Genomic DNA, 133,627 nt, shown 5'->3' with positions numbered 1-133,627 from the left:
TATATGGGTTTACCCTGGCACCGTTTTGCTAAATTTTCATCTGGCATCTTCCATAACCATCCAGATAAAACTAATTAATACATGGTACACTTCTAAGGCCACATACAGGCTGATATATTGCATTTATCAATTTTCTACCTGCTACGATTCACATGTTGAAGCTAGCCTGCATTTTGTTGAAATCTTTCTTGGCATCAGATAGTTACATAGCAACACATAGTCATTACATTCATAGCACAGTAATCTCAGAACAGGCTATAGCTGGCCCCACATTAGAGGATAATTGGGCAGATTTGGGCTCTGTTTGACTCCTCCCGACAATTGCGGTGACGTTCCCAATTCGGGGCTCGTCTGAACAAACTATCTGCCCTAATAGTCCTGTAGTGTGAGCGGTTTACAGACATAATCTTAGTGGTCAGGACTGGATCGGAGTGTCCCCCGATTTCCAATTCCTGTACTGTGAAGGGAACAGTGATGGAATATTGAGAAGAAACACACAATATCCCGAGACCTGCATATCATGTTCTTCTACCCAGTAATTGACATTAACCTTCACAGAACAATAATATTAATATGGAACAGTGTGTCCATGGCAGTTGAAGGTCAGAGAATGTATGAAAATGATTAAATCTCTAATGTGTGTGGTCCTGTGTCTTGACTGAATTATCTGGTGTAATGTATGCGTGATGTATGTTTTGATTAAAATATTGAAAAAGGTAAATCTTTTATAATGTCTCTGGTCTCCAACGTCACAAGGCTAAGATTTGAAAATCCTCTGGTGGGCACCAAGTCTATGCCAAAAACAAGAGATAAATAAGTAATGAAGAAGTGAGCGGAGAGAAAAACAGCAAGAACGGAAGACAATATGAGAACACTGAGTGAAAAAAGATGAAAGCACTCGTGCATCTTATCTATGAAAGGTTTTATCCCCCTTTCTCTTTTCAATTAAAGATATAGTCCCGGTCTTGTCTCAGGAGGATGACACTTTCAGCATGGCCCTGCACCATCTGATTGCTATTTCACTAATGTTATTTTTATGCAAATGACGTTTTTCCCTCATCTTCTTTTTCATGTCCTAATGAAACGTCTGCTATGCTGGCAGCATTGCCCTCTCTGGCTACAAGCAGGAAAATCACCAGATACGTGTCTCAACACTTCTGAGCATTGTCTTCACTTCCCTGAAGCCGTGGAGGAGATGAGCTGAATGTGTTTATGGTGAAGCGGTTCTGATGATACAAGGAAAATAGGTGATACTGTTTCCCAATCCGATGCCTTTTATTAATGTGCAATATGTAAACATCACAACAAGGGAATTATAGAAAAATCATACAAGTAACAGTTTCTTGTCATCATAAAATGGCTCTGCTCCTATTTCACTGATTCAGTGAAGGGTTTACTGCATTCAAACTCACAACTCACAACTCAAAGACACAAAAAAGAGCCCTTGCTTAATACTGAAGCCAGATTAAGAGGGAAGCTGCTTGCCTCACAGTTGGTCCAGATTAAAATACTGTACCTCAACAACTATTGCATGGATTGCCATTTGGGACATACAGTATATCCATGCTGCTTGGATGATCTATCAAACCTCTATTGATCATGGGACCTTTCTTGTAGCACCACCAGCAGGACAGACTTTTTGTTACCTTGAGAAATATCTCAGCATTTATATAAATAAATTTTTCAAATGCATGGATTCCCATGAAATTTGATACATACCCAACCATGACTTTTCATCGGGCTAAGATTTCAGTTTGTCCGGGACTTTTTTTAAAAACCAAATACCTGCAAAACAAAAGTTAGTTGTGCTTTTCTGTTTAGTGCTATTAGGCAAATGTTGTGTAAATGCCAATGCACTAAACAAAGATGGTGAACATGTAAAAAATTATACACATAAAACATCAAGATGTTAGTGTTGTCACTGTGAGCATACGGCCATCCTGTTATTACTTCAAAACAATGCTGTGCCTGAATGCAGCCTCACAAAGACAGTAGTTAGTATTAACATTTATCTTGTACGAGTTCACTACAGTATTGTAAATTACCCATTTTGGTTACAAAAGAGACTCGGCTCTTTTGAGTGTTGGTGCTAAAAAAACATGAGGAGAGGATGAAAAAGAACAAGGAAACCACTTTACATCTCATACACCGGCCAAAGAGTCCATTTTGTGTTGGCACAGTTATTGCAAATGGCAGAAGAGATGTTGGCACTGAAAGGGACATTCAAAATCATTCATCATGATGTTGTAGAGCTACTACATAAAGACACTTGCGTTACCTAATTAAAAAAATGAACCAAATTTGATTATTTTGAGCATTGCGCTTTTACATAGCGGTAATGCCCTAAGACAAAAATCATCACATCCATCTTGGGAAAGACAGAAAACGCTCAGTGAAATGACACTTCTCAACAGATATTTCAATCAATGCACTGCTGTTCATTTTTGTAATAGTGACTGTGATACAAAACTAATGAAGAGTGTAAATTTGAACTGCAGACTTGTTAGCTGAAATGAGAGATTTTGCCAGGGGAAGCCAGACAGTGTGATGGTGTGAAGTCGCATGAGGTGTGAAACCAAGTGAAAGAATTTTGAAGTAAGACATGTAGACATGAGATCATAACAAAGGAAAAGGAGATAATGAAGATCACAGAGAGCTGACAACGAGGTTGTCACATACAAAAAAGATTATTGATTGGATGAGAAATAATTATCATGTTGTCACACTTGTTTTGTTTTAACATTTTAACAGCAAATACTTTTCTTTTGATTGACATTAACATGATATGTTAACACTGCACCCCACATTGTTATATTTTATAGGACAGAGGGGCGGTAAAGATAGGGTGAGCCACTGTAAGCACCCTAAAGGTTATTTTACTGTCCTTGTTATAAAACAAAGACAGAGAATCCAAATGGCTCCGTAATTAAAATGTCATTAATTTGCGGTCTCTTATCAGACCTCACAGACAGCTCTTAATACAGGCCTGCGAGGAAGATAGAGCTTGCGTGTTCACGGACAGCACCACATGCTCCTCCACTCCCCCATCAGCTATCGCAATAATGGGATATATGTGGCTGCAACAGACTGCGCAGCATTTTGACAATTAGCCAATTACATTTCATCTGTGTAATACAGGGACTGGTTTGCAGAAATAGTTGCCTTGTGCAAGTATCTCATTAAAAAAAAGTAAATTAGGTTTCATGATCAGTCGCTTTAATGATTCATAATCTTTTCACTACACATCACAGACACGTTCAAACATTAACATGGGCGTGCAACTGTGCTTGTGAACACAAACATGTAGCTATGCACATAGTAATATATCTGCAATCAGATGCATATTAAGTGGGTCAGGCTAGAATGCTAATTTCCAGTCAGACGTTCTCATTTCACTGTCATAAATGGAACTGCAGCCTGATACACTCTGTAATTTTCCCTGAATGATTTTGTACACATAAAATTAAATAATATAGAACCAATTGCACCACATGCAATGAAGGAATATTCCATGTAAAATTGCATGACAGGCGACATTATAGGATTGAACATGATTTAATGCATAAAGGGTGATTTTACAACATCACATTTGTTTAAACAGCTGACTCTCTAAAGGTTGTCTGTGTTTTATTCTGCTTTTATCCATTTAAACCCCAGATCATGACAGGTTCTCCTTTTCTTCTTTCTGCCTTGTGTGAAATGAAAATAACAAACAATAAAAATCACCATAAGTGACTGACACTACAATGAAGTGGTGCACAACACTGGAATTTGGGGATTTAAATATGTTTTTCATTAGGTAGTCACATTTGTTCATATTTTACTAACATTCTCTACAAAAGAAAAGAGAGAAAATTACACAGTGACACTGAGTTAGTGGGATGAGTTTCTTGCATGAAACAGTGAGAATACTGGTATGAAGAGAATATGTACTCTTGAAAGTATAGATTTACCCATGGACACCTCTAGCCATCCGTCTGCCCTTGGTGAGATTAGAATTTGCTGACATTCTGCGCCCTATAGGCAAACGTCTATGTCGCCATGAGTCGGCCCTGGATATACCACTCCACTATCCCCCAGAGTTCACTATTGCCACAGGTGACGATTTACATCCAGTGCCAGTGCAGGAAGTGTGCCGTGTGTGTAAGGATGTGGACTTCAGAGTGGTGGATTGGTGTGTAGGGCATCTGACTTTCATGCATGACTTTGTGTCTTTTAACAATCCAATCCTAAAACAACCTCATTTTACCTAACCCTAACCAGACCAGTTTATTTGCGAGTGGTTGAGGTACTGTCAGGCTCTAGGGTTAAGATATGCACACTGTATTATCTGGGTGTAAAATACATTTCCATTTTAATGGAAACTTGGACTAATTGGCCAAAGTTTAGGCTTCTTATCTTGATGAGATTACATATTCACCTCTGTGAGTGAGTTGTTTTTGCTGAAACAAATCACACAGACCACAGACATATCATGAGAGTTATACATAGTCTGTAGTCATAGTAGACTATTTTCTTAACAGTGAAAAGTTGACTGGCAAAAATGAGAGGGTTGGAAACAACCACTGGATAGAAAAAAAAACAGACTAATATATAAACAACACTACTGATACTACTGTATATATTATATCCTCACTTTGATATGCTACATTAGAAAAAGAGGAGAGGAAGCCAGAGTGAACTTTGGGAGAGCTCCAAGTCAGAAGAAAACTATTAGATAATCATTCTCATTTGACAAATCAGCCTAATCTGAGAAATCTACTCTGCCCATGATTCCCATCTGTTTGACCTCTGTAAGACTTGAGCTGCTCATGCCTGAACCAGGGCCTGCTGCTGAGCAGAGCTGGCTGAATATGCCGTGTTACACATGATGCAGATCACACAGGTTGAGCAATGATTGGACAAAGCCAATGCAGTTCACCTGTCCTGGTAGCTGAACAACTGGTGGCATCATTCCTGGTGATGTTTGAGCCCCAAGCCAGCCAGAAGAGGTCATGGTAGGTGGCCTGACCTGAGCAGATGAGGAACACAGGCGAGGACAGCTGCCGGGGACAGATGCCGCCATTTGGAGAGCAATAGCCGGTTTTAACCGTCCGTGTTATTGGGCTGTGTTGTCGCGGCAGCCATCGGACTGGATTCACTGCTCTGGCAGCTACCATATTCTGTTTTCAAGCTCAGACGATGCAGACTCACTCGTTCTGCCCCAACAGGCTGCTTTATTAAAGCACTATGTACTCTATTTTCTGTGTAGAGGAAAGAGACAAGTGTTGTGCTGTTCCTGTCAATGTTGTTCCTCTTCTTGTGCTTATTCAAGAGAGAGTCTGTTTCCCCCAAACACTCAGAAATACACATGCAAACACACACATGATGGCTATATTACACACAAGGGCATGCTATTGAAGTCGGAGGTACAGGAGTGTTCATCATTTCATGTTCTTGCATCGGATGCAAGATTTTGATGCATTAAATGAAAAATAGTACAACTCTCTTTTAACTCTCTTCATAATTATTATATGAGCCAATAATATGTCACAATATGTTACCAAAATGACAAAAAACAAATGATTTAAAAACTCTGTAATGTCTGATAAGCTACACTGCAGTATCAGGTTTTAGCAGCCAAACTGAGGATATTAAAAAATTGGGTCTCTAACGTCAGAGTGTGTGAAACACAGGTGATTTATATTATTATCATTTCTCCCAGGGTGTTTGACTGCTACTTCCCTCTGATTCTGGTATCCTACCTGTCATAATACAATATTTTCTTTTTCTCAAATAACCCTTCAAATCAGAGTGACTCTGCAGTGCACTCCATCAGAGCACCACACAGGCCCAGCGAATGTTCCTCCCGTAGCTGATTTAACTGTCATATCACATCTGCATCAGCAGCAGTGGTGCTGAATCCTATGTTGAAACCTCTCATTAGTGTTTTAGTGCGCTCTGATTGCTGATTGACCAAACTGAGATTACAGGCATTAAAGCTATTTCCTCTACCCAGTCACATCCTGGCACATATTCCCTTCTTTATCCTCTCCTGTCTCTCAAGCTTTTAGGGTTTGTTAAGGTTTGGCTCAGGTCAGACCTGACTGCTCTTTATTCTGCTCTGCTCTCTTAGTCCCTGGCCCCAAAATTTGTTCTCCCTTTGTGAACTTTAAATAACAGTTAGACATAAAATTGCGAAACAGCCAAAAAGTCAAATTCTTCTTCAAACTAATTTAAGACCCCATGAAAGGTTTACACAGAGATTCAGGAAAGTACACAATAGACTGAAAAGAAAAGAGGATTAAATTTGTATTTTATCTTCCAGTATACTCATACACATTTGGCTTGTGGCCTTCTGACAATGTTTAAAATGAAAACCTACTTTTCTGATGTTATCAGAATCATATTTGCCACCCCCTGTGAACATTATCATCTACCTGCTGTTTACAACCATTAACCTGCAATCAGCTGTACATTTCTTTCACAGGGTGAGGATAATATTCCCTGCATCCTTACTGTAGCTCCATCTAATTTCTCTGAACTCAATTTCAGCACTGAGCATATTCCATGCAATGAAACATGTATAACTGCAGAGATGAGATCAGTGGTTATTCCTTTTCATTTCCCCCTCATGTATTTTTCTCCACCCTGATGCGGATTTCAAGTCACAATTTCTCACTCTTGAAAAAACTACTGAGTCGCTTCCTGTGTTTTGGCATTAGGTTTTAATAACATGCAGCATTCATTGGCAGAGATGAGAGGGCGGTTGGTTTGAAAGGCTCTCTGAAGTATAACGCTGCACCCAAATGGCTCATTGGGCTTTCATGCCAATTTGGTATGATCTCTGCCATCTCAAAATGTAAATAAAAAAAGCTTATGCAAATAGGAAGGATTTCATATTTCTGCAAGGATTTAAATGTTTGTTTACTCATATGACTCCCTGGGAGAATATGTGTGTATTTTTTTTTTTCATAAGAAGCTGTTGGGAAAACATATTAATATGCAGATAGTGCTGACTTACTTTTGCATTTGATTTTTTTTTTTCCTTTGGACATAATATGTATGAAAGAAACAGGAGGTAAAATTCTCTGTTAGACAAAGTTCAACAGGAGAAAGATGTAGAAACATGTGATGCATATCTTTGTTTCTTTTCAAGATATGATGCAGTCATGACTGAGTGAATCATAAGAGGCATGCCAACACATTACATGCAACTGAAAATATGAATTAAACTATTTGACTTCGTGGGGAGATGTCAGGCAGCACGGTTTCCAAAAACAGTTTTCATTTAGTCATGGGTTGTGCATTTAAAGTCCGTTAAGCTTTATTTGGTTCAATTCTGGAAATCTGGTTGTAAAATCACAACATATGGCTTTTTGCTTATATTAGCTGTTACAGATTATGCTTTATTTGAGGTCAATATTAAAAAAAAAAACATGGCTATACAAAAAAGAAAATCATTGATTGAATTAGATTGTATAGATTTACTGCAAGTGGTACAGCTCTGTTATCAGTAAAGAAGTCACTGCATGATCCAGGGACCCAGGGATTCAATCTCTGTCTAGTTAAAATGTCCTTGAGCTTCTGATCATGAATGAGATAGCATGTTTACCCTCTAGATAACAATGCCACCGTTCAAACAGCATACCAAAGGGCATGCATTCAGCTCTGATGTTAGAGGACAGCCTCAACATGGCACATATACAAGAAAGAGCTTCCTCAGTTAAATCTGACTGTGCACCCACCTCCTACAGCACTAACAGGTTGTGAGGCTGCACAGCTATTGTAACACTCAATACATTGGCTCTGAGCATTGCACACAAACACAAGCGCACATACACATAAGCAGGCTTTGAATCATTCCAGCAGTCTGTTAAAAGGATAGCTATAGTCACTGCAAAATGTTTTCTGAGGGAATCATTCCATTAAAACGCTTTAATTTCATCTGGCTGAATACAGTCCATTGTCACTGTGGAATCTACATGAAATTAAATGATGATGAGAACTGTGTGAATCCCGCTGCCTGCTTAACAATATAAAAATAAATTAGCCAGATATTGAGTAGTTGACTATAAAAGTAAAATAATTGATACAGACATCACAAAAGTAAGTTTGACTGTGTAGCAAAGAATCTCAGTAAACACAACTTTCAAAACCTGCACAGTGTGCATCATCATTTTGAAAGAAATCATAAGGAAATGTACACGCATACATTATCTGATCTCATAATCTGTGAGATTGCCATTAAGAAAATATAAGCAGTAACAGGGCAAAGAAAGAAATAAGTAATCAAAATGATGGTAATTGTCCTATAAAAGCCAAATAATTAGATAAGGGTTGAAGATATCTCATGTTGGTTGTGTTGTGTTTCAGAGCCCAAAAAAAAGAGCAACAGAGGACAATCCCAAATCGAAATGATGCAAGGCCAAACTATTGTTACAGAATATATGCAGTGAAGATGCTTGAGGCCACAAAGCACTCCATATCACTGCAGATACAAATATCCAAACCACACTATTACTACCTTGAGGGATTTTATTTGTATTATTTGCTTCTAATTGGGTCCACGGAGGGTCTACAGAATATTTAAGCTGCCAGACAAAGAAGTAAGTTAAACATGTTGGCTGGGTTTCACAAGCCTAAAGGATCAACAAAAGATAAGAGTCGCCATAATTTATTGCAAAACTAGTCACATTTATTCAAAAGTCCAAAACTCGAATCAAATGTCACTGGATCAGTGTGTGTGTGGCCTTGAAAGTGCTTTTCTCCTCTGAGCGACAGAAAGATGATCAAGGTGAAAGGTGCGAGAAAATAATTAATTAGACTTTCTGAGATATCACATCAAACTGTTTCTCAATACCACACCCTCAGCCTTCCTTCTGATTTGCTTTATAATCAGAACCCGTTCTCTGAAATTAATATTTTGTATGAAGAATGACGAAAATAAAAGAAGATTGACTGAGAAAAATGAAAAGTAAGTTGACCGAGCAGTTTGAAATGCTGACCTAAAGACTTGCTTGCCCTGACTCTGAAACTCTCAGTGTGTAGGCATTACTTACAGTACTAAGCAGTTTTGAGCATATTTCTGTGGAGGCTTTGTGCGAGTGGTAGGAGAGTTGACTCTCGCAGGTCCTAGACTCTCACACTCCTCTAGACATGGACCGGAGGCTCACTGGAGCTCGGCTCATGTATCTTTCATAGGCTCTGCTGCAAAGTTCTTTGCTCCCCCATCATCGAGTCATATCATCACTGAGGGACAAGGACCTCATCTCCAGAGGTCTCAACTATCTTATTTTGTCTTGAAACTGGAACCACATTACCCTCTTCTACCCATTGTCATGTCCCTCACAACCTTTGATGACTTTGAATTGCAACCACTAAAATCTGTTTTTTTATGATGTAAAGCTAATGCATCAGTGAGAGTGCCTATTAAGGAAACTGCTCTGGTCAAGTTTAAACAGTTATAAGTGATTTCAGGCCCTTATTCTCTCCCTTCCTCACCTTTCATCTAATTTTCTCGCCATGCATTGGTATCATGTATTGCATTGTTTAAAAAAATCTCCCCATTAACCCTCCACATACCTCCCACATAGTGTTGTCATGGTAATCTTACATTGTAACTCCTGACATTAATACCACTATTACCACGGAAAGGGAAAAAATATTATATATGCCTTTTTTTTGCCAGGAGAAGCTGTTACACAACACTGCCATATTTTCACGTTGGTATGTCCTAATGTCAGCAAACATTTGCCTGTTTTACAAATCCAGATGGCACAGTGCAACAGTGACATTTATTTGGTGTCAAAAGTCCAATATTCATTCTGTGTTTAGCTCTGCTGTGGTCTCCACCAACTGCGAAGGGAAATATCTGGCTGGTTAGCTGCTAAATGTCCTGTTATGTAGTGCGCTGTGTTAAGCAGCTAGTCGCTAACTGTGTCTCTCTGCTGTTTAATTCTGAGCAGGTAGGGTACAATGCCTGCGTGTTGTATCTGGGACTCTGCTGATCAGAGCGGTAAGACTGTATCAGAACAAAGAAGGTGCAGGCTGTAAAACACAAACAATTGGCTGAAAGTGATCTTTAGAGCTTAGGCGCTGTTGGTTCATCACTACAAGCACCTATGGTCAGCTGATCCACTGTTATTGCAACTTTCACTTTTACCTAAAAATTCACTTACTTTATGCGCATTAGCATGCAAAAAAAAACGTTTTACAAAGCATGTATGTATCTGTGTTTTCAAATTTAAAGTGACTACAATTAATTTGTTAAACTTAAGAAAAACAATAATGACCAATGCCTAACAGCTTGGAAAGACGGTCTGTGCCCTTTCAGAATACATTTCCTGTGAGCAGATACACATATCACACAATGAAATAATGACTTGTCTAGGGGATCGCAGAGGAAGCATGTAGTCTAAATTGGCTGGCAGACATGCACCCCCACAAAAAGGTTATATAAAATGTGTAAACTCCCCTGACTCTCCTGAGCACAGATTCTGTCTGAAATGCCTCTAACATGACCTTGTGATACCTATTTTGACTATACTTGATTTTTGTTCATGTGTTCTGTTCTCACAGACACTGGAGCTGTTTCGTCACCTCACTGAGACTTTCTTCCATATTTCTCCTGCCGAATACATATGTGAGAAGGCATCCAAGCTGACCTCAATGATAAATGATGAGAGTTAGTTTGACGCTTTCAGGAGCTTTTTAGTGCTAATTTCTGTCCCACTTGAATGTTCTACAGGTACCAAAACTTAACTCAAAATAACATTAGCATCAATTTCATTAGAGAGGTGAAGAGTACACACAAGGCTGGCCCGATTCTGCCAAAAACTCCCAGAAGACTACACAAACAAGATAACAAGAAAAATATTACGGGGCACTTGGAACTCATTTGCCCTCATAGTGACAAACAGAATGCCATGCAGACAAATTTAGTCCATATGATAAGTGACACTATTTATAGTTCAAACTTTGGATGGTGCTGTATAATGTTCCAGATGCAAAACGCTCTGGCTGAGGCATGATATTTGTCATCACAGCTTTTTTTTTTTTTTTTTACAAATGAGGTAAGAAGTGAAAACCATATAAGGATCTTTGAATAGACATTGTGGGTAGATTTGTTTCCATGAAGTAGAAATCATTATTTTACCAGCTTCAGCGAGAGTGATGATTGTGACTAGCAGAAAAGACACATCAAATCAGATAAATGACATTGAATTTTACAACTTTACACAGGAAGCTGTCCTTACTGCAAAAATGACAGTGAGCTCGTTCACACTCCCAAGAACTGGCCAAAACTTCCAGAAATGATGCACAGTTAATGTGCTTCCCAAGTAGCAGTAAGTACACTGTACACAAGAATATCTGTGAACAAATAATAAGAAACAGCACTTATGTTACAACTGCAGCCTCCACACACCCTGCGAGCTTGAGCTGTGATGGTTTTACTCATTTACTAATAGTTGAGAGAACCGTTATAAGCCATGCAACTTTCATGTTTGCCTGGTTGTGAAAAATCCCTCTGACTGTTTACATCCCCCTCCAGCATGAAACATGCTTTGTGTTTTTCAGTTACGTTTTTCATTCAACTGGAAACCCCTCCAATGCACCACTTGACCTCTGTTCAGGCTAAGTGCTGCAGTGTATTTGGACCAAAATCCTGAGTTGATTGTATACAATAAAGTCAGAGCTGTAGATCCATGCAGGATGGTGTGGCAGTTGGGCAACTATGCTGCAAACTGTCTAGCCATCCAAAAATAGTTGTTAAGTTAATTAAATGAGCTAAAGGAGCATTTTCCATTCCTCTAACCCACTGGTCAGAATGATACACTAACATCAGAGCTGAAAATCATTCTGTGTGTGTGAGGCATCTGCGGTGTGAGGCAGGGATCTGCCAATTGTAATGTTAAGATAACTGCCTTGACCAACTGAGCTGCATCAGTGAGACAATAAAATGACCTCCATCTCACCCCACTGATTTATATTAATACCCGCCCCCCAGACAGGAAGAGAACCCATAATCACAAGCATCAGAAGCATCCAAAGCTGGATTTACAAATGAATGTACCTATTATAGGATCAACATAATGTTATCCATCATGGATCAGAATTGGCTTATTCATCTTTGACAATACATCTGTTGCTGTGGATTTACTATCTCAGTGGCAGTGAAAGTTACACTGCAACACTGACATGGATGACACAACAATTACAGGATTTTATAGGCCTGGGTACGGAGAGTGTGTATTTAGCAGGTGAATATAGGACAAGAAGAGCCACAGCTTTCGACCATATCACACAGTTTTCATCAGCCGATGGAGTTTCCTCCGTTGTTAGACTTTGTTAGATTCAGATTCCGTTGTTGTTGTTGTTTGCTCAGAATAGTGTAATATAGTCTGAACAACTACAGTTCTGTAACACTGAGCAAACTTCAAACATCCTGTGACTTGAATTGAGATTGTTTTGTCCAAATCACTTTATCTCTCGCTCAAAATAAACAACAGGATAGATAAAAGACAGAAATGTAGAAATATAATTTCAAAACTGAATCTAGACAATTTCTACATCTGAGTTTTTCTCTGTACCATAGGAGGGAGGGAAGGTGCTCCTGTTACACTTCTCTTTGGCCTCCTTTGCCAAAGCTGTCAGTCAGCTACACATGGGAACAGCAGAGGAGCATTAAATGTGATCCGTGCTCTGTCATTTCTGCTCACTTCATAATGTAACGTTTTACAGCACAGGGGTGGACATGCTCCTGATGGGAACAAGACCTCTAATCTCGAGACGTTTCCTCAAAAAGCTTTTTGTGCATTCTATAGACAGGCAGTCAGGGAGACTCCAGATCACATTGCACTCCTTGTGAACATTTTTTTTTCTCGCTCTTTCAGTCCGGCCTTTTAAAAAAATAAACTTTCTGAGTGATTATATGCTACTCTTAATATTTCTCAGGCTCATGCAGCATAATGCTTGAAAATTCAGAGAGAGGAGAACGTGTTTGAAATGTATCCTGATGAGGCCTGGTACATATTTGATATTGAGTTCTATGATGCCACTGTGAGATATTTAACAGAATTTCTTCTCTGGAGTTTGGTATTCATGAAATACATTTTTAAGTGAAGTACCACTATGTATCGCAACACTGCTTCAAGCTGATGCCACTAATCTCTATCAATCAGTCAATAGAATAAAATGAAGAATAACAATCTCTCATTCGTAATACAAGCACCTAATCAAGTTCTAAGAGTTTTAATGAATTAGAAATGGAGCGCTGTTAAACCACTGCATCTTTTTTTTATCTTGGTGAAAGAAAAAAGCTTTTTTCACAGAAGGCCTTTTGTAAATGAATGTGTCTTAGCCTCCTTCCACCTCTGGTTTACACAGTGTAGTGACGCTTTAATCTGGAGACTCATTTCATCAGTTTTCAGTTTAATCAGTGGGTCACCAGAATAAATATGACTTGCCTTTTGATTGTGGTAATAGAATTATGCTCTTTGCATGAGAAAAGATAAAAGAAGTGAAATTGGAAAGGGAATATAAAGGTCAAAGAACAGAGAGAAATGCAAACAGCTACACAAATGTTGAAATTAAGGTGGGAAATGGTGCGGCTGTTTTATTATACACAGAGCGTCGTGGATAAAAAACAACAACTTTGTGAAACCAGACGAAGATTGCATGAATTGCATTGTTGTCAACACATAGACTGGGAGTAGAAGAGTGGGAGGTGAGAAAGCAAGTGAAAAGACATTTTGATGTGTTGATTATAACAATGAAGAGCTGGAGCAGATCACAGAGAAATGTCTTAGAAAAGGTCCTAAACATGTGTGCGACAGCAGATAGCAAAATATATTCCTGATTTTACAAATAATATTTTGCAATGTATTATTAGCGTACCGTGAATTTAAAGTGCATTATTCTGTGCTGTAGCAAACATCTTCATATCATCCTGTCACTTTCCTTTGTTCTTCAGGCTCTAGCGAATGTAATGAAACCTTTGCTCTTTGATAACAGTAATAAATTCAAACGGCTTTGAATACAATATCTCTTATCAGCTCTGTCCAGCCAGTTGCACTAATTACAGTCAAATCGAACAAACTCAAACAATGATATTATGTTTTTATAATTGACATCATTGCAGTTATAGGAAATTACCCCTACCTTACTGAAATGGTGCTGCAAACTGAGATAAAAAGTTCCAAAAAATGTTTAAAAGACTCATGGAACTTATTCAATCAGACAAAATTAGCAGATCACAGTGTGTGACCGAAAATCTATGTGGAATTTCCTTGTGTGCTGCATTTGTTTTGACACAAGATGCAGGAAGCTTCTATTTAAAGAGGAAAGACTCCCTTCACCAAAAAGTGGTCACTCTCGCTTTGGATGTACAATCATTATATGGATGAAGCTTTAATGGAAAGGACAACCAAACTGAACTGATTGTTTTCTAATCAGCTTTTAATTGCCAAGTAGCTTCAATCACCTGAGTTACGAGGAAATTACATCCCGCTGCACTGACACTTTGGTAACAGAATCATTACTGGACATTTCATCTACCACTGCTGTGTGTCGGCCCCGTGACTCACTCTGATCCCCTCCCACAACTGTGAGAACTCACTTGGGAGACACAGACACTGGCAATGGCAGGACAAAGAAAATCAATGAATGCGACTTCATGTGGTAAAACCATGTTGACACTGAGCCAAGCTTGATGGAGTAGAGGGCCAAACACTGCAACAAGATCTTTATCTGATGAATTAAAACCCAAAGCGACAGTGTATTGATACTTATTTGTTTCCAGAATAGTTTTTTTTTTAATTATTTATCTTTCAAATTTAGTTAAATAATTTCCAGAAAAGTTATGTTTAGCTGAATCAGCAATGAACATGTTGCGACCTGTTATGTACTGTAACTATAGGGATGTTACATACTGTCACTAAGGGATCAACTACCATAATCATACTTGGAAACTTGAAATGTCATCACTTCCAGGTTAAAGTGTCAATTTTAAAAATACAGGTTACATTTAATGGGCTGTTGATACATACTGTTTCAAGGCATGTTTCACACCAAAGGAATTAAGTCAAGAAAAAACAAAACAACCATGTCATTTTCACAGATATGTTTTTATTTGTCAAACTGAAAGAGCTTTTATTTTGAAGCAACATCTTTTTTTGACTGTACACAGCTTCTCACTCTCCTCTGCAGGCTCAAACCTAACCAGCATTATAATAGGTGCGTTTTTCTAGATAGTGATTGACACTCAGACTGAGGAGGTAAGAAATAATAGGTGAACAGCTGACGCAGAGATACAAAGACAGGATGAGTTTCCACTTTGCGCCCCCTTTTTAACCCATGAGATGAAGTTTTACAATGCACAAGACAATCAATGGTGAGTACAAAGTAAAGGCTATTACATCTTTTATGATATGCAAGAACATAATGTGCCGGTGGACATCTTTGTTATACTGTACTGCTCAAACTCATACATCATGCAAACGTCCTCAAAGCTTTGTAGCCGGCCTGCTCTGTGATAAGAGCTCACAGGAAATGAACTACGCAGATCCGTCAGAGCAGATTCTGGCTAAGATATAGCTATTTGGAAAGAAGCAACTGAAGAATCAAAATGGAAAATGTTCAAGACAAATAATCGGTGAGACATGATCTATTTATGCTTATTCTGTGTCCATGAACCGAAAGAATGACAGTCACTGATTTACACCAATAACTATTTTCACATATTGATAATCTACAGTAAAGTCTTTGACTGAGTTTGGCAATAACAAAAGTAAACCTTTCCAAGATATCCCTGTCTTTAGAAACATCAGGACCATTATATTCTACTGTATCATATACTGTATACCATAATATAATTTGCCAAACCAGAATACAGTTGGCTATACTCAGTTCCAGTTACCAGTCAAAACTTGTGTTTTGTTTTCAGACTTCATACGGTTACTTGTCAACTACAACAACAACCATGTTGATGGCATGACGGCTGAAAATGCCCTAGAACACAACAATACAAAGTAAGCTCCAAAATATTTGGACGGTGACACATTTCTTGATGTTTTCTTGCTGTGCTTTTCATCATTTTGGACGTAGGAGTAAGTCCATCAGTGTTTGATTCCAATGCATTTTTATTCATTACATATAAAGTGATGAAAATAAGAGTGCCACGGTTGTATTTCTAATGTAGTCAGGCAAGCAAATTTGAAAAGGTGCATTAAATTAAATTCGGAATTTCCTGTAAATGTCTTACTTTCTCTTTCAGGCTGTGCTGCAGTCTCAAAACAGAAACACGGTTTTCCTACAATATGAAATGATTGGTTAGTTAAGCGACTGAAAGCTGACAGGTCGCGAGTAAAGCATAAAAGTAGACATGGCTCCTTTCAGCTCTTATTGGAGCACTTGAGAGCTTTGGGGAAACTAGTCAAGAGTGGAAACCACAGGAGTAATCCAGGCCTATTTTTAAGCCGTGTAGAATGGGCTGTAAGTTTTGACACTGCTGCAGTACCTCGGGTACTTGTTTACTTCCATTTCTTTAACCAACCAAGCATCACTGTTCATTTACTGCGGGATGCAGCCAACAGCAGAAGCCATACACTGAAAACTGCATTAGCATAAGGTTTCAACGTGATTGGCATAACAGCATCTTTATCCCCCACAACCTTAATGTGTCTAAATATTTTCAGCACCCTGAATCCATCTGAACACGCAGCGAGCTGCTGTCATGTCATGTGAAAATACCCAGAAGTTCTTTAACATTTCATTACTGTATTATTTTAATCCAGATTAAATCCCTTGAAAGAAAGTCACAGTCCATATTTACTTTCAAGCTCTGTACTGTTACCACGGTTCATCGTCATTGTAGGTTCGAGATAATGACACGTATTAATATATTATTAATCTTCGACATTTGCTCTCTTTTGAAAATAAAGAAATTAATAAATTTATAATCTATCTGGGATAAAAAAAAATAAAAGACTGCTTTCAATATTTGAATTATGCATATATGGACATGATTTAAATAATTGCTCTCACTCATTTGACATTTTCTTTAAATAATACACAGAAATCTTTAAATAGGTGGCCAAAAATTATACATTTGTGGGTTACTATAAATGACATCTATCCTGAGCTTTTTAATTGATTCAACTTAGATCTCCAAGACAACACTAAGACATTAAACATACATTTGTATGCAACTGACAGCTGAGACAAATAAATCTAAATAAATACAAAAAAAAAGAACAAGCACAAACAGTAATTCCAAATATCTTAGAAAAAGTGTAGCGATAATCAAATAGAATCAAATAAAAAATGGAAACTCCTTATGAGAGCATTAGGATATTTTACTAGAGAGCCTATAAGCCTCAGTGTCAGTGCTGCAGAACCATTCTAAACTGCAGTGTTTTGTCTGTTGTCTCACATATCAGTCATCTCCAGCAAGCTTTTGCAGTGTGTGTTAATGTTTCAGAACTATTTAAAAATGCACATAAAAATAGGTCCCTAAATCAAAGCCATTTGCTCTCAGGGCTAGAGGTTTTAAATGATTTGTCATAGTATACATTTATAATTCACGCACCATGCAATTTCTTAGTCTTTTACATATAATACAAGAGCATTAATAGTGTTTTGATTGATGTAATAATGCCAGTGTCCATTAGGGTAAAAGCATGGCTTGAGGAAGTGTAGTAATCCAAGTAAAAATATATCCGATAATGTGATAACATGTGATCTCTACATTCTATTTTAGACAGTTTAGTTATGGTATGACATTGGTTAATCATGTCCGATGAAGCACGGCAGACAGATTTCACATCTTTGTTAAAAAGTGATACTGTACAATAGCTTCCATGGCAACAAGTTAAAACCACAGTGAGACCCCCTCTTCCGACTCCACCCCCCTAACCCCACCCCTCCCATATATATATATTACAGAAGTTCATTCCAAACAGGATGGTACATCTTGAAGAATAAAAAGACAAAGATCACGCTTTAAAGAGGAAAACTAAAAGACAAAAGTGGATCAGGGGCAGGTTTGAAATCATTGTACAAAAGAACAAACAGCAACCCACCACAACCAAACACTTATTCTTGAAAAATTCCATTGGAAATCAATTTCTTTTTACAGGTTGCACAGTTTATTTTTGATATACTGGGTGAGAGACTCCAGTATGCCAAGGGACAGGGGGCGATGGCAAGAAAGATGGAGGAAAGGACTTCACTCTTCCTCTGTGCATCCGAGTATTTCTACACGCAAAGTGATCCTGCCGTACCATGACCAAGGAAGGATCCGGATCAGCCGAGCGTAGATGGGCGGGTCTATCACGTTCTTTCTGTGTGTGTCGTTGTCAAAGTTCCCCTGGAATACCTGTGGAAACAGCAGAATGGAGGAATTATGATGATTATTTATAACTGATTGTTTATTTACACAACAAGAACAGAAGCTAGAGTCAAGGTTTTTTCTCTACAAAAACAAACCACCATGAAAAACCATTAATTACAAAACTTCATTTTAATGCTGCAGCAATATTCAGGGGCTTTTAAGACTGAAAGAATAGTTACCAAATGCTTTAGGAGGCAACATGTTGTGACTTCTTTTTACTGGGAGGCAGGTGCAGAACATTCCTGGTGCATTTCTTGCCTGATTTCTCCAGACTCCAGTTACCTTGAAGGCCTTATGCCTGAACAGGTAGTGAAGTGCAGCCAATCAGAGTTTCAATTCAAACACTGCCAATAACGGTACATTCTCAGAATTCTATTCTTGGTACTTTTCTTTTATGCACCTCACAAGTGAGCAAATCAGCAGTTTCCCCCTGCGGAAAATTGTGCGTTGTTAGAGCGGCACAGCTGGAATCCCACCTTCACAATTAGTGACAGACATCTACCGTTGTTTTCTCCTCCTCACCGAGCGCTGGTGCTATTAACATGCATCCTATGCTTGTTGGTTTTCTTCTTTCTTTCAATTTTGTCATAAATTTTCATGAATTTTTCACTTTGGCAATAAAAGAAAGGCTTTGGTGGATGCCAGAAATGTTGCTATGAATGAAAAGCCCTGTTTTTTTTCCAGCTTTGGCTCCATAAAAGTCATAACATATTGTGTTACAGACTAATGTGAGTTCCGGATCAATACACCTACACTGTTATCATGTAGCCACCAGCATATCCTTCATGGAAATATTGAAAATGTCATTGTATTTACTATATTCTACACATTGAAGTTGTTAAGAAAGAGATTTCAGTATGTACATCACTATTACATCAATTCAGTGAGATTTAAAAGCCATTAGAAAAGCCTTGAAACACCAGTTCAAGGATTAACAAGCTGCCAGATACAAACAAATATAACTGTCATACTGGGACGTGTGTTCTGCTGTTGATTATTAGAAGCTTTTTGTTGGTGTTTGCTTAATAGACAGCAGAATGAAGTATATTAGGAAGAAATGTATCTACAATGAGTGCTTCATTGAAGGATATGATCATTTAATTTAAACAGACATGATTATGCCTGTGTAATTGGGATGTAATGGGATTCACTGTTGTGTGAGATGGAAAATCACTGGGCTAAATCCAAGCAGGTGCTGGAAATAGGGAGGTTGGGGGGGGGGGGTCGACCATTTTGAGAGTGAAGCTTCAACTAATTCCCTTTCATCCAAGGTGCTGGTTTTAGATTTAGCCGGTCAACACATGATCTCGAAGGTTTCATCATAACAGGTACTACAGCGATGGCCATGCAGGGTTTTGGAGGACAATAGTTTCGACCTTGTGCGGTTGGACAAAATATTCACATACTATCCTAAAATAGAAGGTCAAAGAGGAGATTTGGTGATTTAAGTTTTACGTGCCCCAGCCTCTGTGTTTGTTAGTAAGCACATTGCCTACTGGAAGACACCATTCACATAAACCTCACGGCGGTAATTACAAAGAGGGTAATAGAAAGTGAGAAAAGGAATTGGTCATACAAACTGCGTTAATGCCTCATTCGCACACACTAGAGATACAAAAGGAAACCGAGTAGGGAAGTTGTGAAAGGTTCATCTTTATCGAAATTTTGTCCGCAACCTGGTGACAATCTGTTGTGCCCCCCCCATGAAAAAGAAGGAGTTATCTTGTATTCCACTTCATTGGATAAATAACCTATAAAAGCTGAATGAAAAATGTAATAAAAATATTTTTGACAAATTTGTCCACAGACAAACCAGAATATCTTTGTTTTTTAAGACTGGCAAATCCTGCTTTTACATGGCTAATGCAAATATAACCTTAATCTTAATCTTGTTTGCTCGACTAATATTCATCCAATCTTCTGCAGTTTAAGGGACATGCATCTGCTTACACTGCAGTTGAGAAAATCATAATATATATTTTCCTACATGAAGCAAGTGTGCAATCTCATCCACCATCATAATAAACCAGAAAAGCTCTTAAAAATATAAATAAAAATATGAGTACATGATGGTGAAAATTAAACAAAGGTTAAAGGAAAATCAATATACGTGAAATGTTGTCATTTATTTATTTCTTCTATGAAAACTAAAAACTAAACTTTTCAATTAACTTAAGACAAAACTTAAAGACAATTTGAAACTCAAACAAAGAAGCTATAGCTTTTACTTTTCTTTTTTTACGTGGTTGCGACTATAGAGAACAACACTCACATTTAGGCTGTAATTATTCACAAGTATATAATAGCTTTAGGCCACTTAAGCTTGATGTTGGTGCTTGTAACAACCTGAAATATTATAATTGGAAATCCCATTTCATTTTGAGCCTTATGTCACTTTCATCATTATAAAACTCTTAGAAAATGAATTCCACTAAAGCATATAATCATAAGTCTGAATAAGGATTCAATATTGTCCAGATTCTATAGAAGCTGGAGCATGAAAGACATGGTTTGAGCATGTAGTAGATACTGTTGTGAGCCATTTGGTTATCCAGTGTCAGCTGGACATATAAGATGTAATTGTCCCAGATCAATATGCAATAATGTGACAAGATATCAAACCTCCTCCTCCTAGCATGTGCGTGTGTTTCCATTGCTGTGACTTCTTCCATGTCACATGTGGTTCTCAGTGCTTTTGTGAGTTAATCTAACTGAGGACTGAAGCTGAAATCATGTGACAGGTGTACACTTTCATTACTGTCCTTATTTCATTCTTTTTCCTCATTTTCTTCCTGCAGCCCCCCCCCCCCCCCCCCCCCCCCGTCTTTCTCATCTATACTGTAGCATGGAGCTGTAGTCAGACAAGGTTTGCATCTGCAGACAAGCAAAGGATGCTACTCTCTTTCATCTCTCCCTCTTCCTCTACTACTTAATAATCAGAGAAAAATCAATAAATATCTAAGGTTTCCTTATCTTGTACTTCTGCAGTTTTCATATATTCCACAAATTTAGAAAAAAGAAATTATTATATCAACACATTTTTAAATAAACAATTATTGACATGACTCCATCTGAAGTCCTGAGCAGTGTGGTTAGGCTCTCCCATTTGCTCCAGCCCACATCTGTTTCAGTGCTTTTTGACAGTGATTCTTTCAACTACATGATGCTTACACTGATACTTCATAATAAAGTTAAGAAAGTCACGTTGCACGGATCATAAAATTCTACTGATTTTAGAATAACACAACAATAAACATTTGACAGTGGAAAAAAAGAAATGTGTCACTTCCAGGAGTGTTGCCAGAACTGTAATATTACAACCAGGGCACATAAAAGCACAATATAAAAGGCAGGACAAGAAGGCCATAAAGGCAACAGCTGATTGAAATATGACAAGAATCTGTCCTAGACTGTCTGGGGAACTGCACAGTGTCAGAGGCAATGTCTCTAAAATAAACTGTCTGGAACAGGATATGTGAGGAATCTCAATAAAAGGACAAATAATATCAGCAAGATAGCAAGATGATGAAAATATCCTCGACAACAACATATTGGCAAATGACTTTTAGTGTATTAAATAATTTAGAGGTAGAAAGAAAACAACAAAATATGTCATTTGAAACATGTCTAAGCCAGAGGTACTCAGGTGTAAAGAAATTATTCCAGCAATTACCAGCAAACTCTATGAAAGCTGTGTGACACTGAGCCATCTCCTGTTATTCACAAAGCATTTTAAAGAAAGTTTCTTGCCACATAAGCAAGTATGCAATATGTAGACATTATCAATAGTTACTAAAACTCGATTTCTTCATTTGCATATGATCAAATGCATTGCCTTGGTGAATCATATTTCCAAATTTCAACAAAATAGTTGTGCAGTAGGTTAAAACATGTCTTTTACTATTTGCCGATGTAGACATTTTGCATGAATTCTTGTATTGTAGATCTTTCCCTCTCTGCCCTGCCTGCAACCCTGTTCTGTTGTGTTTGCCCTGTGGTTTGTTTCTACGCCTTACAACACCTCTGACTACTCACATTCCAAATATGATTTCATTTACTGGCCTTTGCATGTCCATTCTGTTTCTCAACGGCCATATAAATACAGTATATATATACGCACACATAACTATGACTAGTTGAGTTAGAGCAGTGGCTGCTGTAAATAGTGACTGTTACAGCAACATAATGAAATTACTGTAACTACGATTAGGTTTCATTAAGCTGAGGAATTAACAGATTTGATTTGTGTCCCACTTCAGCAATGAGAAAACAAAATACAGATAGAGCAGAGCATAAATGATGCAGCTCCTGCAGCTGAAGCCTGACCTGCTGTGTCTGACCAACGTTCATCCTGCCCGACATCAGGAAAAAAAAGAGGATGAGCCTCTTGCAACTGCCGAGTGAAGAAGACTGCTAGTTGTCTGTGCTAGCTGCCAGCTACTAAAATATCTTAATGTTCTAGTTTTTCACTTTAAACCGTTAGTCTCCGTTTCTGTTGCCAAAGTCAGGAAGCACCACTGATTTCAGCAGCACTGAGACAATCAACCCTTTGACTTTGGCTAACACACACATCCAAGGTGTCTTTACATCTTATAGATTGACCTTTTAGTCAAATATGCGAGAGCTAGTTCACGGTAGGTCTCGCTTCATGCCCTCCAAGTATGATTATATTATCCAATAGTCAAGACACAAGCATACAGGGCACATTTCTGTGTGTGTCTTCAGACTGACCCAGGGGCCAAAAGTCTGCTCCCAACTATTGATTTCCCAGGCTGGTAGCTTCATGGGTATGCATTACTAAGGTAGGCCTTGTTTGTGCCCGGAGATACAACACTGCCCATACAAGAAAGCAGGTTGCTCACATGTTTTTTGCTCTCTGCCCTCTTGTAGCCTGAGCCAGCTGCGGTGATACTGGGAAAACTCAGCCACGTCTTCATTGAAAGGTCAAGAGCAGCGTGCCAGCTTAGGAGGAGGCAGTTACACTCTATCAAGCAGAAATACACAACTACCCACCTCTTTTAAGAAGCCAGGAATATGTTATCTAGTTATGTGTTTTATTAACCCTCCGGCGCATTAAACCTTGAAGCTAATATTTTCCAGGGACGGTAGAAAAGGAAGGTATCACTATAATAAGTAGCTAATCTTAAAATGATTGTATTCCCAGCTACAGTATCTAACAGTCAGTCACCCCATGACCCGGAGGGAACTGAAGGCTCTAATGGCTAATTAACCCTGTGTCACCTGAGTGAAACACTATTAAACATAAATCAATTACCTTTGTGCTTGATTGTCCCCATCAACTGTGTAAATATTGACACCCAGGAAAGAGCAGTGGTGCAGCAATAGACCACGCAATGACCCAGGTGCGGATAGTGTGTGCATGTGGGAATGCAGCCGAGCCGATATGTATAATTACGCAATGTACCCCAGTTTAATTATGTTTAAACAATGGACTAAGTTGTTACTTGTCAGTTAAAAGTGCAGTACACAGGTACTCGGCACTCCATGGATTTTGTAGAGGGTTACCGTGGTGTGTGTGTGTGTGTCATGTGCCCCTGCTTTGACAACATCTGTATTCTGACAGAGCCTCCTCTCTCAATCTAGATGTAACTGCCTGCAGCCGCTGCCACACAGGAGCTGAAGGGGGGAGCTGAGAAGAATACTTACAAGCCTCTACCGGTGTGCCCAAACCAGACACCCACACACACACACAAAATATATCCCTTCCAAGTCGAGCATTGTGGTGTGGCAGGAGCACCCTCGGGAGTCCAACAGCCAAATGTGTCCTCTAGCATTAATGGCTGCTTCAGTTGACTGAAGGGGGAAAACACCTTGAAGAATCATACATCTGAACAGCCCCTTGGCTCCGCTAGGGACAAACTGATTGACATTTTCAGAAGCCTTGCTAAACATGCCTGCCCTCTAATACAGAGCACACACGGACTCAGATTGACTAGTCTACCCTTGGTTCTGGTCTGAATTATAGACAGGGAACACATAGACGATCAAATGTCTTGTGTCTTGTGCTATACATATATACGTTTTTCTCTTTCCTGAAAATGAGATTTAGAAATAAAAAATAATAAACATAATAGGTTCCTGAGATGTCACCAGTATTTTTCTCTCCTTCCCTTTGTTATTTCAGATGATGCCTGCCAGGCCTTTGGAAGCCTTCCAGTGCTCAGTATTTAGATTGAAAATCGTGCTGAGCCTGCAGTGGCCCGTATCCAAAGATCATCATGGGTGTTGAAATTATAAACTCTCGAAGCAAAGAATTTGACTGTAGAAGTGGAAAAATATTTCTGACGATCGGCTGCTGCTGCTCTGGCTCCGCAAAACAGGATAAGGGTATAAATTGATAACCGGCTATTGATGGGTATTATTCGCTTTAACAAAGTGCTGTCATATTACTGTGTTAGATCACTATCACACTGAGCCAAACAAAATAAAAATCTTATCTTGAAATGACAGTTAAAGTTAACACATAACCTCCACCAACTGCTCAGAATCAGTTTTTACAAGAAAGCCAGACATCATAGCTGATGCTTTTATGTGCACACACTGCAGGGCATAGACTGCAGTAAGACTTTGAAATAAGGTATTATGGAAGATGAGCGACTGGAGGATTTTTAAGCCATTAGAGACCTATTCACAAATGCTTTCCTATTGGATTATATTTTTTAAATGTGTGGAAGAAATTTGCATTAATAAATGAACATGGGCCAATATGCATTAAAGATTAAATCTAGTGAAATCTAAATCAATCTGCCTTCAATTACTAATACGGTGTCAAATAAGGGTCAATTGTTAGAAGGTGGTAGTTTTGTGTGCCTGTCTCACCTCGTCTAAGAGGTTGCTCAGCCACAAAAAAAAGTTGCACTCAAGCATGACGACATTGTCTCAGCATCTGAATATCTTACAAGCACTTGAATTATCTGTGCAAACAAAATATGATGCACAACCACAAACCCTGGGGTGGGACTCAGCACCTCCAAGTCTGAGGCCATAGTGGTGGCCAAGTGAAGGGAGTTAAAGTATCTTGGGATCTTGTTCACGAGTGACAGTAAAATGGAGCGTGACATGGACAGGTGGATTGGTGCCGAGTCAGAAATAATTCAGACGCTGTACCGGACCGTTTTGGTGAAGAGAGAGCTGAGCCGGAAGGTGAAGCTTTCCATTTACCAGTCAAGCCTCACCTGTGGTCATGAGCTCTGGGGAGTGCCCAAAAAAATTAGATGGCGGATACAAGTGGCCGAAATGAGTTTCCTCCGTATGGTGTCTGGGCTCAGCCTTAGAGATAGGGTGAGGGGCCCAGACATCTGGAGGGAACTCAAGAGTAAAGCCACTGCGCCTTCGTGTCGACAGGAGCCAGCTGAGGTTGTCTGGGCATCTGATTAGGATGCCTCCTGGGTGCCTTCCTTTGGAGGTTTTCCGGGCACGTCTAACTGGGAGGAGACCCTGTGGTAGACCCAGAGCTCGCTGGAGGGATAAGGTATCCCAACTGGCCTGGGAATGCCTCGGGATCCCCCAGGAGGAGCTGGGAAATGTTGCTGGGGATACGAATGTCTGGAATATCCTGTTTAGCCTGCTGCCATCACAAACTGACCCGGGATAAGCAGAACATCAAATGTCTTTTTCATGTTCAAAGAGTTAAGTTTTGTTTTACGACACCTTTTACACACGTTCACTTATGAAAATGTGGTTATTTATTCACGCAAATGTCTTCCACAAGTTTAAAAATGATAATTACACTGTAAAGCATTCTTCCTATGATCATATACTTTGAGATTATATTCAAGACATAAATGAAGACCTAAATCAAACTGCAGAATAAAAAAAGAACATATTATATTCCATGATCTCAGTGTATAACAATTTCAAGCACCTCTACAGTATTTGCTTTTAGTGCGATATGAGATATGAGTTCTACTAGATCTCAGCCTCATAATTTCCCATAGTCAACACATCACCAATAAGCGAATAAGCAGAAGAAGTATGGCATATCTTTCAATAACACAGAGAGAGAGAAAAGTAAACTACCTCTCTTGCCACCAGTGTCTGAAAGACAAGGGGCTTCAGCTTTGGCTCTAACCTGCTGCCTGCAGCTCTCCTGATATCAGCAGAAAGGCTGCTGCAGCCCTGTGTCGTCTCTGTTGTTGTGGGCGATTGGAATGGACATGTGTACTCTGTTGAAGGGCTGTAAACAAGATTTTCAGCATAGCACTGGCCAGGCCAGGTTTGACAGCACAGTCTTATCTGATCCCAAACCAGCGAGAGGCAATGGGACAGACCAGGCGCACTCAGTTTGAGCCACAGATAAGGAGATGCTAAAGAGAAGTGGAGAAGAGAAACAGACAGGTCCCAAAATGGACATGGTCATACTTAATACCTGCTTCAGGTTTCTATCCTTCCCATGCATTTTTTCTGTTGACACTGTTTCTCTCGTTTCACTCAGAATGCCCCTTGCCTTCATGGTGCGATATATAATTCAAAACCTCAGTACTCACACTACCCATAGGCATGCATTTATGATTCCACTTTATTTTTCTAAGTTTGCTTTGCGCACATGACGATAAAGATGCGTTGTATACAGTCTGTTCAGTCAATATCTTCTACCTGTTTAAACCCGTTTGTGTTTGTCATTATGTGGTGTGAAAGCGACTTACCTTGTCCTTCCCTTGTTTCTTATCTTGATATACATTCCATCGCTCTCCATCATTACTGTAAGCAACTTTGTATGAGCCAACAAACTGGACATGGCCAAAGTCTTTAGCTCCCTGGGTGATGATACCTGTGACCTTGGTCGGCACAAGCAAGTCCACCTGAGAGCGGCACAAAAAGAGAGAAACAGAGAGGAAGAGAGAAAAATGATCAATTTAAATGCTCAAGAAACTTAACTGATGAAAAAGTTTCAGAGATGATACATTTTCACAATCTAGTCAGAATCTGTTTTTTTGTTTTTTTATTCTTTTGATGTTATTAGAGGATTTACTGTATAAAGATACTGGGCGCAAGAAGTCAGTTTCAATTATTCACAGAGTATTGAACAACAAGGCTAAGTCCACAACCGAGCCTCAGCAAAACAGAAATCACACACTGCAGCAGCTTCTGAGACCCAGACTGCACCATTTGGGTTAATTTTTAATACACTCTCACATTTGTTGCAAACAATTTGCAGCGCAATGGTGCTAGGCAGTCAACACACAGACTTGCTACTTGTATCGACATTTTAGGGTTCAATTATGCTTCATTATTTAGGAAAGTGCACAACACTGCTGAGTTGAGATTAAGTTGAACCCCAAAATGCACAACAACAAGAATAAGCATTATAGCCCCACCACATTTACCTTGCTCACTCTGCTTCACAGAACATTTTCTGCAATTATGATTAAACAGGTCAAGCGTTTTCTAAGTGCGACTTTACCACCGTGTTATTTATGTCAGATGAATAATGTACAGTCGTGCGAAAGAGTAACTACATCCCATGGAAATTGTTGACTTTTTCAACATATTTGAACAAGTAAACATTTGATCCAGAGCTTACAGATAAAGGTGATGTACTTCAACGAAAACAACAAGGAAAACTAGCCTTTTGAATAAAACTTCAACAGATGTAATATTCTTCTGTTGAGAAGGTGAGGTCATCCTTGGCCTCAGAAGCGAGTATTGCCCGTTTTAGCTGATATAGCGTTTTGTAAGCCTTTTGCATAACTGTCCTCTAGACGGCTTGCTGAAAATTTTGACCATTTTGCATACGAATTTCCTTCAGTTGCTAGATGTTTTCTTGTATGTACTGCATGTTTCAAAATCCCAGCAAAACACAGATTTCAATGGAATTGATTCAAATTTCAGACAGACGGCCTCACATTATCTTCATGAACACTCTTTAATATGATGCAGAATTCAGAGTTTAATCAACGACTGCAAGCTGCCCAGTCTTTCAAGTGAGCAAAGCAGCCCCAAACTACGACTATAGTTGTTGGTATGTGGTTCTTCTCTTGAAAGGCAAAATACCCGGCCTTTGCCTATCTCTTCACTGGCAAACTTTAGTCTCGCTCTAATGTTCTTTTTGGTCAGCAAAAGCTTTTTCCTGGCACACCTCCCATGCAAGTCAAATTTGTGCAATCTCTTTCTCATGGTAAACACATGCACTTAGATACCAACAGTTGTTGAGTTACTTGCAGGTCCTGTGATGACATTCTGGGGTTGTTTGAGACCTTCTTTTTGCATGAAATGATCTGCTCTGCTCTGGAGCTGACTTTGCAGGGGCGGCCAGTGCTGAACAAATTGGCAGTCGTTTGATATCTACACCAAGATGATTTTCCTTTCAGTGGAGTGATTTATTTCAAATACTTTAGAAACGTGTTTAAATCCCTTGGCAGACTGATAAGCATCCATCACAACTTTTTTTTTTTTTTTTTTTCTGAAGGCCAGAGAGAGGTCTTTAGATCTTGGAATGATGACCCCAAACAATTCAATAGCAAAGATAACACCAGATCCTATAGATGACAGAGCTTTAAATAACACAGGTTCCACCTGCATTCACGGACGCTGTTCTAATTATTAGCACTTGATCTGGAATGCCTGTTTCTAATTTTATGGATTTAAAGGTGTGCAACATTTTTGTTTATCAAAATGACATAAAATTCATTTGTTTGTGAAAATCAGTGGGTCTTGTGTCGTGTTCATTCAACAGTTTTCTGCACTGTTCTGCACCTTTGACATCTCTGTACCAAAAAAAAAACAAATTTAAATAAAAAATATGACACATTAAGGGTGTGAAATCTCCATAACTTCCCATGCGATTCACTTTGTTTAAAAGAGCATGTTGATTTATAATGATGGAAAAACATGTAAATAATTGATAGCATTGAGTGGTGTATTTCTAAATCCTCAAAATGCAAATAGCCAAAAATGTTAGTATAAAACTGTCTCACACATACATCTATGCAGCACCAAGTCGCAGTCAACACAGGATGAAAAAAAGCGTACGACTTGGCATTTTGCTGTCACATGGGAAGACAGTGGCAAAATTTAGAAGCACAGACAGCAAGCGAGAGAAACATAAGCATGCAGATTTATTTACTGCTGAATATACACAGCATCGCGACAACAATACATCACACTAATTGGCCTGGTCATAGGCCAACATATACTGTGTCACATGGCTCTGACGTACATTAAACAAATGAGCAAACAAACTGAAGTAACGCATGAGATATGGCTCAGGTTCATTCCGGGTCTTGACACATTGCAAACCACCACAGTGCATCGCATCACAATGCACCACACTTTTATTACCTGCAATATCTTACAAACCCTGAAACAATTCTTTTTTTTTTTTTTTTCTTCCTGAGCTGTGATGTGAATGGGCTCACTCAGAGTTTTCCTCTCTCATAAGGTTCAACACAGCTCGAGAGCTACTCTTTCCTTCCATCTACTTAAAGATTTAGAACTGTTCCCTGGGTGTTAGAGGGCCCTTCTTAAATATAGACCCCCTGCTGTGTACATAAGCAGGCGTAGAGCTGGGTCCTGACACACATGTAGACAAAGCCATGCCTGGGTGACTACAAAGCAAACTGTTGGCTCTCTGAAAGGCATCCAATTGAGTAAACTCCCAGTTCTCCAATTGTGAGATGTTAAGCTAATGAAAGCGAGACAAAAAGGCATTGAAGTTTGCGTGCACACATAATTCAACTCTTAACAATGCTGTGGTTACAGGTATGCAATTATGCAGATGCTGCTCACAATGTACGCATGCTTCATTTGTTGTGAATACACTATTCATGGAGTTTCTCCTTCAGATGGAAGCTGCCAGTGCTTCCCTTTTTTGTGTAAAGTAGTGCACATTTCTGTTTCTGAAAGCAGCTGTGGCAGCAGTGTGGAATATTTTCCTGTGAAGTATATGATTACCTTTAAACAACAGTGCTGTTATAATGACAGTAACGCCGCAACCCCTGGTAAAAGGGGCCAGGAAGAAACAGTAGCACTGGCTGCTTGGGTGATTTAGAGAGGCATGACACCTCTCATTGTGAAGCTTTGATTATGCTCCAGTTGCAGAACGTTGAGGTAATCTCGCTCTACCCAAGCAGTCAAGTCTGCCACCAAAAACAAAGGCACGCTTGAAGGGGGAACCTGTAATTGCTGTCACAGGTAGCGGTCAAAAAATACGACCGCCCCCAGCGACGTCAGCTCCCAACACTTTGATGGCCCAAACTAAATTAGGGAGCGAGATAAGCTTGTTAAAGCTACGCCTCTCCTCCAGCCCCCACCTTCTGTTCTTCTTCCATCACACTCTCAACCCCATCCTCTCCTCCATGCGCTGTTAACCCAGACAAACTAGGAGTGTGTGAAGTCTCTGTAGCAATCTCTGAATGCTTGTGGCGTAGATGTTCCAAAGAAAAACAACACGAGAATCAATTTTAGGAATTTACTTGCTGTGTCTGAGATTGAAAAATAAGATTCACGCAACTCTAATCTAAGCTTCCAGTTTCCCCACCAATACAACTGCACGTCAAAAAAAGGGAGACAGGGTCAATTACTTATTTGTACTTCTGTTTGATGGCAGCGTGCAAACGGGCAACATTTGTGCATTTCTTCCAGACACACACTTATCTCCTGTGCTCATTAAGAGTAGAGTTGGTGTGTAAATCACATGTCCCTATTTGAAGTGGCTTTGCCATCGCAATAAAGAGAGTAATGCAGCGAGAGGCAGCCTTATAAGAAGCTAAATGAGGCCCAGTTTCCTTTTTTATGAATACAGAACATGCATACACAGCATCCTGCTGACATTCTCCCTCCAGCTGTGCTAATTTAACTGTATGTGTAAAACAGACATTTAATCTTCGCAGCCTGTGCATGTGTTTCTGTGATACATACTTTCTATATATGATCCTCTTAGGTCACAGTGCAGGATTCAGAATTGCGTGCTCACACCTCACAAAGCCACGAGGACAGTGCTATGGCCCATCAACGCCACAACAGGACAGCTATCATTAAAGCTTAAAGCCAGGGTGAGAGCTTGAAAATCACCCTGTTACACTGCTCTTGTCTCCTCAGGCAGTCTGGAAAAAGCAACAGCAGGTCATTTTCTCACTGAAACACCACAACATGTGAAAAATCACAGTGTTAAACTTCATGTGATATTGCTCAACATGAAATAAAATGCCCCACCCTATCACCATAACACACAGTGATTATCGTATCGAGGTTTTGAAAGAAGTAGGTATTTAGGAGGTATAGGGCTGGTCTTATGAAAGATGATATAGAGGTGCATTATGGGAACTGAAGGATCCAGTATTTCTGGAGCTTTAACTGTACTAGAAGCTAAAAATTATAATATCTCTTCCTCTCCTGCTTTGATTTTGACCTTCCTTATTCTCTCGTTGGTCTCCCTTTGTGGAAGTGAAATACTAAATTGTTCAATTGGTCACTGTGTATTTTTTTGAGATTCACTTATAGCGTACAGAGTAAATAGACCAGATACAAAAATCCTAGTGAATGTTCAAATGCCATCACTGCTGTTGGTTGGCGTGGAGAGAAAAATGGGAGCCTCACAGCCCCTCAGTGTGTTTTGGGCTTTAAGAAAAGTAGCATGGACTTTTTACATGAGATTTCAGATCTGTCTGCTATCCGAACATAGTACTTGCCACATGACAAAGCTCAATATTCTGTGCTGCTGCAACCATCTTCAGAGAAGCCCCTTAACCCGAAAAGCGCACCTAAAATGACCTAAAAGAAATGAGGGATGAGGCTGAAGGCAGACAATTTCTAGATAAATGGCTGACTGAATACAGCACTTCTCTACGGAGTGCAAAGAAAAGCCTGTTTGAGTCATGACACCTTTCTGAGTTTAAAAATATGCCGTTCCTCACACAGGCGAGCTACCTGAACCAATTCTATATGATGAACCAGGGTCTGAGTCTCACTGAGCTTGAAAGGCTGTAATGTGACATGTATGGCTTTTTCTCTATGAAAGCACATTGTCCCAGTACCATAAAAGTAAAACATGAAGAGATATAAAATATTGTGCAGCACACTTAAAGCTGCACTCAGCAACCACATCGGCCCAAAAGAAATTGACTGAAACTTGTAATAATTAATTTAGTTTGTTTTGTTCATTAGTGCAAACAAAAGCCTGTAGCCTTTCACAAACTCAGCCCGTGGACAAAGAACCCTAATGACTTATTAAAATGGAAAATCTAGGGTGCTGATTATAAATAGCTGCAGGTCAAAACGGAAATATAAATTAAAAAAAAAAGACAGAAAAAGTTTTTAAGAGCTAACAGCCTGTTCACGGACAAATTTAAATATCCTGAGAAAGTACACCTTTACGCCTTCAGGTAACCTGGAACACGAGGTGGCACTGAACACGTCTGGTGGCATCCAATTGTTTTAAGATGAAAATCCAAAAATGTAATTCTTCATACTGATACAAACAAACAAATATAGAGCACATCTCATAATTTTACAGCAAACACAGAGGTTTATGACTTAGCATCACACAAGATTTTTGTTTGTTTCAGGTTTCAAGTTAATTATATGGAATAAGGAGATACCCTGTTTGGAAATGTATAGTTTAATTTTATGATAGAATGATAGTTTGTATAAAAATCACTCACTTACTCTGGTCGTCACTACAGGTTAGATCTTCTCATTATCCCATTACACTAAACACAATCTAAACCTTCATGTACACTGTTTATGGATGTACGGTTAAGGACGGGGTCTCATTCTCCATTACTACATTATGACTAATTCTCTCTTCCTCTCACACATTCTTTCAATCAACTTTCTTTATTTGTTTCTTCTTCTACAGTATTGTGTGATTCATCATTTTTGTGTGTCTGTAACTACTCATGGTTTGTCATGTTGTGTTGGACTTAACATTAAAGTCTAACAGGCTCCATTCAGTAGCACACAGTCCTGTGTTTTTGACGTTGACATGAAGTCCTCCTTTCCAATTTCTCTGAGGCTATTATGTGGCACACACATGGTGCAAACACACAAACACACACACACACACACACACACACACACACACACACACACTGAATCCTCTTTCTGGCACTTTTGTTTCCATGGGCCGGTGGGGTGTCAGAAGGTCTAAATGCCCGCTGAGTGCGCTCACAGTGCAAGGACAGTCTGAAGTGTGACTCAGAGTTGCCTGGGAGCATTGAGGATTGTATAGGGCCTCAACTATGCTCAATGCTATAGGCAATGTCATGGAGAGAAAGCATACTGTGTTAGACTGACCACTGTGGCACTGACCACCTTCCAGCAAAAACTTAAACATTTTCCTTGTTGTTTGAAATTTGACTTGTTTGCAGTATTTTTGAAACTGCTCAGTGTGGGATGTGAGTCAAACACTCTGCTGAAAGAAACATCTCCATGTGGAATAAGCTGTCCTGACATGAGGACACGCGTCTTTGTTGCAGAGCAAGATGACTTTTGGCAGCGCATTACAAGAGTCAGCTGGTTGGCCGGACCAGGCAGATCTTACAGCCAAAATGCTGGGGACATAAATAAGAGAAAAGAACTGTGTAGTGACTGATTGAATGCAAAGTGGCGGCAGGCACACAAAATTTGTAAACAGTTTTACATGGCATGAACATTGCTATGCATTATTTCCCTCTCTTATGCACTCTAGTCTTTAGGCCAGCACACTTGCATGAACCAATGCTGCATGTAACTGAAATTAAGTCTTCCTTATTCTCTCTAAAAAATATCTACAGTTTTTCCCTCTTCACAGTACACCTGCTGTGCAAAGAATAGCAATCAGCAAAGACCAGAAGAAATACCTTTCAAGAACCGTATACTCACAGTTCAAACAATTTTAGCTGTGCTTGCGGCATGACTGTAGGGATGGTGGAATCAACCCTACAGCCATGGCCATGTAATTTAAAACAGATATTCATGGTACCCAGAGGATGACTTCTACTTGGTGATCCCCTATCTTCTCCAAAAGCAAGCCAATATTTTCATTTATCTAGTGAAACATGTCAATATCTACTGGGTGGGTTGGTTTAACATTTTTTTTTTATAAACATTCATCGTCAGAGGATGTATTCTAATTACATTGGTGATCCCCTGATTTTTCCTCTAATGCCACTGTGTGACTGACATCAGTGGCTTTGAGTGAAATATCTCGACAACTATAACATGTATTGTTGTGACCGGAATAACTGCAATAACTTTGGTGATACCGTGTCAAAATTTCAATACTTTGGTTTATGACCAAGTACCTTCAAAACTAATGATGTTACAATCAGCCTCAGATGCAGTTTGTGTTTAATGTTGATCAGGAAATGCGAGCCTGCTAAAACACCATCACGGTGACCATGGCAAACACTGTACCTGGTAAAGATCAACATGTTAGCATTGTCACTGTGAACGTTAGCATATCTGACTGTCCTTAACAAATGCTGCTTGTTTAATCCCTTTGAGAAGTGGTAGAAAGGTAAATTGGTGAGGCTGTGTTATGTATGACTATAAATGCAAACATTTTATCGTAACACAGCCTGGATTGAAAAGTGACCCATCCCCTCCCTATCAGTTTGCAACACAAACACCTGCGTGGTCAGCTTGTTTTTTTTTTTTTCCTTCCATTTATAATTTAACACCGTAACTTAAGTGCTCTAAAATAGAAAGTGCACATTAAAGTATTATTTAATTCCTGTTTTTTTCTTCCAAAACAAAGGCAGCCCTCAATCAAACCCAGTGTATCAAAGCACAAACATTAGGACCTGAAATCCTATTCTAGTAGGCCACTCGGAGCACGCAGCCATAAAACAGATGGAGCCTCAGTTCAGCATGTCAACTTATGTCTAAGTGGTTGCAGGAACCGGGGAAGGGAATTGGCCATGGCAAAAGGAACAGCGAGGAAATCAACCATGGTGGTCTGGATCATTTAAAGCTATTACAGCAAGGAGAACAGCATCTGTACAACCAGTGAGTTGCATACCGTGTCAGTTTGAGTGAAGTGAAGGATTCAGATCCATATGCGTAAAAAATGGCCTTGACACTGCACTAGTAAGGGAGTAGGGGGATTTCACACTCTGTTTAATGTTCACTGTGAGTAGACATGTGATGGACACCGATAAAATCTAAAGTAGTCTGTCTCTCCGTGTGATCTTGTCTGGAGTCAAATCTGTAATTCATGCTGGAGGAAAAAAACAACTGCTTTCTGGCAGAATATTAAGCAGGTGTAAAATGTGAAATAGTTTAATGATCTAAAGTCTGGTGTTCCTATTCTAACAATGATGATACAGGTTTTTAAAGCTCCTACAAAATAGGTGAGTTAAAAATAAAATGTTTTATGACACAGGCTGCTGCACTACACAGCTCATCATACCTTGCTCCTCTCTCCCCTCTCCTGCCTCTCACATGGTATATAAAATATTCATATCAAATTTTCACACATGTGTGCACATACACACACACTGCACAAAAAAACATGGTGTGCTTCACACGCAATAAAAAAGGCAACCGTGAAATTACAAAAATAGATAGTAATTACGGACATAAGTGGTCTCTGCAAGACAATACTCACCCTGAAATGAATTAATACCTTATCTTAATTTTGGACTATTCTGAATTAATAATAATCCTATAGAATGTAGAAGTGCTGCTTAAGTGCAGTCCATACTCTCGTGGGTGCAAAACATAAAGATGTCTGACTTAACCATATGGAATTGAGTAGGGGATACACCGTTTGTCAAGAGATGGCTTAGAGACACCCTGGAAACATGAGATATACATGCAGAACACACTGGACCCAATCTCAGCTGCACTGATTTAAGCTCTGGTGCCTTCACTTCTGACAATTCCTGCAGATCCTACGATTACAGCTGGCGGTGCTGCAGACTCATGAATCAATCATACCAAGATAAAACAGATAAATGCATCCTACGTTAGCTGAGAGCGAGAGAGAGCGAGAGAGACAGAGAGGTGGAGAGAGCAAGAGGGAGATGAGAATCAGGATGTGGTGTTGAAGGATAAGATGGCTTCCTTGGATAATGAAAACAAAAGAGTACCATTACACAGGTTCCAAGCAAATCTGTACATTTAAGGGTATAGTTGGGGAGGGGACACTAAAAAACCACCCGACTGAATCAGGGAAACAGATGGATTTACCATCCCCTCCGTAACTTCATTTGGAAGCTAATTGAATCAGCATACTAGCTGCAGGGAAATTGAATAAAATAGAGCAAAGAAAGAGCCATATTGGACAGGGTTAAAATGAGGCTCTGACGATAATGCCTTAATGAAATTTACATCAGGCATGTTTTCAAATTAGTGTGGATTCTTTCTAAGATTCTTCTTGAATTCTTGGATAATGTTTCAAGATGATTGAATTAGCAATAGCTGTGGGCAAAATTTTTGAAGCAACATACCAAATTTATGTCTGTTCAAATTAGAATAAATTTTGCAAGTTGATGGCGTCTCTAACTGGGTCGTGAGCATTCAGATATCTGGTATCAGACTGGCCCCATCTGATATGCTCCTCTATAGAAGACTGGTAATGACCCACAACAGTCTCAATTAATATGATCCTCCATCTTGTAAAAAAGTCTTATTACTGTGCACACTGTACATGGCTACATGTATTGGCACATCTGCAGAAGCAAGTACTGGCTCAGAAGACAGACAGACATTGTTACATCTGTTATCCTGGCTCCCAAGCTTTTTATAAGTGGGCAGTGCCACAGCTCAGATGTTGCCGCTATAGGCCTAGACTTCTGGGGGTACTCCCATGATGCATTGAGCCCTCTCTCCCTCTCATGCAATTATATCTACAGCATGTCATTAACTTTGTATTTTCTCTTTCCCATAGTTTTGTGCTCTGTGTCTCTCTCTCGGCCCTCATTCTGCAGATATCTCTGACCTCAGAGCTGCACAATCCAGATCTGACACTTCATCTGTTATCATTATTATTATTATTATTATTATTATTATTTATTATCATCATCATAATTGGGGAACTGTTGGGTTCGTCTGTATAATATTGTAAGGTCTTAAGTGCCTTGAGATAATGTATGTTGTGATTTGGCGCTACACAAATAAAACTGAATTGAGTAGAGTTGAACAAAGACAACATAGCTGCATATCTGATAACAGAAGGAAGCAGGAATTCAACTTGGTGTTAAAACTCTTAATTGTTTTGTTTCTATTTACACTGACAAATTGATCGCTCGGTGGGAAATCCAACTAAATCCTATCAGCGTTGTGTTGGATACCAAACAGTGTTGCTAACTCCTGTGAAGGTTGAAGGCAAATGAAGTTTACATGCACAGACGTGTAGTTGCAGCATGAGAGATTAGAAGGTATGCTCAAGCCAGTGTTTCATACATTTCATATTTTTTCCAGCATCACAGCTGTGGCTAAATGGTTGTGTGCTTCTCACTGATTGCAACAGAAACCACCTGGAGACGTTGTCCCTCTAACATTCTGTTTCTTTAATTAGTTCAGCAAGAATACTTGGCTGCAGGTGCTGTTCCTATTGATTCAGCTTTGTGTGTAGAGTAGTAGAACAAATAATGATAAAACGCAGAGCAGCCGCTAGAATAAAGCATGTATTTAGTGTGACTACTATGACTTTGAACAGTGAGATCTGCAGGGACAATTGCTTTTATCTATTTTCTACCCGATCAACATGGTAGGACAGTAATATAAATACTGGATTTAAGATGATATACTCTGTATGCTGTCGAAACAATTCATGGTTTTAAGGACTGTGTTTTCCATTGTGGGGAGGATCAAGCTTGAAGGACACAGAAGACAACTCACCCTTGAAAATTCCTTATAAAGTCTTACTGTCCATTTTCCCATGCAAGTACTTTCAACAAAGTACTAGTGTCTTGTTCTTGAAATAAAGACATGATCATTGCTATTCCAGATGATCAAAATCCCTCTTAAATCCTTTCATGCAACAATGCCTTTACACTCTCTGAGGCAGCTTTTCTGTTTTTAGAAAGGACACGCTTCATCTGTGCTGCATAAACACTCAAGAAGAGATGATAGTTTCAATGGGACAAATTAAAGCCATTCTTCTCTGTGGATGGATGAAACAAACACCCTGCTAATTCTATTGATTAAAAGAAATAGAGTTCGCCGTCAGCAGCGCTGTATTTGAGGTAGCGATTTGATTAGGAAGCTGTGCTCGGAAAAATTGGTGTAATGATAATACCCGCTTTGATTACAACAAATACACGTTCACAGGCACTGAATGGGAATCAATCTTGCATTACCTCTACTCATTGTTCCTGCTAGCCTTTGCTCCACATGGGACAATGCTCTATGTGAAATGTCAACATGCACTGAATCTGTAGTATCCAGTGGTAGTAACAGCTGGGGTGTTTAGTATATTAATTTGTTCTATTTGATTTACACTTTTAAATAATTACACTTGTTGTAATTATGAATTTCTGCAAATAATTAAATAAAACATACTTTTACATGCTTACAGGTTGATGAATACTTTTTTAACACAATTACACCAAAGTGCAGAAAGCTAAATGATAAAAAGCACTTGAAACTCACGACTGATACTGAAACAGATTCACCATTTAAGCTGTGAATAATTGTTTCTATGACAACACCATTTTATTTCAAATTGACCTGTTTTTTTTAACCTCAAATCTCACACTATAAATTTTGCTTATAATTATCCCAATAATTCTTAATGTTTGATACATCTTTATATCAAAATAAATTACCACATGTATGTATTTAATAAAGACGGACTAAATGGTTGCAAGATTTCTGGCTACAAAAAATGTAGCTTTTATTTGAACTTATTATTGCTTCAAATCTCGGGAACTTTAAGCACAGTAAAAGCTAAACAACTAAAAGTGAAATCCATTAACACTGCTCTTTGCCAAATTGATTTCATTTAAGATTTGCTCTCTGCAAAATAAATTTCACTGACTTCAGCTGTCCTGAGTTCTGCTTCTGCCTCTCCATCCGCCCTTGCCTTTCCTCAACAGAGGGAATCACTGATGTCCACACATTACAGTGGCTCACCTCTCACTGTTACTCATTAGTTCATCAGTTGTCATTTGCATTTAAAATGTTCCTGTGATTCTATTTGTTAATTTGACGGCTTCCCAAACTAAACAGTTACTTGCCTTCTCGTGTTTGTTTACAATGTTGTTTAAAACATATACATGTGTCAGATGCATGTATAAGGTCAGCCAGCAGACACAAACCTGCTTCTGTCAGTTAAGCAAAATTGACCGGTGATAATTTGCTGTGAGTAAGTTGAGACAGAAAAGGTTCTGTCAGTCACGAAAAAGAGATGAGGTGGGAAGTAGAAGGTGTCCTAATGCAGCTTGGCATTATGCCCACTTACTATGCCCAGCCTGAACATGACAAGTCTATACTATACTATACTATACTATACTGACATTCAGCCTGCTGGCAGTCTCCTCTGGTATCCAGTGGCAGCCACTAGCATGGATTAACAATCTTTTGGGACTGTCACACCGCTCTCTCTAGGATTCTTAGTTGGTTAAAGCCGGTGTCACTGAGCTAAATGTATCGAATATGAGATAGTACCCTCATTTTTCTCTATGACCTTGTGGGATCCCACAAACCCTTTCCAGGAGGCACTTTTCTCCATGAAAGACCAGGGGCTATTCCCCCCTAGACTGTAATATTTTACAAGGCCCAAAATGATAACCATGGTGACATACATCGAGAAGGCTTTAGCTGCAGAGTTCATCCATCCCTTGTCTTGGCTAGCCTGCTGGGTTCTTCTTTATAGATAAATTCAGGTCTCTCAAGACAGTACTGGTTATAGAAGTTTTAACACTAACAAAACCACAGTTCTCTGCTGGTTGACTCATGCATTTTGTATCACCTAATGTTCATTTATCAAGGGAGTAAGTGGAATGTGACATTTAAACCACACAGTACCTTGTAATGCCATCTACTGCAGGATCTCTTATCCTCCTGCTGTATTCAAAACTCTGTTGTGCTTCATGATTCTAATGCTTTGTCTCTGTGTGTTTGGATGTTATTTTCTGCTGGTCCCCTCAACACCAAACTCCACATGTGGTGGAGGATGAGTTTCTTTTGTCAAAGTCAGAAAAGTACGAATTCAGTGTCTGGACCACCTCCTTGCTTGGCTTCAGCCATATACAGGACAAATGGATTTTGCCAGTGTCAGGGAAAAAAATGGCTGCAACCCAGTTCTGTCATACAGTTTTCTGATGATTGCCAACTTCTACCAGCAAAAACTACACTTACATGGCGGCGCCATTTATTGTTCTTACACCCTTATTCTCTGGTTTCTTGAGGCCAAAGTACTGTGTATGTGGGGCTTAAGCAAAGTTTCATGACTCCATCATGGTAGTCATTCATTATGAGGGAAGCACCCTTTCCTCAACAGTCAGAGACTCCATCACTTTGCATGCCGCTCTAAACTGTCACCAGTGGAAAGAAACTATGATATTGGCAATCAAGAAATGCATGCAGGTAAACTGGTGCTAGAGTAATAACACTGACAGGAGCCTGTCGAGTGCTCCTGCCAGTGTTATTACAGCAGTGACTGTGATAGGTCGCATTACTTATATCTCTCCACTTTTCTTTGTGTCCTCTGTCTTGGTTTATAGTCTCCCACCGTGCTTTCTCCTTGGTCCTGCGTGTTCCTGCAGAGAGACACTTTGTTCCCCCATGTGCATGCAGTGCCTCACCTGCTAAGCTGCCACAATTTACCTCATCAGCATCTGCCTATGCAAGCCTCCACTCTGGCAGTAGTCATTTGCTTAATTGTTATGTGTGCTCTGCTCTGCATTTGTTAGTCTACGTACATTTACTCAAGTTCATGGGATTTTACTGCACTGCCTTCAATTAAAAAAAAAAAAAAAAATACAGCTAAATTCTACTCCTGCCTGCAGCTGCTCGTTTTCTTTTGGGTTCAAAAATCTGCTTCAAACCAAACAGTTACAACAATGTCACTGTTTTGTGATATTCCCGGGTAAGTCTGTGTAATGTAGTAGAATTTTTGTACACCTATGTACAACATGAAATGTTTTATTTAATTATAGAAACCACAGAGACTGAATTTGTGTCTTAGATCCAGATCCTGATGACACAGGTAAAGTTGCATGTATGCATCACCTTCTCAGGCAATAACATGTCAGCAAAAAAGGATGTCATGTTGCAGCTGTATTACCACATTAGCCAGATCATGCACTGATATGTATAAATGACTTTAAGTTGAATTTAAATATTAGCACCAACCATTTTCACAAGGGCTACTGTAATTTGTTTTACTCTTTTTTTTTTTTTTACACACACTTTTTTTTTTAGCTCACTCTGCATCAACAGAGGCAGAGGTGATTATCAGGGTGCCATAGCCACAAACCACATATATTTATCACTTAAAGGAGATAATTGTGTGTGAAAACCTTGGAGACAAGGGATAGCAAATGAACCACCAGAACGGAATTACCTTCATAGCTTGTAACCTTTGCAGGCTACAAATAAGTATAACAAGTTGAAAATAAAGTGATGGATGATAAATGTCTACACAGCACCATTCAGTGGTACACTACATGTTGGGATGGTATTAAAATAAAACAAACTATACTGCATCATTATTTACTGTATAGTTGTACACGATATGCCTTATGAGGATCGGACTCCATGGAATTACATAGGCTGTTTATTGGACTAAATTACATTGCACACATGTTCATGTTACAGTGTTTATGCCAACACAGTTGGTTGTGTTGGCATAAACCTAGCAAGGGTTCTTGTTCTTACAAGACTGCACTGGCAACTCCCACTTGAAACTAGGGAAATACTGGAAACAGTGTAAGGCAACAGCCAAAAGTGAAGTTATATAGCAGTGCAGTTTTACAACCGTGCCTAAATGGTACCTATAAAGCAATGATCATATCCGTAAAACTGCTTGTTTAGATGCTGTTTAACAGACAAAGGACAATTTCCCGATAGGAGAGAAAACAAATGTGAGGAAACATGCAGTTTTCCTCAGGTAAATACAATGCGAGTCATGTGGGACCCGTGATATGTGATATTTTTCATCTTATTTTCAGTAACAATACATAGTTATTCAGCCAACGTCCTGCTCATAGCTAACTATCAAACTGATACCTTTTCATGGCTAGGGATTACAAGTCTGACAGTGTTGAATGAATCACTGAAGATAGAACAACACGGACTGTGCAACTCAAATATTATATACATGTTCAGATTATTAGAGAAATGCTCTCTTTATTTCAACTACACATAAGAAAGTGAAGTGAGAGATGTGCATTTGGAGAAGGATAAACATTATAAAATACAAAATGAATTCAAGTCCACCAAGGAGGTTATGTTTTCACCCATGTCTGTCTGTTTAAGAAACAGGATTACGCAAAAAGTAATGAACCAATTTGGAGGGATGGGGCCTGGGCCAGGGAAGAGCCCGTACAATATTCGTGTTGATACAGTCAAAGGGGAAGATCCAGGAAACCTTTATCACTTTCCTTGAGATGGAGCTTTTTTTTTTTTTCAACACATTCGTCAATTTCTACGGAAATAATGTATTGACGTTAACGTAAAAAAAATCTGTCATATTTATGGTGTTGAGATCTATGACTTTGTACAATTTGGTGCGGATAATAATCTGGATCTGACAGACGTGTAAGATTGTGTGGCGTTGGCGGAGGTATGCACTCCACTGAGTGCCACTCTACTCTCACCGTGCACAGAGGCATTCATTGCTTTCACAATACTTCTCTTCAGTCTCTTAATTGTGAACAGTGTCTCGATATCCGTGGTATAGCTACATTACAGTTTAACATGCTGTTGGACATTTTTGTTGAAGTTTAACTCAGAACTTCAGGTGGTCTCAGATCAATGTCAGAATGTCATTCCAAATTGGAACCACATTAGACTTATGCAATATATAAATGTGAAGAAGTTTGATGTAATTTGAAGTTTTATTTTAAATAACATAATAAATGTAACAACCAAGCCTATCAGTGGTAGTTATCTGTACCTCAAAGCTCAGCAGAAAGATTGGATGAGTGAGTCTAGGTGTCTGACTAAGGTATTTGTTCTCTGCAATTCAGCAGAGGACACAAAACTTATTTCAGGTCCTCAGGTTCACTTTCTGTCAGTGGAGATACCACCTGGAAGCTACGTCCCCTTCCAACAGAGTTAAGAGATGTGAGATGAGGAGACATGCTCACTAAATTAAAAGCTTGTTTATGTCTTTGTCTGATGGATGTTTACCATAATCCACCAAAAAAAAAAATGTTGCATTAGCAGGGACACTGTGAAACAGAAAAGTAGCTAATGTCTCTCTGGCAATTTCTCTTTGCTATGTGGACATGTTAATGTGCACAATTAACTAATCAGCTTATGCCAGCTGGAACTCTTGGCAGCTCAGTCTGACAGCCACAGCTCCTCTCTTGAAAACATCTTGAAAGATTCTGGTTCAGTCTCCCTCTGTGTAATTTTATCTCCTGCCAGGCTAGAATAACCAGCTTTGACACCCCAGAAACAAGTCCAATTCTTGGTGTGTTTGTTTCGATTACAGTTTGCAGTGATTTGTGGGCAGAAATTTTTAATTCTGAAGTATTTAGTGTGCTGATCTCAACATATTACTCTGAGTGATTACATTCAAAAGATTCATTAAATATTTGAGCTGTTTGTTGCTATAATGGATAACATCGCTCAGTTGAGCAATGTGCTAATTTATGAGTTAAGAAACACTGTACTGCCAATGAACAGTGCCTGCCTGACAAAACACCACCCGAAATACGTATGGCAAACAACTAATAAGTCAAAAAATACAAACACAAAATATAGAAAAGGAAAGTTGTACTTTGTCGTCGTACCAAAAGTGCTTGGTGCAGGCTAAAAGACAAAATATGTGCATCAGATGATGAATCCACTGTTTGCAATTCAAGTACAATCTTGTCCAGTCCTATATATCAAGAAACCCCATTTGATATTCGGTGTCTGTAAAGAGTTCCCCCGCTGCTTCCACTCCACTCCACAGCAGAGCAGTTGTCTTGATTAATAGGAATACTTAATTTGTCATTAAGGCTGATTAATTCCATTAATCTTTAAGGTTTAAAGTCATTCAGTAATGTCACTGAGAATCAATTATTTGCCATGGCAACCAGCATAAAGAAGACGAGGATGGTGGAAGTTCAACAAATGCATATAAAGCGATCAGTAAATTTGAAAAATTGGTCAGTTCCAACAGCTGTATCAATATAAATGTGAAACCTGACTCTACAGTATATTACTCTTAATGCCTACTTTTCAGAAGCCAGATATTGTATATACCTGTGTGCACAGAAATTGGCCTTGGCAGTGGAAGCCATTGATTTTCTCACTGCTTCTGTATAGCATCACCCCTTTCCTGCCGGCACAGCATGTAATATGAGACCACAAGTTTTCCCTTACCCACAGCAATCAATTTTGCTTAGCCGAGCTCCCTGGCCTGGATGGGGCCCGGCTAAGTACCTGTCTCCTCCGACACACAGCCCCTGCTGCATACCCTCACCCTCAGCAAAAGGCTTTCAGCGTAATAAAAAACATATCTGACTCAAGAACCGACCAATCTAATAATGGCCAGACAAGTCAGTGTGACTACAGAGTGCTAACTGTGTCACTGCTAGGGAGGTGGTGTGTATGGAGCGCAAGTGCAGGAGAAAGACCAAGAAATCAAAGAAATCACTCTGATCTTCAATTCCCTGAGAAGATGATCCACATCACAATTTCTTCAATGCTATCAGTTCTACAGGTTGAAGTACGCCATGGTTTCTCACCCTAAAAGCAAAAAGCATTTATGGCATTTTATCTTAAAAGAAAAGGGGAAAAAAATCCAATACATGAGGCCATACATGAGGGCATGCTGGGCATGATTGAGTCTGATTGATATGTATCTTAAATTCCCTCAGCTTCGATCAGTCTCACATATTGTTAAGCAGAAAGACTGGGTTGTAAATGTTCACTTAGAGACATGTCTTGTCCCTTACAGGATACATTTTCAGCCATCAGTTACAGTAATGAAAACAAATGGATTGGCCGGTTTCATAGAGATGGGAAGTCTGGGCTGCAGCCAAAGATAACAGGGCTAAACTCCTCCAACAGAGGCAGCGTGGGTGTTGGATTCAAAAAGACTGGCACGGAAAAAAATAAGAGATGACTACCTATTACTGACTGTTTCGAAGAATGATACTAAGAGCTAGCTAATAGAGGAAGGATTTTAAGATATAATTCCATTCACAATTGACACTGACCCATCAATGAAGTATTTCGCTATGAAATATAATTGAATCCATTGGCATGCATTACCATGTACACACCATCAATTATTATGCCAGGGAGGTAAGAGCTAATCCTTTAGCAGAGTGAAAGTCAGCTATCTATAATAAGAGGGCTGGCTGTTGTTTTTTTTTTCCTTCAAATATATTGATCTAAACTCTACAGTACAACAGATAACAGGTTGAGCTCAGATAGCATCTTACCTGTAGCCACTGTGACTGATCACTGTGTCCAGCTGTCCAAGCATTGACCTTGCCCTGTTTGTCCAAACGGGCCTTCCCGGGCTCCCAGGTGAACATGTCCATGTTGAGCGTCCTGAAGATGCTGGAGGCCATGACCTGGTAGTCCTGGATATGGCCTGACTTCATTCCCAGTGGTTCAGAACAGCCTGGTAACAATAAACACAAACACATTTGCTCTAACCGTACTGACGGTACAACCCAAACCAAAAAAAGAAAAACGTCAAAAAACGGTATATTTTCTGTGTTGTTACCACATAAAAAAAAAAATGCAACCTTGCAGGAGGCGTACTGCAGTGGATTTTCAAATCATCTTATGCTGACTTTGTGTACACAGTTGGAAGGATTTAGTTCAACTCACTCACCTGTTAGCTCACAGCCGAGCAGCTCCATGCGTAAGGTACAGTGCCTCCTGCAGACTTGGGGGTAGATGCGCACGTACTGGGCTTCAATGGGAGGGGTGAAGGAGTTGGCCGATGGAGCGTTGTTATCGACATTTCCTCTGAAAATCTGTTGCAGGGGATGAAATAACAGCAGATGGGGGTGGGGAGGATGGTGAAGCAGATCAGTTTTACCGTAATGTGGCAGTCGATCTGGCGCTGTCTCTAGTGTCTACTCCACACTCAACAAATTGCTGTCATTCAAGGTCAATGAGCTAGAATTACAGGGGAAAACAGACAATTTCTCGCACCATTTGAGCCCGTAATTCATAAGAACAGTTGTGTGTTTTAAATTAGTGCTCCAATTATATCGCCATACCTTCTGGAGTGTTTTATCCAAATGACCTGAGATAGTCTGACAGAAACTCTTTGACTTGAGTGACTGATAGTCTGTAAGTCTGAGGTGCGGAGAGGAAGGGACAGAGAAAGAGAAAGCTATGGATAGACAGAGCGGTGTGTTCATGCGATATAGGAAATAGCAGTCACGGGGTGGCAACAGGTCAAAGTAAAAAAACAACAACTTATATTAGGTCAAGTATCAGGGCTTGTAACTGCTTCAAACACACCCACAGGTCCTATTACACAGGTATTTGTCCCACTCTGCTCATACAGTTACAACCTGCACCTCCAAAACTACTGTATACAAATTTACACTCAATCATGCACATTCTTGCTTTATGTACGGTAATTACACATTTTGACTGAAAGCAAAAGACAAGACAGACAAGGAATAAAATCAAAATCATAGAATATTCAATTCCAGCAGTATTGTTCTGCGTAATAAATTTGAGAACAAGTTTGGAAGTCAGGGTCATTCGGAGCTCAGCCAAATAGAGGACAGCCGTGGTTTGCTGTCAGGAATGATAGAAAGCTGTGTGGCCTATTTGGTGGCTGTTCATCCCCAAATAGTATAAAAATTCAATCTAGAAGTCATAAAAGTGGAGGGGGTAAGGGGCAGCAAGATGGGCCCGGTGTGTGCTAGCTAATTAAAAAGCCATCTCATCACGTCCTCCACCCTGCCCTTGACTGAGTGCATAGTCTCTAGTCACCGTGTGTGCATGTGTACGAGTGTGTGCCTGTGTGTTACAGAGCGGGAAGCTAAAGGGAAAGAGAGGGAGAGATGAAAATGGGTGTGCATGTCTGTGTTTGTGTGCCCACGTGCGTGTCTCACCATATCCTCATCTTTGCCCTTGACTTTGTATGTTCTCCAGGTTTTTCCGTCATCACTGTAGGCTACTTTGTAAGACTTGACGTACTCCGGGCTGCCGATACGCTTTGCACCCTGGGTAATTAGGCCCGTGACCCGCATTCTCCTCTGCAAGTTTATCTGTGGACAAAAAAAAAAAAAAAAAGAAACGTAAAATCAAGAAATTAGAACTTTATTTTCAGACACTATAAATGTGTGCACCTGTGTGCATGAGCAGTAAGTGTATGCAAGTCATGGGAATCAATTCACCCCCTTGTATCTTTTCTGTCAGGGCCATCCATCTTATTCAGAAAGTCTGTGATCAAATGGAACATTTAATCAATTCTCATGCTCCAGATCCATTCTGTCAACCCTGTGCAGACTGTCAATATGGTGCCAATGTAAAGTGGCTCAGAGAGCCAAGAGGAAAAGAGAGAGCTTAGAAAGAGGAAAGTGATGAATGCTTCGATAGATCCTGCTTAGTGCACATATCACAGGATCATTATTATCTGAGCACAATAGATGTGTTACACACCAGTGTGAGCTTTGCTTTGACATGCATTTCACTAACAGGTCACTTTGATAAAGCGCAATTTAGCAAAACTGCACCTTTTCCAGACATTTCCGTCTCATGAATTAGCGACAGCATGTTTAATAGGGTTGAAATTTTGCCATCGTTGGATGGATCTCGGTTTAATTTATGTGTCTGTGTTTAAATGCCAGTGGAGTCTCTTCATGAGGCTAAATTTAGAGTTAACAGGTGGACAACTGAATTACTGGGTCTTTAAAAAAGTGCAAAAAAAAAAAGAAAGACAGCTGTAATATTGCATCCTTGCTTTTATTGCTTTAAACTAAGTGGTCACCATACTGTCTGGTCAAAACTAATTGTTCCTAAAAGATGCTTCAATAAAGGGCCGGATGTCATTAAATTCCAGAAGACATGATGATCTCAGTGACTAGTTTCACATCTCCAAATGTATATCTTTGTTGTAATAAAAAAAAAAAAAAAAAAAAAAAAAGTCACAGATTAAATAAAAATAAATTTCCAAGAATTCTTCCTCGATTGACTGGAGTCCCGGCCTATCACACTCATGTTGTTTGGTGCTTCCTCAGTGCCATCCATCCTTTTTCATCTTGGACAAAATTTTAATAGACTGCCTCCAATTAAAGGATTGCAGCAAGCCTTGAGAGACCTGTGAGTTATGTTACAGATGTCACCTTCATGTTTTTCTACAGTCGGTGTATTCAACCTGTCATCGCTGCTTCAAAAGTGGTTGCCCTGTAATTTTGGTGAACTTGTTTAAAGAAATGAGAGAAGTCTCCAGAGATATTTTGTTATTTTAACAGCTAATGGCAGTTGACGGCAGCTCACCTCACTGTGACAACATGAAGAAGCCTGTGGTAAATAAGGAGTGCTGCTGTGTTGCGTTACTCACACACTGCACTCACAGTTACACACACAAGGCTTTTTTTTATAGTGAATTTTAATGATAAAAAAGTAAGGCAGGATAACACAAGGAAATTTCAGATTTATAATACTGTAGTGCACCTTTGATAGTCTGTGACAAATAAAATGAAGCAAAGAAATGGTGATGACAATTCTTCATTAATCAATTTAGAAGTACATTCACAGCAAGCTGCTTCATTTTTAGGTAAAAATGAGTTTGGTTCATCTAGCTCACCCTCTGACAAAATATAATAACATAGCCATCTATTCTTCTATAACTGCAGAACCAAAGGGCAGCGCTAATACAGTTTTAAGCAAAGTATTAAGCAAAGGACCATTAACTTGGAAAAGACCAAATAAAAAAAATAAAACCCCCCCAAAAAATACAGACTTAATAGAGTCTGGCTCAAGGTTGCATTTTTTTCTTCATTTCATTTTTAGGATGATACATTGTACACGGCAAAATCCATAACTTGATGTGATATTGCAAACAAACAAGTCTATATTTCATTTTATGGTTGTGAAGCTGAAGTCTGCTTCGACTTAAGAACATGAACCATTTTAAAGCTGATCCAGGAGAAATGGAAGTCTAACTTCACTCACAATGTGACCACATTCAGGACGGTATTCCGGGGGTTTGAGCACATTTTCCGGTGTGGAAATGGTAACATTACTATGAAATAAGGCAATTTACAAGTAAAATATTTGAGAGCAAAAGCTCAAACCGATAGGCAGAGCCCACTAAATTATACTCTCCTTTTCTGTTAATGAAAAAACTCTAAGCTGTGTCTCCTGAGGACATTAGAGATTAGAGTATTCGCTCTTACGGATCTAGCACTAAAAACGAACTGTTTTCTACAACCTTGTCTGAACTGTCATAAACTACTGGAGTAATGTACAATAATTCTATTGCTGCGTGGATTTCTTTGCTAATGTCCATTTGTAGTGACAAGACTCAATTACACATATTTTTCTACATACTTAAGCCATCGTATCAAGTTAATTATACATAAGCACCCCTCTTAGAGCCTCAGAGCTGCAATGACCCACCCTTTTCTCATTCACAGCATTTCTCTTCTCAGTTTTCTCCATAGAGATAGATACTTCTCGCACTAATTAGAGGCCCTGTCACTAAAAGGCCACTGCCTGGGTAATTGGGGTGATCCTTCACATTTTTAATGACCACTCAGAAACACACCTCTGTCACTTCAGCGCTAATAGTGATGTATTTATTTGTCTGAGTGAAGCATCTTTGGAAACATCCTCCATGCGCAGAACCTTTGGCTACAGAGTTGTATGTGTCGGTTTGAAGGAAAATACCTCTGTGTGAGAGACAATTAACCTAAATCGCTTGAAATGCTTACAGGGGTGTATAAAGATTACACCGACACACAAATAACACCACAACAAATTTAGTACATAGTAGTGATTGTTTGAACAAAAAAAAAAGTTCTGAATTTGTTTCTTGTTATACCACTTTCCTAATATTATTTCATAAAATATGGCATAAATCTTGGACGTTGTCATAATTGTGGTGTTGTCCCAGCTAAATCTGGTATTATGCTGATATGTCTTGTACAGTAGTTGCCCTATACTGTACATAGTCATTACTGGGTGGTAATGACAGTGACAGTGATTTTGCACAATCCATCTTCATACAAAGACTTTAAAAAAAACATGATTCAGACATTTTTCCAAAATCAGAATTATATTGTCTATAAGTGTATTTTGATGCATCATGGTGCAGAAAAAACTGCAACAATTATTATGCAACTAATGTTACAAATCTAAGAAGAAAAAAAATAAAATTGTGTGTCCTTAGCAGACATTGCACTCTCTAAGTTTGGTTTAAAACTTTGCTACAAAGAACACTGCAAAGCAAAAAGTTTAGGAGTGAACTCTTACCCTTTCAACCTTTCCCTTTTTTCCAAGCACACAGAGTATCTTATGTCAGAAGTGCTCTGGGTAAAATCCATGAGTGTCTGAAAAAATGAACTTCTACATCAAACTGTATCTGTTCTCGAACTTCATTTGCAACACAAAGAAAATACCACTTGTTTACATGGTGTGATTTAACCTGTTTTCACACTGAAAAACATTTGCTACAGTGAGAAAATGTTCAGTATATAACCATCAGCAACATCCTGGAACTGACTATATACTGTTGCTGTAATTCAGACACAATGCCTTCAGGAAACACAATTTTATGGTTATGGTTGTACCTTTAGCAGCAAAAATGACTGTAACAAGGCAGCTCTTGATTTGCAATGAACAAAGCTACAGGCTGGATTAAGAGGGCCAGAGGATTCTGGTCTCTTTGTATTTCTGTTTTTATCTAGATTTAGAGCTCAGTGACATAAGAAATTCATGTCAGAAGCAAAATTTGACTTATGCAACATAAGAGAACTGAAATGAGTCGTCGATTAATGACAACTATTTTCATCATTTCGGTCAGTGTTCAAGCAAAAATGGTTCCAGATTTAAGGTTTTGCAGTTTTTCTCCATCATATGTGATAGCTAAGTAACTATTTTAAGATTTTTTGATTGTTAGTCTGAGAAACCAAGCTATTTGAAAAGGTCATTTTCAGCTCTGAGGAATTGTAGATGATTTTCTGACATTTTATAGACAGAACAATCATTGCTTTATTGAGAAAATGATCAACATTATAATCAGTAATGAAAATAATGACTAGTTTCAGCCCTAGTCATGACTAATACTTAAATTCTTCATCTCCATTGATTATAATTCAGTAGTGCTGCTCTTCACTAACTTACTGTATGTCATATTACAGTAAATCAGAACATAAAAGCCCTCTGATAAACAATGACGAACAACATGAAATAACTTTTTTTTTAATACTTTCCATTAAATGCTTTCAACGGCTCATTAGGCCCTATTTAAACAGGAGAAAACATTTATTTACAGCAACAGCCTTTGTGTGAGCATGTAAGTGACTACACGGTGACTCGCTTCCAGTTATTTATATTGCAAAGACCACTATCTATTCCCAAATATAATCATAGCAACAAGCAAGAGCTCACACCTATGCTTATACAAAGGTCAAGAGCATATAAAGGGAAAAAATAACCTGTGCGATTGCGCACTGAGATCCAAACTGCTGAGGGAACTATAGCAGTATTGTAACAATTAAACTGCCCTTGAAACTACCTAAGAGACCGGTGGCACTGTTGTGTAATAAAAAATTGCATGGGAGTACATAGTGTACACAAACTCAAACCCAAAGAGTATGTCATTGTGCTCTCTCGATCTCTTACACATATGTGGGGACATAACGCCTATAAATTACATCAGGTTTCTTTTTTTTTTTTTGATGATTTATATGATGTTTATTGTGCAAGGTAATCAAACCATATGCTCTGTATATTGTACCTAACCATAGTCACATCACAAAACCTGAGATAAAAGCGAGTCCTTGTAAATTTGGCCACTCAACCAATATCCTTCCTAGAGCACAGCATAAAAATAATCCAGTGTCACAACCCTGGATATGCAAGAATGTTATCATTGTATTTGGTCCAAGGTTGAAATGATTTTAAACAGTATGAACAAAACCCCCAAATCTAAACACCACTGACATGTTGTGGCAGCACCCGAAATAGGCAGGCCCACTACTGCCTGCCATCTGAAGCAGTTCTGCCTGGGAATAGATGGCCACCGCAGCAATGTTAAAGACTCATTCAGAAAACACTTTTTGCATCATAGCTTATGTATCCAAAAGCTTAATTCAATTACTGTTGATTGCTGTCATGCTGAGTTTACAAAATAAACTGTGATGAAAAGGCATTTGTCAGGGTCACATCTCAACCATATAACAGGCTGTAGAATATTTGATTGTGTAAAGTTACAGTAGAATGAAAAGAGTAAAGCGCTGAGTCTTATATATACACATGCCAGCAAATGTGAGCACACTGATGGAGATCTGCATCTGAACATTATGTCATTTACTGTTTAGCGTTCATTAAATTATGTATACAACCTTTTAGCCTTCACAAGCGATTTGGATTGTTTCATTCTTCCAACACGACCGGCTGCAGCTATATTTTGTTGATATTGGTCAGACCAGCAGCATATTTCCCTTGAGTGTTCAAATGCAATTTTATGTGTGAGCTAGTAGTGGCGAGGCTGTGGAAAACTGATATTCTCACAGCACACAGATGTGTGAACAGTGGCGAGCTCACGCGCACGCACAATTCGCAAGCACACAAACTGACGTAAACACAAACAAACACATTTACAGTGTTTGTATGCTTTGTTTGCAGCCCTGTGATGTATTATTCAAAGTATGTTGCTCTATGTTTGATTCATTTGTTGAGGTTTAGGGGGAAAGAGCTGAAACTGGCTGACATCCAAAAGTTACATACTGCACCAGAGAAAACCTTACGAATAGCCAAAGAAATCTCATCCCTTATCCTGATAGGGTTGTCAACTGTCAGTGTAACCTGTTTCACATGACAGACATGCAAACACAGTCACGCCACATCACTCTGCACAACAGAAGCACACCACCGACTCCTTAGCATAATCCCAATGCACTGACATGACTGTACACCTCTGTACTCACGTCCCAATTATCCAGGCCCTCTGTAGAAACACACAATGCCTACAGCATCCCGCACAACATCCCACATGGCATCATTAAAGTCAAACAAACCGGCTGAATGTTTTATGTTCCGTTGTCTTCACCCTCTCCATGTGCCAGGCTCCTTTTCTCTCACTCATGTCGGCTCTTCCTTTGACGCTCTCTCTCTCTCTCTTCCCTCCTTTTTTTTTTTTACAAATCCATTTTTGCCTTGTGTTACCTGTTATTCTCTTGCTGTTAGGTACAGCTTCACTTTCTCCATCACGCTGTCACAGTTTAGTACGTTTTTTTTTTTTCTGTTATATTTTGTTTACGGTTCACTGTCTGTGCATCGTGTATCTGATAACAGCGCGCCTCAAAGGCTGCTGTCAGAATCTCTGTCGTCACAGAAGTGACTCAAGAGTAAGAGAAATGTAACAAAGTTGGAAAAAAACATTATTTGCGTAATAGTTAATTACTTAACTAGCCAAATAAATAATATGTATATTTATTATCTATTATCGTGTCTTACTATCTGGAATACTGAGGGACTGGACCAAGGACTGGCCTTGGAGGAAAACTGGAGTTGAAGGCAAATTTATACCACACGGCTATACATCATTTGACAGTTGTTTTATATGCCACAGCCGTTTCAGCACAGGCCTCTTGATGTATGACTATTCACTCAACATAAATCCAGAAAATCAGTTCTACACAGGTCTGCGTTCGTACACTAGAGCAAGGGGCTGCACGATTAATCGTTTTTGAATCGCGATCTCGATTCACACCCCTCTTCAATCTCATTTTTACATGACAACAATTCTGCCATATTTGCATTAGCAGAGAGAACCACTGCATCAAACCAAAGGCTACCCTTTCCCCCCTGAGCTCCCTGTGACAAATGACAGAACTGTGTTACACCACCTGACGATCCGTACACAGCAAAGACGGGGAGGATGTGAAAACAAATCTAATGCGTATGTCATGTTGACATAAGAAACAAAATGAGTCAGATAGATTATGATATGCCTATTGCTGGTTGCACCACAGTATGTGTAGTGTGGGGAAGGAATAAATCAAAATGCCTCTGTTCCTGTTTGAAGCCACAAAAGGTTGATTCATTGGACTACCCAAAAAGGATTATGATCGAGGTCAACAACATCCTTGGTCTGTTAAATCATACAGCGTAACATCTAATCTTTTGTTTACATTTGTCACTTACATTGTGAGAGGCCCTGTAGCAACAGCTAATAATTAATGATCACATTTTTTTACCATCGTCCTATAATGAAAACATATAATGTAATTATAATAATAAAGAGGGAATATGTTCCTCAAGAATCAAGAGAGAGCTGTGATCTCAATTCAGATTTAAAAATATCACGATTCACATTTCACTTATAATTATGCAGCCTTAACTGGAGCCAGATCATTTCAAGTGAGGGAAGCGCAGAAGCTTCTTCATTATCATTTAAATCATTGCCTAATGCAATGAGATCTAATAAACAGCTAGGGTTGAAATTCTGTAATACCACACATGGGAAATGATCATTTAGAATTAAAACAAGCCCATAAATAAGAGTGCTGGGGTCTTGGCAGGGCAGGATTGGCGGGGACAGAAGCTCAGGACTGAAGAAATAATTCAGGACCACGAGGCAATCTATCCCATCGATCTGTCCATGTAGCTCTTTGACAGTAAGCACCCACTTATGGCACAGCAAGAAGGTTACATTTAAGAAAGCCTATGTAAGAGGGGAGTTGAATGTATTATAGTTTTGGTGCTGTAATCATCAATTTCACAATTCACATGATGTTAGAGGTCAAGGCTCCTCCGTGGTCATTGAAGCACAATTATACAAAAGGAAAAGAAGAACTGAAGTGTTGAGCTGAATTCAATCATTTTCTATGAATAACAGGGAGATTACTGTCAATGTTACTCTTGAGTGTGGTGCAAATTTATAAATCTAATCTTTCTCAACAGCACAGTCAGAATTTACATAAGACATAAGAAAGAGAAAGTGTCAGTGCATTGAATAATTACAATAATGCTTACCATAGTTTTTTCCATGTATGACACAAAACACAGCATACTTGCTACTGTGGGCATGTCACAACTAAATGTGAGAACGCGCGATGACACAGTTGAGTAACTCTTAGCAATTCATCACCACAAAGTGAGACACACCGGCCACTAGCTGGAAACTGTTATACCCTTTCACATTGTTCCTCACACTTGACTACACCTGCATCTGTTCTACCCCCATCTTACACTTTTATGGCTCTTTATTACCCTGTAAGTGAGCCATCAATTTTACAGTATGTGTAATTAATTGTAAAGTTAAAACTGTTGCTTTTTCACAATCAACAGTTAATGCAAACCATCAACTACCAAGTGGAGTTATACGACAGGGTGCTTTTAAATATAAGTCAAACAAAACTACTTAAAGTCACGAAAATCAAGAGAATAAAGTGTATCTATAATTAAGATTGTGCTTCTGTCTTAATTCATTTGTATCTGGCCCTGTCCCTGCTTTGCGTGTTGCCTGTCCTCTGACTGTGCTTTACCTGGATCCATGGCCATCTGTCATTTTCGGCAGCAGTCCAGGCATTGACCAGGCCCTTCTTGTTGAGGCGTGCAAAGTACGGGTACCACTTCTGCAAGCCAAAGAGAGCGCGGTGGGTGGAGGAGGCTGTTATCTGTTGGTTGGAGATTATACCGCCCTCCATGCCCAGTGGTCCGGAGCATCCTGAGTGAAGAGAGGGAGAAAGAGAAAGATGACCCTTCAAAAATGTGTGCAACTCAGTCTATGGAATGCATACAGATTTTTTTTTTTTTTTTTTTTGGGGGGGGGGGGGGTATAGATAATGTCATTTTGTCCTCCACACCTTGTTTCATTTTTCTCTTCAGTATCTCCACATCAGAGTCAATATCCTTGTTTATCTCTCACACACAAACACCCCAGTCTCCTGTACTTGTATTACAACCAGACACAGCTATTAAAACTGTAACTGTATCTGTTATATTGTTGTAATGACATGGTTCTTTAAGGTCAGCATAGTTTTATTGTTTGAACCTGACTTCTTTTTCTCTTACTATAATTGTTGCTTTGATTCATCACAAAAAAAAAAAAAAAAGGCAAAATGCTTTTGAGTCACAGCTGCCAACGAGAGGACTCCCCTCTGCCTTCATGCCGTCTGCATCCGAGGGACTAACAGGTCACTCCTCCATCAGTCACACAGCCCTCAGGCTTCCTCCCAAGGAGTCGTAGCCACTCCTGGACAGCATCATCCCCAAAGTCAACAAGCTTTGTAACACCTTAAAATATCCTGCAGGCTGCAGCATTAAAGTGGGGAGGCAGGACAGTGACTGTGAAAACCACTGTCCTTTTTTCTTCAAGCAGCTTGTTTTCCCTCTTAATCCTAATTGGTATGTCCAGACACATCAAGAGCATTTTAATAGACATACCTGTGGTGAAAGGGATTCTGCCAATGTTTATTCAATGGAGAATTTATTGTTCTGCAAACACAAGTACTTCTTTGTGTTAAAAAAAAAAAAAAAAAAGCCAATCGGGAAATCAAGTAATAATAGAAAACACATGAGAAATGAAAGCACAATGTAAAAATAGATGGGAAGGGGGCATGCATCCATATGGTATGTTTGATAAATATAGCACACACATCAATTTTATTGCGTAAAATTGAAAAATCCCAAAAAGTTGCCACTACTCCCCAAATGAGATTTTCCTAATTCCTCATTTACACATAAAAACATCTGGTTTTCTATCAAAAGATATCACAGCTTGTGAGGTTTAGCCAGCATCGGGTCAGATTCAATTAGGATGTGAAATGCATGCAAATCGTATACTTTGCCTCTGCAATTATAAACCAACTCAGCCTTTGGAAAGGCATCATCAAAGAAAACTCAGTTGTGCCAAGAAAACAACCCAAACAGTTCAACTGTGGTTGCTCCAATTGTTGTCCAAAACAGCTGTGGGATATTGCCATCACAAATGAATCAGATGTCATGTGGGTCGTCAGAATCCTTCAGCCTGAATAAATTGTGTTATGAGTTCTGCAATGAAATTGTCTCTCCACTGGAAAATATTCAAAGTTGTAATATGCATCTTATTCACTTAAAAATAGCTTAGAAAGCGGTTTCCCATGCTGCGAGAGGTGACACAAAGCTGGTTTGAATTCTGCTCGGCAGTGAGGATGCAAAGACACCCTCGTCATTACATTTCCCCTAGCCCACAGTGTCTCTTAAAAATAAACAGCACCACAGCTGTTTGTGTGCTGAATAAGTTATGACAGATGCTTAAGTTTTAATTAGTCTTTAAGTCAAGCATATAGTTGACATAAATACAAGGAAATACAGCTGAGCATTTTTTTTTTTTTTTTCGTTTTCAAGTATCTCTCCTAATTGAACATGATTGCAATGAATGCTGTATCATTCTGCTGCTACCACCTTCTTTTCACTGTGTAAGGGAAAGTGGCTTGACAGTATTTCAGTTATTTATGGTTTGACCCAAAAAGGATGATGAACATCCAGCAGGAAATATACTGAGGACACTTGCAAGTGAAGAACAGCCGACACTGGCTAAATAGTTGAAAAAGTCTGAGGACAAATACTCAATGTTTACTGGATATTTTGATGCAGGGCAGTCTGTGTTACACAGAGAAACTACCTAAAACTGCAGTCTGGGGCAATTAATTCTATATCAGAATTTTAAAGTCATGAGTTTGAACATAAACCTCAAATGGGCGGCCAAATGGATTTAGTTTCCCACAGCTTTTCTTATTGTGTAACAGCCGTAAACAGGCAGGGATTCCGCCTTCTCTGTTGTTGGTGTTTATTTCTAATGACAACAGGGATAAAATTGATTAGAGCAATAAAACAGAGGACACACAAAATGTATAATACTTCTCTGTGTGAACAGTGGTGGATCTGATTAAAATTTAATCAGTCCATTTGATTTCTCCCATTAGCGCATGTCTGGTTACAGATGATGAAATAGCTGTGCGTAAGAGACTAAAAACCACAGCTGAGAGAACTTGGAAGTGCCCCAAAAGAATGAGGACATATCAAGCCAAGAGTTCAGCTAGAGGCGCTGCTTGCTCATGCCGGATAAACTGTAAGTGTCAGTGTAAGTGAGCCTTCGGGGGACGCCTGGAGCAATGGTCACCAGACGGCTGTGATGCGTTCGTCGCCATTTAAGCAAAACACCTAAACATTTCACACCCAGCACTGACACACTGACAGACAAGACACACACACACACCAGCAGACAATGAAACTGGCAGCACTAAGAGCTGTGAGATGACTCTCACCCCACAAGAAATCCAAGAGTGAGAGAAGAATGGAACAATGAAAGCAAACCCTAGCACGACTTATCCAGCTGGTAAAACAGTGGGGTTCTAGTCAACAGGGAGCCAGGGAGACAGTGAGTAATGTCTGAGGATGGTCCAGGGGGATCAAGTGGTGGAGAGAAGAGAGCAAAGAGTATATCCGTGTGTGTGTGTGTGTGTGTGTGTGTGTGTGTGTGTGTGTGTGTGTGTACTGACAGTACTGACAGAGATGTTTTTTTATATATTCCACTATGGTAAATCACTCTTGCTTCACTGGTTTTTCCTTGTGTGTGACTCACCGCTTCCAGACCTATGAGAGGATGGTGTAGGTGGCTGCGGTAGCCTACTGCTGAAACTAAAAGAAGCTTGGATGAACAGCTTTCATCTTGAGACGTAGTAAACCACTTTAAACCAAAGGCTTGGAAAAAGAGAGAGCCAGCTTAGGACTTTCCAAAATGACCAGTGTGTTGCACGTACAGTGATCCACGTTACATTTGCATTTTAGCGCTGTAGCCCTAATCCTTGTAATTCAGAGAGAATGGACATCTTTGTATTTTAGTGGCATTTTCTGCTTAACACAGGAAGAGGAAAAAGTGCCTTAGACAAGGAGGTACGTCCATCTGCAAGATATCTAAAAATGAATGGACGTCCATGGAATTGGACATACACATTTATCTCCTCGGCCAGAGAGCAATTCATTCAAAGTGATTTAATTCATTCTATAAATTTTAGCCATGAAAATAAATAAATAATATATATATTTTAAATCCTGTGGGTGTGTTTGCAGACTCAGCAATCAATAGGGACATTTTTTTAGGTGTTGCAGTAAATAGCACTATGCACTGATTATATTTCCTTTTTCCAACTCAAAGCAAAACCACATTAAGAGTCTATAATTGTGCTAGTGGCTCTAAGGCACAGGGGCACTTTGAGCTAAATGCTAATGTTTTAGCGAGCTAACATGCTGATGTTAAACAAGTGCAATGTTAACCATTTCAGTTTAGAGTATTAGCACGCTAACATTCGCTAATTAGCACTAAAAGTACAGCTCAAAAAAGTAATTAGGCAACAGCACCTTCTCTAAAACCATGAATGTCTGCACAAACCTCTGTGTCAATCCATCTGGAAGATGTTGAGATATTTAACAACATATGTAAAAATGTGTTGATGGACCTGTAGGAAAAATCAAGGCGCCACCAAAGTCAATAAGATTCATCCTCTGAGACTGTCATGGTAATCCATCAAATAGTTGTTGATTTTGGACCAGAGTGGTGGAACGAAAGACAGACTGTCACTGCGTTTCCTAGAACCAGGTCACTAGCATGGCTAAAAACATGTTTCAAACTAATTCACAGAGGGAAACATGTGATCATTTGCTTTGTGGAATTAGACTTACCAATACACGGCTGATCTAAAGGAGTGTTAACTGAGCTGAGGGAAATAGCTCCTGATCAAACGTAAAGAATGTAGGGAGTGAAAAGTTTTTGGGGATCGTATAAAAATAATACATGCTATCTGGGCACAAGCACCAAATGGCATATCACCCTGATTTAACTGTTTTTTTTTTTCCTTACTTTGACATAACGTTAGGGCTGAGGTGCAATGTTACAGCAAACATTATCATATTTGTCTAGATGTTGTGCTTCCAGCGCTGCTCTCTTGTAAGATATTTTATGTGGATGTTGTGGCAAGACACTGTTGCAAAGCCGCGGTCCGTCTCACCTTGTGGCAATGATGGGCCAGTCTTAACGAGCTGCCTGCCAGCCGTCCGTCAGAGCAGCAGAGGCAGCCAGCCCCCGGGCCTTGGCCTGCTGGCCCCTGAGCATACATCAGCCCTGCGACAGCACGCATCACTAACACCAGCACTACCATGATGTGACAGCTGAATCCATCTCCCACAAGCCCTACCTACAGCCTAAACAAATTAGAGCCCCACTGAAATTAATGCCAGCACACCAATACTAATGAGCATGCGGTGGAACGGGGGAATGAGGAAAAGAGTAATAAACACACAAAACAGACGTCAGCCATGCAGCAGAGGTTGTTCAGGTGACAAATGAGACTGATTTAAATGCACTTGTACGTATAAGATGTAGGTGTCTGACAGTGTCCGGACGTTCCTGTGCAGTTAGTTTAAAAATGTGCAAGACAGCAATCAGTATTCTAATAAGAAGATTTAACTATATTATAATTGAATACATGTACATGCATATATGTTTTCACACAAGTATACACACTCATACGTATTGTATGGCTGCTGTGCAGTTTTATACAGTGGAGTCTGGGTGGTTTACAGCAAAATGAATAACTAGTGCAACCATGTGCTTAAAATAACAACAACGGTCCCAAACTGGTTGCTTTAAGGTCAAGCCAAGGGTGCTGAAATATTTCTTTGTAGTTGTGTTCTCAATAACTGTTTAATATAGAGATATGCTACAGCTAGGACTGGTATCAAAAACCTCATGGTTGCCAGTTGTCAAAGCAACACATGGGTACATAGAAGTCAGAAACAGTGACTGTCAGGAGAAGCGATGGAAAGATGGAAGTAAGGAAAACTTAAATCAATTTCGCTTCTGCTGACAGCAGATGTGTCTACAATCATGTTAGCCTTAAGATGCGTTTGTGAGCAGTCACCACACCACAGTCACCACCTTCTCTCAATATCAGTCTTTAACTGACCATTTAACCCATATTAGTGTCTGAATGTGTGACTGTCTCTGGACGATTACAGCAGTAACAATATCAAATTAGTTTCAGCGGAAAGACCGAGGCAGCTCGTTCCAAGTGTTATCTGACTGTATTTCATGCTTTCATGTGTATTTTACTCGGATTCACGTTGGCAAGTGATAGATACGATTCTTCTTCTCACTTCTCGCTTTCCATTGGATCATGGGAATCAATATTGAAGGCACTGTAATTATTTCAGTAAAACAGGATAATCACTGAACAGGCAGGGAATGGCCAAAACCCCACTACTGCTTTCACATAATATTGTCACGCTGATTTCAGGTATAGTGCGGCAAAGGCAGAAAATGTACAGCTGCTTAATCTGCGTCCGCCAATGTGTGTGCGGGACCTGCCCACACACACAATGTGGGCTGAAGGAACAAGTCAGAAGAGATGATGAGTCCTTTGCATAGAAGTGCATTCCAGGCATTCTACCTTTTTTTTTTCCTGTGTGCACTGTATTCACTGGGGACCTGACTGTACTTCTTATGATAAGACTGCAACATATTCAACAAACACTCAATTTAAATATGAAAAGTCTAAATTTAGATTTAGATTTTAAAAGGGGCATACCACCGCTCAGTTTATCCATCACAAGGAGCTCGGGAGAAGCTCTGTTAAATTAACCCCGAGTGATGTCGCAGTAATGTCATCAGGGTTATCTCAGCTTGAAGACTACGGATTTTTTGCTGAAAGTTTGTGTAAGTGAGAATGTCACTCTTAAGTTTGCTAGGTGTGGGCGTTGAAGAGGCAAGGAAGGTGTCTTCATCGAGTAACACTATGGGAAATGTAGGTTTTGGAACTACAATGATACCAGGGATGAAGAATCAAAGTCAAAAGTTGCTGCAGTACCTGCTGCTTTCAGCTGTAGCATTGAAGCTACAGATGAAAGACTGAGACTGGTGGCAGTAAATTTATCGAATAAACCTAATAGAATCCTGCCTGTTATCATTCATATCATTCATCCATTTCAAAACTGTAGCTGTGGTTTGGAGATTTTGACAGACACGGATATTAGTTTGTTTTTGAAATGTTTTCAATAATAAATTCTGTAAGAGAAAATAAATCTTTTTTTTTCTATTCCTGCCGCTGGTAATCCAATCTCTCAGTTTCTGACTGCTTTTCGACATGAAGCAGCATTGCCACAAAAAATACTGTAGGCTATAGTTCAGTCTGAAAGAATTGGGACCATGTTGTGTTTGGCTCAACTCCAGCGCAGCAAGTGTTTGGGGTTGTTAACATTAGGTGAGTGGTGTAGGACTTATGGCCCATTTTACCCTTGTTGGGTATGTTTAAAAAGGGCTAAAATTTCTACACATTTCATCTGCTCTGGATGTACACACCATCAAATTAAAAGCGAGAGCCAGCACTTTCAACAGATGGTCCCTGTTTCCTTTCCAGTGTAATGTGTTGAGGTGCAGACTGCACCACAACTTCGAAAATTATAGGCTGAATTAATGGTTGTATAATATGCTGTATAAATATTGAATTTAATGAGAAAATGAATATGAGCATCATTGAACAAATAATGGAGCTCAGCATACATTCAATCAGCAAGACTAAATCTTTCTTCCGACAAGTGAGTGCTTCACTCACGACACCAACCCAATCACAGTTCACAAATTTCCCTCTGCCTTCTGTTTTTCAGGTTTTCAAAGCAACTACCAAATTCCTGACTGTTGAGGTCTAGTCTGTCGCAGAACAACTGTGCTGCACCTCAGATAGTAAATCTGATAGATTAATTTGTGAGTAGCAGTGCAGGGGTGGCTCAGGGCTGAGTCCACTGATACATTAATCCGAAAGTGTTCCTCGACTGAGCAGACAAAATCCCCCACAATAGCATAATAAACACATGAAGCCGCTTTGAGCGCTACGGCGTCTTGCAAAAAGAAAGCCACTTCTGATAAGACAGAAACTCTCTGTCTCTGTTAAATGAAAAGAGGGCCTGCTTGTACAAAGTGACTTCTCAGCATTCAAATGTTTTGATTTTTTAAATTAATTAATTCATTTTTTTTCTATCATTACGTTTTAGGGTCCATGCAGAAATTTTCTTGTTATTCATGTTTTCTACTAAACTAATAGAAGGATAAAAATTTGATTTATTTTCATGATGTTGATGAAATTTTAATAAACGGGCTGTGCATACTTTTGCATATCTTATGTTGCTCGGATCTCATATTCATGTTGTACTGTTTGAACATCAGTTAAACAGAATCAGGAGTAATTCTGTACTTTTAGCTGATAACTAATCTCAGTGGATGGATTTCAGGATGTACCTATGATGCCTTTCATTCAGAAAGCATGAACATTGTATGGGATGTAAAGACTCCAGATATTTTCATGCTCCTATTGCTATAACCAAAAATATACCGAGGTAATTTCAGTTTATGTATATACTGTAATCCTGTAATCTGTTCAGTCATATATCAGATAAGATCAACTCATACCCCATATGCATTTTCAGATATAATCGAGCAAGGATTATTTAATAAAAATGCGTGATTTCCCCTTATTCTTTAGATTAAATTCTAAAGTATACACCAAAACAAGCAAACCTTTCAAACTTTTTTTTTTTTTTTTGTCTATGTCAAATGTTGCAAATTCCTATTTTCCTCCTTTACTTTAGGTGCTCGAATCTCTCTCAAACATATTATTTACCTGCAGTGGTGCACACCGAGCACATGATGGTTCCTGCAATTATCACTTCCCTTCACTTGATAGCTCACCCTTAAACCCACATGACTCCAGCCAGGATGTAATGTACAGTTTTCTTATGACCTTATTTTGAAATTCTGGATGTTGTTGTAAACAAGATAAGATAAATTGTGGGTTACATGTGATCCCAAAAAATCTACAGTGAAAATAAAAACAATGGACTAATTATGAAACATCCATAAGAAAAGAAATGTCCTCAATATTTAATAAACCCGTAAAACACATGAACAGTTTTCATCACAGGTTGGTGCACTATCCACTGAAGCATGGTCAGATGTTCGATCAGTTTGCTTCTTGGCTAATACTACCCGCTGTGCAATTACCTGCAGCATCAGGTGTGCTGTAAACACTGGGAAGTTCTAAAAGAGTTGAAAGACAAAACATTTAAAAAAAGAAACATGAGCACTTACTGTATTGACAGTTCCTCCCCATGTACTCCCCTGGGCATTCGCAGGAATAGTTGGCAACCAGATCTGTGCAAATGCCCCCATTCTTGCATGGGTCCCTTTCGCATTCGTTAATATCTAGAAAGAGCCAAGAAACAAAAAAAAAAAAAAAAAAAGTTGCATTCATTTATTTAAAGCAGACAGTCGGCAATTAGAAAGACCTCATCCTCATTATAATGCATTGGTAGGGTGCATATATTGAATTTTCCCTGTGTGTTACTTGATTCTGTCTGCCCCTGAGAAGTTCTCACAAAGACACTGGTTTCTTGAAACTAATAAATCAAATTGCTCCTTGGGAGACCATTAATGCTAGAACATAGGCCCAAGTTCTCAAATGTTAAGAACAATTAACCCAGTGTATTTTCTTTGTAGTTTAAAGAATTATACTTTCCAATGTGATTTCCAAAGTGAAATCTCTACAGAAACTAACTGCTCAATTCTTTTTCTAAGGGTTTTTGTTGATGTTGGCCAGTTTCCAGAAATGTTGACTTAATGATAATGATAAATTAATGAGGTGTTTGTGAGAGTTAAGAATTAAAATAGCATATTAGGGTGTTTATAATTGCATTGCAGCCCTCCTAAACTGCATACATACAATTCAAATTTTGCTTAGTTGGCCTGTTAGATTTTATATCTGTTGACACCAAATCTAGCAAAGTGGAAAAACTGCCAAAAATCTTTAACATGAATTATTTGAGAACTCAGAGACGCCTTTGAATTGGGAGTTTTTCTTTTCTTTTCTTTTCTCAGCTGACCATACACTCTAAAACTATTATTTCCTCACAGGCAGTGTTTGGTTTATGAGAAAACAAAGGTTCTGTTTGATTATATTATCAATAATATTATATAGTTTAGTATAAGTTTTTTTCTTTTGTTCTACTTTACTTTCCAGACATGAGCAAGTCTTAACCAGACACCATTATATTTATTTTATTCAAACATTAATCAGTGGCAAATCAGATGGACCACAGCTGGACTCATTGACTCATCTGAAATGTTACTGAATACCTTCACTAAATTAAAAAACAAAATACTGCACCAGTAATTTAGCAGTAAAAGTAAAAACCCTCTTCATTCAAATATCACAGCCACATAGAGCCAACTATCAATATGACTAATTCTCACAGGATTATCATCTACTGTACAGCCACCTTTGCTCTGTAATTGCTCTCTAAAATAGCTCTTCTCTGTTTGATTAATCTAACCAGTTACAGAAGGTGACAGACCCCAAAAACCCACCCATCACACCAATTTGCACGCTGCTCTATTACAGATCCAGTTCGGGGGAAGGAGATTATAGGGATGGTTTAGAAGGAGAGACAGGAAACGGCATTTGAACAATTTTTTACAAATTTCCAATGATTTCCAAACTTGCCTGTGGCAGCCGTAGGACTTTTAATCCTCTAAAACATACCCTGAGTCGTCTGTGACTCATAGGTGTATTTTGGCTTCATGTATATGTAACTAGGTTTGAGATTTGGAAAGCTTAAGAAAGTGAAACATGATTAAAGTAAGTCCGTTACGGTGCTTCATCTCTGTGAGGGTTTATCTATAAAATCTATAATAGTCATTTGAGCACATTTGTAATATCTCAAAATACATCTTTTTTTTTTGGTTAATGTCTCATGCTCCGGGGAAATACAGTCATGGTCTTCACACATAATGGTCACCGAGGTACTGTGACTTGAGGCAGTAGCATTTTTAATCTGCAGCAGAGCAGAGTACTAAAAAATAAATAAATGAAAAGAGTGAAATAAAAGTGAGGGAGAGAGGCTCTGAGAGAAAAAGAGAAATGTTTTGTGATTCACCCAAAAATCCACGGGGGATCCGGGAGACAACTCTATTCGGGTGAAAAGATGTTTGATGAAACTGAGCTGTAAAACCTTTCCCAAAAGACGAAAAATAAAATGTGACGCACGTTGAACCTGAAACACACATCTACTTTGTTTTCATTTATGTGGTGTGCACAAGATGACATTTTGTTTTGTGTGTCAGCCTGGATGTGTACGATTGTATATAATCTTGAATACAATCTAACACTGTGTTTTTATATATTTATTTTCTGTATTTTGTGAGCACGTAGCCGTAGCATTTCAAAACAAGGCCTGCTGTTTTTTGTAATGCGATGGCTACATCCCCATTCTTGTTGGACAGACTGGAGGAAAAGAAAAAAAAAAAAAAAAAGAATCACCTTCTGGCTTACAGAGCAAAACAAAAGAGTTGATTTTCACAGTTGGCACTTAAAACATCCACCACAAAAATGCTTTACACAAAGTAGGTGGATGGAAGGCAAACTGCAGGGTGCACTCATGTTTGATTAGGATGGAATGTGTAAATTATAACAGAGAGAAGTGAAACATGTTTACACTGTTAACTGTCTCACGCTGTGAGGATTCATGTGCATGACATTTTGTCATGAGGGGCGCTGCATTACGTTTGCATTTTGCCATTGCACAGATGGTTTGCGGCTGTCTATCTGTCTGTGCATGGTTTTTCAGGGACTGTTCCCTAAGACATTTTCAAAGCCATTTAATACAAAGCCATTAAAGCTCCAATTCGCAGTTGGCGCACAGTCTCCCATCTCCCCCAAAAATTACATCAGCGTTAGATCAGAATTTGTCTACAGTCCGCCGGGGATCATGTAGTTGAGTCTACGTGGTTTGCATCTTGGAGATTCAACCTATATGCAACAACTGGAGAGATGCACTGTATAGTAAATACAGAGTTGGGCTTCAATCTGAAGCTTGGAGAGTGACAAAAACGATTTAATGATTTTCCTCAAACAATAACGACTCAAACTATTCAATCTCATAATCATTATAAAACTGATAGGTGATAGGAAGAAGGGGGATTTTTAAAACCACTTTAAACAGCATATAATAGATCCGACTTATCTGATGTATGTAATTTCACGAAATTTAGTTCAAAGTTAAGTATTTGTTATGATCTACACCCTGCCATGATTGGTGCATGTAAGAGAGCCAATCTCTCAAAGACTCCAGGTCTGTCAGTGATGATGTGGTGTTTTTTCGGATGCGTTGCAAACTTCTAACTGGTTGCTATAATCAGATGCTATCGTACTTCTCCATAGCTGATTCCAGTTACTATCATGGTTCAGATGAGAAGCAGAATCATGCTTAAAGCCATTTTCCGCATGTTTGCCAGAATTTTTTCTTTTCTTAAACTTGAGCCGTGGCTGTAACTGTTCTTTGAATAGCTAGCACAGGACAATAAGGGATAATTACGAATCTAAAAACAGCCGGCATGACTAATACAAGAAACTAGACTCCTACTGACAACACATTAGCTGCAAACAAATGAACAAACAAACACTTGTCAGAAGGAAACATCTTGATTATGGAAGGTTGCTGCAATCAAGGGGGATTATGTTTTAATTAATTCCAGTTCGAGGGGCCTTACAATCCCATTAACAACCATTACCCTGAAAAATACCAACTGGAGTCCGCCTTGTAAAGAAAAACAATGGCCAGTCCTCATTCAACAATTTAGCTTTTCAGTTATTTTAATGGTTATAATCCTCAATAACCAGTAAATGTTTGCAACTGTGACAACAACAATAACAATACTAATGTAATTATTAATTAAGGGCACAGCATACCCATGTGAAACATCATTCATGTATTCCACAGCAGATTAATTTGTACAGGGAATATCTGGTCTTTACTAATTGCCTGAGTGGAACACTCAAATGGAAATATGATTTTATAACCACTTGTAAACATTGAGATATAATGAATTCAATACATTAACTGAATGTAGATCCATCTGAGATCAGATGCTGTAGCATTAATATGTACGTCTATAAGTGAACAGCTTACTCTTGACGATAACAGAAGTGAACAATAAGCCCTGAACAATAAGCAAAAAAAAATAACAATCCTCAGCTCATTCTGCACACAGAACAATCTACTGTTATTTCACAACAGCAAAAACTCAACTTAGATACATAATGCTGTAGTTACCCTTTGAGTTCATATCCTGCTTTGTTGTCACCGGTGGGTTCAAATACAGAGGTGAGCCAAATGGGCAAGCCACTCAAATAGCCTGGAGCACAACATACCACAGAGAAAAGAAAACACAGCCAGCCCATCTTACGATTTGCCTCTCTTTTATGAGAGGCCATCAGTCCCTGGGAGATCAGCGCAGGGAAAGTGAGACTTAAAAGCGGCGCATTGCCAGTAAATCAGGTGGGAGAAAAGGGATTACTTCGGGGAATGCAGTTAATCCACTCGGTAAAAACTAGAGAAGAAGGGAGAGGAGAAGCATGGAGAAGATGGGAGAGACAGAAACTGTGAAAGCAAAAAGAGAGGACAGGGGGGAGGAAATACACAGAGAAAGAAAGATGTGATAGCCCAGTGGTCAGGTAAATGAACTGTGTTTACACAACTTCTTTAACACAGTCACAGTTACAGGCAGGCATCCAAGTAGTTCCCCTCATTGATAATAGTCCAATATCTACCATTCTGCATTTAAATATATTCATTAAGCCTTAAAAATGGTAAAACAAAAAATTCCGTCTTCTGTTTAATGAGGATGGTGCTATCTTGGTTATGACGATTTAACAAGCCACTTTGAGTAACGATTTCTACAGTGCATGGAGACAATAAAACTACCAGGCGTACACACTTTAATGCAATCCAGCACTCTGGCTCTCCAATAATACGACTGTAGTGTTGCTTATAATGCTCAGTTATTGTTGAAACGGAGCCAGAACAATGCTGATTCATCTGAACCTGTATTTAGTGGCATTCCACTGGACTGTAACACTTTGCAATCTGTTATTTTGTCCACATACACTGATTGGCAAAATGCTATGCTATGCAATTTCATTACCTGCAGATCAGTAAATAATAGAAATGAATCAAATCTGATACAGTCTAAAGACAAATTGAACAGAATCATCAAAAGGGAACTTCAGTACAGAGAATTGTAGAGAGCAGCTGTTGGTTGTTCACGTGACATATTAGGAATGATAATAGAATTCCATACATTTATCAGTGTGTTATTATCACCCAGCTCTAACCCATGCACAATGCCTCTCCTTAAAAAAAAAACAAAAAAACAAGGTTTGCAATCCCAAAAATATATTCCTTCAGTCTGTAGTCAGACTCTCATCATCCTCTCATCGGTCCACTGGAACGTCTCGCTCCCTGGCTTTGCTTCACTATTGCTCTCTAAAAAGTGTCTCAGTCAGACAATAATGAGAGCAATGAATAGTGCTATGTGTCAGAACTGATACTGGCTGTGAGCACTAAATTGGCTGCATTGTGTCCAGGGAGGGAGAACAAGGCCTGCAAAGGGAGGGGTCACCTGTGCCCTCTCAGCTGGGCTGCACTGACCTCTACAGCGCCCTGCACCTGCTACAGCCACACAAAACACACAGCCCGATGAATCTGCTTTCCTGTTCATTCAACAGTGGAGTTATTGTGTCAAATCTCGCACATAGGAAGGTTATTGAAGACGTAAATATGCCATAAAGTTGAGGCAAAAAAAAAAATGATGAAATTCCAAGTGTCTTGAACCTCTTTTCTGCCTGCCTGAGTGTAAATAATTGTGCAGTAGAGAACTGACACAAAATAATTTTTTTTGCTGCAAATTTTTAGCAATAAAAATGTTAAATAGGAGTTTTTTTTCCATTCAAAAATAGATTATTTTTGAAAGAAAGAAAACAATATCTTTGGAACTTATTCACGAATGTCACCTCCAAGCTAAGAGTTATGTGTTTGTCTGGCAGCTGATCCAGCAGGGGCAATGAGATACGATAGAAACCAAGGGACATGTGCAGCAATGTTAGCAGTGGTGTTAACGAACAACACAATTTATCATCTAAAGTGACCAGTGCTGACATTTGTGGGTACGTTTTTTAAAAACTGCTGGAGGTGACCAGCTAGCAGTTAAATCTAGCCTGCAAAATGATGCCCACATGTACTCGTTTCTCTTGTTTGTCAAGTCAAGGTACAAAATAAGACGTGTCTAAGCTTGTAACTGAGAGTTGTGTTGAAAGGTAAACGGCTGCCTGTACTCCGGAGCAGGTTCTCTTTAAGGACCTCTCTCTATTTGGCTGCATCCATCCTTCCCTCAATTCTGACCAGTCTCCCTGTCCCTGCCGCTGAAAAGCCCCCCCACAGCATGATGCTGCCACCATCATGGTTCACTGTAGGGATGGTATTAGCCAGGTGATGAGCTGTGCCTGGTGTTTGCCAGACATTCTGTTTGGAGTTCTGCCCAAAGAGTTCAATTTTTGTCTCATCAGACAGGAAGATCGTTTTTCTCCTGAGTCCTTTAAATATTGTTTGGCAAACTGTCATATGCCTTTTACTCAAAGTGGTGTCTCTCTAGCCACTGTATCATAAAGCAGTGTTTTCCACTTGGGCTGACTGCCCAGGTATATTTAATGGTAGAGTATATATAGTGACCCATTTTAACATTTTTTTAGTTCAATTTTTTTTTTATCTGTCTGAACAATCTCCCTTTGCTCTAACCCTCCCATCCCTGCTTGTTCACCCACCACTGTCTAATTTGGCTGTGAAAATATTTTCACACTTCTCATAAAAACATAAAAGATCTCTAAAGTAGTGCTTTGTGCTGTTACTTCATTGTAGAGCTGCAGCACATTGAGCAAATCATTGTTCAGCCATGCCGTGTTCTTGCTCTTGCTCTCTCTCTCTCCGACACAAAAACATTGACAACAGACCAATCTGTCATAATCAAACCGTCCATCGGGAGAACTGGGTGAAATCCCACCACACTGGTGGACTGGTGCACCGTCAGGACATCATTTGGGTGCGCAGGGTATGCTGCAAGCGTCTGCCGACTGGGTTCCTCGGCATATCACAAAATGTAATCAACTATCACGAGCAGATCCACGCACACGGCAAAAGTTTACCGCAATAAAAAAAAGGCCTGAATACTTTTGCAGATGACAGAATTCATAATTTGCTAAAATGTCTCGAAATGTGTTTTCACTATGTTGTTTGTTGATTGATGAGCAAAAATGGCACTTTTATCAATTCAAAATTAAATATGCAACACAATAGAGTGCGCAAAAAGTGAAGGGGTCTGTATATTTCATGAAGCCGCAACAACAAAAACAGGATTGTCTTCCTCAGATAACAGAGGGAATTTAATTTGTGGAGCTGGTTTACATCAAAATAATCACTTTAATTTCAGTTGGACTTAAATATATGTACAATAGCATCAGCCTAAACGTAAATTGGTCCCAAACAACAACATAAATCATTGAAATAAATGCCTGCTAATAGCTTGTAATCCTCTCACACTTGTAAAGCCCCCAAATGTAATTAGGAGAATGAAAGGTAATGTCCCAGTAGTATTGCCCCTACATTTCACCCACTTCCTTCATTAAATTACAGTCAGATGTTGGGTAAAACTGGTTAAAGCCTTTCTTTTCCTCTGCCAAGACACTGTAAGCCACACAATTGGAGGCTGGTCAAGACTTTGCTGTTAATAAGAAATGTGTCATGTTACATCTCTACATCTGGGGTTCATTTAGTAGTCATGCACAATTTCCCCTGAGGAAGGTTCATCTTCTGTTACCTGTTTTTATGTCACAGAGGCAGCAGCCATACAGATGTTTGGCGAGCAAGCTGATCCTCTTGACCCCTTCTATCTAGGCGAAGGGCAGTGGTCAGACCTCTACAGTCGGTGATCGACATAAATGAAGTGGACAACTGGTTGTTTATGCCTGTACCAGATAATTAACCCATGACCTTGAACACTCGCACTTCCTTGAAAGTAATCATCCTCTTTTCTTTTTTTTTAATAGCGGTTAAGGGTTCCCCTGAGACATACTGCTGCTGATCTGCTGATGATGATGGTGCCCTGTGATTCATGGTGGTCCTGCAGATCTTGGATTTGATACTGAAAAAAAAGATTTTAATCTTTTGGTACACATAATGAATTCATGAGTGGGAAAAATGAAAAACACGGTCAATGATTTACATCACTTGGATGCTGCTCTGAGTAGGGAGAATGTACATCATTGGCTTATAAGATTGGTGAGAGAGTGCTTTATTAAGGAAGAGTTATATGCGTAAAGATAAAGATCATTTGGTATATTTATACGGGGTCCACCTCAAGGATGTAATATACAGTGATAGTTCTAGGATTATATAGACTATACATACTCAACCACACATGATGTTATCATACAGTGACCACCCAGACACATCTAAGGGAGCAGAACATTACAGTATAAACAACACAGCAAAGCGTGTTCTGCTGCACATGCCACGGCGAACACATGATAATACTTTATTAACTCCATGGGACCATATAAACATATGTTCAGCTGATGATAGCATTGCAGTTTTGATAACAGCAGCTTATATCGTGCTGTCCTTTCTTCAGTTCCCTCTGTGATTAGTGTGCTCATCAATCGTGTGATGCAATCCTTGCGCTTATTTATTTCTTTTGTGAATATTATTTCCTCCCACTCATTTTTGGCAGTTTTGATGTAACAGTACTCTCTTGAAGGAGACAGAGAAAAAAAAAAAAAAAAAAAGAGCCATCTGCCCATATCTCAGTGGGAAAGACAGGACATCTCTGCAGGTTGTGTGTACAGACCGAGGCTTTTCTTACCAGTAAAAGTCAAGACACATGCTAGTCTTTTCCACTTGCATTTCACCTCATATGTAATCTGGTATCTCCTGTACACTATCTATGTGGAAAAGGTTATTTCTTGCCGGTGTGAATTCCATTCGGCATATTTCTATAATGCCACTGCCCCATCTTTGTATGTGGGCTATCAGCCTTGGATGTTGTGTTTGACAGTCCCTGGTGCAGTGAAATGTGTCTAGTCCACACCACACAAGGCCAAGACAAGCCTTGTCTCTCCAAGTTGAGTCAGATAGAAGATAGAACAAGGAAGTGCCTGTCTCAACCGTCAATCTATCATGTCAATCTATCCTCGCCTTACCCATGCCACTGAAGTGACTATCAGCACATAGGGCAGGATTCCTATCTGCAGTCTGATGAAGTCACAGAACCAGTTGACAGAGAGATTTAACATCACCTTGTGATCCTTGACATGCGTTTTCATGGTGATATATGTGAGCATTGGTCGCATGCATCTGGGCTTAAGATGAGCATTGATTTTATTGATCTCCTTTACAGAACTTCTCAAGTCTCATCTCATATGCAGGTTAGTTTTCACAGTGGTACAACATGCTGTATGTTTCAAGGGATATGATGATGCATGGTGCTGTGAATGCAGGATTAAGAATAGTGTATTCCAAGGACATTCTTTTTAAAGTGGGATTAGCCCACTGAGAAGTTATTCAGAGCCGCACTCCAGAAGCCCTTGAAAAGGTATCTTAGGATGCATTGCAGAGAGGTCTGAGTATCTGAGAGGCAAAACACTCATCATTTCGAAGACATGCAGACCAGGGGCTCTGCCGAAGCTGGGATGTGCAGAATGTGAAAAGCCCCAAGCTCGGAGGCAGAATGACACTCGGAGGAAAGCCTTAAGTGTCATTTTAAGCTTACAGATGGAGCCTCCGCAGCAGGTGTGTGAGGGGAATACTGATCTAACTCGAAAGAAAACAGAGTCTGATCCATGAGCCTTTTAACATTACTAAGGTACACTTACTAGAAGGCTTAAATGGTATGAGATGCAGATAGAAAGTGGAGGGAGGTGATGGGGAAAGTATAGGTTTTATTTGGGGGAAAAGATTTGTTCATAATGTATTAACACACAATAATTATTTTGCGCACAATATGTTGATTTTAACATTACTGAGAGTTAGTTACATTCAAGAGACAAATGTCAACAAGGTTGTTGAAACATGTAAGTGTAGCGCTGAAATCTGTTTGTCATTCTAAATTTGCATGTTAGCATGATAGCATTTGTTAATTAGCACTTAACACAAACAACACAGCTGTGTTTGATGAGAATGCCATTAGTTTTGTAGTTATTTAGTCATACTACACTGAAAAACACGTACCCGATGATGGAACAATGGGATCACCAAAGTTATTCCAATTCATCCTCTGGAGAACAGTAATGTGTTTACCAAATTTCATACTAATTTTCGCCAATTGATGTCGATATATTTCAATAACAAGTATGTGACTTCGTATGGTCAATGAGCAAATTTGAGGACGTAGTTGGAAACTGTTGTGGAACCACTGTAAACAATAACTTTCAATGGAAAATCGCTTAAAGGTTGCTATGTGACATAATATTAGCATTCTTGATGTCATCATGTCACATTTGCATTCTGCTTACTGTCAGCCCGTTTCAGCCCTTTATCTGTTTGATTCTTTCCTACTCTTGGTGCTTACATATACAGTATTTCAATACAGCCAAATTCCCAATAAAGCTGTTCTCATTTACATGTTTTTCTGTTTTTGTTGTCAAACAATGGAACAAGTATGAAATAGTAACTAAAACGTGGCCCAGTAGGACTACATGTTAACTTCCAAGCTGCTGCTGTGGTCTGGATTTCAAAACATCGTCTGATAAAATCCATATACATACATTAAAACTAACGGATGTGCTGTGATCGTACCCATACTTATTTGTAAAATGATCACTCAGAAAAAATGTAAGATGCTCATTCACTTCTATTTTATGAGATGCAATTGAATGATGTGCGCCTGTGGGGGAAAACCCACTATCATGCTCGTGGTGCAATACTCACAACTCTCTGTTGCTAAATTTGTGACTAGCTTTTTTTTTTTTTTTAAAGCCACTAAAGGGGTTTGAACAGGTGGTAAATGTAGTGACAAAGGCCTCAAGTTGGCAACACTGCCTGTAAAGTTCCCTGCCTGACCATTGGTAGCTTCATGTATATGTATATGTATATACACACACACACACATATATCCTCTAGGACAAATCTAATGTCAATTCATCCAGTAGTTTCAAGACCTTTCAGTCTGAACCAGTCTGAACCTCATGGTGGCATTAGAGGAAAAGTTAGGGAATCACCATAGTTAGTAGGACTTTTGGACATAACATGCAAAAAGCAGGCATAAAGTATTTATTATACTTTTTTCAAGTTAAATCATTAGGATGCAGGAAAAGTTGCAAATATTTAAAATCATATCCACTAAAAAAAGATGGTCTTGATAAAGGTCAGACTCTGAATGACTTTAGTTTAATATTGATAATGCTGCCAAATTAAGATGCATCAGTGGTTTCAGCAGAGGGTGATTTCACACTGATCTTATTAATTCATTTCCTTGCCGACCCTCTCTCTGAACTACCCTTTTCTGTGTCTAATGAACACAAGATTCCATGAATGCTAAAAGTGCTATCATCCCCATAGCGGACATTCACCAATCTATATCATTTCTTCCACGCTGAGTCATATTTATGATTGACTCAAATGTGGAATAACATCTCCCTGCTGGACACCAACCAAAATCCTATGTTATGCTTCACAAACTGCATATTCCCATGACCATGAACCTCTCTTTTTTTCTGTCACACTGAATGAGCTCAGTTTGTAGTAAAACAACACTGATACTAATTTGGCCACACACTGACCATCCTGAATTAATGCAGCTCTGTGTAGTCAAGCTGAACGTTTATCAATGCTCTGTTTTGGCTTGCAGTGCCAGCCCAAAGCCCTGGGCAGGACTGAGTCTAACTCTTTTCTGCCACCTGGGATTTAGAAATGCATCTCTATTTATGCTTTGGCCATTTGCCAACAGGTCCATCCTTACTGCAGAGGCCAGGAGGCGACAGCGCAGCTCAAGTGACCGAGGGAGCCTTACACAATTAGGCCCTGGTAACAACTCATTCCCTGCAACTCTTCCACAGGAAGGATAAACCATGTGACTGGGTGCTCAGGGACTGGGAACAAGGGAGGAGAAAAAAAAACACTTAGGTGAACAAATATACAGGCTCCTTTTTGGCAATTCTCATTATTTTCTTGCTTCTTTTGTACATAACATCCATAGTACACATTTCCATTGCTTTAGTTTTTTCTACTTTTGTCATCTTCTCTTTTAATCTCAACAAACATAACGGGAGAATTCTAGGCACAAACAAAAACTCTTCTGAAGCCCTTTTCCACATTCTTTCAAATGGCCTTTCCATAGAAAACTTACCTAAGCCACCCCTCTGACCATTTCATATGGCTTCAACTTTCTGAATGCATTCTGTGCCATTATTATTGGTTATAACAGCAATGCTGCATGGTGGGAGAAAAAAACTGTCCTGTCTGTAATTTTGCTAGCAAAGTACTACCTTGCCAAAGAAGAAAGGTCATCTTACTCAAAGTATTTTTCTACAGCAGTTTTTATTTGGCAGGATTTGCAGAAGTGAGTGCTTACTGAAGGCATATGGAAAAAGGTGACATATCAGTGATGGGCCAGTGCACTGACAGATGAGGGTGTGAGAATGTGCATAAGGCTAACACCGACAGGATCAGGGCCACGCACAAATGGATCTTGGTAAACAGTGAGCGTTGTCATTCTTTGTTTTCGGTAAACTTGAGAAAATAAGGTCAGTTCTCATCTATGAAGTATAAAGCTCCATCTAGACGGCTAAATAAAATATCTATTTCAGTGGCACAGAAAAAGTGGCCAGTAAAACCTTTCAGCTTGTTATCCAAAATGCCCTCCGACAAAAGGTGAGATGAGGTCAGCACCTCCTGGGATGGAGGAAGGGGCAGCAGGATACCCGAGAAAATAGACATTTGAGGTACAACATTGGTCTTTGACCGTGTCTCTCACACACACACACACACACTGAAAGTAAACAAAAAACATATATACCTGACAAGAAATACTGACAAATAAAATACACTTGTACTATTATATATACAGTTCACCATGCTGTAAACACTATCAATTGGCCTGGTTTTAACAGATATTGTCCAAAAACTGCCTTTATGCTATATTTATTCTCGAGTAAACAAATCCTTATGACAGCTTATTGAACAGTAGTGATATCCAAAACTATCACTGCCTTTTATTAAGACCAAATATAAAAGACCTAAAGAAAAAATAAGGACAAAGAATTTTACATGTTTATAAATGAAAAATCTGGGTCTGTTTCTTTGCAACTCATCTGTTGGATTTTACCTATTGGATTTGACATATCAATTGAAAGCTGATTTCTCTACTGTGTACAGGGGAAGATTGTGGCCCAGATACTGGAACCTTTTTTTCACACATCTGCATATTCTGTATGTACGGAGGCCCTTTGAGACACCCTGCAAGGAGACATGAACCGTGTTGTCCTTTAACAAAGTAGCGTTAAGAGAAGTGAGACTTTTGAATGAGACAGTGCCACCAGGCTCCAATGAAATGGGGGAAAGCAGATTGTACTCCAAAGAAGATAAAAACACAATCTGCAGTTCATTCCAAATGAACTAATTATAAATGTGCACCATATATCATGTCAGCTTTGCAAGACACTAGGATTGAATCAAAGCGAGGATGTGCACGGACGCAAAAAGTAGGTGGTCATCCTCGTCTGGCACCACTGATTCACTGAGGTCCATCTGGGAATCATTAAGGATACTGTATCTACTTATGGAAACACCAGAGTAGGTGCCTGCAGCTTCGATGAGCAGACAAAATGGCAGAGGTGCATATCTCAGTAAAAGTGGCACCACGCCACAATACCTGAGACGCCACCACAGCACAGATAAAATAAACTATAGCACCCCCTCCAGTGGCACACAGCCATCCATGTAGGCCTCCTGTATAACATCCAGAATCTAGGTCAGAAATTCAGGCCTGTGCTTGCGGCATGTTACCTATTGTTAGGGCAACACGCCAGACATACCTTTACCAGTCTCTCTGAGCCAGAAAGGAACCAAAAACTTGCAACAACAGTCAGTGTAGGCGAGAACGTCCCCCGGTCTGGATTCGACTGAAGTCTCCTTACTTGCAGAGTACAAACCCCTTGTCAGAGTAATAGCCTGTGCCAGGTACGCCTTCACTCGCCCAACAATTGAAATGATTGTGCATCTGACAAGTAACCTAATACTGGCTATATTCTGCAAACATCAGACAACTGCTTCCACAACAACATTTTTCATAGAAGCTCCAAGAGTATATAACACACTAACAATCAGCCACCTTGAGAAACAGCTGTAGGCTTACACGCACACACTCACATCCATGTAAACCCATCAATCATCATCCCCCCTTCTACTACTTTAGCATCCTCACAACCATAAAGTGCGTTAATAAACCAACTTATATGACTATAAAATGGAAATACTTAGACTAAAAAAGACAAACCAAACTAACAAAACAAGACAATTTGGCAAAATCAAATCCTTTCTGTTTTGTTTGAAAGCTTTCTGGGTGACTCACTGATTCTATCAATGAAACTACCACAATAACATCATCAGAATCAGTATGAAGGGAAACCATTCATGTATGGCATGCAAACAAAAACAACTTATTCTATTCTTTCTTTTCTTCTTTCCTGTATTCAATCTTTTCCTTCCTCAAATATACTGATGAACACTGTGATGAACAAAACAAAGACAGCCGCTGAAGCGGGTTTAGACACCAATCTCTATTTCTGCACATGGAAAAAAAAAGAAGCAAAAACATGAAAGTCATTTTAAAGCTGCACTGACTGACCAGATTATAAGCGAACCACCACATAAAGAGGAGCTCTGCAGTTTCCAGTGATAGAAATGTGTGGCGCTTAGAAGGAAGAAATACCAAATGCGCAGTGAGCTAAAACAACTTGACTGCTGGCCCACAAGCATATCCATCTTTCCATTTTGATCTGCAGAGACTCCTGTGAGACAGAAAGAGAAAGTGTCTCTCCTCGAGTTGTTGATCATTGGCGTCTGTCGGTTTGGCTGTGAAACTGTGGTGGCTTCCTTTGGATGTTTGGTGGACTATGGACCCTTCCCCCAGGATTCTCCACATTCATCTCTTCCTGTAAATGCAGCTTTGTAGCCACAGACTGAGAGCAGTGGGTGGGCTGTGGGACTGTGAATGTAGTGTTGAGAGGGTGTCTGGAAATGAGGGTGTCCGCACAGCTCTACATCACAGTAACTGTGCAGTGGGGAGAGCCTTGAGGCTGCCAGTGTTCACAATAGTTCTGAGGCCACTTCACATATTGGGGAACATTTTTAGATCTGTGATACAATGATGACCTTAGGAAACTCTAGCAGGAGTGAATCTATACTCACAAGATAAACAATGTGAGCTTTTTGAAGAATTTCACAGTACCACACTGTGAATATACATTGGAGTGATCGACATAAATAAAAAAACATGAAATGTTACTGTTTTGACATACTGCTACTGCAGACTCTCTGCAGGTATGTGTGCAAGTTTCATTATTCTGAGAAAACAAACCAGTTTTAAAAGTTATTCATGCTAATTCATGCATATGAAAATAAAACTGGTGTGCAGATTAGCATAATTTCAGTAAAACTTTCCAACTCTTGTAACCTGGAGGCTGTTAAGACGAGACAGATTTATACCTACAAGAACAGACCTCAAGCACTATGACTAAACTGATGCCTGTTGTTTGTTTTGAAAATAGGTTGACTTTCTGTGGACAAAGTATTCCTCCTGTCTGTTTACCATGGAAAAGTTTTTCTTCAACAAACTTTTTCACAAACTTTTAGCTGTGCTTAAATCTATCTTAATCCATTTAGCTAAGCCTGCCCCCGAAACTTTTTTTTCTTTTTTTTTTTTACTTAAAGTGATAATACACCCTAAAACAAATTTCAGCTTTACTGCGTAGATGATCTAAGACAGTTAGTGGATTTCTCTACATGAACAACTTTCCCCCGGAGCTATGAACAAAATAGTGACAGCACTTTTTGGAGCTTCGGTACTGAGATGAATAGGAAGCTAATTTTGTAGACACAGTGGCAATGTGCAAGATCATTTGTGGGAAATATATGGGCCCATTTTCTGGTTCAGAACTGTTATCATTCTACAAAATAGAGTTCACTGTGGACAGAGGGGGCAAACAAACACTGATTTAGTCCACATGTTTGGCATTCTGGCCGTTTTGTTTACCGTCAGGGGAGCAGCTCCAGGAGTGTGGGAGTGATAGCGCCAACATTGTTGATGAGGTGAAATCCCAGCACACAAACTGTACATACACACACACACACATTTTATATATATATATATATATATATATAAAATTATAATATTATTTAATTGCTTAAAGTTTTATTGCTTAAGGAGAAATATATTTATTTTTACAGCATGTTTCTTTAAACAGCACTGTATTAGGTAATTAATTGAAAGGTTTTTAAGGAGGGGAGAGCCATTAACATTTAACAGCTACAAAAGGAAAAGGAAGTTTTCATGCTTCGTCAAGATCTGAGGTTACTTTAACAGTGCGGCCTCACAGCCAGAAGGTGATAACAACTGCCTTAGTCACAGTGAGAGGGAGCAGAAAACCAGAAGCTCACCAATCTCTCTACACCTCACCCACTGTCCTCTCCTGGTGGCCTCCATGGGAGGAGTGGAGGATATGCCAGCTAACAAGCGCTACCTGCCTCCCTCCCCCCTGCCATCATAACATCCTGAAGATATGCTGCCACAAAGTCACCTCCTGTGATACAGTGGCAGGTTTGAGAGGGGCGAGTCATTTTTCGCTTGAAGAGGAGCAGGTAACCACTCAGGGGTGTGTTAGCACTGTGAAGTGGTGGGTGCTCATGGGAGCGGAAAGGGTGCTGGGAGAAACTGTCGGACCTCTGCCTCTGCCTTGTGCCTGACTAATAGAGTCTATTGTTGCAGTCAATTTTTTAAGGGTTAAAATGTCCTTTTGATACTCATTCATGTTACCTTAGGCTGATATGTTATTGTCTGTGCTATCATCTTGCTCTAAGGCAGTAAATTGAGAACAACAAACAGATGAGAGTGGAAAATAAGTCAGATGTCTATTTCTCTTGCTCACACTCCATAAAAATCTATGCGAAGGCGAGGAGTCAGAGGGCCTGATGAAACATGAGGGAGGAAAAAAGTAAACAAGAAAAGGAGATGAAAGTGCCACTGGATGCCTCCTTACTTACTGCAAAATACACTAAACAGGTCACTAATGCAGTCCTATATGTGGTACAAAAGAGTAAGCACAGAGCAATTCCTTCTTTATCTTGAGCTGACGAAAGACAGTCCGTGGTCTGCCCCAGGTGAGATGACTAACAGTATTGGCTCCTTTTGCCACAGCCATAAACATTGGTTGATTATCCTGTGGTATGATGCTGTGGAGGCAGCAAGGCTAATACAGCATGATAGCGGCTGTCGATACATGATCAAATACATGGGCTTTGCTTTAAAAAAAAAAGAAAAAACATCATACATCCCACATTTAGCCTCAATCAATCCTGCACTGCTGGTGTGTTTCAGTAAGAAAGGCAAAGACATTTATTGATCAAAGAGTAAGATGGAATCTGGTCAAAGGACTTGCAGGCCATAGGAGGAGGGAAAGGCACTGATTTAGAAAATGAACACCAGTTATATAAGAGACAAGTTTGCCAAATTAACTTGTTAACTCTTTTTTTTTTTTCCTTTTACAGTGACAGTATGTTTCTGCACAAATAACCAACAGCCTGAGGACACCAGTTCATACTTTATGGAAATAGCTTCTTTATTAGCTTTAATTTTCTCTTTGATTTGCAGTGAGCCCCACATATAGCATCACTGAGTGAGAGAGTAGAGGGAGGGAGAAGAAGGAGTTGCAGAAGCTTCTGATCAAGCTCCACTATTCAAAGACAATAGAGGGCAACTCATCCTCATCTGATCTGACAACTCTCCAAGACAGGATTTAGTATTAATGCATCAAATTAAATCGTGTTGTTCATATCAGCCTCAACACAAGGTGGGCCTGTTACACACGGCTGTTTATGGTGAGACATTACAGTAAAATTCAGTGCAGAAAAAATAAAAGACTCCAATGAAAATCCCAAGAGTTTATACTTCATTTGTCCTTGATAGACTAAGAACGTGTGACCTAAAAATGACGACTGAGGCAATCAGTCCCAATCTTCACACTGTGACAGTTCATTACAATGTTTGGCTGCTTTCCCAATAACGTGGCACTTGTTCACTTGTCACCACAGGGACATGACGCCACACTATTCAGAAGATGAATGACTTTGCTATAGTGAGGGCTCTAACAATAAAAGCAGTGACACTTGGCCAAAGTTAGCCCTGGTTTACTGATGTGGTCTTGAAAGATAGACGTGGCACAACAGATTTAGAACAGGTATTAAACACACTGGGTCTGAGTAATAATTCAAAAGTAAAATATAACATCAATGCTTTGAGATAAAAACGTAATTTTATAAAAGTTCATTATTAATGCAAAGTGCAAAACACACCTTCAGAATTTAACATTTAAGTGATCTTTGAAAAGCCTGAAACAAGAGACTGTGCGATCTAATTGCATGTAAACATAGAGTGGCATGTAAAGTGGCTGAGTGAAATCAGACATAGAAAACTTTCACTTTAATGAATGCCTGCTGCGGCTGCACACTTCCATCACCCTTCAGCTGTGATTGTCTGAAGTCTGACCTGAATGTGGAAACATCAACACCTCAAGTTGAGTCACTGACGGCTGCGTTCCGAAGAGAAAAAGAAGTCAGAAATATTAAGTACTTACAGTACCTGCCCATCAAAGGAGTCTGAAATAGCTTGTACTTATCCTAGCTGTCCATGTGCAACATCATTCCTGGCTGTGCTTCATAAAACTGTTCTAACAAGCAGGATATGTAGTGCATGTATTTAGGATAACATTCAAAGGTGTGAAATTGGATTTAGCTCTGACGGAGCAAGGATGGTAAGAGCTGGAGTAAAAAGCCAGGGCTGGCCTACACATATTTATGTTACATCTGTATAGTACACAGTATACAAAGCTTAACATCGATCTGGGCCAACACTGATTTAAAACACTGGATTAAATATCACATAAACTGAAGGGTAATCCTACAATCCGAGACCATCCTGAATCCAGCATCTTAAATCCAACTTAAAAAACTTACTGTAAAGATGCTGAGTGAAGGGTTTGTTTTCTTAAGTATTTGGTTTAATATTTTATAATGAATAGCTAATACTCCAAGCAGCAGACTTCCATTCTGCCGCAACAGCTGTGACCTTATTAAAACAAAGAATAGTGAGTGTATTGATGAATTTATAATATCGACAGATGCAGTACTTAAAAGTTATGTACTAGTTTGAACTGTCATCAGCAGTGGAAAGACTTACATCATTATCTACCCATAAAATTGGGTGACATTCATTAAAACAGCACACAGATTATATGACAGATTGTTCACCTGCTGCCTTTTGTTTTGTTTCTTGTACCCTACAGAATTCTCAGCTGGTGTTTTTTTATTTTTATCAATTTTATCCTGTTCATTAAGCTTGCCATCCATTAAACACCAGTATCATACCAACTACGCTGTCATTCCGAAAGAACAATTATTTATGTGCCTTTATCATTTAATTGAAGGAACTACCCAGATGCTAGATTTGATTATTAATGTCTTCAGGTACAGGATTCTCTCTCTCTCTCTCTCTCTCTCTCTCTCTCTCTCTCTGTCTCACCCACTCTCTTCCATTCAACTGTAATGACTGTGAAGGAAATTGGCAGACATTAATGTGTATTCAGACCATATCGAATCAATTTTTCACCACCCTAAGGCCTTAATAGGCAACAATAACTGAATTATGACATAAATGCTAGCCAATTGCTCATAGTTCTGGCTGGAGACACACACAATGACATACTGTTGATAGTATTATTAGTGTAGTGACTTCCTGCATTTCCTTTTATATTTTGTGCGTTTTATTAAAATAGGGGGGAAAAAGGAAAAACAGTGATGTGGAAACAAATAAATGGCGTAGACTGACTGTTCCAAAATAAAAGTCCATGTATTATTTTTATTTTCTTGTTTAACCTTCCTGTAAATGTGGCAGTTATGAGACAGAAACAAATGGTTTGTGGCTTCTCGCTCTCTCTCTCTCTCACTCCCCCTCTTTCTTTCAAACAAAGTAAGGATCCATCTCCCCACACAGTTTGCACCGTGATACATTAAACCCATTACTTACAAGCACACCTGCAATGAAGGACAACCGCGTAGTGCAGGCTAATGCGATGCTCAGCCAAGCACACACACATGCAGGGCAGCCATAGGCCCTGGCCTAAATATTATACTGCAGGATTAGCAAGATTTAGCACTTGACGACAAAGCTACATGCTATTTCCAAATCCTGGCATGTATTCAAAATGCAGGATATGAATGTAAAGGTTTAATGCTACACTTGTGTATTTCAACTGGTGGCTAGCTAATGTTGATTCCACCTGCTCTGTGTCATCCTTTCTTTTTCAAATAAATTAATCAGTTTCACTTGTCAGAAAGTAATGAGTAAGTGGTGCTGCAAGTAATATTGACGCAATGAAGCCTTGAAAGAATCTAATACTTGCTGAGAACAATAACTACTGGTTTACTACTTCACCTTGTTTTTGCTGTGAACAGTTATTAAATCAAACAACAGGAATTTCAGGACAAAAGATGGAGAAATCAATAGAAGTTTTTGTTGTTTTAAGAAACGCGATGTTTATCATTTCTCAGTACTTTCATTTCGTTCATGTAAAATGCTGTAAATTAAATCAAAACCCACTAGTGACAACTCTTATTACATCATGGTTACACACAACTACAATGATGTGTCCACATTTTTACAGTTGCTGGTGTTGCTCGCTCCCTCGTGTGCCTGGTATCTCAGGTATGCAGTTTGCAGTGATTACCCCTGTGTCCAGTTTCAGGGCGTTAGAGGCTTTAGAGTTCAGAGAGTCAGTTTAAAGATAGAGGATAAATTGTACTGGGGTTGAGAACGATGCTCCTGGACTAACAAAGTATTATTTCATAGACAGCAAAGACCTTCTGACACTAACCTTTATTAAGAGCATGCTCAACAAAAGAAAGCAAGTTCAGCACTTCTTTTCTCTACCAAACCCACTATCATTTTGCTGAACTCATCCTTTCAACAGCAATTTACTTTGTTGGCTTTTCAACATTTATTCATTGCTCAAGGTCATTATTCGTGTTGAAAAAACCTTTCAAATCAGACGGACAAATCATACTTCATGGAATTGTGTAAAAGGAGCGGCATAGGTTTTCCACCCTTACATACTTGTTGACTTAATATAGTTTTTTATGAGAATTGAAATGTTTTCAAGGTTCCTTAGAGAAACGTGGAAGAGAGCAGCATTGCTTACTGTGTTGGCAGTGAACTCCACTGAAGCCTGGTGGACACTTGCAGACGTAACCAATGAAGGTGTCGCCCCTGTAGGTCTCGCTGATCTCGCACGTTCCTCTGTTGTGGCAGGGGTTTGGATGACAGGGGCCTGTGTAGAAAGGGAGGAAAACGGCGTTAAGAAGTTAAGACTGTGAGACACTGATAATGGTCTGCATCTTTTAGTTTCTTATTTACCGTGTATACCAGAGCACTGTGTTCTAGGTAATAGATTCTGTCTGGTGTAGCACACTGCTTTTCAGTGAGTGCATGAATAAAATGAATATCGTCATGGCAACAGCAGCAAAAACATTTTCACAAAATCTTACCAACCCACTGATTTAAGAAAGTAAATAAATCAAAAGTGTGTATCGGCTGTGTATTAGAAAACATTTACATAAAAAAAAAAAAAAAAGAAAAGAAAAAAAAGAAAAAAGAATGAATAAATTAAATGGGGTTAGACAGTGTATAAGTAAAACAGTTCGACAGGGAAAACTGAGGATTACAGGAGAGCAGGGAGAGGCTGGCTTTCAGTGACTGCTGCTGGTCTCTATGGTCTGGAGGGCAGCCCAAGGCACCGTCTAAGAATCCCTGAATATGTCCCCTCCAGGAAGGCAATTCTTCATTCTCGCAGTGCTACGTGGAGAGAGCAGACTAGCTCCAAGGTAGAGCGCTATCACCTATATGCACTGAAAAGTATTCACGCCAACACACATATGCATATACCAAGAATGGCGGGGCAAAGTGAACTGCTGAATACTGAGTGGAACAACTTGAGTTTGAAGAAAAAAACTCTAATGAAAACAGTCATCCCCAAAGCAGTGGAGGCAGACTGGCTGTCAGGTCAAACACTCAAGTCATGAGCTGACCATGTGCCCATAAAGAAAGCAGTTAAAAGTCTTTATGACTATCGCCCAGTCGCCCTAACACCAGTTGTTTAGAAGTGCTATGAGAGGTACGTACTATTTCACATCAAGCCATCACCCCTCCTGATCTGGGCAGTTTGTTTATCGAGGAAACGCATCTGCGAAGGATGCAGTCTCAATCAACCTTCACACAGCCCTGTCCCAACTCAAGCATCCAGACACATATGCCAGGAAGCCATTTCTTGACTTTAACTCCGCTTTTAATACTATAATCCCCAATAAACTGGTAGACAATCTCAACGACCTGGGATTAGCCACTTCACTCTGTTTATGGATTATACACTTCCTCACTAACAGACCACAAAATGTCAGAATGGGTAAACACACATCTTCCAACCCTAATCCTGAGCACAGGTGTACCGCAGGGCTCTGTGCTTAGTCCAGCCCTCTTCACCCATGACTGCACCCCCATCCTTCTCTTCTAACACTAGTGAAGTTTGTTGACGACACCACTACATGGACTCGTATCCGACAAAGGGGAGGCACAATAAAGACAGGAGGTCCAACACTGGACAATTGTCTGGTCCTAGACGCCACGAAAACCAATTAGACTATCTTAACTATAATCTTTTTTTCTATTGCTGTTTGTCTCTGAGTTAATTACCTAACATAATTTTGTTGTTTGCCCATTATGACAAATGAAGTGTCTTATGTCTTATGATATCAACAATGCCAACCCACAAAACAGACAATTAGTACAAAATATCTCATAATGCAAACAAGCTGTTCCTTTGAAATATATATATAAAAAAATTAAAAGTGGACACTTATTATACACAATTCACCAGTTGAACAGGTCTAATTGCTTATTTTAGTCCTTTCCATCCCCCACACAGAAGGCCAATTATCAATATCACAATCAGAATCTGATCCACGCAGGCATATTGCTTTTTAACAGTTGCTCAACACGCAATTAGGAGAGAGGAACAGTAATAATAATAAATACACAGTAAGGGAATAGAAAAATGTAATGTGAGTAACAGTGAAGAAAGGTGCAAAAAGTGGACATGTGCAGAATAAATGAACAGTTATGTGACGTGTAAACTGAATGAATGTGGGTCAATGGTATATTAACACTAGTTTAACAGCAAAATGCTGATGAAGATGAGTTTATAGTAATTTAAACATGAGTTAGAATTAGTGGCAGTAAAATGTGGAAGATGTGAAAATTGTTCAAACTCAGCAGAAAGGGTAGGAACTGTATATTTGGTGCATTCACTGCATTCAGAACCTCACATCACCTTGAATGTTGGCCCCCTTGTAAAAGTTTGCACATGCTGCCATTCCACACAAAACACATTACAAAAGTTCCTCATTCCTTCTGAAAATCAAAGGGATTTTATGCTGTGCCCTGTCCGAGGGTCAGTACAGCTCAGTACAGAAAAAGCCTTTGTGTGCCAAACACTAATTTGCAAGGGAATTCATATTCATAGCCACTTCATCATCATTACCATTCTTTATTATTCAATTTTTGGGTGTAGCGAACACTGGGAAGCTTTGCAGCTGCTACTGTATTCACACTTTGGGGATTTAGCAAACAAAAGAATTTCAATAAAAAAAAGAAACGTTAAAGTTATGCAGGTAATGATTGGAGCAATTTTACATGTCAGTGTGCTCTTTTATCCTTTTGAATTTTTTCAGTTCATGCGCATGTTATTTCTTTGGGACCAACAATAATAACCAAGGCCTTGACTCAACATTATTTTAACCAAATGTATGACAGAGCAATTTATTACTTCATTGGCGGTGCCCACAACATGGTGTCATATTACTGCCATCTAAAATCTTCCTCGGACTAACCTGCAGCGCGGGGCCAAATGTAAATAACGAGGCTTTGACCCATGCTTATTGGTTTCATAACTCAAGGGCCTGCCAATAGCCGTCTCATCTTTTAAACATCGAGTTTGTTCAACTGCACCAAGGGTGTCAAAAGTTTGTGGATTGAGATTGGATGGCAAAACTTTAGAAGTCTCCCTTTGGATATTAATGCAAACTTGGCTAACCCTCAGCATGTGTTGAACATTAAAAGACCAATGTGAAAAGAAGGTCTAAGGGTCTATGTGCTAACGTACAGCAGAAAGGTTAGGGTTGGACAGAAGAAACAGAAGAAGGAAAACAAATTTGCTTGCATGAGTTTTTTTTTTTTTTTTTTTTTAAAGCTTCCTGTCTCTTGATACAATTTCTATTCTAGTGTCTTTACGGTCATATCTTACTGTTGACAGGTGAACTGTGCTTTGACAGGTCTCTTATTTCATTTTAAGTGATGCGCAACAAGAAGAAGTCTCAAGGGTGAGACTATCATGCCCTCTTAAGTCAATTTGACAAATGAACCGCCATAAACACAAAATCTGACAATGCCAAGAAAATGGGCACGGCCTTGGATTGTATTCTACATCATCCCAAGCCAGAACATGTGTGCACTTACAATGAACTCAATAGAGAAAATAAATAAATAAGCACCACTAGCAAGCTTATTATTGTTCTCTCATTGGGATTGGTAGGCCTCTGGATATGAATTACAAACGAGGTAATCCTATCGAAGTCATGCCATTTCAAAGCCAGGACCTGTATCAGTAATAATGGGAGCGGTGGCTAATCGGTTGAACAGAGGAACGAATAATAGCTTTCACAGAGGCCCTGCTCTCTCGAGGAGAGGAGGGGTGAGGTTTCAGGGCTGTTTTGACGTGACGATCTATAGTCGCAGCAAAGCATACTGACAGCCTCCCTAATGGAGAGCGCATAAAGTGGAAAAAAAAAAAAGCAGGGACGGAAGGAGGCAGAGGGAGAGAGAGAGAGAGTCAACGTGAGTGTGTGTGAGAGATGCAGAGAGAGTGTGTCCTGTGCGACATCTAGGTTTGAGTCAGATATTTGTGTTTTTCTTCAAGATATGAAAGGCTCTAAAACATTACAAAGAAACATTTCAGAAATATCGATTTACTGATATTGGGATTTATGAAGACGGATGACAATTCTGAAGAAAAGCTTCAAGGTGAGGCTGCATGTTTGAAAATGCCTGTGTGTTGAAAAAAGGTCATAAGCTGTTGACCTGCAATGATATTGAGTCAGGATCAGATGCCACAGTCACATTAGCACACACAGAATATCTGACATTCACTCAGCATTTTATATGAAAACATTATTCCACAGAGAGGACGCAAACTGGCCTTGCTAATAGGAAAATACTGCATATAATTGCTATTGCTATGATCATGTCCTCAGTGGGTTGAGGTTTAGCTTTTAAAACCTGATGGAAAAATAGAATAATAATAATACCATATACAAATCTACTGGACTAAATAGTCTTGCTTGTATTTTCCATTTTGGGAACTAAAGTGCAACTTCATGCTTTAAAGAAACAATTTCAGTTATTCACTGCACCAGCTGACCATTTTTAGTAAAGCGTGAGTGCACAAATGAATGAAAGGCATGGTGTAGGCTGCAGGGAGGAAGGGGCCCAACACATCTAAGATAAAACACACAAGCAACTTTTCAAGAAAAGGCCAGGAGATGGGCATCGTGTGTCATCGGAGAAGATCTCATCACGCTGTCGGTTGACGCTCAGTTCACCCTGCGTGCGAGTTGTGCGATGCGTGTCTGGAGGAAACATTGGCAGCTTTCTTGTGTGAATGTCAGGTGCTGCTTTGCTGTACAAGCCAACGCTCGCCCGGTGATTGATGTGAGCCTGTGTTGTGTCCGGCACGAGCGCTGTGATTTCTTTTCTGGCAGCAAAGAGAAGCCAATCAATCAGCTGTGAAAACCTGACCGATGGTTAAACACAGGAAAGCATCCTTTGTTTCCTTCCACATCAATCGCAACGGCCTGACATTTTCAGGGTTAAGTCTACATACAGTATGTGTATGTTACATCTTAGCCGACAGCTGTCACAAACAACAGCTCACTCCAAATGTGCAAGCAATACTAATTTCATTAAGGAGGAGGATAATGTAATGTGTTCTGTATCTTATACATGACATAACCCTTATAAATGACGTTGTTTACAACACTACAACGCACCACTGAAGCTGAGAAGCTTGAGGTATTAAGACTCACTTGACTTTGTAAGAAGGATATAATTAAAGACTGAGCCTCTTGTTCTTGGTTTTTCTATTACAGACACTCAGAGAAAACATTTCTCTCTAAAATAAAAATAATGTGAACAATACATTGCAGGTATTTCACTAACAACTAAACGCAGGGAAAAAAGAAAGAAGTGTTGTTACAGATACCCTTGTGTCCACTTAGTCTGAATAGTTTTAACATGATTGTGTGGGGTCACGAGGAGGTCGGACAAAGCATTATTGACTGTTCCTTGACAAAGATTTCTGCTGATCCCAGTCAAGTGGGTCATGTTGTGGGGCCAGCTGACCGTTTGCTGTGCAGCAGGAGAGGGAGTGCCTTTAATCTAATACCCGTAGTAACCACAAACAAGCGTCTGCACAAAAGATTTGATCTTCCATTGAAGACTGAGTTACAACAGTTACAACCTCTACCTTAACCTTAAAAAAGCCCTTATTTCAAGGAGATTCTGTAGAATCAAGTGAAATGTCAGTCAATGACAAAACGACCCTGAAAATTAAAACAGCTCTAAATTTCTGTCCTAATTTCTCCATCTTACATAGTACTGAGTTAACAGTGACAACCTGACCCATCAACCACCCAGTTTCCTAAAACCTTGAAAAAGAAAAAAAAAAAAAACTCACATTTTACTTTTACCTGTCTCAAGACTGTGAAATTTACATTCATGCTCCTCAGCTCTGAATGCACACCCAGCCACATCACAGAGAAATCTGACATGGCCTAATTGTGTCAAATCTATTTTAACCCAGCCTCTTTTTCCGTGATGGCTTCACTGGTTCACGAGCTCATGGTCACTGCACCCATCCTTCACCTCGACTGATGAAAGCTGGCACTGAACCACCAGTATTACATCAGTGCTCTCAGCGTGCGCTGCCGTAGGTTCCTGCTTTCAATAAGTCCTTGGACTCCTATCCTCCAGTGCCCTTCCCACTTTGCCATTTCAGCCCATCAGCATTGGACAATGTCAGACAAATGCACTTAGAGTTCAAAGTAGTAAGAATCACGCAGAAACAAAATGGTTTGGAATATGTCAAATAAATATCTGAAAGGAGAGGTCACACTAAAGATCAGCATCATTCCAGGAAGATCCAGAGAACGGCAGAAATGGAGGTTGTCTTGTCAGAGTCTAAATGCCATGAAAATGTCAAAGCAGTGTCCCTGCCTGCTAAAGGTCTTGCCTAAAAAAAGGCATTCTCCTGATTGTAATGGTTGTGAGCAATGCCAAATTGAAAGAAGAAATCAGCTGTAATACATTAAGATTTCAGATAAGCGGACAGAGGTTGTCTCTAACCAGTTCAATAGAGAACTATTCCTCTGTGCTCTGCTTGGAGACTGTCAGTTTACCACTTAACCTTATTTTCCTCCTATGGGCATCTGAAGTATTTTGAGTGCTCCACGGCAATGGAGCTTTAACATTCACAGTGTTAGTTGAGGCACCTGGTTGAAATTCATTTCAGAAAGTGTATATTTTCCGATTACCTCATCCCTAACCTTTTGTAATGAAACGTATGTATTTGTGAATATGTGCAGCCTCTGCAGTGCTTTAATTTGTGGTTGGTGAGTGGAAGCCAGAGCGCCTCCCCGAAGAACTGCACCCTGAATACTTTTGCTTTATCAATACCAGGAGCAGTGTGGATCTGACAGGCTGATGTTAGGCCAAACATTTGATAAAAAGTAAGACTCTTCAGCATGAGAAACACATTTTGCAGCGAAAAAAGAAAGCAAACAACAAAGTAACCCTCAATTTTATGCAACTGCAGGCAGGTGCAAATTAAATGGTGGAGGTGTTTATTCACTCTTTCATTCAGTGTAAACTTAGAATGCGGCTTGATGATAGAAACTCAGTCTACAAACAAGTTAGCATGTGTGATATGTGCATGAAGCATGAACTGCACTGGAATACACGATAACAAAAAATCAACATACCGAGCTTATAAAAATCTGTAAAATGGACAATGGGTGTTAGAAGAAACAGTTCTTTTTTCTCAGACGGTTATGCAAGTATATGACAGCATAACTATCGTAGCACTCTCTGTCTCTTTATCTATACTTTTTAGACTTGGATAGTCAATACATAGAAATGAATATTCCACTTCAGACACTGTCTGTGCAAATGATGAGCTCATCTACTGGCACTGAAAAGCCTCTGAAGAGTTTTAAGCAAGTGACAATCTGAGAGGAACGGTTGTTGAAGAGGAACATTTTTCTTGATGTGGAAATGTCAGTATCAGAGTCTCTTTGCACATAATGAAAGACCACTGCCCATTAAAATCACTTCTTATTTATAACAAGTGGAGGGTTTGAATATACTTTTACTATACAGATGACTTTGTGACTGATCAAACATCATTATGAAAAAAAAGTTCATTACACACATTCAAGATTAAATTTAATAATTAATGTAACAAAATCAAAGGGGGTAATGATGTAATATGCCACATTAACATACCGACTGACTCACACCACACTATGGAACACAAAAAAAAGAGTCATACTCAGCTCACACCATCTGGTTATTTGTAGCAAAAATGTACAGTAAGTCATGTCTATGGCCTTTGCAGTTTTATTATATTCAAGAATTTTCAGTGTCTTACAATATGAAAAGACTTTCTTAGATGTAAAGAACAAATCCCACCTCATGTAGATAAAATGTAGCCAATTTTAATATTCCACTGAGGAAGTGGACAAAATGAAATCCAATATTCTCTCAAGGTTAGCACACTAAGCATATATTCTCTCTAGACCTCAAAGTTTCAATTTTAATAGTAGCTTTAGATGCCGTGCAGATGGTTGGCAAATGTTCACAGACTATACTACAATACAATCAAATCAGCATGGGGCATGGACACAGAGATGCACACAGGAGCTAGAGAAATACAGGCCAATTGTGCTGAAGAATAGTCCGCCTTTATATGAGCCCAGACAAAGGGTGTGAATATGGATATTAAAGATATAGAGACTGTGAAATAGCAGCCGATATGCTAAATTCTTCAAACCTGTCATGAGTAATTTGGCTTTCCACATCACCCTGCCCTATTTTCTCTCTAAGTCCAGTTCCAGGTCAGTGGTCACAAGTCACACCTAATTCAGGTCATTTTCAGATCCGATAATTATTTCTTGCTCCCTTTTCACTCTGTTATCTGAAATACGTACAGTCTATATAACAGAAAAACACGAATTGTGACTTACAAATAACTGTCGATCATTAGCATGTTAACAGCTGGCAGTATCATTATTATAGAAAAAATGAAGACAGTAGGGATGATGTAGTGTATTAAATACATATTAATTGTAATCATTGAACTTCATATCCATAAATTGCCTTGAGAGAATCTGCTCTATAATCTGTCTGTTGTGTGACATTTATTCCATCAGTCAATCAAATCAAATCAAGTATAAATTGTGCCTTCTTAGTTTGAAATTTGGAGGGAGAGTTGACATTTGAATGGTGACATTTAATTTAGAATTTTCAATTGTTAATTATTTTGCTCAAATAAACTTTTCAGTGTTCACTTTCAGTTTAATTGGAAAAGACTTTGTTGCAAATGTCTATTCAGATAAATTCACATCAAATTCATTTTTTCCCTTATCAATTTCAACTCAAGATCCCATAATGACAGAGCAAAAACAGAGTTTTAGGCAATTTTAATAATGATATTAATTAAAAAGAAAGACTGAAAAATGACATTGACTTAAGTATTCAGACCCTTAGCTATGACACTTGAACTTCAGCTCAAGTGCCTCCCATTCCTCTTGATCATCTCTGAGATGTTTCTACACCTTGATTGGAGTTCAGCTGATTGGACATGATTTGGAGGACCATCACTGCAGCACTCGCCCAGTCTGGGATTTATGTCAAGAGTGGTCAGACAGAAGCCTCTCCTCAGTGAAAGTGTGCAAAAAAAGAACATAAAGGTCTTTCAAACTGTGAGAAACAAGATTCACTGGTGTGATGAAACCAAGATTTAACTATTTGACCTGAATTCAAAGCATCGTGTCTGGAGGAAACCAGACACGATGCTTTGAATTTGTTGTCCTGTATATTTCTCCCATCTCCACAGGATCTCTGGAGCTCAGCCAGAGTTACCATTGGGTGACCCCCCCTACCAGATCTGTGTCTCGACACAATCCTGTCTCAGATATCTGTGGATAGTTCCTTTGACCTCATGACTTGGTCTTTGCTCTGATATCCATTATAAGGTGTGAGACATTACATAGACAGGTGTGTATGCCTCTCCATATCATGTGCAGTCAAGTGGTTTTACCACAGGTGGCCTGCAATCAAGGAGTGATGATGATCAAGAGAAATGGGAGAAACCTTATCTTAAGTTCAAGTGTCATGCCAGTGGGGTATTTCAGTTTTTTCTTTTTAATTAGTTTGCTAAAAAAAATATAATGTTTTTTGCTTTGTCATTATGGGTTATTGAGTATAGAAAAATGTATAGTGTATTGTAGAGGGAAAAAGCTAATTTGGTTGATTTTAGCATAAGGCTGCAACATAACAATACTTTCTGACAGCACTATATGTGCCCATGCATATGTGTATAGCTACATGTGTTTCTATTTTTTGTCTAACGGATTAGAGACAGAGATTACACTGCGTTTAGCATCACAACAACAAACTGCTTTGATTGCTGGGGTATTACGTCTTATTGAAATTAATCATTCTTGCTTTAACCCATTTGATCTCAAATAATCCAGCAGAGATTAATATTAATGAAAGAAGCATAGACAAAAACAAATAGATGCTGAGGATGCTTTTAGAGCTAGGAAGTTTGTATTCAGTTGCAGTACTTCCCCAGGATATGAAGTGACATTTTAATTACATCACTGATGAAGATAAATCAGGTTCTTGTTTACTGTTGTCCTCTGTGGTCTTGCTTTCGTAATAAAACTCTCATTACATTAGTTCTCTCAATAATGAGAAGCAGAACTTGTGAATACCAAATATGGTCTCTAATACTATGATTATAAAAGGGAGTTTTTGTATGATAGTTCACAGTTCTTTAATTTACTACCTATCATATGCAAACACTAAGAGCAGCTCAAAACACACTCAATGCTCCCTTCAGGGACCGGATGCACTGTACGTTTAGATTGATATTAATGGCGCACATTTAAGGATACAATGCATTGTACTCTGGATAATATACAGTAAGGTTTTGAGGTATAGAAATTGCTCTAGGTTAATGCTACTCTTTAGCTAATGGATTTCTAAAGTCAACACTCACGCTAAGAGCTAATTTACAAAAACAGCCCTAAAAATGATGCTAAATACTCAGGTATGCAGGAAATTGCATGATGAAAAGCAATCAAGCAAAAGCAATTATTAGACTGAATGGGACTACGCAGCTCTGAAAACAATCTCGAAACTCTGTACCAGACAAAGACCGGATATTTCTCTTGAGTCACACTATTAGAGGAGGTTTAAATAGGGCTGCGTTATGAACTGAACTACCAAATGATATAATCATAAGTGCTGCTGACCAGGCATGATCAGTGAGTCGATGCAGGAGTTAGAGTCAGTAGTAATAAAGAAAGGAAGGGGCTTGGTGAAGATTTAGAAATTGAAGGAGCTCTCTCCCTCCCTCTCTCTCATTCACACACACACACACACACACACACACACACACACACACACATACACAAATGAAGGGAAATCATGTTACCAAGCATAAAAATTTCCCACCTGCTGAAGTTGGTTCCTCACCATCTGCTGCTGTTGAGACACAGATCAGGAGAAAGAAGGAGGAGGGGAAGAGAGAAAAAATTACATTAGCTTTATCACAACAATGTCACAGTATTCAGTGCTACAGCTGCATGTAACACTGCTGATTAGACTTTATCATTAATTGCACTGTACACTACCATATGTGCAATAACATTTGACATGTAATCCAATGGAGCATAAAGTATGTAAGGCCAGACACACCTGCTACCTGTAGGGTACAACCTCCTGCCAGCAGAAATACGCCACATTGCTGCCATGAAAAGTAACCTGGCACAGTGTCGGGGCCCATCCCCCATTCATACACCGCTACTATGCTATGTCCTGGTCGGTGGCCTTTGACTAATATGTGCTCATCATTCTGGACCAGTGTAGGATTAGCCCCTGTGGCATACATCCTCACATGCTGCATCCCTGGCTCCCGAGCCCCACTCCAGCTCCGTAGCTGAGATTTGGCCTGTCTACCTTCATTACCACAGCCCTCTATCCCCATCATCACTTGTAAAATTGGTTTCAAAAAATGTGCCTGAAAGCTGGACACAGTTGCAGAGACAGAAGACCAAGGGCATCAAATGCATGGGTTGACAAATAAACTTGGCATTATTGTTGGGGATGAAATACGTTACAGCATGAACCGATTCCGTTGGAACAGGTCGAAGGCTGGGTGGATGGATGGATGGATGGATGGATGGATGGATGGATGGATGGATGGATGGATGGATGGACGGACGGACAAGCGTGGCCTGAATGTACCGGGATTTGGTATCTCACATTAGATATGTGTTACTTCTCAATAGCTAATGATACTGCCTACCATAGAGCATGCTCGTTTAATTAAAGTATGATTCAGTGTCATGTACATGTTTTCATCCACAGCACTGAATACTAATTAGGTATTAGCATATTGAGAGGGTTAATGCCACATAGATCATGAGGCATTTCATGCAGCTGCAAATGCATCCAAATCCATCTTAGAAGACTAATCAAGTCTCATTTCCAGTAGCAACACAGAGAAACATGAGTAGATTTTTCTCCTCTTCCCAAACCAAACATCATTGCTCTGTCAGCCTGCACTCCCTGTGGTGTTTTTGGATGTGAAAATAAAAAGTCCTCTGAGAGGGTTTCAAAAACTTTTATATTGCCAATCTAATTTAATGTGGTACCTTGTTGCTGGGGGTAAAGGGGTAGATTGTATTCAGCGTATCTACTAAATGTCTAGCAAGACAAGCTGAGCTGACAAACTTAACACACCCACAGAACATATGATTTCAAGAGCAGACACAAATCTTTTTTCTCAGCAGCTGCAAACTGAAGGAGAGAATGATTCACTCAGACACCGTTGTGACAAACAGATGGAATTAAAGAGCGAAATTCAGCCTCTGACACTGCTTTAAATGTGAGAGAAAGCTTTAATTGAAGTCACAAGGAGCCAAAGCCAAAGCACTTTCCTAACCTCTCATCTGTTTGGCAGCAGAAGCTCTCCTTTGTGTTTTCCCATGCACTGGGCTAATGTAATCCCAAAACCAAGCACATTCCACGCTTCACTTAGTGCGGTTTTCTTTCTTCCATTCCCTCTCTCCTCTCGTACCATAGGGGTCGAGACACACACATGCAAGGCCACAGACACACACTGTCTTATACTGTACACAATTGCACACTCGCAAAGAGAGAGAGAGAAAAACCATCATATGCCTCTGAGTGCTGACAGCTATTCACACCCACACATAAATACACATGCTGAGAAGATGGAGATACATAAAAGGAAGTTGTTGTTTTTTTGTTTTGCTTATCCAAGTGTTGGAATGGTGAATCATAAAGAGTGAATAAAGTACAGTGTTATTTGTATAATACACTAAGCTGGGAAAAATTATGTCTTCATGTCTCACTTGTTGATGTTCCCAAGATGAGTTGAAACACCCACTGCCAGTTGCATCATGCGGTTTAATTCCCATGGAAATAAACATCACTGATTATTTATCACTGTCTGTGACAAGATAAATGTGTTTGGCTTCACTGAATCAGTGAAAAACTAAACTCGTAACTACTGATCCAGTCACTAGTACTGGATTAATGCCCAGGTAGTTGCAAAACTGGTTTAATGTGACAGGTAGCGGACAAATCAGCGGTGTTAGAGATCGTCCTCATTAAAAAACAGCAGCGGTCGTTTGTTCAAACAGTATTTACTGTCCTCTCTAAGTGGCAAAAGCAGAGATAATGTGACATTGTTACAGCAAAACCTCTTAAGGAGGAAGTTGGGATGGATGGTTGGGTTAACGAGGTGTGTGACTGTGACACGTGTACATAGTTCATGGCCCATCTGGTACCGATAGTTAACAGTGGTTTCTTCTAACCGTGATGGTTTCCCAATCATAACCAAATAGTTACATTAGCTAACCTTATCCAGACTTAATCACAGAGCAGGCATGTATAGTTTTTTGAAAAGTCATATGGTTTAGATACTGCCAAGTGACCTACTTTGTTACTGAGGTATGAAGATTTTTTTTTTTTTAAGTTGTGTTGGAGCCAATGTTTAGTTTCAAAGCAGGGCTCTAAAGTGCTCGGTTTTCATTTGACAGCTCCCAGTTTCATGTTTTTTTTTTTTTTATCTCACTATCCTGTTTAGATGTCCTGTATTTATTAACAACCATGCTCGGAGAAAGGATGCAGGATAAGGATACTCTTCAGTGAATCAATAAATGGCTTCACAGACTGGTTTTGTACAAATATTCTGTTGGAAATGCTGCTAATATTGTTTTAGGAAGCCACATGAGAAAAAAAATGAATGAAAAAAGTGCAAATTATTTTCAGCAGATCCTGGCAATGTGATTTGCATCATGTGTGCCCTTGTTCTTTCTTTGAGAATTGAAATGTTCTGTTCATAAAATCCTGCAAATCCACCAGATCTTAAAATTTCCCTCCACAATAAAATCTGTCATCAAAGCCAAACCAGTGTGTTTAGTTCAGCAGTAGGACAGATCTTTAACGAATGTTGAAACAATCATGATTTACCACTCATGTGTGCTTGTGTCACACTGTGTCTCAAAAAAATAAATAAATAATGGGATGACAGATACACCAACATCAAGCAGCCAGTTCAGTTCAATGTCCATCATTAAAAAGTGGTGAAAACCAAACCCCATTCTAACATTTGAGCTGTGACGACGCATAACATCAAACAACATAAGTTAATCTTTTCCATTATTAAGTATCACAAGTGTGAGCTAAACAACAAGCTACAAATGAATTTTTGGAATCCATTAATGGGTTATATGGGAGTGTGATAATACTTTAATTACTTCCTTCCTCAGATATGTCTTCTCCTTTCTGTTTTTCTGGTTTATGTAGGGAGGTCATATTTCATTTTTATTTTTTGTTTTTGTTTTATTTTTGCTGTATGTTGTTTGGAAAACCGTATTGCTGCTAACTTGGCCAGGGCCCCCTTAAAAAAGAGATCTTGTCTTTTAATGGAACTCAACTGGTAAAATAAGAATTAAACAAAATAAAAATAAAACCTATTATAGGCACGTGTGCATGTTTTCTTGGGTTTTTCTTATAATAACACCAGGTGGCACAAGTGTAAGACAGTGTCATTTCGTGGTTATAGTCCTGATGTTATTAAGATAGAGAGATAGATAGATAATCTATTTTAACAACATGTAATGTTCTTGACAGACAGACAAGAACATTATAAAGCATATTCGATATTTCATTATGTACAACAAACAACTGACACGTGGTTACATCTCGAGACTGCACTAATAAATTTGTAAAACACGCAAGGTTGTGGAGATGACTTATTTAAATGGTCCCTCCTCCTTCACAGGAGAACGTCCTCTCTGTTGCACGATAAGCCTCCATCCTGGGACATATTGGTTTAATCTGACTGACAGCCAGGAGGCAGTAATAACCATCCATAATCTAAATGGGAAACAGCCAACCTGCCCAGCACAGGGCTGATATGACCTCAAGGTGTTCAGCAGAGATAGAGGGGCTGGTGCGCAGGATGAACAGGTACAAAACCCATTCAAAACACAGCTACAGTACATGCACGCCACACACACACACACACACACACACACACACACACATACACTGGGATGAGGATACACATGCATACATAAAAACACATATTAAAGTGCAACATGTAACATGACAGACAAATGTGTTCATGCAATCTTAAGTTTTAACTTAATCACTTTGTTTGGAATAAAGGCTGAAACCAGTGGATCCACATCACAAATAAACTGTATGTCAATATACATGGCAACGAATGTTATTTTATTTAAACAGGGCGGATTGACTGGGCATGACGTTTAACTGATCCAACAGTTTGGTTTTATTAGTCACAAAGTGCTTAAAATGGCGTGTAAAACAATCTTATTAACCACACGAGGTAAATTAAATTAAATTAAATTAATAAATGAAAACCACTGTCTATAACTCAAAGCTCATTCACTCAGTTTTACAATGTGGAGAAGAGGCACTTGATGTTGAGGTTGAGGCCACACAGGCTACATTGTGAACTGGTCATACTGCTGGTATGATGCCTAAGAGAAAATGTGTCAAATGGCTTGTCACTGCGGTGAACACTGCCAGCCAAAAGAGCTGAAATTAAGAAGAAATGGTGGTGGGATATCAGAATTGATGACAAAAGTGCATCGCTCCATCCCTTTAATAAGATTGCATCTTCAGCGGTGTTGTTCCTGAGACACAGCGTGACACAGAGCTGCAATAGATTTTCTCTGTGCATCAAACACAAGAATCATCTAGTTCCAATTTAGATCAACAGCACCTGCCTCACTGTGAAGATCAGGAGGGATATGGAGGAAACAAACAAGTCATTAATACGTGAGCTTGGCCTCAAAATCCAGCCACCATGTTATATATAGTTATGTACTGTAGTTGCTATATATAGCTAGTTTTACAGCAGCCTATAGTGAGGCATAGTTGCTCAAGGTGTTGAACTAAAGAGTAGATCATAGCCAATGATCAGACTGATTTTCTCAGCTAAGCTTCTGACATTAATTTCAATTTGCAACAAAACTGAACTAGAACTTGAGTAAAATTGAAAAATAAAAAGCCCTACCCCTGGTGGAAACTCTAATGACACACCACATACTGTACTGAGATTTCTCTTAATGCATCACTCATGATTTGGAGATTTATAGAGCTGATGGCAGATGTGATATATTTGTATGAGGTGCCAAGACGGAAGTGACACACTTGAAGTGAATGAGAGTGTGAAATGCATTCGGATCACCTCCGAAAAACCATGTGATCACAGTTTCACAAGCTGACAGACACTTAGAAATGGAATCCGAGAAGGTTACATACAGAGAGAGAGAGAGAGAGAGAGAGAGAGAGAGAGAGAGAGAGAGAGAGACAGCAGAAGGGATAGAAAGAGAGAGACCTAATCACAAAAAAATAAAGAACCTTCAGAATACTGTAATGCCACCCTATTAGTTTATCAGTTGCAACTTACATGAGACATTCTGCTCTCTTTTTATTTTCACAATAAAGTGCTTCGTCTGGTCTGATTGTGTTCAGTTTCTCTCTTTAATGTGGCAATCTTAAATTTTAACAAGTGAAAGCTAAGCCCTACTTAAATTCTTGACAGCTGTGAGTGTCACAGCAAATAATGTAAGAGTAAATGATTTTTCCAACAGTGAATACAGACGACAAAACGTCTACTTTTCTCACCAACATCCCTTGTTGAGACAGTGAAAGGTTTGGACTAGGAAGATTTTTTTCTTTAGGATCCTTGTTACCTGCCGAAAATGCCAATATGACTGGAAGGCTGAGAGATGAGATAGATAGATAGTGTGAACGATGAGAAGAGCAAAGTTTCATGAAATGTCTGTGGATGTGTGATTAACATTGTGCTAGATTTGTCAATTTATGTTAAAGAGATACATATGTAGAATTTTAGGACATAATAGTCCATTAGGTTTAATGTGATGAGGTAAATACATTTGGATCGCTTTGAGTGGGACGAGGTTGCATCAAATATTTTATGTACTTTTTCACAGTTGTTTCCTTGGTATTAGCATTAACCCTATAACCCTGTAAGGCTTTCACAATCAAAAGTATTGTTTTGATGTATCAACATTTGTCTGGGTGCAGGGTCAACACAATGATTGCGATAATTGTAATAATGATAGCAGTCCATTAAACAGTTGTGGGTGCCAGCGTCTGTTCATAGCGTATTATGTTGCGTTTGATGACATTGACCTGGTGGTTGTTTTGTACACAGGAAAGGCTGATGAGGAACTTTGATTTAATGTTTTGTTATTATTTACAGGAACAGGCTTTTTTTTTGATCATTAGGAGGTGATACGCTGCATGAACTGTTGCCCACAACATTTTTGGGATGAAGACATTATCTAATAAAATGTTTTTGAGATGTAATCACCAAATAGTCTAAGATAGCAGCTTATATTGTAACTGCTAACAGCACCATCACAGACTATCATCTATTGAAGAAGATAATGATCCCTTTTGATACAAACTGGTCAAATAATGCACGCAAAATAGCCAAAATAAAGTAAAATATGAATTATTTACCATATATTGTGACCAGCAAATGTAGATGTTAGCTGCAGTAAACTTCTTTGTATTGATTATATTTCCAAATTAGTGATTAATTGGGATTTAACAACTGAAAACCCAACCAATATTTGCTGGACAGCAAGAAAATTGAGCTCCGTCTGACATGATGGCTCTGAAAAGCTTATCACTCTTACCTTCACGGCCAGTCGGCCCATGACAAAGTCAAGAACAATCCGGGTTATGGATTGTATTCCCATTTAGCACTGTAGCATCAAGAGTGACAGTTGGCTGTCAGTGCTAATGCTGGCAGCCCAGACACCACTCTCTGGGGCTGACAAATCCTGTTTGTGTCTGTCAAGTGTCTCTTGTTATGAATCTCAAGCAGTGAAACTTTTGTTGGAGTTTTAATGTTTCTTCCCAGCAGTTGGCAGTGAGTAGGAGATGTGAGCTGTTTTAATCAGGATACAGTAGCTTGAAAAACACAGAATCCAATAAATTATCACAAGAACCAGTTTAATTTGCCACAGGACTGCATTTAATTATTATGTGATTCAAGTCACAGTTTAAAATGTTCCATGTGTTTTCAGCCATAAATGAGCAGTATTAATTACCACTATCAGCTTAACAGGCAGCTGCAGAATAAGAATGATTTTGAATTGTAATAGTCTAGCTGAAATAGTAATTCTCAGTAAGCATTACTATTAATATAAGTGACACAATTCAGCAAAACAGCATTTACACTCACAAAGTTTTAATGCTACTCATATTATATTGTCAGACTATTTGGAAAAGCAGACTGAGATTGTTGAAACTGTGTGAACAATGTTTGTTTCTTTGTTTAAAGACAGTTACAGAACTTAGTCCAGCTGGCAATAAACACTGTCAGAATTTATACTGTTCCATGCTTTTTCTGACAAGAAAATGAAAAAAACAATGTCTGAACTGGCTTGTTGCAAATGAGGATTTAGTTATCTGCACTGTGGCACATATGGCAATCTGTGTTCATGTGCTACATTAGCACTACAGATATCACCTTTCCTTGTATCTCTCCAACCCACACACACACACACACACATATTCGTGCTCACTCTCACTCTCCAACCCCCAGCAGATGCTCAATGCACATCTATCTCCCACATAACATTACCCTTAAAAGTGTGCAGTCCATCATAGCAGTGCTTATTACCATTAAATAAATCATCTTGCTATGGAGTGGGAGGCTAACTGTGAAATGACTCACAAACACAATACCAACAATAATTAGAGAGGCATTGTTGATGTTCTTCCAACTAATGACAAGGAAGTGCACAACCACATCCCTTTTTATCAGCTGGAGTGGTAAACACTATCTCTCTGTACGTAAATAACCCATCCATCCTCATTTTACTTTTCTGTCAGTGGAGCAAAAGCGCAGGGTAAAGTCCTCCGTTAACGAGTGGCTCTTGACATTAGGAAGAAAAAAAAAATACACTCCAGACTGAGATCTGGGATTTTTTCCCCCCTTACAACTCATCAGCTTTGCGGATGCTTAACGAGTTATTTCAACCTCTTTTTAAAGTATGTAATAATACATAAAACTAGAATATTGTAAAAAACACAGCTGCACAATATGAAAAAAAAAAAAAAATCTATCTTATTGCAATTCTCCAGACAGATAACACAAACTGTGGTAGGGTTTACAACATATAGCATTTTTGCTTTAGTGCTGTATTTCCTAATAGTAGTGTTGAAAACACTGCCTAAACAGTTTATAATGGGGATACACCCGCTGCTCTATAAAGCAGTGATGGATGATGCGTGTTTCAAAATCCAAATATCAGTTTATTAAATTTTAAAATTGGCTGCAGTAGAGTCAGCCTAATAATGTGCACTTTATACCGGAGGAGACGTTACATTATACCAAATCACTGTAGTTTCCATAGTGCTGTAAACACTAAATAAAACTTTATTAATCAGTTCGGCATGTGGTAAATAAAATAAACATGAAAAAAGGAGTCCTCTCTTTTTAGTCCAAAGCATTTGCCTACAGTAAAATATCAAATTATATACTGAAATATATGACACTTTATTATTTATCTCTGTTATTAATGTGTGTTTTTGGTTCCTGACATGCTAGTTTCTAAAATACCCTTGAATTGGGAGGTTTAATCAGTATATTTACTGGAGTCTGTTATGTACATATTGTGTTGTTCTGTCACAACATCAACATGAATTTTATAATATTGATCTGGGCTGAAACAGAGCAGTCATCTTACAGTAAGTTTCTTTTCAGAAGTGTGCCTGAGTCAAATGGGAGAAACCATACAACTGTTTAAAATCTATAACATCACAGAGTATATACAGTATGTGATTGTTTGTGGAGGGGATGTTCAGTCAAGTACAGCATCAAATTGCTATTCCAAGCATAACATAAAAATAACCCATTGGCTCTGACTGTCTACAAGGAAGTGTTTTTGTAATGTGGTCAATACAGACTGCAGACATATCCGAGGCCTGATTCATACTGTGTTTTCGACAAACAATCAATATGTTTTTTTTTTTCAAGCTTTTCCTAGGTTTCAGTGTGCAAAACCAGGTGTCAGCAAATAATGTATGTTCTCAATAGTGCTATAGCCAGTATGGATTGTCAATACCCTATAGGAGGCCACCTCAAGAATACAGAAGTAAACAAAATTGACAATTTTACCAACAACTGTCAATAAAATTAAATCCCTGATGCTGGTAACTGAAATTCTGAGATTTGACAGATTCCACATCAACAGATCGAAAACTCAAAGATCCAGTCTGATAATCAAACTGTTTACAGATTAATTATTGCTATTCTTCCAGAAATAATTCCAAACAGGATGACGGTTGTTGCTCTGTTTAATGAGCAACGACCAGATGTCTTGGCAAAAAAGGCTGATATGCATGACAGTGCATGTGCAAGTGTTCTTTCTCAGCAGGGAGATATTCTTTCTAAAGCATGTTTTTCTGCATCCTGTTTTTGCTTCATGTTTGTACAGCTGGAAGCAAAAATGATCTTAGAACCCACATGTTTATAAATGATGTTATATAAACGACTTAAACCTGGCACTTTAATGAGATGGGCAGGGTGATCTGGAATGGGGGGGGGGGGGCAAGAACTTGCTGACTTCAACGTATTGTGTTTCATGGATTTTGAAAAAAAAGAACAAACCCACATAAACAGTGAAAAGACCATTATTGCTGCGATTACAAAAACAAAGTAAATTTGCAATATATACACGAGGTCAGATCAAAACCGTAGTTCCTCTGGTTTCACTTACTGTGGCTTTTAAAACAAGAAATTACACATAAAGCAAAAACAGTGGATATATACAGAGAAGGTAGGGGGATTCAGGAAGTATCTATATTTATTTGATCTTCGTATTCAAATGAATAATGCAAGTAGGGATTATAACTGCAACAGTGCCAAGGAGAAGAAAAATGGAGGAGGGAGGTACAGAAGAAGGAAGAGAAGGAAGAAGAAACAGCAGACTACAGCAGTACAAGCCCAGGACATTAAGAGACAGATGGCCACCATTTTAAAGGAACAGTTCCCACCAAAATAAAAAATCATTACCTTCACCCTCATGTATGTAGGTCAATTTCTGCCAAACTGTGTACGATCAGTAAACAAAAGCAAATAAGCTAGAGCACGCTGAACCCATTATGCAGCACAAGCTGTTTCAAGAAATTTTACGGTAATTTTCTCGCCCCTTTTGGATCACAAACCACGATTTACTTCAATTATCTGAGAGGAAACTCTAAAGGTTAACTCCTATTGTCTTGGGGAAAAAAACAATCTACATAAAAGTTCAACTGACAGAGAAGATTTTCATTTTTCATTCTTGGGTCAACTGTAAAACAGGAACACTTTATCACCTGTAAACACATATGATATAACACCAAACTGTTAGTGAAACATGCTGCAGCTTTATAACTTGTTGCACAGAAAGCTGCAGTCATGGGCTTTGGATTAACGCAAACAAACACCTACCCACAGCTGCCATCTGTTTTAGAGGATTTGGTTCTCACTTCGCTACTTGACACTTTACAGTATCATGCACAACACTTGGTAAAAGGATTGAATAAAACTGTGTTTTCATTCCATTTCTTTCATCAATACTGACTGTAATAACAGTGATGGTATGGGTCACAGCTTTCTTGATTTCTTAAGTGTACTTCACATATTTTAGTAGAGAAAAAACCATTGGATGTTAAGATCTTATGTAGGCCAGGGATTTAGCACAAGAAAGAGTTGTTTAAAGTCATCATGAATACTCTATAATATGCAGCTCTGCTTTATATTCATCTGAAGGACCTCTGAAAACACGGGAATAGCTCATGCAGAGATTTAGCTCATACGCATGTTCAGTATGAGTAAGAAAAACCAAGGGAAACCACATGACTAATTCAGCATAACTTACATGATCAGTATCAGAACAGCTGATACTGTTCATAGAAGGCCCCGAAAAGGTGCTCTAGGAATGGGGATTAATAAAATGATGATCGCAGTTTGAGACCAAACAAATATAAAAACATATCACAAAGCTCCTGTACATAAATAAATAATATATTATATATATATACACACACACATATATATTATATACGTGTGTGTACTGTTATTTTACAAAACCAATTTCTGAAGTCAAGGAGAATAGCTGAAATGAAAGACGCCATCAGTCCACATCAAGTGATCACGTCTTCCATTGTGTAGCTCATTGTTCACCAAATGACAAAGAATCCAAACTTGAAAGCATAAACTGCATCTTTGTTTCCTTGCCAAGTGTGCATCTGAAGTGTAATTTGTTCACATCAAAGAAGAGAAAACCCTGACTCATTCCAGTGTATTCCACATTGTTAGTGTGGAAAGAGAGGAGGGGTGAAACTCTCACTCCTGCTAATTGGATGTAATAGCTGGAGGGAATAAGCTCGCTTTGGCCTCAGGGAGGGGAAAGCGAGAAGAGAGAAAAGATGTTTAAAGAGGGCTGAAAAATGCTAAACATCCATGGAAGAGTAGAAAGACAGACAGTGTGGTCATAGTGAGCCAGACACTTACACAGTCTGCTGTTCAGAAACAGCTCAATAAAGATACGCAAATGAGAAAAATAAAAAATAAAATAAAAAAGACCATGCAGAGTTGTGGAATGCAGAGATTTGAAAAGCACATCAAACGGATAAAATGGGTATTGATAACAGAGAGCACGCTGGCAGCAAAACCTGTGAAACCCTTTTGGAGGACCTGGTCCAGAAAGAAGAGATCTCGGTCTTCGATGCAGGGACATTTGAAGATGAAAGAAACCTTAGGTCCTCCTGTGAAGTCAGTCAATTGCTGAGGGCAGTCTTTTAAACTCCCCCCTCCCTCATTGAGCTAAAACCGATTTCTACAGCTAGTGGAACTGAGGCAGAATGGCCCAGTATTAGTGTTTAGAGACATACGACCAGTGATTCTCTTATTTCAAACAGATCGAAATCTATTTTCAAAGGAAATTTCAGACTGAAGTCATTTCATTGCAGTGGAATTCAATGTGATCAGTCATTTTGCTTGTGGCTGCAAGAACCAATCTGTGCTGAGCTTTTGTGAAGAGATATCAATTTTGGTCCACTCTGACATGCAAATTAAACACACTGACCAGTTGCAAACTGTCTGTGATAGTGCTGACCTTTGAGGGACCACTGACCAGAGAGTCCAAAATGAAAGACACTATAATATTAATTTGGTAAAATCATCTAATTTCATCTAAACCTGCACAGTTGGGAGTATAAATTAAAACTCTAAAAAGAAATGTGGCATAGTTTTAACCAGCTATGAGACAGGAGTGGAAAGGATAAATATGTTCAATTGGCCAGTTAGCTTAGCTTAGCACAAAGACTGGAAGTGTGTGTGGGGGTATGAGGCACATTAACAACAGTTTTTTGAGAGTTTTTTTAGATTTATTTTTGAATTGATTAAACAAGACATACACACTGTTCAACAGTGAGCTTCGGATGGTGACCACTATACCGATTTGTGTTACTTTGGGACTGTTTCTGGTCTTTATGCTACACTAAACTAACCAAGTTAATGTAATTCATCTGTTCTTGGGCATGAAACAAAGTTTTGTTTCAACTCCATTACTGGTCCCGCCACCATACAATATGATGTAAGCTCTGGGCAAACTTAACCAAAACCTCCAGCTGTCATGGCCCATAATCGGCACTTATAATCAGTATGCTGTGGTTGAGCTTTGGCCACTGTGAGGCTATAGGCTTCATCCAAAGTAATCTTCACCTCAAAGACTTGCACACACTAAGTCCTCTCTTTGGTGTCCTTGTCATAAAAACAACTTCTGTTGCCACAAAAGCCCACAGCTATAGCAGTCAAAGGAGTGGAGATCTTTCTTCCCAGCCAGAGGTATCATACCCTCTTAGGTCTGGGTAAGCCCAAACCACTTTCTCCAAGAAATGCTTTTAATCGTTTAAGACCACCTCCACTGCTGCTCTGACTTCATACCGTGAGTAAACTAAATTTACTTTTCAGACAGTCTGTGCTGCGATATATTCCCACAGGAGTCCTAAAGTCCAGATAAGACCACCAAGGCAATAGTGCATGGTGTGGTTAAGACCTAAACTGTGCTCAGAGAAAAAAAAGAACTCAGTGGCTTGAAGGGAGGGGTTAAATAAAAACAAAACAAAAAAGAAGAAGAAAAGGGAAAAAAATGCCCAGCTAGCTTCTTTCTTTTCTGTAGTGTAAAGGTCTCCATCCTTGTTAGGGAATAAGCTGGTCCCCTATTCTGCCCTCTATTGCTCTCATTACTGTGCATCCTGCCTCAGCCAACTCTAAGTCCTGCAGAGGTACACAGAGGGCTTTTGTCTGAGGATAAGATCGATACCTCTCCTCATCACGGGCCAGGGGCAGCGATAATGCACTCAGCCCAAGGCCTGGAGGGTTCACAGGATTTTGCAGCAACCTGGGACCAAGGACTCTAGCTTTCCTGAGGTGAGACCGTTAACCATGTACAGTATGACCCATGAACTCGCCATGGAATAAAAATGTGCAATGGTTCCAAAACTATGGTGACATTTTAGGTGAACATATTTTTAGATATTAAAATATATATAAAGGATTATGTTAACTCACAAAAGGTAATTAAAAGGAATGTTGCCACTATAAATCACAATAAAACATGATGAGATGCAGTAGCAACACCTAATATAAATGTTACAGGGTTAATTATTCACTGCTCACATTATGCCCCTTTCATGAATGCCTAATTGTATTGGCTACCTTTGGCACCCAATCTCCTGCAGGGAAACGCAAAGGTGGTCCAATCATGCAGATCCAACACAATACAAGGTACAGGAACATTCTTCTTTCATATACAACATCCTGCCATGACACTGCAGGCTCAATAAAATTTATTATCATCTGAGTCTCTGACCACAACATCAAATTGAAGCATAAGTTAGCTCACCTTTGACCATCCTTAGTAAAGCCATTTATTTTATGTGACAGCCTCAGTAGGCAACTGATAAAAACTGCTCAGGGGCAAGTTAACTGCTGGGGCAGTATTTCTTTTACATTTACTATCCCTTCAGGCCTATAGCATAGAGGATTTAATGATCATTCTTACACTGTTTATGTTGTTGCATGTGCATGTGATGCAATACTGTGTTGACAAATATATATAAAAAGTATATATAAAAAGAGATGTTTAAAGCATAAACATGCCATTAAATTCTCATTTGTACACTAATTAAGCTACCTTTAAAGCTAATAAATAAACATATGAGATCACTCCAAACAAATAGCCAAAACAAATAAATAGTGTCTGCATCCCTGCTCTGTTGTAATTCAGACTGGGAAAAAAAACACAGCATCAAGGCCATTTGATGGATGATGTTAATTAATGTAATTCATAAACATCCTATTTCAGGTTCTTGCTCATTAAGAGCCAGCAAAGCTCATTTGGTTTAATAAACATTTTTCTGGATTGACAATATTATTTTCAATATTCCCATTATATGAGGAGAGTAATGTAATTTTTGTAAAGAAGTGACATTCAGTCTTAAATGGTCGTATTTACCACATTATGGCTGTGATGTATGCAGAACAGTTTCTTGTATTGTTATCATTATTTACATGTACGGTAGATATTTAGCAGTGTCACAAAGGACTAACATGAATTTTTCAAAAAACGTATGCATGTACATGCCAGCGCAGAACTGTGTTCAACAAATGAGAGATCTTCTTAGCCTAAATACAGGACACATGCACAAAGTGTTTCTTTAACATCCTGTTTATAATAGTGTTTGCGCTTTCTTCCACTGGCAACCACTGTTGGATCTTGCACCATCCATCTAAAATTCTTGTGAAATTTTATATGCCTTGTTAAAAAAAAAAAAAAAAAAAATCGAGCAAGCAGAGTTTCTGGAAAAACACACAATTTAGGTAAGAAGGGATTGGTAATTATCAAATTCTTTCTTTCAGTATCTCTGGTTGAGTGGGAGCTGTGATTGACACCACCTTCCTCCTAACATCCACTGGGCAGCTGATGTTACAGCTTGTGGCTCAGTTCACGTCCGCGACATGCCTCTCTCTGTTTTCTCTGGCCCCTCCCCACCACATCTCTCTGCACACTCATTACAGATGCCCTAGTTTGCTCGTGAGCCAGGAGAGCCTTGCTAGCCTCATTACAAACTTGGACACCTCCCATCTTTTGTATCTTTTTTTTTTTTTTTTTTTTCCCAGACAAGATCTCCCACATTCATGCTTGTATCCCAGAAGTAGCATAAAGAGATTCATCAAACATGTATAAAGAAGTGGAGCTCACATCTCATCCAAATCTTCACAGTAAGCACTGAAGAGGAAGGTGTCTGTGATGCAAAGTGCCACTGCAGATTAATGGGTGAGGAAAGAAAAAATGGGCAAAGGGAAAATGCATTTTAGTCAAAAACTGTGTCACTAATTCACAGGATTAATGCATATTCAGCAGCACATGAAGGCATTTCTGTGACCCTGTTTGTTAAATGTTTACCTCATTAGCTCTCTTGTTGTCAGGATGTTTTCCATGTGGCATTTTGGATGAAAGGGAAATTATGCCACACAAATACACTCCGTGACTGAGCAACCCTCTGATTCAAATTTCACAAAGGATACACTAGTACGGCAAATTCAAATGTTTAGTCTTTTTGCTGTGTTTTTGCGATTGTGGGGAAGAGACAGGGAGACACAGGAAGCTTCAAAGAACAAAATCACAAGTTTGATAAATCCAGGAAAAGCATTTAATTGAATATTTCCCAAATTTTTGTTTCTGGATCCTTACATTGAAGGAAACATTTGTGTAAAATACACTTGTACGCTTTCTTGTCAAGAGATACAAAAGAAGATCAACGGCACTCTCATACCTGTCTGTTCAATATGTTAAATAGCTAGGGCTAGCAGTCAGTTAGCGTAGCATAAAGAATGGGAGCAAGGGGAAGCAGTAATCTTTTTTTTTTTAATCCATACCAAAAAAAGAAAAAGAAAATGTAAAATTGACCATTTGTTGTTTTTGGGAGGCTAGCTGCCGGACTATTATAAGCTTTGTTTTTTTTTGTTTTTTTTTTATGACTGAAGCAAATATGACATAAGCTAACCCAACAATCTGCTGGCTCCAGCTACATAATGAAGAAATGGATGAGAATGGTATTCTTCTTGACAATAAAGTGCATGAACCCATTTCCCAAAAATGTTGACCAATTCCTTTAAAGTGTCTTCTGAATGTAACATCTCATATATTAATAGTTTAAATGTGCTCCAAAAAGATATCCTAATGTGGAGAGATGCTGTCAAAGGCCTCTGTGAGCCTTACTCATTTAACAGTCAGGCAGCATTGCAGAGGTATTTCCATTTGAATTTTTGGAGCAAGCCACATCCTTCTACCCAATCAGAGAAAACCAAAGTAAGGGGTGGGAGCTCACAGCTGTCAATCAATACACGAATGTTCTTCTGGTTACTTTCCTCGCTCAGAGGCTTCAAGCTAGTATTAGCTTTAAAGTCTGCTGCTAGCTCTAGCTTGATTTCCAGAATGTGCACAGCTTTAAATGTGCTTCATCACAGCTGTCAGCCCAGTTTAAGTTATTAGGCCTAACACACAGAGCTAACAAACACTGCACCACTTCTCACTTTCTCACTACAGATCAGCTCTGTCACATGCTACTATTGTTTATTTGATCAAGGTTGTACTCCCGGTTTCAACTGTGAGAAATGTTGAAGCGAAAGCTACACAGCAGTACTGCATTATGCATGTTAGAGGAACATAAAGAAGTAGTTACAAAATATCTTCTGATCCTTGTTCCACTCCATTTCTACTATGCTCAACGCCCGCTGGCTTAAGCTGTGCATTGTGTGTACTGAAAAGGGCAGACCTTGACAAATTGAATTTTTTCATCCTGCTTACCCCTTGGTCAGTGAATTTCATGTAGCAGGCACTACTTACTCAGACAGCCTTGTTGCTGAGCAAGACAGGCCCAGTGGACAGTGGCTTTATCAGTGATAATGTAGAGTCACGGGTGATTACTGAACATCAGCGTATTATACTGTAGCTACTTCAGAGTGATTATTTTGTGACTGTTTAAATAACCCCTCAGTTCATTTCAGTGGTAGAAGCAAAACTGACCTGGAGAACACAAATAAACTATCAAACACTTTACCTTTAAACACATATTGGAAATGAAGAACTGATGCATGACTGAATGACAGCAGCAAATACAAAAAAACAAACAAACATGGAACTGCTAAATAAGCACATGTTCCACACTTCAACACAGGAGTCCAATACACAGTGAGGGGACAACCTTTCCAATAGTTTTATTCATGACATCAAACCAAATCCTCTCCCAGCTGCAGCAGCCACCCAACAGCCATAGTCTGATGTGTTATAATTATAACTTCTAGAGCTTGTGTGTGTGTGTGTGTGTGTGTGTGTGTGTGTGTGTGTGTGTGTGAGCAAGAGTGAGAGAGAGACAGACAAAGAGAGTGTGAGATATCCCACAAAGATTCCTCTTCAATGCACTGAACCAGGTTAAAAATACACTGTGATTTAAACTTCTGAACTTCTTCAGCTGCTAATTTAACTTGTCAAACTCTTGAAAGCTTCAGAGATTTACAAGCACTGCATTCACAGTGTAATTCAGTATGATTTTGCCCGCATCTGCAGTGGAGTACACCTAGATCAGCTGAGACAGGTTAGAAAAGATCATGTGGTAAATATTTCATATACCTCAAACAGTGGTGAATAACAAAGAGACCAACCTGTCAAACTACCTGGTTTAGAAGAAAAAAGAAAAAGGAAGACAAGTTGAGCATGGTGACAGATATCAGTGGAATTAGTGGGGATGCACAACACGGAAACAAAACTAAATGTGAGCGATATTTCTTAGAATAAAACTCACAAATAAGTGGTCAACAAGGTCTGTACAGTTATGCAGTTGTGACAGTCAATGACAAGAAGGCACTAAGAGTGACAAAACCAATGGTGGTGAGAAAGTGTGTCTATCTTTAAGTGTGCTGGTCGTGTGACAGACAATGTGTCCAGGGTGTACTGGGAATTCATGCCCAGTGCATGCTGGGGCCGGCTCCAGCCCCCCTGTAATCCTAAACAAAACAGGTGGATATGTATAAGAAATAACTGGATGGGTGGATCCCCCACTTTAGGCAAATGTTAGGATCAGTGGCAATAAGTGATGACTTTAATGAGACAAACAATTATCTGTATAATCACACATGCAGCACGCAAAGGTTTGCAGAATAGCAGTGTCTTATCACCACCGTGTCTGCTTTTTCTTGTGGGCTTTACTGTCCATAAGGAGAACTCGTTCAGGAATACACAACACTGTTTAATTGCTGATAAATGTGTATCCAAAGACATTATCTTTTAACATAGTAATATAATAGGATCTTATTAGCACTTTCACTTTTCATGTTTCAACATCATAATAAACTCTCCACTCTATTGTTTGAACTGATGTCCCTGTATAGAGACAGTGACATAACCTATACAAGTGGCTACTGCAACAATCAGCTTATCCTTGATTTTATTAATGAATACTGAATACTGTCCAGTGCTGAACTACATCACTGCTTGTTGCATTAAGTTGAATTTAACTTCTTCCTGTCACTAAGTCAGGGAGACCAGCGGTTGTGCTGCTCTTTGTCACTCCCTGTCTTTCGGAGCTCATCTAGGGCTTCCCTGTCACTTGTTGTTGCAGCCTCAGACTCAGAAACTTCACCTCGCATATCCAGATTTTCTATGGTGTCAGTTGGCGTACGATTGCCCTTACGCCCCTAAAAAGAAGAATTGGGAGAAAAAAAGTCATCTGATCATCAGTATCATACCTGTACCTAACAATAACCGAAATGGTGCAACTTGCCGCAACCCTTGCTCTTTTTATTAGTGACAATGGACCCTGATTACACGGTGGAGAAGATGATCCTTTTTCAGTTTTCTAATGGGCTACACTTTGAAGTTTGAAGGTGAGTGGTTGCTGTTCAGTGAACTTCACATTAAAGGGGATTTTCGCTCTGTTTCTCAGCTCTCTCTTTCTCTTCCTCTCCCTCTGTGTCCCCCTTTCTGGTACTACCCACCCCAAGGGTAATCTAAAACATCTGGACGGGTGATATTCCACTTTAAAAAATTGCTCTTCAGTTCTCAATGGATAGCATATATTTTATGCCATTACCTCAAATAACCCTTTTGAAAAGTACTTGGCGACAGTCCAGGGGCAGTTTACTCATATTTGAATTGAAGCATGGGCTCTCACTAGAAAATGGGCATGTACAGATTGATGATATCAAATAACATATCAAGATTTTTTTTTTACAATTTCTTTTAACTGATATACTCCTTGTTCTCAATCAATCACTTACAAAACACCCCCTTGTTGGCATTCAGCACTATTTAGCATAAAAGCAGGCAGGCTGACATGATAAATAAAGGGATGTTGTTTTTGTTTTTTGGCAAATGAGTGAAGTATGACTGCACATCCACACTGTGCAAAAGAGCCAGAATTGCTGCCTAGACTTTGTGTGATGACATTTCTAGGTTACCTCTCCGAGCTTCAAGCACACAAACCCCATACACATCTGTGCACACACAAACACAGTAAAGCACACAGCACACAGTACAGGTACTGACAAAACCAAATATACATTAAAATGTCGTAAACTAAACAGCTGAAGAGTCTGGGAATGAGATGAAGTGCACAAACAAATCCTCAGATCGGGCCTGTATCTACTACTGTACATTTTACCAGAGCGAGAGAAGAGAATGACAAAGATAATCAGAATGACAGATGAATGGAGAGAGAATATGGCACCAGATGAAATAAAGTTTTGGATTTGATGATTAATTGTCAACAGTGATCATTTTATATTAATTTAGATGAACATGTATCTCTTTTTTTAAGCTTCTGATGCATCATTTACTGTACATTCATGCAAAAGATGAAAAGGGTTAATGATTCAATTTAACTTTATAACCCTGATGAGTAGACTGTTAGATAGGGCTCATGATTTAAGTATGTCTGTAGAATAGGAATGAGTACCCCACATCTGCTTAGGGCTTATTGGAAGTAAGAACCTAGGCCACCTGCACCCATCTGATCTCAAATAAGTTACTGAAAATGCAGTTGTGTTCCAGAGCCCAATGGGGACACTTTACCAGACCAAAGCAAAGCTCATTGCTGTAACTCAATGTTATTTTCGCTAAAGCAGATTTAACTTCAGGCTGCAACACCTAAAGCGTGCTTGTCCAATAAATACAAGCAGGAATGTTGCAAGCTTTGTGTTTATTTGAAAAAAATAACCCACAAAATGTCCACCCATTATAAAGTTAGTGTCTAAATGGCCTACACAGACCTGACACTGCTAAAATTGAAAGCATCACACACAAAAACTATATAAACTACTAACGCACGCTCAAAGACTGAACATAAAAGAGATTTTACATCCTCACAAAGAGAAGATATTACATCGCAAAAATGTGTCAGGAACTGGCTTTTTGTGTAAAGATAAAACATTTAAACATTAAAAAGGTCCGTGTATCATTCATCCACCAATGTTCAGGCTTTAAACTTTGAAAAATTACATTTCAGTTTTAATCCCACTGTTTTAAAGCTTTGGTCTCGCATTAAATCTTAAAAGAGCTGGAACTGTTCACACCTCCTCAGATTTACAGGCTGCTGCAGTTTCACATCTAATCCAACATAATTTATTCTGTTTATTGATCTGCTGTGGTAAGGTGGACTCTTTCACTCATGGTCAACACAGACAATGAATGGCTGATGCTGCTCTGACAAGATGGGTGGGTCCGGAGCGCTCAGTTGCCACTCCCGCCACAATACAAAGATTGCGCTTAGCTCGCATCGAAAATCCACCATGATGCTTGTCAGTGATCTTTGCATTCCTGCCTCCCAACTCCCTTCCTGAACACACACACACACACACACACACACACACACACACACACACACACACACACACACACACACACACACACACACACACACACACACACAAACATGTACAAGCCTAAGCGATATCTTAATAGGTTGACACACTTCATGTATGTAGAGCCAGGTGTTTAATAAAAACTAAAAAAACCTAAAGAATTACAGAAGCAAAGGAGATTAATTTACACAACGAAGGCCTTGTTGTTGGTGCTGACTGCAGGCTGTAAACATTACTTTTGAGCTCATACTATAGCTAAATTGTACCCTATGTAGAAAATGTATATGATAAGTATTATTCAAATAACAGATTGACAGATATCAGACTTTTCTCCATCAAATTGCAATGTTTTATATTGATTCCCAAAATGAGTAATTTTGGCTCCTTCACAATAATTATACTGTATGAGCTAACACAAAAAGAGAATGCTGAAACATGTACTTTCCCATTTCATGTACAAGCAAAAGAAAAACAGTGAGGATTGCTGGACTATTGCTGAATTCTTTGGAATGCATTTTTCAGATTAAGAGCTCTAATCTCATTCTAGTTAAAAAAAAAAAATTTGATGAAGGATGGTAGAGAAGCATGACTTAATGTTTTCCTGAAGCAATCAGCACAATGCTCTCTGACCACCTCAAATATTATCATTTTTGAGAAAGCTAGAGGCTACAGATTATAACATACACTTTAGCATAACATTAGTTATTGCATAAGCATTATGAAGGTATTGCGGTGGTGACACTGTAACTGAACGTTAGCCCATGTTTGTGTTCGTATTTGAAATCATTTGAGTCTAATGAGTATCTATTCCGCCCCCTGTATTAAGCAATATCACACACTGTGATAAATGCATATAATTATATTATATAAAATATGAAAGAAATGTTATAATAATTTGAAAGTCATTTTCAGCCACATTCCCCAGGTGCAGCCAGAAGCACGTGTGCGAGTAAATTAAAAATGTGCTGCTCACAGCTTGTACTCCTACCAGTTGAGTAACTGTGGAATCATTAGCTTTGACTTTCTGATATCAAGATGAATTTCAAAGGATGCCGTTCGATGCCAGAAGTTGAACTCATCAAAGCTTTTTTTCAAACACCAAAGGAAGGTCATTTTGTCCAGACACATACCATGGCCTCAGAAAATAATGCAGCTGTTATCTTGTTGTGATGGTCAAGTTTCTGAACCTTAGGATGCTGGGTAATACATATATTTTCTTATGTTCATCACAATGCTTAGTGACTAAGCCACAGCTCTGCCACATGCCACTATCTATTGACAGCACGGTTAGCAACTGTTCAATAATGTTGAATAGTGTTGTCCTCTATACCTATATGAGTGATGTGCAATGATGTAAAAATGTACCATCTACTTTAGTTTAAATGTGTTCTGTCTGAATGGCTTTTCTCTTTATATAATATTTCTTTTAAAAAGACCTGTGTCAAGAAAGTAATGAGCCTCAGCAAACTCCTGAGCAACCCCAAATAATATGTTACAAGACATCACACAACTTCATTATCTGCTATTCTGTTTTTGCCACACACGCACTGTGGGCTTGCACTGCTTGTGCCTCCAAAAGTTGAGTCATTAATCGTGACCCAGTGGGATTACTTAAAAACAGCATGCGGTCTTCTGAATGCTCAAAATATGAAAAGGACGGGCTGCTGCACGTTCTCAGCTGAAAAAGTGAAGTACACTCAGCATGAACTGACACTACAAACGAAACATTTATATGATGTTTTTTTCTGTTTCAGAAGGCTCACTCTTATTCTTCTTCTTCTTCTTTTTTTCTTGGCACAGTCATAGTTTGAATCTTTTGACAATGTTTTTAATAGAATGCTAAGAAGGTCACTGCTTTAAGCCAGCCTTCCTTTATAATGTTACATGCTGCTTTTAGTAAACCATAGACCTTTAACATGGCTGGGAAAATTTGGAATCAATGTTTCCAGAGTTTTGTGAATAGAAACATCGGATATTGATTGAAGGATTAGGGAAAAAAAGGCAAAGCCTTGTGTGAAAAGAGGCTATTTTTACTGCTGATTAGTCTTTGTGTTCTGTGTGATGTGTTTAAACACTGTTCCTTTTCACTCTTTGATGTACAAATGTAGGATTGATGAACCTCAAGTCACCTACAAAATCTAGAACTTGGCCTAAAGCACAGCACGCTGCCAACACCAACACCTTAGACACTTATGACTCGACGGCTACAAAGACATAACACAACAACAGTGACACATTCATTTTGTTTCTATCTGAAAGCTTATATGAGTGTGTTAGCCCAAACAACTCATTTTACCACTGTGCTGCCAATCCTCATCTCAGGGCCATATTAAAGTTCTTTGGTAAGCACTTCCCCAGTGCGTGTCCTTGCAACCTCTATAACCGTCCCTCTAGTGCCCTCCCAATAAGTCAAGCATGAAATGTAGGCAGGACAACAGAGGCTCGACTACAGCGAAGACAAATAGCACTGTATCCATTAACTTGTCAGCATAGGAGACAAATTAACTCTCCTTCAAGTATTAATGGGATTAAGGAGCGTCTGAGCTGACAATGAATAGCACAATCAAGTTCTGCAAACACGGAAAATTTAAAGACCAAGCCAATGTCATCACAGCAGCAAGAGAAGGCTTTGCCCATGTTGCGTTTCCTTATGCGTGGGTTGCTGCCCGTTGAGTTGCTTTGATTCCACTGGATATCATTGCTGCTGATCTGACAGAGGCGTGACCTTTCTTCTCCACTGATTGAAGACTATGCCATTCAAAACCGGAGTGAAGGGCACTGTTGATGTAGGTTGCAAGCCATTGTTATTAAAAGTCACCCTTACATCAACTAACCTTAAGTGCCTAGCTAATGTAATGAGCTTTAAGATAAATCGCTATCATCTGAATCTACATGCATTTAAGGAGAATATCTTCCATTCATTTCACCAGTAAGTTTAAAACCGAAGGTTGAGTTTTTTTGTCCTCTACTGTGAAGGGGCGACTAGATGCCTTTCATTTAAAGTAAACAAAGGACAATTTAACGTCGTTGTGTATATCCATGCATATCTCTAAGGTTAAGAAAGTAAATAAGGGGCTTTTTTAGACTTTTGAAGAAAATGCCAATACTAGTGCTGTAACTAAAATCTTTTCATTATCTATTCATCTGCCAATTATGTTCTCAAATAACTGTCTATAAAATATCAGCAAATAGTGAAAGGCTCCTGCAAAAATTCACAAAAAAAACCTCTTGATCAATTCTCAAAATAGTTTTTGATTAATTTTATTGTTCGACTGATCCATTCAGAGGTTATATAATCTGTAGTGATCAATATATAAAATGATTCATTACAATTATAGCCCATTTAAGTGAATTAGTCTTTGCTGTTCCATAGTTCCATGATATCCCGAGCAGTATTAAGTTATATCCAACCAACATTTGCATCCCTCTCATTTCCAGCCAGGTCTATTGTTTGTCCAAATGTACCAGATGCCATTCCTGCTTAGCAGGGAATTAGCCTTCTGTCAGTCTTTCCCTCAAGTTTTAAACCAGCAAATCTACAGACTGTGAGCATGATGAGCAGCTGATCAAGCCAATCTGAAGCCACGATCATTCGAGGAAGCACAAAGTTATTAAGCCAGTTTTGTGTTTGACAAACTTCTCCAACTGTATTAAGCCAGCAAAATCTTTGAGCAAAATGAACAGTGACCGACGATATTAACACTAAACATGATTCACCAATAGCAGACAATCACATCGCCTCTCCAGATGGCTGTCCATTTGCCTAAAAGGCTCTAATTGCGCAGCCATTATAACAAGACTGAGACTAAAATTAAGATTCATAAAATTCATTAAAACCAACTCTCTAAACAAGCACAAAAGCTTCTTACATTTCCATACAGAGAGGCCCACAAGCCTAGTCATGTGCATTGTCCAGGCGGACAGGCAGGATCCCAAACAATGCGTGAGCGTCAGCACCAGTAACCGACCAGAGGAAGTGATGTATTGCACACTGACTTGGAACAATGCAGTCTGTTTTACCTGAAGGTGAATGTTTCTACCCCATCAATTTGTTTCAGTGGACAGAGGCGCCCTGTGACACCCTCAATAGAGTGTTTGTTAGCAGCTGTCTCTAAAGACATTGAGCAATGAGAAATGGTAAATTTGACGTAGATTTTGGTGAATTCAAAAACATTTCTAATCATCACAATGCTTTCTTCTTATGTCTTTTTTTTATGGCGGAGAGTTTGAATGACTTGGAACCATTTTCAACTTGACTCTGGAATGTTTCTTGTTTCCTTTTTCTCCAGTAATCCCAGAGTCAGACAGATGAAGCTGTTAATGTTGCTAAAAACACTGCCAGGGTGACCATAACGGCTTGCTCACATACAGATCAAATACTGTTAACCCTCTCCATGTCCTCCTCAAACCAGCTCCTCGCTGTGGACAGGATTACACAGCTTTACTCATCTGTTCCCAAAGATGGACAAAAATCCCTTTACAATACCACAAATTTAACTGGGATATGATTAATTGGGGGACTGGTTGAGGGTGTATTTTTAACTCACTGAGCCTTGAAACAAGTCGACCCACGGCGCCACGGCTCCCTGCATTTCCTCTGCATTCATTATGCCAGCCTACTGGGGAGTATTATGTCTTGTATGACTCTGAGTTGACACTGCAAGGCTTAGGGAGCCTTAGAAACTCTGCTTCAGGCACACTCCTGGTGAAGAGACTGAGGTCTGTCTGGCATGTGTGACTCCTGAGGCAAGCATGTTGCTAAATGAATAGAGACAGGGAGAATGGCATGACCCACTTCCACAAGGCGTACACTGCTTTCTTCACACAAATCCCACAGGTACTGTTCACGGAAAATATACAGTGGGCAGAGGCTTAGATATCCCTATCACCAGACAAATGGAAGGGCAAAGGAGGGGAGGATGTGAAATGATTTGAATGCTGATTCATTTGATCAGGTGAAGCTACACGCTTTCAGCAGTCTCCTCTCCATATAAAGCAGTCTGACAGTTTCTGGAAAGACTACATTAGACTTGCAATGCGCAATTAACCTTCTCGTGATGTCATCCTAGTCAATAATGTTGCCGCGATGCAACTAATACAGGAGGCACTCTAGCATATCTCCTCTTAGTGATAGCATCTGGGTCTGTCTAAAGCCCACTTTTGCGTAATTCAGTTGGTTAAAAAGGGATAAGTGGCTTCCTTTCTGTCTTAATAGCGGGGCCATACCTGGACGCACAGCTTTCTTTCCCTTATATCCTGTCGAGGAGCGAAGCAAACAGCTTAAGATTTAGAATTCTGGAGCAGAGCACATTTCCACGTTAAATGTGCGCGCCTGATGCACGGATTGATTTCCCCCCTTAATCACAGATTACAAATAAATTTACGCACGAAAATAAGAACGTTTGTTTGATCTACTCAAACAAGTGTCTTTTAAACGCAAGTAATTAACTAACGATTCGTGCGAATATTACACGCGGTAGTTTTCTTCTACCAAAATGTACAGACAGACCGCTCGTAGGCTGTTCCGCAAAGGCTCTCCATAGACGCACATTAGTAATCTATTCACTTGGTCAGTTTTCATGTGTGAAGATGCCCCGGATCGGCGTTGATCAGTTTGCGGTACTACTCCCACGCTAAAGGGCTAATCGTGGAAAAAATAAAAAAATGTTTTGACAGGCTGTCACTTTTCCACTCACCTTTCACATGCTGCGGGACAGCTGCGCTCACAAACAGGGCGATGGAAAGGAGTAGCGGTCCCATCCTCTCTCACAATGAACAGGTCTGACTTCCAAGGTTACGGAGATGTGGTTAAAAAAAAAAAAAACTAAAAAAAAAAAAAAAAACAAGCGGAGCAATAGCCAAAAAGTTCTCCCTCTTTCGCTCTCGCTGGGCTGTAGGGTTTTGCCCTGAGAGCTGTTGTTATATGTCCTGTCAGGTAAAGTCCTCCTCTGTGATAAAGTCGGCAGAGAGACACACTCGCCTCCTGGATTTTGTCGCGCAGGAACAAGTGAACTGTGTGTCTGCCGGGTCTCTCTCGTTCGCTCGCTCTCTCTCTCTCTCTCCCTCTCTCTCTCTCTGCTGCTGCCTTCCCAGCTCCTACCGCAGTGGTGCGATGTAGTGATGAGAGCGACGTGTGCGCTCAAAGCTCTCGGACAACTACTGTGAAGTGTCCCGCTGTTAGAAAAGCCAACACTTCCTGCCTGGACTTCCAAAATAAAGCCGGTCAATTAATCCATTTTAATTCAAAATACCACATCTGATTCTGATTTACACTTCTATGGAGGTCTTGTTTCACTTTATTTTCCTCACAGTCTCTTTTTTTAATGCACACATTGCAATGTCATGCCCATGAAGGCTTTGGGTGAGATATTTCACTCAATATTTGAGAATTGAATAGTTGGGACCAAAGTAAAAAAAATATATATAATGATGTAGCCTACGTTGCGTCTTCGTTTTTGTTTTGAAAGTACAATCACTTATCATTCCGGTTAGGCTGTGTGAATTGACACAGATTCCAGGACAGTCTCCCCGTGGGGGATGCGCGCTTCACCGTCGGTCACAGTAAACCGACTGGGGCGCTGTCTCGCTGATGGAGTCAACTCTTCCTCCCCCTCCTCCCTCTTCATCCTCCTCCTCCTCCTCCTCCTCCTCCTGAAGAGCACTTCCAAAAAGCCTGCTGGGTCGGGACTTTAAATTGTGTATAATCAGCCACTTCAGCCTTTCCTTAACCTCTTTTTTTTCATTCCCTATGGTTCCCTATTCAAGCCTTAGGAAGTTGGATGCTCACTGATGAATTTAGCAGTTTCAAGTACCATTTCTCTGGAAAGCCTTGTTGAGTTTTAAAGTGCAGGTCCTGAACCACCATCACAATCCCAAAGATAATGTTGATAGAGTCTTACCTAAAATACATTGTGTTGCTTGAAAAAAGTTACTTACAAACATTCATCAACACATTTTGTTGAGCTTTAGGTCTTCTTTGGACATCCTGCATATATTATCTCATTATAGGCTGACATTAACTTTAAAGATTATTTTTTTGTGTGTATGATGTTGTCTGTGGTTCCTGAAAAGGTAAGTGTAAGAGAGTTGGGGTGTGTGTGATGGTGACCAAAACACAGTGTAACACTAGAGACCATCTTGCAATGTGACCGTACGTCCCGGACCCTGAGTACTAACTAGTTATTACATTATTACACGAGTAGCCAACTCAGTACAGATGTCACCATACCAGAAATTTGGTAGCAATACTAATGAAATTCCACAATTCTCAACAAGGAAAACAAAAAAAGCTGCTGGACAAACAGCTACACACAAACACACCTCCATATAGTTAGTGAGCAAGCAGCAGTTTGAATTGACAGACCCATGGTGTGAAAATATTCATTTAAAAAGTCAGCATTATATTTTGACAGATTGAATGGTGATGACGGTCACCTACTAGTGTTGTGAGCACACATCTGTTAGCCTAAACAAACTAATGGTAGCCTTTGTGAACGTTGTGTGTGGCGCTTTGCTCCAACAGATGTCAGCTTTCACAAATAACATGAATATGAGCATAATATGACGTTAACAACTGAAACTCACTCAGCCCTAATTCTGTGTACAGATCCAGACGTCTGTCTTTAAGCTCCTTTTACAATTTTAAAGTGTTTCATCCTCTCTTTTGAAATTCTCTGTGGAGCCATTTGCATACTGGCTTTTGGTTTTCTATGACTTGTCCCTACTGATCCTTGTCAAATACAACATATCTTCATACAACAATTTCGCGGACCTGTTGCTGCACCCACACTTACTGCTGCCATTCAATGTTATGTTGTTATTGTTCACTGTCCATGTCTTCTTCTCTTTTGAGTGATGTCAGACTAAAATGCTTGCCGGGTTATTATACTGCCCTTGTGAGTCCCGGAAGAAACACATCTCCAATACCTACCTATGGTGCTTTTGGTACCAATAATACAGCGATTATCAAACTCAGTCTTCATTTTCAATTCAGCTACACACCTGTAAGGTTTCATGACCACAGAGGTGGTGGCAAAGTACTCAAAACCGCCTTTGTGGTGACGCACACACACACACACACACGCACACGCACACGCACACACACACACACACACACACACACACACACACACACACACACACACACACACACACACACACACACAGTGGGAAAAAGAATTCTATTCCTGTTGTCACAGCTGGTAAACATGCAAGTTACTTTGATTTCAAGGATGTCAAAGGTAAACTGTTTGCCTACACTGCAACACGCTTATTATGACTCAACAAATGGCAATAACACCCGTGCAGACAATTTCATGGCCTAGACCTTGCATTTATAGTTGTACTTTCAGCTCAATCCATTCAGACCCCACTGACAAGGCACTGATCAAACTGGAATGTAAACTGCTGTAGGTATCTCACTGGGCTGTGGCATTTTCAAAATTATGTTATTTCGCACAAGGGTGACGCCACACTGATTGTTTATGGGCCACGTGTGATATTTCAGTTATCACTGATTGGATTTTGATGAAAACCGGGGTTAAATGAATCTGACACTTGGCGATTTCAAAATTACATCCATGGTGCGGACTATGATTAAAGGCCCAATCAAGAGCTATTTTTCACTATGTATTTTTGCATATTTATTGTTCCCCTTTAACTTTTAAATATAATATTTGATGGTCAAAATAGGAGGGTAGAAGATTTTATTTTGCTGTGCTCAGAATATTAAGATGTTTTTTTAGAACAATGTTGATTGATTTGAATGTTCTCCTCATGCAGGTGCCATTTACTGTAGGTCAATGAGGGGCATCTTTCACAGATTACTGATCTACAGTAAAAACTGCATTATTTAGAGGGGATGTTGTGCATTTGGTTTAATACCATACTTGTGAACCCTATTTCTATTTCCACACACTTTAGTCAGATTTTCCCACAACTGAATAAAAAACTGGGCAAAGCTCAGACTTTAAGCTGATATCATCATCCAACATCCCGTTCTTATCAGTCTGACCTTGAGTTGTTTCCAAGTTCCTCGTCATGAATCATAAAAGATATCAAGTGTCTTATGGTTTAATGTAGATAGAGACCTATAACTGTATGCACTTGGTCAAGACTAATAAATCATACGCAGTAGCCACAGTAACGTCTGCTATCGTCTTAATGAGACGCTGCCCTCTGTTCTTATGATCACAGCACCTCCCATTGTTTGAGGTTCCCAGGCTCCATATCCTTAGCAGATCATTCTGAGTGGCGAATGTGATCCCTTTAAAACGTGTAATCACTAAGGAGGATTATCAATGAGAAGGAAACAATAACTGTGCACTGAAATGTCTTAAACACTGGTTACAATTTATGTTAATCCTGCATATCAAGACATCAATAAACTGGTGTTAATTCAGTGGTGTTACCTTTCGTTTGGAGCTGGATTAAGAATGTACTCTTTAAATCAGATAAACATAATACCTTCATGTCCATTTATGATCACAAAACTCCACAAAAGTCCTCATTAGGGTTCAGTCATCTGTGCCAGAGAGAGACAGAGAGAAAAAAAAAAAATCAAACAACAGAGAGATGATCAAAGAGATTTGGCCACCAGCACTGAGGCTTGCTGGTAAATCTGTACAGTAAGTACAGGGCCTTTGACCTCCTCCCAGTTCCTACTGCCAGCCTACACACACTGAACACAGCTTCTACAACCGTATTCTGTAAATCCTCCACAGCAGTACATCTAAACCTCGCAACAGCCAGGCCTTCTTTGAACTCTACTCCTCTCGCCTCTTTTGCCCTTGTCTTTCCCCTGGCTTGTCGAGAGGCTGAGCTCAGACCAGTGAATCCTCTTCAGCTCACATCCATCCTCATTTAGGCTATGGGGACCCATTTAGGATGAGCAACGGACTGGAAAACACAGTGACCTTCTCATATTTGACTCATTTACTGCTGTTTTTATTTCAGCCACTAAAAGCGGACGCCATGTTTTTATTTCTAGCAAAAGTTACAGAGTCGGAGAGGAGTGGCAATACCGTTTCTCTTCCAGCAAGAATCCAGACATTCAAGGGAACAGAGATTTTATCCTTTTATTTAAATGGACAGAGAGGCCAAAGCACCTTTAGGACACAGAAATAATCTCAAATTGAAACATAATGTGTGAAGAATCTATGAATTCAGACTGAGCATGTACTACTGGCAAGAGGCTTTATTATCTATCATGCCCTCAGCATTTCCATAACCACAATTTTAATGAGGTTAACCTCTTTAAAATAGTGGATAAGGGGATAACCACTTTTTTTTTCTTCCTTGCCTGTCTGTGTTTCCATCAGTATGCTGCCTCTCCTTTCCCACTCCCTCCGTCTCTCACAGGGGGAGAAGAGGTTTTTCATATCCACTCGCTCCCTCTCTCATCTCCCTTGTCTCCAGGTTCTCGTGTTCTCCTTCCCAATCAGACTGCTTGAGTGTCATGTTCAAGGCCTCCGTCTTTCTCCCTGCACTCCCCACAAAGACAGTCTAACATAGGCCTAAGGCGGAAGAGGAGAGAACGAGACAGTAAAGAGAAAGAGGTGGCGATGGTGGTCGGGGGGGTGGGGGGTGTTCAGTGAGATAGTAAAGGAGATGGATGAAGAACGTGAGAGAGACAGAGTGAGGGGCAGCGCGAGACAGTGAGAAAGACAAGCAGCACTAAATTAGATGCTCTTGGAGAAGAGACAGTGAATTAATTCCAAAGAGTATATTGCATTGTATCTTCTTTTCCCTTCCTCTTTCAGCGTTGGGACATAGAGCGGAGTTATGTTCCCCCAGCAGTCTTCTCTATTTCTCTTTTAGTCCCAGGCTGTTAATACCACTGGCATCAGCTCGTGTTTCGCCTTTCTTTGTTATTCTGCTTATTATTATACTTTTTTTGTCTGCAGCAAATACACTGAGTGCTAACATTACAAATGCACCAAGAATGAAAATTTGAATTTGATTGAGCTCTGATTGTAATGTTCAATATAAAGCCATTTTGAGCATTGAGGCACTTTTTGGAAATCAGACAAATTGTGCAACTGCTATAATAGTACTGTGTATTTCATCTTTAAAATATAATAGAAAAAAAATAATAACAACTGCTAAGATATTGCATTCACATCAAAAGTATTTCTTTCTGTACTTTTACAATGTCATCCATTGATTTTCTTTTTTAGTTTTCCAGAGTGAATGAACCATGATACATTGCCCCACAAGGAACATTTTCCATAACTTGCCCCCACTGTGTGACCATAATAACAATGATCTGACACTGTGCACTCCATCCCATCTGTTTCCACTATGAATAAGTCCAAGGCAACAATCTGGTGGATGACTGAAACAGTGGCCTGAACCACCACATTCAGAAACCTGCATTTCTCATTTTAAATTACGGTTGGAAATCATAATATTTGGCTGGTTTTGCTGAGTCGTCAGCTCTGCTCCGCTGACGTTCCACTCTACAGCGTTTCTGTCAGTTTGTGCTGAATACATTATGGAGTGACATATCAGGTTTAACTGAATGAATGACATAAGCTTTCAAACTATTTTAAAATCTCTCTTTTATAGCATACCATTGTTTAATTACTGAATCATTTTTATACACCTGACAGAGCTGACTTAAAGTGGCATTACGTTAGTATTATAGTATAAAACATTCAAAGAATTAACTGAGATTATCGACATAATGTGAGGAAAAAAAAGTTTTGAAACTATGTCAGAGATGTCTATGTATTGTGTTTCAGACATGTAACTGCTGAAGTTAGCATGCTAACCAGCAAGGACCGGCCTGTCACTTTGGAGGTTACAGTGACTCACTATCACTTCCTGGAAGTGCAGTCTGCCCTCAGTCCAACATGACAGGATGGAGAAGCTCTCCCTCTCCCGCACGTTCCTTGTCCTCCTGTACTCCTGCCACCACTACATCTTCCCCGTCTCTCTGACTGGGCAGAGTTGGCATGAAATCACCGCTGTCAGTCTAACAGTAACCGAAGAAAACAACCTACCCAGTTACATCATTAGGTCGCAAGGAAAACCTGTGTGGAAAACATAATCCATGTCAACAACTGCCCTACGCTGAGGTTACATTTATTCAAGCTAATGTTAGCTCAACATGAGGGTGAGGGTTAAAACCAGTGCGATCCCAGTCCCAGAACATGCACAGAGAAGATTCTCATGTGCACCGGCCCACAAGGATTTGTCTCAGTATGCCCGACAGCCATTCCAATCATGGCAAAGGTGAAGGGGACTAAGAAATGCACAGAGAGTATCTTTTCCAGTTTCTTACAATATTGGTGGACATCCCAACTTTCTGGTAACATGCTGCCCCCTATTTGTATGAATTTACCAGTTGGCCAGTTCATACACATTGGCCCTTTAATAAGTAGTGTGCAAGTAACTCCAAACGCAATGCTGCTACAGAGGCTGAGACTGTTTCTAAGTCTTTTAATAGAGTGCAGTCACTGTCAGTGTCTGAAACTAATTCAATTTCAGACAGCTGCAGACACCATTAATCACCAAATTCAGGATGTGAAAAAACGTTTTAAGCAAACAATCAATGTTTCTTTTCCTAGCTCAGAAAGGCTTTTAACTAAACTCTACAGATTCCTCAAATCAAGAGAACTTAGCAGGGTGTTATTTTAACAGACTCAAATTTCTTCTTGGGCTTTATTCCGATTTTAATTACAGACGGTTTTGTTTATTCAGACGTTCAGGATTCAGTTTTGATTATGGTCTGTTTAAAGGTATCCCTTAAGTCTTGACACATTTCAGATTGTGTTCGTTGCATAACCGCTGACATCAAGGAGAGAATTTTACCAGCCTGCAAGTCAGAGAGTTACAGCTTGTACTCTCAGAGTGAGCAAATATTTTCTTCACCTGCTGAAGCTTGGGACTAAAGAAGAATTTATAGAGATGGCACTCAACCCTTAACTGAGGACTTAACTTCAAGGCTTGCGTAAGCCCTCACTGCAGTCGTGACACACAAAACTGCAACAACTGTTCTACTGTAATATAGGCATACAAAATGGCTAGTAGTCAAATTATAAATGAATGTATGGTGATGTGGTGGGGAGGTTCTTTTAGTCTCTTACTTTGATCTTCTTCCTGAAGTCATTGTCCATGCATCAATACCAAATAACAACAAAGGCAAATTGCTTGGAAGGATTCTATTTCTCACTATGCTGTTCACCTCGCATGAGACAGCAGGATTTATGATGCAACAATGTGAGTTGTGAGGAACCCTCCTTCTACACCATCAGAGATTTGCATGACCCCCACCATCACCACCCCGAAATCCCAACCCACTCCTTCCTCCTGTCCCTCCTGTTAACTATAACCAGAACCAGCAAAATGCTCACTAAAATGTCTTATACAGGCCAAAGAGGAGTCGTTGCTGATCAAAAGTGTAACTTTGTTTTGTAGGGCTCTTGAGTGAATTGAGTTAATTACACCTTCTTTAGTTTGATTTGATTAGTATTTCAATCATTCAACTGTTCCATTGCTGGCAGGTTGATCAAATCAACAGCCAGTACAGTGAGATGTTTGGCACTGCTGTAAACAGATATAGATGTAGACAAACGGAGCTTGGATGAGTGATGAACATTTAATGTGTTTATTTGATATAAATTCTCTTTTTTAGCAAATTTGCAAATGGCATTCCTGTATGCTCTGTTACAAAGTAGGAAGACAAATCTAGCTATTCCTGGTGAGTATCCTATTTGACAAGAGTGATTAAAGCAGTATTTGTTCAGTGTCAGCAGTGATGATAAATCTCATTTGAAGTTTGCTTTTCAGCAATAAGCAGTAGCAGCTGGCCCATGTTTGCCCTCTGCACTAACCTCAGTCTAGACAAACCTCTTAAAATCTGTTCAGCCAAGACCAATCTGGCAAAAACTTTAGCCACAAGAAAATTGTGCTTTGATTTGGATTTTCCTAATGCAAGAGTCCCTAGAGGTTTGCTATTAAGTCCATGTCCAAAGGACATAGACATATGGGTGACTCACTCTCTTTGAACAGTGAGAACAGATTATTTTTAGCCGAGGCAATAGAATCAATCATGGGAATCAGTGGTCTGTGCCACAACTGCCTGAAAATAAATGGTATCAGTGGTAATATGTGAGGGATAATGGTAAGGGGTTTCAGGTAAGGCGACTCCATGCTTCAGTGAACTGCTTATAAAACCATTTACTGGGGCTACTTAAGGCCTCTGTTCCAGTGGAGCCATAGAAAGTGTTTACTGACACCCAGAGGGTCTCACATATCATCAACCTACACACAAAAGGCATTTGGGAATCACAAGGAGTATTTGTGTTTTTATTGCTTGTTGTGTGTGTGTGTGTATGTGTGTGTGTGTGTGTGTGTGAGAGAGTGAGTGAGTGAGTGAGTGAGTGAGTGAGTGAGTGTATGTTGACTATGTCCTTGTGATTGTATGTGTTTGTGTAGTATTTTTTTGTAATTTGTGTAGTATAAGGTTTGCTGTCTTGGCTCTGTCCGGGTAACTAGAAAATGCCCTCCCCAAAAAAAAAACAAAAAACAAAAAACAAATTAGATACCACCAAAGTTTCCCCATCTATTTTACTGATCTTACTTTTCTTAACCAGGTTAGTGAGGAAAAATTGTCACTGATGTTCAGCTACTGAAAGAGCATTTTTAAAATTTCTCAAAGGTTTCCCAGGGATTCCAAAGGCAACAACACTGAAAACACACTGTAGTTGGAGGTAATGAGCTTGTTGCCCTGTGGCTCTTTTCTGCTGAAAATAAAGAGAATACCTGTGTCTGGATTTTGTGCAACTTAAGCCTTTTCTTTCCAAAGACATTTTAAACCTTTGACTCAAAGTATGAGTAAATGTTTCTGTACCTGTGAGAACTTTAAGCTGTTTTTTTTTTTTTTTTCCCCCACAGCCCAGGCATGATAATGATAATGACAATGATGAAGATGGCACATCTTAAGCCGAAGCACATGCAGTCACTCTGTGGGTGGAAAATGAAGAAATAGGAGAGAACTTTATGTGAGCCTCCATTTATAGTGTAAACAAAGGTATTGTAGTGTTTACTTACTCATGAAATCTTTTTTTTCTAAGTGAAATTATTTAATAACTTGAGGAGGATGACAAACTGCAATGATAGCTAATGTCACAGATTACTAAATGTCAGTTCCGCTTTTATTTTAATTGTATTGTTCAATTATTTCTGGATGGATTCTCAGTTCAGATCAACTTACTCACAAACATGAGCAACGCAATGACTAATGTCAGTGCAAACCATATTATTGAATGACTGTGCAAACAGTATATTCAATAGGTCAATAACTTACAAAGAAAGCTGTGATGACACGTCTTGAAAACTAAAAGAGACAGGAAAGAAGCGGAGAGCAATCGAAGGTTATATTCTCTTTTGTCATGCATCCCAAACTAAGGACCTCATTTATAATGGAAACAAGCATCTGGGTATGTTCAACAATCCAATGCCCTTGTATTAGCAAGCTACAGAGACATGCCTTTAACTGGTATTGATAGAGAACAGTGCCCTGGAGACCAGCATCTTTGAAAAGCTCCCTTTATGGCAGAATCAACCAGAATAGAACTGATTCTTTTGTATTTACCTTTCAAGTTTAGCCAAAAAAGTAAATCACTTTTGGTTTAAACCAATCAAAAATACAATGCATAACATTATACACTCTGCAGGTTTATTGGTAGAGACAGTGGAAAAGGCAGAGGTTACGGATGAATCCCTGCATCACCACTGACTGCCTTTGCAAAAACTATTAAATGATCTATAAGTCCCTGGGTTACGATCAATATATCGACCCCATTCTGGATACTGTCCTCCTTTTCTC

General features: G+C 39.3%; 1 protein-coding gene across 2 annotated transcripts; it reads right to left on the bottom strand.

Annotated features, from left to right (window-relative positions):
* Positions 1-15,088: 15,088 nt before the first annotated feature.
* LOC130169546 (EGF-like repeat and discoidin I-like domain-containing protein 3) lies at positions 15,089-123,920 on the bottom strand. 2 transcript variants are annotated; one of them, XM_056376397.1, is made up of 10 exons: positions 123,489-123,920; positions 96,729-96,758; positions 86,020-86,148; positions 64,761-64,874; positions 56,128-56,309; positions 47,521-47,676; positions 46,275-46,419; positions 45,874-46,058; positions 27,040-27,195; positions 15,089-18,358 (listed from the first exon to the last, which is right to left on the bottom strand). In XM_056376397.1, the coding sequence occupies exons 1-10, from the start codon at positions 123,550-123,552 to the stop codon at positions 18,209-18,211; spliced, it is 1,311 nt and encodes a 436-aa protein (XP_056232372.1). In that variant the 5' UTR covers positions 123,553-123,920; the 3' UTR covers positions 15,089-18,208. The 2 variants fall into 2 exon arrangements, with proteins under 2 accessions (XP_056232372.1, XP_056232373.1); XM_056376398.1 differs by having other exon boundaries at positions 96,729-96,755.
* Positions 123,921-133,627: the final 9,707 nt, after the last annotated feature.

Source organism: Seriola aureovittata, chromosome 5 (genome assembly GCF_021018895.1).
Source record: "Seriola aureovittata isolate HTS-2021-v1 ecotype China chromosome 5, ASM2101889v1, whole genome shotgun sequence".
In the NCBI taxonomy this organism is placed as follows: Eukaryota; Metazoa; Chordata; class Actinopteri; order Carangiformes; family Carangidae; genus Seriola; species Seriola aureovittata.
The sequence above is the reverse complement of the archived record's forward strand: the minus strand, read 5'-3'. Positions and strand labels throughout refer to the sequence as shown.

What these genes read in the sequence shown, in the direction of transcription:
- LOC130169546 (XM_056376397.1), bottom strand. Translation starts at nt 123,552, where the DNA reads ATGGGACCGCTACTCCTTTCCATCGCCCTGTTTGTGAGCGCAGCTGTC. An exon ending in TGGAGTTCACTGCCAACACA is followed by an intron (nt 64,875 to 86,019) that starts GTAAGCAATGCT and finishes GGCTCTTTCTAG; the next exon opens with ATATTAACGAATGCGAAAGG. An exon ending in GCTCGGCTGTGAGCTAACAG is followed by an intron (nt 46,059 to 46,274) that starts GTGAGTGAGTTG and finishes TATTGTTACCAG; the next exon opens with GCTGTTCTGAACCACTGGGA.